Source organism: Bufo gargarizans, chromosome 4 (genome assembly GCF_014858855.1).
Source record: "Bufo gargarizans isolate SCDJY-AF-19 chromosome 4, ASM1485885v1, whole genome shotgun sequence".
Taxonomy (NCBI): domain Eukaryota; kingdom Metazoa; phylum Chordata; class Amphibia; order Anura; family Bufonidae; genus Bufo; species Bufo gargarizans.
In genome coordinates this window covers 135,573,576-135,717,754 of record NC_058083.1, presented here as the reverse complement: position 1 = coordinate 135,717,754, position 144,179 = coordinate 135,573,576, and positions in this window count along the sequence as shown.

Genomic DNA, 144,179 nt, shown 5'->3' with positions numbered 1-144,179 from the left:
CTTGGGGAATTTTTGTACATTTACATGTCCCTCTGTGGCTCCCCAACAGTATAATGACCAGCAGTGGCCCTTATACAGTATAATGACCACTAGTGGCCCTTCACACAGTATAATGGCCCCTCAATGCCCCCAAACACAGTATAATGACCCCCAGTGGCCCCACATGCAGTATAATGACCCCACAGTTGCCTTCCTTTCAGAATAATAACTCCCAGTCACCCGCCATTCAGAATAATGACCCCCCAGTGGCCCCCACACTGGGGGTTATTCTGTATGGAGCTGGCACTGTATGGTGGTCACTGGGGGTCATTATATTGAATGGGGGCTCTGGTGGTCTTCATACTGAATGGAGGGTCATTTGGGATCATTATACTAAATGGGGGGCACTAGGGGTCATTATACTGTGTAAGGGGTCCTCACAGTGTAATGACCCTCCCCAGTGGCCCCCTCACATACCTATCATTGCTGGAGCGTAGGGGAGCCAGCGGTCCTGTCATTCACTAACCGCAGCTCCCTGCGCTCCTTCTCTCCTCAGGCCTGCTGCAGCAGTGAGACACACAGCATGACATCAATGCTGGGCTGGGCCTGGAGGAGAGAAGTTGCTGTGCAGTGATGTAGCTAGTACTGACTGGGCTCCACAGAAAATTTTTGTAATTTTTGTACGCCCCCCACCCCCCCCCAGTGGATTCACATCACGTTTCTCCTATCGGTTTGATGTATACAGATGTGCAGCACTCCACGTATGTTTTTTTTTTTACAATGGAACTGTACGGTGAATGAACGCCACTGTACAGCATCAGTCTAAGGCATCTGTTAACGTATACATTTTTGGTATGCATTAAATGGATGGCAAAAATGGGATGCGAACCCAGCCCTAGTGTCAGAATAAGCACCAGTGCACAGCGGAGCAGCGTGGCGGAGAGGGGAGGCCACCATGTACTGACATAACGCCACCTGGTCCTGGTGGTCAGGGGTGAGGACTGTGTTTCCCAAGGATCATTTATCTACGAGGAAATACAGGGAACAGTATAATACACTAGAATCTATATAATATACATATATTAGCCCTACCCCCAAATAATAATACAATTAGGGGGTCATTTATTATATAGAAATACGTCTATGTTAGGCGTATTTCTGACACAGATTGTGCAAAATAATAGCAAAGACAGGTGCACTTTGCGGATTTACTAAACCCTCATGGTGTCATACTCCACCACTAACCAAAATTGAAACACACAAAGAGACTTAGACTTTGTCAAATTAAATAATAAGATATTTTATTTATATAATTTTAACATTTGTTTTGGTATATAAAGGCCACAGTGTTTTTACGTATCATATTCTTAGACAATCAAAATATTTAAATCATAAGAATTAATTAAATCCAAGACCTTGTCTAAGACCCAAACTAGTCCGCTCAAGGAGCGACTATTACCCCGTATAAACACCATGACGATAAAAGAAGGGTGGGTGGGATGGGGGATTCTTTGCTGTCAACTGCTGAATGCACAGTGAGTAACTGAAATCTTCTTCTCTTACAGTTGACTCATGCCGACCATTACCAGCAGACCAATCACGATCATCCATTATCCACGAGGTCAAGTTCAGCCCGGCACTCATTACAGGTAAGTAATTAAACTTAACCCTTTCACATCCATATACCTTTGCACATACCAAAAGGGGGTGGGTGTTCCCTGACACCAGGTCCCCCCTTTTGTATTCGCAAAAGGTTATCTCAAACCATTTTAAAATTGAGAGATTAGCCAACATGTCCGCGCCAAGGTTTCTCAAGTAGCTTGGGGACCTAACACTCACCTACCATTGCCATATGGGCAATACCAGCAGCCAGGGGGCAAATTATAGGAGCATGAGGCCGACTCACAAACAACTCACCAGTTAGGCTACTTTCACACTAGCGTTCGATCGGATCCGTTCTGAACGGATCCGATCATAATAATGCAGACGGAGGCTCCGTTCAGAACGGATCCGTCTGCATTATATTGGCATATAAAAGCTAAGTGTGAAAATAGCCTCGGACGGATCCGTCCAGACTTTCAATGTAAAGTCAATGGGGGACGGATCCGCTTGAAGATTGAGCCATATTGTGGCATCTTCAAACGGATCCGTCCCCATTGACTTACATTGTAAGTCTGGACGGATCCGCATGCCTCCGCATGGCCAGGCGGACACCCGAACGCTGCAAGCAGCGTTCAGCTGTCCGCCTGTCCGTGCGGAGGCGAGCGGAGCGGAGGCTGAACGCCGCCAGACTGATGCAGTCTGAGCAGATCCGCATCCATTCAGACTGCATCAGGGCTGGACGGAATGCGTTCGGGTCCGCTCGTGAGCCCCTTCAAACGGAGCTCACGAGCGGACAGCCGAACACTAGTGTGAAAGTAGCCTTACCTCCAGCATGTTACCATCCTAGCAATGGGTGGAGAGAGGAGTCTGCGAGTCCCACTCAAGACTGGCTGATAAGGCCCAGGCCTCACAGGTGCACCTAAATGTAGCCTGTACATGGAAAGCAGGCACATTTAAATTGGAGTTTATACACCTCCAGGCATCTCTATAAATACAAACTGAAAAGAATGGTGTGGTATTAAACAAGCAGGAAGTGCTCAAACCCACATGCAGTTGTGCATATATATAGGGGAGCAAATCCTGCTTTCCATCTACAGGCTACATTTAGGTGCACCTGTGAGGCCTGGGCCTTATCAGCTAGTCTTGAGTGGTACTCGCAGACCCCTCCCTCCTCCCATTGCTAGCATGGTTACATGCTGGAGGTAACTGGTGAGTAGTTTGTGAGTCGGTCTCATGATCCTGTAATTGGCCAACTGGCTCCTGGTATTGCCCACATAGCACAGGTAGGTGAGTGTTAGGTCCCCGAGCTACTTGAGAAACTTTGGCGCGGTGCTCAGGCTCAGACATGTCCTACAAAGGTGGAATCTGATTGGTTGCTATGGCCAACTAAGCCAGCTCTATTTTACACCAGTTTAATAAATCTCCCCCCTAAATATTTAATGTTTAGTATGGGGAGCTTAGAAGCCTATTGCATACACTAAACCTAAAGGGGCTGTCAGGTATTTTTAAAGGGGGCATCCAACCCCTATAATGTTCCCCCCAATGCCCAGCAACATCATATAGTTTATATTTATCCCGATCCCCGGCAACCGCATTGCTACTGATCAGCACATGGTCGCCACTACCTCTCTCAGTTGCGCTGTCCAAAACATCTGGCAACGGGGGACCAGCCAATAGCAGGCCGTGACTGGGAGGAGTCGCACTTTCTAACACATGCAGCTGCCATTTTAGGAAAACTGATTAGTTACCACGAAGCTCTAGGAAATTGGGATTTGTTTAGAATCAAAGTTTTCCTAAACTTCAGACCAAATTCGTCTTCAGCTTCCTCACTTCACTCATCACTAGTGAATACACGTAAAATGATGATTGAGAGGCATTAGTAGCATGATGCAGGCCATAGCAGAAGCCGTACAGAACATGATAATAGGCAGAGAGACAGCAACAGTGGCAAGTTAGGGCACTAGCAGCAGCACAATGTGGCAAGTTGCATACGCAGTGTTTACTGGTAGTAAAGTAATTTTTCCTCCCTTTCTGCCAGAGGAAAACATTCCCCCATTTTGCCTTGGTAGAAAAGGTCAAAAGCATAGCTATCCATTAATCATCAGACTGCTTGATGTCACCAAACTGCCTGTCACTGCGTAAGCAAGCAAATCTACAGGTTGCCATTCTGGCCAGCGTGCCCAAGGAGCCCGTTTTTTCCACCTCTACCCCCCACTGAGAAAATAAGATGTCGTGGCCGGTGTCACCATTATTATTATGATCATCATCCTCTTTCTCCTCCAACTGTGACTCCTCTTCCTCTTCCTCCAGTGGCAGCACCTCCTCCCCCATGGGTCCCTAACAGCTACAGAGCCACCTGTTGCGACAGCATCAGCGTCTCTTCCAAGAAGGGGCAGTGAAGACTAAGAGGACTTTACTGAAAGCCTTCTTTGGGACTTCAAAGAGGAACAAGAAGAATACTGTGACCCCTGTCTCCATGGCACAGTGTCAGACTCTGAAGTCACCTCCATGTCATCCTGCTGCGACTGACCCGTCCAATTCACAATACCATCCTCTATCTCCTCCGCAGGGACAACTGCAGCCTATTACTACTACTACAAATACTTCTGGCTGGATAGCTGGTGCTGCTACTACCTACATTCTAGCTCTGGGTCTTTCGTTTGGAACCCTTTGGACATTTTTTGGGGTCTCAGATAATGCTGTGCACTACCCTGTGTAATGGTATAGTAAACAAGTATTTATGCTGCTAGTTTGAATATAATAAACAACCCCCCCCCAAAAAAAATAAAAAAATAAAATAAAGATTAAAGTGGTAAAACCTGTAGGCCCCACCCACTTAATGAAGTGGGCGGAGTTGGAGCGTGACTGAGTGAGTGACGTGCGCTGCCGGCCTGCCGCTGCGTGCATAGTGAGTACTGCAGATAAGCGATTACAGCTAGTTTAGCAAAGCAGCACTGCTAGGGGATGCTGCATACACTTTATATGTGATGGCTGGGCTGCCATAACTGGGGCTCAATGTAATGGGGTCAGATCTTCCCATAACAGAGTCATCCACAGATCCCCTAATAAGTGTCCTCCACAGATCCCCCTATAACACTGTCCTCCACAGATCCCCATGACAGTGTCCTCCACAGATCCCACAATAACACTGTCCTCCACAAATCCCCATAACAGTGTCCTCCACAGAACCCCATAAGTGTCCTCCACAGATCCCCTATAACACTGTCCTCCACAGATCCCCCAATAAGTGTCCTCTACTGATCCCCCAATAAGTGTCCTCCACAGATCCCCAAACCAGTGTCTTCCACAGATCCCCTTATAAGTGTCCTCTCTACTGATCCCCCTATAAGTCTCCTCTACAGGTCCCCCTATAAGTGTCCCCCACAGATCTCCATAACAGGGTCATCCACAAATCCCCATAACAGGGTCATCCACAAATCCCCATAACAGGGTCATCCACAAATCCCCATAACAATGTCATCCACAGATCCCCGATAAGTGCGCCATCCACAGCCCTCCCATTAGTTCAAAACCCACCGAAAGCACACCATTTTCTTAATTTCCTCCACAAAAACCTAGGTGCGTCTTATTATCATGTGGGTCTTATAAAGCGAAAAATACGCTATATATAAATATAATATATATATATTGTGGGGGTTTTAATTCCGTCACTGTGCACACATACACGCGTGTCAGTTCACTCTTCACCACAGGCAGTGTTTATTTCAGAAAACAGCAGTAAACATGTCCAAACTTTAGCTTTAGGCTTTCTTCAGCCCGCAAATAGTACATAACATAAAGTCCCACATTTTGTGTTCAGTCCAAATCAGAAACAACAATACGATCTCACCACTCTCTGGTGTCTTTCAGAGACCAAATCCTCCCTCTTAGCTTGTTCAACTTTCAGTTAGCCTGTGCAGACTTGTGATCTCCCCAGCTGAGATTCCCACATCCTTTTTAACGACACAATAGGAAAACCCTGGATGGAGTACGGGAGTGACCTGTCCCACCCAAGCTCTCTGGTCACTCCTAAAACCCGGACCCAAAATCCACTTTAATGAAAACCTCCCAGCAACCTAATGTTACTGGTATACTTACTTCCGGGAACTATATCACTGAGGCATACATTCTCAGTGAGACATACTGACCATCCACGATTCTTCTCTCTGGGCTACTACAATATATATATATATATACAGTACAGACCAAAAGTTTGGACACACCTTCTCATTCAAAGAGTTTTCTTTATTTTCATGACTATGAAAATTGTAGATTCACACTCAAGGCATCAAAACTATGAATTAACACATATGGAATTATATACATAACAAAAAAGTGTGAAACAACTGAAAATATGTCATATTCTAGGTTCTTCAAAGTAGCTACCTTTTGCTTTGATTACTGCTTTGCACACTCTTGGCATTCTCTTGATGAGCTTCAAGAGGTAGTCACCTGAAATGATTTTCACTTCACAGGTGTGCCTTGTCAGGTTTAATAAGTGGGATTTCTTGCCTTATAAATGGGGTTGGGACCATCAGTTGCATTGTGGAGAAGTCAGGTGGATACACAGCTGATAGTCCTATTGAATAGACTGCTAGAATTTGTATTATGGCAAGAAAAAAGCAGCTAAGTAAAGAAAGAATGAGTGGCCATCATTACTTTAAGAAATGAAGGTCAGTCAGTCCGAAAAATTGGGAAAACTTTGAAAGTGTCCCCAAGTGCAGTCACAAAAACCATCAAGCGCTACAAAGAAACTGGCTCACATGCGGACCGCCCCAGGAAAGGAAGACCAAGAGTCACTTCTGCTGCGGAGGATAAGTTCATCCGAGTCACCAGCCTCAGAAATTGCAGGTTAACAGCAGCTCAGATTAGAGACCAGGTCAATGCCACACAGAGTTCTAGCAGCAGACACATCTCTCGAACAACTGTTAAGAGGAGACTGTGTGAATCAGGCCTTCATGGTAGAATATCTGCTAGGAAAGCACTGCTAAGGAAAGGCAACAAGCAGAAGAGACTTGTTTGGGCTAAAGAACACAAGGAATGGGCATTAGATCAGTGGAAATCTGTGATTTGGTCTGATAAGTCCAAATTTGAGATCTTTGATTCCAACCACCGTGTCTTTGTGCGACGCAGAAAAGGTGAACGGATGGACTCTACATGCCTGGTTCCCACCGTGAAGCATGGAGGAGGAGGTGTGATGGTGTGGGGGTGCTTTGCTGGTGACACTGTTGGGGATTTATTCAAAATTGAAGGTATACTGAACCAGCATGGCTACCACAGCATCTTGCAGCGGCATGCTATTCCATCCAGTTTGCGTTTAGTTGGACCATCATTTATTTTTCAACAGGACAATGACCACAAACACACCTCCAGGCTGTGTAAGGGCTATTTGACCATGAAGGAGAGTGATGGAGTGCTGTGCCAGATGACCTGGCCTCCACAGTCACCGGACCTGAACCCAATCGAGATGGTTTGGGGTGAGCTGGACCGCAGAGTGAAGGCAAAAGGGCCAACAAGCGCTAAGCATCTCTGGGAACTCCTTCAAGACTGTTGGAAGACCATTTCAGATGACTACCTCTTGAAGCTCATCAAGAGAATGCCAAGAGTGTGCCAAGCAGTAATCAAAGCAAAAGGTGGCTACTTTGAAGAACCTAGAATATGACATATTTTCTGTTGTTTGACACTTTTTTGTTATGCATATAATTCCACATGTGTTAATTCATAGTTTTGGTGCCTTCAGTGTGAATCTACAATTTTCATAGTCATGAAAATAAAGAAAACTCTTTGAATGAGAAGGTATGTCCAAACTTTTGGTCTGTACTGTATATATACTGCTACATTATATGTTGAGCCCCCCAAAAAACGGATTTCTGTGAAAATAGGGAAACAAAATGAAAGCATTTGCTTGCAGGTAGCTGCTTTTGAGGTGTGCCTGCACTTCTGATAGCAGGCACAACCAGCCACAGGTCCAGTCTCCTCTCTCCATGTCTGTCAGGTGCCCTGCTTCTCTCTATTGTACACAACACACACAATTCTTTTTAGGAATCTTAGACTTTTACTGACAATAAGCTTGATTGAGTTCTGACTGTCCCTGATTGATTTATTACTGTCCCTGACTCCCTAAGATCGTTTTTCTGGAAGACACTAACACCCAACCACCGTCATTCACAGCCCAGCACAGAATGACATTCTGATTGTTCTTCTAGGTCACCTCCCTGCCTGCTGCATCACTGATTGGCTCATCCACGCTGTCTGTCAGCCTGGGAGCCAATCAGGGCAAGCCCTCCCACTTCCTCTCAGGGTCATGTGAGAACCCTTCTTCTTCCTCCCTAGTGCTTTTTTCCCACCAACATGTGCACTAAAATGGCGATACTCGCTACTTTAGTGGATTCGTCCGAAACAAACCAGGAAAGATTTGGGTTCGTCATTCCGAACTGGTTTGTGCATCCTTATTCGGTACCCCATGATTTTGTCTCAGGGTTCCAATTGAAGGACAGATGGGGTTTCTTCTGTCTTTCTAACCTCTCAGATGCTGCAATTATTATTCACCGTGGCATTTAAAACGTTAATTGACCAGGACTGGATTTATCTCTGATCCCAGTCTTTATGACCTCGTATCAGCTGAATTACACAGCTGGCACCGGTGCATATGCTATACAAAATTAGCCAACTCTACACATCCCTTAAGCTAAGTTCACACCTGAGCGTTCACGATGGAGCGCTCTGTATGCGCGATTGTACCGGCGTTTGCAATCGCGCATACAAAGACAAGTGAACGCCCATTGTCGCGCGTTCCCGAAAGTCTATGTACGGGAACGCGCGACAAGACGCCCCAAAGAAGCTCATGTACTTCTTGGGGCGTCGGGCGTTTTACATCGCGATCGTACACGCTGTAAAACGCCCAGGTGAGAACCATGCCAATAGGGAAGCATTGGTTTCTCCTTGTTGAGCGTTTTACAGCGCGTAGGAACGCTCAGGTGTGAACCCAGCCTTTTTTACAGTTATGCCCAAGTGCATGAAGGGGTTAAAAGTGCAATTGTGCATTAAATATTTGAACATGCCTTGATGTTTATTTGTCATGTATGTGAGTGATTTATTTATATAAAACAATTAAAATATAATATATATGTAATACTGTAAAAACCTCAAAGATATGATAGAAGCAAATGCTAAAATACAGCATATGTTAGTATTTTCTAGCTGTTTTTTTAAATGAATTGTATTTTAATTTAGACTTCATTTTGCTATTTATTTTTCATCCTAATGAAGAGCTTTCCAGTCACCAATCTAATTAGTAATTGTTCAGTGCATTACTGCAACAAGGCTCTGTGTAGCAGTAACATGATATATTTGTCGGTAATTTCAGCTCAACTTATTGCCATCACAAAGGCTACTATTTACAAATGCTATAAATTGTATTTACAAAGTGGTGATAGAATTCCTGCTGTAATGGTAAGTAATGTTGAGTGAATCACAAGTATCTGAAGTGGACTTTGATTAGAATTTCAGGGAAAATCCGATTTGCTGCGAAGCCAAATTTCCTTGTGCTGCGTGGTAATGAATCAATTTTCAGCGGTAAAAATAAATAAAAAAATCATACTCACCTCATCAATTTGAGAGCGAGGCTCCTGCTTGAAGATCCTGCGCAAAATCTCATGCACTGTGGTGTAAGATGTCACTACGCTGGCCAGCGTAATGATGTCATCATGCACCGTGCAAGATTTTGCGCTGGATCTTCAAGCAAGATCGCCACGGTGGCCTTTCATGCTCAAATGAATAAGCTATAATTCAATTTTTTATTTTAACTGATTACTCCCTGTAAGGACTTAATATTCATCTCAGATGCCACGATCAGCGATGAAAGTAGCATCTGAGGGGTTTAATGACAGGGGCAGCACAATCACCGTAGCCCGTCATTGAACCCGCTACTTACAAAGAAATGTGCTTCATAACAAATAAATTATTTTGTAAAATTCAGCGAAGCAGCCTAATCAAAATTTTTCAAAACTCCACTTATCTTCAATGGTAAATAATACTGGATGTTATAACTCCTTACAAAAGTTTTCTGGGACAGCAGCAGGTCAGTTCCCACTGTATAGTTTCCAGCACCAGCTGCTGCCAAAAACAGCTGAATGGTGTTGAACCCTCACTGATCTGACATAGTGATGTCCCGAATAGTTCGACGGCGAATAGTTCCCGGCGAACATAGCTTGTTCGCGTTCGCCGCTGCAGGCAAACATATGTGATGTTCGGTCCGCCCCCTATACATCATCATTGAGTAAACTTTGACCCTCTACCTCACAGTCAGCAGACACATTCCAGCCAATCAGCAGCAGACCCTCCCTCCCAGACCCTCCCACCTCCTGGACAGCATCCATTTTAGATTCATTCGGAAGCTGCGTTCACAGAGAGAGGAGGGACAGTACAGGGTGTCATTCACTCAAATACCTTGCAGAAAAAATATTCTATTTTAAATTTAACTGTGATCTAATCACATTTGCAAGCCCGTGTGTGTCAGGCCCCCACACATACTGTATTGTGTCCACTGGCTAGTGGCTAGGCCTGCACTCATACCGTTACAGGGTGTCATTCACTCAAATACCTTGCAGAAAAAAAATATATATTTAAAATTTAACTGTGATCTAATCACATTTGCAAGCCTGTGTCACAACCAGACAGCTGTGAAGCTCTGACAGAAGCCTTTCAGAACCTCCTCCTTGAGTTCTCTTTGTTGTGCTGTTCAGTTCCTCATCTCGTTTGCCTCTCTCAGCTGTCATGTACTTGGACTGATTGCTTCCCTTTAAATTCCTCCCCATGGTGCATTACTGGGCGGCTTATACTACTTCCTGGAGTGTGTGTGCATGCTGATCTTGTTTTCCAGTCTGCTACAAAGTTAAGTGCTGAACATTTATCTGTTATTTTCTGTTTGCTGGATCCCAGGTGACCCTGACTCCCTCCGTGTCTGGTGTAGGGAGCCGGTGGTCGTGTCCCCTCACTATTGTAGGGTGTTCAGGGGTTATATAGTTGAGGTACGTGGATATGCAACCATCCACCTCTGGGATCTTTGCATAGGCTGAGCAGCCAGGGAAAGTCTCAGGTCTGGTGCAGGGGTCTCCCTTTTGGTTCCTTATCTTTGGATCCACTCAGTCATATATGCATGTTGCTTTGTCTTGTTTCCTGTACACCGTCCGTGACAGCCTGTGTGTGTCAGGCCCCCACACATACTGTATTGTGGCCACTGGCTAGTGGCTGGCTAGGCCTGCACTCATACCGTTACAGGGTGTCATTCACTCAAATACCTTGCAGAAAAAAAAAATATATATTTTAAATTTAACTGTGATCTAATCACATTTGCAAGCCCGTGTGTGTCAGGCCCCCACACATACTGTATTGTGGCCACTGGCTAGTGGCTGGCTAGGCCTGCACTCATACCGTTACAGGGTGTCATTCACCCAAATACCTTTCAGAAAAAACAAAAAATCTATTTTAAATTTAACTGTGATCTAATCACATTTGCAAGCCCGTGTGTGTCAGGCCCCCACACATACTGTATTGTGGCCACTGGATAGTGGCTAGGCCTGCACTCATACCGTTACAGGGTGTCATTCACTCAAATACCTCTCAGATAAAAAAAAATTCTATTGAAAATTTAACTGTGATCTAATCACATTTGCAAGCCCGTGTGTGTCAGGCCCCCACACATATTGTATTGTGGCCACTGGATAGTGGCTAGGCCTGCACTCATACCATTACAGGGTGTCATTCACTCAAATACCTCTCAGATAAAAAAAATTCTATTTAAAATTTAACTGTGAAATAATCACATTTGCAAGCCCGTGTGTGTCAGGCCCCAACACATACTGTATTGTGGCCACTGGATAGTGGCTGGCTAGGCCTGCACTCATACCGTTACAGGGTGTCATTCACCCAAATACGTTTCAGAAAAAAAAAATGTATATTTTAAATTTAACTGTGATCTAATCACATTTGCAAGCCCATGTGTGTCAGGCCCCCACACATACTCTATTATGTCCACTGGCTAGTGGCTGGCTAGGCCTGCACTCATACCGTTACAGGGTGTCATTCACTCAAATACCTTTCAGATAAAAAAAATTCTATTGAAAATTTTTCTATGAAATAATCACATTTGCAAGCCCGTGTGTGTCAGGCCCACACAGACTGTACTGTGCCCACTGCCCACCACTTATATAGGGTGGCACAGTACCTTGCACGCATAGTAACACTTATCTAATAAAAAATGACAGGCAGAGGCAGGCCACGCCACAGGGGCCGTCGTGTTCGTGGTGCTGTGATTTCCACTGGCTCTGGAATAATGCCCAATGTTCAGAGGCCACGTACCCTGAACCCAAAAAATTCTGAGAAAATAGTTGACTGGCTTACACAGGACACCCAATCTTCAACAGCTTCCGCTAAGAACCTTGACGCACCATCCTCCTCCAGCTCAGCTTTGGTCACCACTCTCCCGCCCGCCGCCGCCACCACCACTACCACCACAGCCACCACAGCCGCTTCACTTGATCCCTCAGAGGAGTTATTTACACATCAGTTGGATAAAATTAGTGATGCACAACCATTATTGCCAGGGGATGTAGATAACAGGGATATGTCTCAGTCAGGCAGCATTACACACATGGACGTACAGTGTGATGATGATGATGATGATGATGATGTTGTACCCGCTGCTGCTTCCTTTGCTGAGGTGTCAGATACAAGTGAAGTGGTTGATGATGACGATGTGTCCGTGGATGCCACGTGGGTGCCTGCTCGAAGAGAAGAAGAAGAGGGGGAAAGTTCAGAAGGGGAGACAGAGAGAAGGAGGAGACGAGTTGGAAGCAGGGGGAGGTCGTCGCAAGGAGCTAGTGGCACAGTCAGACAGCATGTATCGGCACCCGGGGTCAGCCAGACAGCACGCCAATCAACGCATGCTGTTGCCACCACCAGAGTGCTGTCATTGCAAAGCTCAGCAGTGTGGCATTTTTTTGTGTGTCTGCCTCTGACAACAGCGATGCCATTTGCAACCTGTGCCAAAAGAAACTGAGTCATGGGAAATCCAACACCCACCTAGGTACAACTGCTTTGCGAAGGCACAGGATCGCACATCACAAACGCCTATGGGATCAACACATGATGACGAGTAGAAGCAGCACACAAGCTCAAAGCCACCATCCTCCTCCTGGTCCAGCATCTTCAGCCACGTCAACCACTGCTGTCCTCCTTGCCCCCTCTCAACCACCCGCCACTCCGCCTCTCACCTTGAGCAGTTCCATCTCATCTGCCCACAGTCAGGTGTCTGTAAAGGAAATGTTTGAGCGTAAGAAGCCAATGTCACAGAGTCACCCCCTTGCTCGGCGTCTGACAGCTGGCTTGAAGGAACTCTTAGCCCGCCAGCTTTTACCATACCAGCTGGTGGAGTCTGAGGCCTTCAAAAAAATTGTCGCTATTGGGACACCACAGTGGAAGGTACCCGGACAAATTTTTTTTCTAATAAGGCAATCCCAAACCTCTACTCGGTGATTGAAAAGGAAGTAATGGCATCTCTGGCATACAGTGTTGGGGCAAGGGTCCATCTGACCACTGATACCTGGTCTTCAAAGCACGGTCAGGGCAGGTATATCACCTACACTGCGCATTGGGTCAACCTGCTGACGGCTGCCAAGCATGGAATGCATGGCTCTGCAGCGGAGTTGGTGACACCGCCACGACTTGCAGGCAGGCCTACTGCCACCTTCTCTACTCCTCCTACTCCATCCTCTTCCATAACCTCCTCGGCTGAGTCCTCTTCTGCTGCGGCGTCTGGCTGCACATCAACTGAACCCCCCAGCTCCCCAGGGGCTATTCCACATCCCGGATACGACAGTGTCACACTGTCTTGGGGTTGACTTGCCTGAAAGCAGAGAGCCACACCGGACCAGCACTCCTGTCCGCCCTGAACGCACAGGTGGATCAGTGGCTGACCCCGTACCAACTGGAGATCGGCAAAGTGGTGTTTGACAATGGAAGCAATTTGTTGGCGGCATTGAATTTGGGCAAGTTGTCACATGTGCCGTGCATGGCACATGTGTTGAATCTCATCGTACAACGCTTTGTGTCTAAGTACCCAGGCTTACAGGACGTCCTCAAGCAGGCCAGGAAGGTGTGTGGCCATTTCAGGCGTTCCTACACGGCCATAGTGCACTTTTCAGACATTCAGCACCGAAACAACATGCCAGTGAGGCGCTTGATTTGCGACAGCTCGACACATTGGAATTCAACACTCCTAATGTTTGACCTCCTGCTCCAACAAGAAAAAGCCGTCAACAAGTATTTGTATGACCGGGGTGCTAGGACAGCCTCTGGGCAGCTGGGATTTTTTTTGCCACGTTACTGGACGCTCATGCGCAATACCTGTAGGCTCATGCGTCCTTTTGAGGAGGTGACAAACCTAGTCAGTCGCACCGAAGGCATCATCAGCGACCTCATCCCATTTGTTTTCTTCCTGGAGCATGCCCTGTGAAGAGTGCTGGATCACGCTGTAGATGAGCGTGAAGAGGAAGAGGAAGAGTTGTGGTCACCATCACCACCAGAAACAGCCTTGTCATCATCGCTTGCCGGACCTGCGGCAACGCTGCAAGAGGAGTATGAGTAAGAGGAGTCAGAGGAGGAATGTGGCTTTGAGGAGGAGGAAGACCAACCACAGCAGGCATCCCAGGGTGCTCGTTGTTGTCACCTATCTGGGATCCGTGGTCTTGTACGTGGCTGGGGGGAAGAACAGACCGTCAATGACATCAGTGAGGAGGAGGAACGGGAAATGAGTAGCTCGGCATCCAACCTTGTGCAAATGGGGTCTTTCATGCTGTCATGTCTGTTGAGGGACCCTTGTATAAAAAGGATGAAGGAGAACGACCTGTACTGGGTGGCCACGCTACTAGACCCCCGGTATAAGCAGAAAGTGGTGGAAATGTTACCAAATTACCGGAAGTCAGAAAGGATGCAGCAGTTCAAAACCAAACTAAAAAATATTCTTTACACAGCTTATAAGGGGGATGTCACAGCACAACGGGAATCTAACTGGGGAAGAGGTCAAAGCAATCCTCCTCCTACCACGACCACGGCGGCAAGGACAGGACGCTTTACAGATGTGTTGTTGATGGAGGACATGCAGAGCTTTTTCAGTCCTACACATCGCCACAGCCCTTCGGGATCCAGCCTTAGAGAACGACTTGACCGACAGGTGACAGACTACCTTGCCTTAACTGCAGATATCGACACTCTGAGGAGCGATGAACCCCTTGACTACTGGGTGTGCAATGCTTGACCTGTGGCCTGAGCTATCCCAGTTTGCGATATAACTTCTGGCCTGCCCCGCTTCAAGTGTCCTGTCAGAAAGGACCTTCAGTGCAGCAGGAGGCATTGTCACTGACAAAAGAAGTCCCCTCGGTCAAAAAAGTGTTGATTACCTCACCTTCATTAAGATGAATGAGGCATGGATCCCGAAGGGACTGACAGTAGGGGATACGTTTAACTAACAAAAGGCCTGACATGCCTTGGCCTCAAAATGGCCCCCACGCTGCTGTATTTAATGTCTGCATACCGGATGACTTTTGTAAATTCTCCGCCACCAACTAGGGTTCAAGCGGCAATGTTTTAGTCACCTTTCTGCCCCAAAAACATCAATTTTTCCGGCCGCTGCTACAACAGCGGCTGCAACAATAACATTGTTTTTCAGGCATGTGTACATGCCTAATTTTTCTGGCCTCTGGTGCTGCACTGTGGCTGCAAAAAAAAAAAAGGCACATACAAGTGTCAATTCCCCTTTCGTGATCGTTACCTTGTTGTGGTGAAGGGGCTTGCGTATCACAATGATGCGATCATTACCTCTATCAGTGTGTTGGCAATGTTGCCACACCCCAGATGATAAGGCCGTTGCTTCATTATGATCAGACCAAAAGCGATCGGGACGGCTGGATGTTTTTTCATAGAAAAAAACGAAATTTTTTTTTTTATTTTTTTAAAGTTGTATGGGTGGGTTTTTAATACATAAAATAAAAAAAATCATAATAAAGTCTCTTAATAGTTTATTAGAAATAATGCAGACAATTTAAAATAAAAAATCCCCAACAATTCCAATACAAATCAAGTACAAAGCTCAGAACTAAATTATTCCAGGATGTCGTAATGGTTTGTTAATTCGACAATGGTTAATCAATTCGACACACGTCCCCGGATAGGGGACGTAACAGGGATTAAACTGATAGGAATAGTACTAGTTAAGACACCACTCATATAGGGTGTCACAGCACATTGCTCCGTGCACGCGCAGTGCCCCAACTTGGGAGTAAGAGGACCAACCAAGCTACTTTTTCCATCTCCCTGTTCCTAAAATCAATTCAGTTTGGTGTATCAGAGTCACTGTGAAGGCAGTCGAAGGTACCCGGCCCAAAAATTTTTTCACAAAAGGCAATCCAACCCTGATATGGGACGTAACAGGGATTAAACTGATGAGAATAGTACTACAGAAAATAGCACTCATATCGGGTGTGACAGTAAATTGCACGGCGCAGACGCAGTGACCGTGGCGTGGATTCAAACAAAGGGGAGGGAGCCAGCAATTTTTTAACCATCTCCCCATTCGAAAAATCTATTTAATAAATGGACCAAAGATTGGGGACGTAACAGGGATTAAACTGATGAGAAGAGAGAACTATAGAAAATAGCTCTCATATCGGGTGGGACAGTAAATTGCACGGCACAGACGCACTGACCGTGGATTCAAACAAAGGGGAGGGAGCCAGCGTTTTTTTTAACCATCTCCCCATTTGAAAAATCTATTCAATTCACCTTTCCGGAACCCTTTGTGTTGTACGTGGCTGGGTGGAGGAAGAAACCTTCAATGACATCAATGGGACATGGCTAGCTTGGTATCCAACCTTATGCAAATGGAAAGTTTACGGTTGGGCAAATGAACTGTTTGCGGTTGTTTGCGGTGCATTAAAAGGGGAGTTTGGTCTGTCAATGTCTGTGAAGCGGGCGTAACCCTTACACTATACACACAAAAACAATTGGATTGATAGACGTTCCTATAATACTTAGATAATCACAGCCTGATGAACGTTTAAAATTAAAAAACAAAGCTTTATTTAAAGTCTGTTTAAAAAGAGGGTGGGGAAACCCATATGTCACAATCTGTGACCATCAGGCAACTAATCTTAGAAATGTATACAGAGAGGGGAGCAAATATCTCTGCACATTAGGAAGATTAGGGTAAGACCCGACTTGCTAGCTGGAATAGCTATGCATCTGCAGGTCGGGGTAAAGGGACACTAAAGTCAGTGTGAATGGATGCACTATGTGTGTATCACCAGTGATCCTATAGGATGTATATACACAGATAAGGTTGTGCCACCTGGTATATGTAACCAGGAATGTTCAATACATTAGATCGCACTGCCTCTGTCAAATAACAGTCTCAAAGGACTTGCAACCACTAAATGTAGTGCAGATGACAGATCAGTCTTTAATGTGTATTGCTGATGGTATATACCTAGGTCACAGCCTTATATCCGCAGCCAGTGTTGGCTAAATACAACCACTCAGAGCCAATTGATTTAGCTCCATTCACACACATCAAAGCCAGTATATTTTGGCTCATCCATTCATCACATGCATACTCCAAGGCTGACTAAAGGGTTAATTGCATCTAGTGCAGTCCTGCCTAAAGAGCTGTATCCTGATACAATGTATTAGCTCTACGCGTTTCTACGTGACCTGTTATTATCACGCATCTTCAGGAGCTTATTGTTTGCTAATGTCAAAACAGTGGAGCCGCACTGTGATGTGCTATGGCTATTGGCGCTGTAATGGCCGCACGCGGCCGATAGAACGCCGAGTTCATATGGACGAGGCCCCGCCCACCAGGAGGAGTGTCCCGGTACCGTCTCCAATCAGAAGTAGGGGCGGGCTCTCTAGCTCCGCCCTCTGACCGGCCGATGCCGAAATTGATTCCAACACTTCCTGACATGAATTGCGTTTTACGCAGTAACAGGGGGAGTGAAATTCGCGGCCCATATACTGTCATTTAAGACCGGAGCAAATCCACACAGGGGGTGCCCTCATGATTCATAAACAGAAAAAAGACAGGTACCGCTCACACCCATGTCGTGTGACATCAAAGGGGAGGGGTAAATTACAACACTGATGGACTCAAAAAAGCATCACTGTTGCACGCAGCTCAGGTTGGATATGTATATATAATATACATCCAGAATGTATAGATGCACATCAATATATACATATACAGACCCTATTGTACCAAAATGGAAAAAACAAGATGCAACTTACATCATATTATATTAACAGTTTTATTTAAAAAAAAATTCCCATTTATATTATAAAATTTCAAAGGGCAGCATATACATGTATGCAGATCAACTCCAAAGTTTAAATTTAAAGGGCAGCATATAGATATATGCGACTCCAATATCAGACGTACTCCAATATCAGACGTACAGCTCTAATGTAGACCATCCCATGTATATTGGGGCTACTGTATTAGATGAAACTGGCGAAAGATATGGACTCATTGAGCCCTAATGGTTGAACTGTCTGCAACTTGTATGTCCACATCGCTTCTTTTCGTAATAGGGGTATATCAATATCCCCTCCACGGATTGACATCTTCACTAATTCAATCCCTTGTACTTTTAACACATCAGGGTCACCGTCATGCATTTCGCATACATGACGTGCCACTGATGTGTCCCGTTTGTTACGGATGTCTGACATATGTTCGCCGAATCTGCGTCTCAATTCACGTCTTGTTTTACCGACGTATTGTGACCCACATTGGCAACTGATTAGATATACAACACCCGCAGAAGTACACCTGATAAACGCCCGTATCTTGTACCTTTTATTTGTTGTGTGGCTGGTAAAGAATTCTCCTCTCAGGATATTCCTGCAGATGATACATGAGCCACAGGGAAAGGTACCTTTGAGGGTATTTTTTAACCAGGTCTCAGGTTTGGGTTGTGTATATAAACTCTTCACCAAGTGGTCACGTAGATTTGAACTACGTCGGTACGTGATTGAGGGAAAATCTGGAATAAGCTCCCCAATATCTGGGTCAGATTGCAGAATAGACCAATGATTTTGTAAAATGTCACGAACATTATTGTGGGCCTTATCAAAAGTTGCGACAATTCTGGGCGTAGAGTCCGCAGTGTTTCTTGGTTTTGGAACCAGCAATTGGGTACGATCTGTACTCATGGAGTGATGGAACGCTTGTTTCAAAGCATATTGTGGGTATCCCCGATTGATAAATCGGCCTCTAAGGTCAGATGCAGCAGCTCTAAAATCACCTAGGCCTGAACAGTTCCTCCTGGCCCTGAGGTATTGTCCCTTCGGGATACCTCTTTTCAGGGCCAGGGGATGACCACTCTGCCAGTGTAGAAGGCTGTTAGTCGAGGTTTTTTTTCTAAACAGATTTGTGGTTATCTTTCTGTCAGTACCAATGGTGATCATCAGGTCCAGAAATGCTATCTGTTGTTCTTGTACCTCAGATGTAAAAAATAAACCCATCTGATTCACATTTAATGCTGCCACAAATGTCGCAATCGGGGATACCCACAATATGCTTTGAAACAAGCGTTCCATCACTCCATGAGTACAGATCGTACCCAATTGCTGGTTCCAAAACCAAGAAACACTGCGGACTCTACGCCCAGAATTGTCGCAACTTTTGATAAGGCCCACAATAATGTTCGTGACATTTTACAAAATCATTGGTCTATTCTGCAATCTGACCCAGATATTGGGGAGCTTATTCCAGATTTTCCCTCAATCACGTACCGACGTAGTTCAAATCTACGTGACCACTTGGTGAAGAGTTTATATACACAACCCAAACCTGAGACCTGGTTAAAAAATACCCTCAAAGGTACCTTTCCCTGTGGCTCATGTATCATCTGCAGGAATATCCTGAGAGGAGAATTCTTTACCAGCCACACAACAAATAAAAGGTACAAGATACGGGCGTTTATCAGGTGTACTTCTGCGGGTGTTGTATATCTAATCAGTTGCCAATGTGGGTCACAATACGTCGGTAAAACAAGACGTGAATTGAGACGCAGATTCGGCGAACATATGTCAGACATCCGTAACAAACGGGACACATCAGTGGCACGTCATGTATGCGAAATGCATGACGGTGACCCTGATGTGTTAAAAGTACAAGGGATTGAATTAGTGAAGATGTCAATCCGTGGAGGGGATATTGATATACCCCTATTACGAAAAGAAGCGATGTGGACATACAAGTTGCAGACAGTTCAACCATTAGGGCTCAATGAGTCCATATCTTTCGCCAGTTTCATCTAATACAGTAGCCCCAATATACATGGGATGGTCTACATTAGAGCTGTACGTCTGATATTGGAGTACGTCTGATATTGGAGTCGCATATATCTATATGCTGCCCTTTAAATTTAAACTTTGGAGTTGATCTGCATACATGTATATGCTGCCCTTTGAAATTTTATAATATAAATGGGAATTTTTTTTTTAATAAAACTATTAATATAATATGATGTAAGTTGCATCTTGTTTTTTCCATTTTGGTACAATAGGGTCTGTATATGTATATATTGATGTGCATCTATACATTCTGGATGTATATTATATATACATATCCAACCTGAGCTGCGTGCAACAGTGATGCTTTTTTGAGTCCATCAGTGTTGTAATTCACCCCTCCCCTTTGATGTCACACGACATGGGTGTGAGCGGTACCTGTCTTTTTTCTGTTTATGAATCATGAGGGCACCCCCTGTGTGGATTTGCTCCGGTCTTAAATGACAGTATATGGGCCGCGAATTTCACTCCCCCTGTTACTGCGTAAAACGCAATTCATGTCAGGAAGTGTTGGAATCAATTTCGGCATCGGCCGGTCAGAGGGCGGAGCTAGAGAGCCCGCCCCTACTTCTGATTGGAGACGGTACCGGGACACTCCTCCTGGTGGGCGGGGCCTCGTCCATATGAACTCGGCGTTCTATCGGCCGCGTGCGGCCATTACAGCGCCAATAGCCATAGCACATCACAGTGCGGCTCCACTGTTTTGACATTAGCAAACAATAAGCTCCTGAAGATGCGTGATAATAACAGGTCACGTAGAAACGCGTAGAGCTAATACATTGTATCAGGATACAGCTCTTTAGGCAGGACTGCACTAGATGCAATTAACCCTTTAGTCAGCCTTGGAGTATGCATGTGATGAATGGATGAGCCAAAATATACTGGCTTTGATGTGTGTGAATGGAGCTAAATCAATTGGCTCTGAGTGGTTGTATTTAGCCAACACTGGCTGCGGATATAAGGCTGTGACCTAGGTATATACCATCAGCAATACACATTAAAGACTGATCTGTCATCTGCACTACATTTAGTGGTTGCAAGTCCTTTGAGACTGTTATTTGACAGAGGCAGTGCGATCTAATGTATTGAACATTCCTGGTTACATATACCAGGTGGCACAACCTTATCTGTGTATATACATCCTATAGGATCACTGGTGATACACACATAGTGCATCCATTCACACTGACTTTAGTGTCCATTTATCCCGACCTGCAGATACATAGCTATTCCAGCTAGCAAGTCGGGTCTTACCCTAATCTTCTTAATGTGCAGAGATATTTGCTCCCCTCTCTGTATACATTTCTAAGATTAGTTGCCTGATGGTCACAGATTGTGACATATGGGTTTCCCCACCCTCTTTTTAAACAGACTTTAAATAAAGCTTTGTTTTTTAATTTTAAACGTTCATCAGGCTGTGGTAACCCTTACACTACCTGATCGATACAACATCATACCTGATCGTATACACACACTGGATGTTTTAAACCACATTGTTAAAAAAAAAATATGGATTGTTAGGTGATTTATGCCCTTTATGGTTTAAAATCCAACTCTGCGTCAACTATGTAATTTTCCATGGGAGTTTGGCCATGGATCCCCCTCCGGCATGCCACAGTCCAGGTGTTAGTCCCCTTGAAACAACTTTTCCATCACTATTGTGGCCAGAAAGAGTCCCTGTGGGTTTTAAAATTCGCCTGCCTATAGAAGTCAATGGCGGTTCGCCCGGTTCGCGAACATTTGTAGAAATTTGCATTCGCCGCTCGCAAACGGAAAATTTTATGTTTGCGACATCTCTAATCTGACATTGAAAACATATTCAGAGAATATGTCATCAATATCTAAGTCTTGGAAAATCCCTTTAAGGACCTATTTTGGTCGTTTAGGACCAAGCAATTGTTTTCATTCTTCCCTCTTCAACTTGAAAGTCCCATAACTTTTTAGTTTTTCTCTCAGTGTAGCTGTATGAGAGCTTGTTTTTTGTCAATGAGTTGTGTTTTTCAATTACATTTTTTTGGAGTTCATATAAAAAAAATAATTCTGCCGTTTTTTCTCATGCAGTAAAAATAACTTGAATACGTCAATACTAGGGATGAGCGAACTCGAACTGTATAGTTCGGGTTCGTACCGAATTTTGGGGTGTCCGTGACACGGACCCGAACCCGGACATTTTCGTAAAAGTCCGGGTTCGGGTTCGGTGTTCGTCGCTTTCTTCGCGCTTTTGTGACGCTTTCTTGGCGCTTTTTGAAAGGCTGCAAAGCAGCCAATCAACAAGCGTCATACTACTTGCCCCAAGAGGCCATCACAGCCATGCCTACTATTGGCATGGCTGTGATTGGCCAGAGCACCATGTGACCCAGCCTCTATTTAAGCTGGAGTCACATAGCGCCGCCCGTCACTCTGCTCTGATTAGCGTAGGGAGAGGTTGCGGCTGCGACAGTAGGGCGAGATTAGGCAGATTAACTCCTCCAAAGGACTTGATTAACTGATCGATCTGCAGCTGTGGATCATTGAGCTGCTGATCCTCAATTGCTCACTGTTTTTAGGCTGCCCAGACCGTTTGTCAGTCACATTTTTCTGGGGTGATCGGCGGCCATTTTGTGTCTTGTGGTGCGCCAGCACAAGCTGCGACCAAGTGCATTTAACCCTCAATGGTGTGGTTGTTTTTTGGCTAAAGCCTACATCAGGGTGAAGCTGTCACACCAAGTGCATTTAACCAGCAATAGTCTGTTCATTTTTTGGCCATATACAAAATCAGGGGCAAGCTGCGCCTGTCACCAAGTGCATTTAACCCTCAATGGTGTGGTTGTTTTTTGGCTAAAGCCTACATCAGGGTGAAGCTGTCACACCAAGTGCATTTAACCAGCAATAGTCTGTTCATTTTTTGGCCATATACTAAATCAGGGGCAAGCTGCGCCTGTCACCAAGTGCATTTAACCCTCAATGGTGTGGTTGTTTTTTGGCTAAAGCCTACATCAGGGTGAAGCTGTCACACCAAGTGCATTTAACCAGCAATAGTCTGTTTATTTTTTGGCCATATCCCAGTCTAATTCTGTCACTAAATCCATACCGGTCACCCAGCGCCTAAATACTAGGCCTCAAATTTATATCCCGCTAAATCTGTCCTTAGTGCTGTAGCTGGGCGAGTTATTTAGTGTCCGTTCAAGCACATTTCTTGTTCTGGGTTGAAATACAATTCCCAATTTAGCAATTTCATAATTTAGTGGTTTCTGCTATATCAGAGCTATTTGAAATCTATCCCTAAAAGGGTATATAATATTCAAGGTGCACATTGGGTCATTCAGAATAACTTCACACACACCCGCTACTGTGTATTTCCAAGTCTAATTCTGGCACTAAACCCATACCTGTCACCCAGCGCCTAAATACTAGGCCTCAAATTTATATCCCGCTAAATCTGTCCCTAGTGCTGTAGCTGGGCGAGTTATTTAGTGTCCGTTCAAGCACATTTCTTGTTCTGGGTTGAAATACAATTCCCAATTTAGCAATTTCATAATTTAGTGGTTTCTGCTATATCAGAGCTATTTGAAATCTATCCCTAAAAGGGTATATAATATTCAAGGTGCACATTGGGTCATTCAGAATAACTTCACACACACCCGCTACTGTGTATTTCCAAGTCTAATTCTGGCACTAAACCCATACCTGTCACCCAGCGCCTAAATACTAGGCCTCAAATTTATATCCCGCTAAATCTGTCCTTAGTGCTGTAGCTGGGCGAGTTATTTAGTGTCCGTTCAAGCACATTTCTTGTTCTGGGTTGAAATACAATTCCCAATTTAGCAATTTCATAATTTAGTGGTTTCTGCTATATCAGAGCTATTTGAAATCTATCCCTAAAAGGGTATATAATATTCAAGGTGCACATTGGGTCATTCAGAATAACTTCACACACACCCGCTACTGTGTATTTCCAAGTCTAATTCTGGCACTAAACCCATACCTGTCACCCAGCGCCTAAATACTAGGCCTCAAATTTATATCCCGCTAAATCTGTCCTTAGTGCTGTAGCTGGGCGAGTTATTTAGTGTCCGTTCAAGCACATTTCTTGTTCTGGGTTGAAATACAATTCCCAATTTAGCAATTTCATAATTTAGTGGTTTCTGCTATATCAGAGCTATTTGAAATCTATCCCTAAAAGGGTATATAATATTCAAGGTGCACATTGGGTCATTCAGAATAACTTCACACACACCCGCTACTGTGTATTTCCAAGTCTAATTCTGGCACTAAACCCATACCTGTCACCCAGCGCCTAAATACTAGGCCTCAAATTTATATCCCGCTAAATCTGTCCCTAGTGCTGTAGCTGGGCGAGTTATTTAGTGTCCGTTCAAGCACATTTCTTGTTCTGGGTTGAAATACAATTCCCAATTTAGCAATTTCATAATTTAGTGGTTTCTGCTATATCAGAGCTATTTGAAATCTATCCCTAAAAGGGTATATAATATTCAAGGTGCACATTGGGTCATTCAGAATAACTTCACACACACCCGCTACTGTGTATTTCCAAGTCTAATTCTGGCACTAAACCCATACCTGTCACCCAGCGCCTAAATACTAGGCCTCAAATTTATATCCCGCTAAATCTGTCCCTAGTGCTGTAGCTGGGCGAGTTATTTAGTGTCCGTTCAAGCACATTTCTTGTTCTGGGTTGAAATACAATTCCCAATTTAGCAATTTCATAATTTAGTGGTTTCTGCTATATCAGAGCTATTTGAAATCTATCCCTAAAAGGGTATATAATATTCAAGGTGCACATTGGGTCATTCAGAATAACTTCACACACACCCGCTACTGTGTATTTCCAAGTCTAATTCTGGCACTAAACCCATACCTGTCACCCAGCGCCTAAATACTAGGCCTCAAATTTATATCCCGCTAAATCTGTCCCTAGTGCTGTAGCTGGGCGAGTTATTTAGTGTCCGTTCAAGCACATTTCTTGTTCTGGGTTGAAATACAATTCCCAATTTAGCAATTTCATAATTTAGTGGTTTCTGCTATATCAGAGCTATTTGAAATCTATCCCTAAAAGGGTATATAATATTCAAGGTGCACATAGGGTCTTTCAGAATAACTTCACACACCCGCTACTGTGCATTTCCAAGTCTAATTCTGTCACTAAACCCATACCTGTCACCCAGCGCCTAAATACTAGGCCTCAAATTTATATCCCGCTAAATCTCTCGTTACCGCTGTCCTGTTGTGGCTGGGAAAGTTATTTAGTGTCCGTCAAAGCACATTTTTTGTTCTGGGTTGAAATACAATTCCCAATTTAGCAATTTCATAATTTAGTCGTTTCTGCTATATCAGAGCTATTTGAAATCTATCCCTAAAAGGGTAGATCATATTGAAGGTGCACATAGGGTCATTCAGAATAACTTCACACACACGCTTCTGTGCATTTCCAAGTCTAATTCTGTCACTAAATCCATACCGGTCACCCAGCGCGTAAATACTAGGCCTCAAATTTATATCCCGCTGAATTTGAATACAATACATTGGGCCAAATAATATATTTGTTGTTGTGGTGAACCATAACAATGAGAAAAACATCTAGTAAGGGACGCGGACGTGGACATAGTCGTGGTGGTGTTAGTGGACCCTCTGGTGCTGGGAGAGGACGTGGCCGTTCTGCCACATCCACACGTCCTAGTGTACCAACTACCTCAGGTCCCAGTAGCCGCCAGAATTTACAGCGATATATGGTGGGGCCCAATGCCGTTCTAAGGATGGTAAGGCCTGAGCAGGTACAGGCATTAGTCAATTGGGTGGCCGACAGTGGATCCAGCACGTTCACATTATCTCCCACCCAGTCTTCTGCAGAAAGCGCACAGATGGCGCCTGAAAACCAACCCCATCAGTCTGTCACATCACCCCCATGCATACCAGGGAAACTGTCTCAGCCTCAAGTTATGCAGCAGTCTCTTATGCTGTTTGAAGACTCCGCTGGCAGGGTTTCCCAAGGGCATCCACCTAGCCCTTCCCCAGCGGTGAAAGACATAGAATGCACTGACGCACAACCACTTATGTTTCCTGATGATGAGGACATGGGAATACCACCTCAGCATGTCTCTGATGATGACGAAACACAGGTGCCAACTGCTGCGTCTTTCTGCAGTGTGCAGACTGAACAGGAGGTCAGGGATCAAGACTGGGTGGAAGACGATGCAGGGGACGATGAGGTCCTAGACCCCACATGGAATGAAGGTCGTGCCACTGACTTTCACAGTTCGGAGGAAGAGGCAGTGGTGAGACCGAGCCAACAGCGTAGCAAAAGAGGGAGCAGTGGGCAAAAGCAGAACACCCGCCGCCAAGAGACTCCGCCTGCTACTGACCGCCGCCATCTGGGACCGAGCACCCCAAAGGCAGCTTCAAGGAGTTCCCTGGCATGGCACTTCTTCAAACAATGTGCTGACGACAAGACCCGAGTGGTTTGCACGCTGTGCCATCAGAGCCTGAAGCGAGGCATTAACGTTCTGAACCTGAGCACAACCTGCATGACCAGGCACCTGCATGCAAAGCATGAACTGCAGTGGAGTAAACACCTTAAAACCAAGGAAGTCACTCAGGCTCCCCCTGCTACCTCTTCTGCTGCTGCCGCCTCGGCCTATTCTGCTGCTGCCGCCTCGGCCTCTTCCTCCGCCTCTGGAGGAACGTTGGCACCTGCCGCCCAGCAAACAGGGGATGTACCACCAACACCACCACCACCACCTCCGTCACCAAGCGTCTCAACCATGTCACACGCCAGCGTTCAGCTCTCCATCTCACAAACATTTGATAGAAAGCGTAAATTCCCACCTAGCCACCCTCGATCCCTGGCCCTGAATGCCAGCATTTCTAAACTACTGGCCTATGAAATGCTGTCATTTAGGCTGGTGGACACAGACAGCTTCAAACAGCTCATGTCGCTTGCTGTCCCACAGTATGTTGTTCCCAGCCGGCACTACTTCTCCAAGAGAGCCGTGCCTTCCCTGCACAACCAAGTATCCGATAAAATCAAGTGTGCACTGCGCAACGCCATCTGTGGCAAGGTCCACCTAACCACAGATACGTGGACCAGTAAGCACGGCCAGGGACGCTATATCTCCCTAACTGCACACTGGGTAAATGTAGTGGCAGCTGGGCCCCAGGCGGAGAGCTGTTTGGCGCACGTCCTTCCGCCGCCAAGGATCGCAGGGCAACATTCTTTGCCTCCTGTTGCCACCTCCTCCTTCTCGGCTTCCTCCTCCTCTTCTTCCACCTGCTCATCCAGTCAGCCACACACCTTCACCACCAACTTCAGCACAGCCCGGGGTAAACGTCAGCAGGCCATTCTGAAACTCATATGTTTGGGGGACAGGCCCCACACCGCACAGGAGTTGTGGCGGGGTATAGAACAACAGACCGACGAGTGGTTGCTGCCGGTGAGCCTCAAGCCCGGCCTGGTGGTGTGTGATAATGGGCGAAATCTCGTTGCAGCTCTGGGACTAGCCAATTTGACGCACATCCCTTGCTTGGCGCATGTGCTGAATTTGGTGGTGCAGAAGTTCATTCACAACTACCCCGACATGTCAGAGCTGCTGCATAAAGTGCGGGCCGTCTGTTCGCGCTTCCGGCGTTCACATCCTGCTGCTGCTCGCCTGTCTGCGCTACAGCGTAACTTCGGCCTTCCCGCTCACCGCCTCATATGCGACGTGCCCACCAGGTGGAACTCCACCTTGCACATGCTGGACAGACTGTGCGAGCAGCAGCAGGCCATAGTGGAGTTTCAGCTGCAGCACGCACGGGTCAGTCGCACTACAGAACAGCACCACTTCACCACCAATGACTGGGCCTCCATGCGAGACCTGTGTGCCCTGTTGCGCTGTTTCGAGTACTCCACCAACATGGCCAGTGGCGATGACACCGTTATCAGCGTTACAATACCACTTCTATGTCTCCTTGAGAAAACACTTAGGGCGATGATGGAAGAGGAGGTGGCCCAGGAGGAGGAGGAGGAGGAGGAGGAAGAGGGGTCATTTTTAGCACTTTCAGGCCAGTCTCTTCGAAGTGACTCAGAGGGAGGTTTTTGGCAACAGCAGAGGCCAGGTACAAATGTGGCCAGCCAGGGCCCACTACTGGAGGACTGAGGAGGACGAGGATGAGGAGGAGGTGGAGGAGGATGAGGATGAAGCATGGTCACAGCGGGGTGGCACCCAACGCAGCTCGGGTCCATCACTGGTGCGTGGCTGGGGGGAAAGGCAGGACGATGACGATACGCCTCCCACAGAGGACAGCTTGTCCTTACCCCTGGGCAGCCTGGCACACATGAGCGACTACATGCTGCAGTGCCTGCGCAACGACAGCAGAGTTGCCCACATTTTAACCTGTGCGGACTACTGGGTTGCCACCCTGCTGGATCCACGCTACAAAGACAATGTGCCCACCTTACTTCCTGCACTGGAGCGTGATAGGAAGATGCGCGAGTACAAGCGCACGTTGGTAGACGCGCTACTGAGAGCATTCCCAAATGTCACAGGGGAACAAGTGGAAGCCCAAGGCCAAGGCAGAGGAGGAGCAAGAGGTCGCCAAGGCAGCTGTGTCACGGCCAGCTCCTCTGAGGGCAGGGTTAGCATGGCAGAGATGTGGAAAACTTTTGTCAACACGCCACAGCTAACTGCACCACCACCTGATACGCAACGTGTTAGCAGGAGGCAACATTTCACTAACATGGTGGAACAGTACGTGTGCACACCCCTCCACGTACTGACTGATGGTTCGGCCCCATTCAACTTCTGGGTCTCTAAATTGTCCACGTGGCCAGAGCTAGCCTTTTATGCCTTGGAGGTGCTGGCCTGCCCGGCAGCCAGCGTTTTGTCTGAACGTGTATTCAGCACGGCAGGGGGCGTCATTACAGACAAACGCAGCCGCCTGTCTACAGCCAATGTGGACAAGCTGACGTTCATAAAAATGAACCAGGCATGGATCCCACAGGACCTGTCCGTCCCTTGTCCAGATTAGACATTAACTACCTCCCCATAACCATATATTATTGGACTCCAGGGCACTTCCTCATTCAATCCTATTTTTATTTTCATTTTACCATTATATTGCGAGGCTACCCAAAGTTGAATGAACCTCTCCTCTGCCTGTGTGCTAGGCCTAAATATATGCCAATGGACTGTTGCAGTGGTGGGTGACGTGAAGCCTCATTCTCTGCTATGACATGCAGACTAATTCTCTGCTGACATGAAGACAGATTCTCTGTTACGGGACCTCCCTCCTCTGCCTGGGTGCTGGGCCTAAATATATGCCAATGGACTGTTGCAGTGGTGGCTGACGTGAAGCCTCATTCTCTGCTATGACATGCAGACTGATTCTCTGCTGACATGAAGCCAGATTGTCTGTTACGGGACCTCTCTCCTCTGCCTGTGTGCTAGGCCTAAATATATGCCAATGGACTGTTGCAGTGGTGGCTGACGTGAAGCCTCATTCTCTGCTATGACATGCAGACTAATTCTCTGCTGACATGAAGCCAGATTGTCTGTTACGGGACCTCTCTCCTCTGCCTGGGTGCTGGGCCTAAATTTATGACAATGGACTGTTGCAGTGGTGGCTGACGTGAAGCCTCATTCTCTGCTATGACATGCAGACTGATTCTCTGCTGACATGAAGACAGATTCTCTGTTACGGGACCTCTCTCCTCTGCCTGTGTGTGTGCTGGGCCTAAATATATGCCAATGGACTGTTGCAGTGGTGGCTGACGTGAAGCCTCATTCTCTGCTATGACATGCAGACTAATTCTCTGCTGACATGAAGACAGATTCTCTGTTACGGGACCTCTCTCCTCTGCCTGTGTGTGTGCTGGGCCTAAATATATGCCAATGGACTGTTGCAGTGGTGGCTGACGTGAAGCCTCATTCTCTGCTATGACATGCAGACTGATTCTCTGCTGACATGAAGCCAGATTCTCTGTTACGGGACCTCTCTCCTCTGCCTGGGTGCTGGGCCTAAATTTATGACAATGGACTGTTGCAGTGGTGGCTGACGTGAAGCCTGATTCTCTGCTATGACATGCAGACTGATTCTCTGCTGACATGAAGCCAGATTGTCTGTTACGGGACCTCTCTGCTCTGCCTGTGTGCTAGGCCTAAATATATGCCAATGGACTGTTGCAGTGGTGGGTGACGTGAAGCCTCATTCTCTGCTATGACATGCAGACTGATTCTCTGCTGACATGAAGCCAGATCGTCTGTTACGGGACCTCTCTGCTCTGCCTGTGTGCTAGGCCTAAATATATGCCAATGGACTGTTGCAGTGGTGGGTGACGTGAAGCCTCATTCTCTGCTATGACATGCAGACTGATTCTCTGCTGTCATGAAGCCAGATTGTCTGTTACGGGACCTCTCTGCTCTGCCTGTGTGCTAGGCCTAAATATATGCCAATTGACTGTTGCAGTGGTGGGTGACGTGAAGCCTCATTCTCTGCTATGACATGCAGACTGATTCTCTGCTGACATGAAGCCAGATTGTCTGTTACGGGACCTCTCTCCTCTGCCTGTGTGCTAGGCCTAAATATATGCCAATGGACTGTTGCAGTGGTGGCTGACGTGAAGCCTCATTCTCTGCTATGACATGCAGACTGATTCTCTGCTGACATGAAGCCAGATCGTCTGTTACGGGACCTCTCTGCTCTGCCTGTGTGCTAGGCCTAAATATATGCCAATGGACTGTTGCAGTGGTGGGTGACGTGAAGCCTCATTCTCTGCTATGACATGCAGACTGATTCTCTGCTGTCATGAAGCCAGATTGTCTGTTACGGGACCTCTCTGCTCTGCCTGTGTGCTAGGCCTAAATATATGCCAATGGACTGTTGCAGTGGTGGGTGACGTGAAGCCTCATTCTCTGCTATGACATGCAGACTGATTCTCTGCTGACATGAAGCCAGATTGTCTGTTACGGGACCTCTCTCCTCTGCCTGTGTGCTAGGCCTAAATATATGCCAATGGACTGTTGCAGTGGTGGCTGACGTGAAGCCTCATTCTCTGCTATGACATGCAGACTAATTCTCTGCTGACATGAAGACAGATTCTCTGTTACGGGACCTCCCTCCTCTGCCTGGGTGCTGGGCCTAAATATATGCCAATGGACTGTTGCAGTGGTGGCTGACGTGAAGCCTCATTCTCTGCTATGACATGCAGACTAATTCTCTGCTGACATGAAGACAGATTCTCTGTTACGGGACCTCCCTCCTCTGCCTGTGTGTGTGCTGGGCCTAAATATATGCCAATGGACTGTTGCAGTGGTGGCTGACGTGAAGCCTCATTCTCTGCTATGACATGCAGACTGATTCTCTGCTGACATGAAGACAGATTCTCTGTTACGGGACCTCTCTCCTCTGCCTGTGTGTGTGCTGGGCCTAAATATATGCCAATGGACTGTTGCAGTGGTGGCTGACGTGAAGCCTCATTCTCTGCTATGACATGCAGACTGATTCTCTGCTGACATGAAGCCAGATTCTCTGTTACGGGACCTCTCTCCTCTGCCTGTGTGTGTGCTGGGCCTAAATATATGCCAATGGACTGTTGCAGTGGTGGCTGACGTGAAGCCTCATTCTCTGCTATGACATGCAGACTGATTCTCTGCTGACATGAAGCCAGATTCTCTGTTACGGGACCTCTCTCCTCTGCCTGTGTGTGTGCTGGGCCTAAATATATGCCAATGGACTGTTGCAGTGGTGGCTGACGTGAAGCCTCATTCTCTGCTATGACATGCAGACTGATTCTCTGCTGACATGAAGCCAGATTCTCTGTTACGGGACCTCTCTCCTCTGCCTGTGTGTGTGCTGGGCCTAAATATATGCCAATGGACTGTTGCAGTGGTGGCTGACGTGAAGCCTCATTCTCTGCTATGACATGCAGACTAATTCTCTGCTGACATGAAGACAGATTCTCTGTTACGGGACCTCTCTCCTCTGCCTGTGTGTGTGCTGGGCCTAAATATATGCCAATGGACTGTTGCAGTGGTGGCTGACGTGAAGCCTCATTCTCTGCTATGACATGCAGACTGATTCTCTGCTGACATGAAGCCAGATTCTCTGTTACGGGACCTCTCTCCTCTGCCTGTGTGTGTGCTGGGCCTAAATATATGTCAATGGACTGTTGCAGTGGTGGCTGACGTGAAGCCTCATTCTCTGCTATGACATGCAGACTGATTCTCTGCTGACATGAAGCCAGATTCTCTGTTACGGGACCTCTCTCCTCTGCCTGTGTGTGTGCTGGGCCTAAATATATGTCAATGGACTGTTGCAGTGGTGGCTGACGTGAAGCCTCATTCTCTGCTATGACATGCAGACTAATTCTCTGCTGACATGAAGACAGATTCTCTGTTACGGGACCTCCCTCCTCTGCCTGGGTGCTGGGCCTAAATATATGCCAATGGACTGTTGCAGTGGTGGCTGACGTGAAGCCTCATTCTCTGCTATGACATGCAGACTGATTCTCTGCTGACATGAAGCCAGATTCTCTGTTACGGGACCTCTCTCCTCTGCCTGTGTGTGTGCTGGGCCTAAATATATGCCAATGGACTGTTGCAGTGGTGGCTGACGTGAAGCCTCATTCTCTGCTATGACATGCAGACTAATTCTCTGCTGACATGAAGACAGATTCTCTGTTACGGGACCTCCCTCCTCTGCCTGGGTGCTGGGCCTAAATATATGCCAATGGACTGTTGCAGTGGTGGCTGACGTGAAGCCTCATTCTCTGCTATGACATGCAGACTAATTCTCTGCTGACATGAAGACAGATTCTCTGTTACGGGACCTCTCTCCTCTGCCTGGGTGCCGGGGCCTAAATATCTGAGAATGGACTGTTCCAGTGGTGGGTGACGGGAAGCCAGATTCTCTGCTATGGAACCTCTCTCCAATTGATTTTGGTTAATTTTTATTTATTTAATTTTTATTTTAATTCATTTCCCTATCCACATTTGTTTGCAGGGGATTTACCTACATGTTGCTGCCTTTTGCAGCCCTCTAGCTCTTTCCTGGGCTGTTTTACAGCCTTTTTAGTGCCGAAAAGTTCGGGTCCCCTTTGACTTCAATGGGGTTCGGGTTCGGGACGAAGTTCGGATCGGGTTCGGATCCCGAACCCGAACATTTCCGGGATGTTCGGCCGAACTTCTCGAACCCGAACATCCAGGTGTTCGCTCAACTCTAGTCAATACCAAATATGCATAGTTGTGATGTTTTAAAACTTTTTAATGAAAAAATGGAAAAAAATCTTTTTTCAGAGCTCCTTTTTCTCCAGTTTTCCATTGCACCAGTTTTGACGGTTGCTCTCAAATATCCATTGAAACCTACTTAAAAGTTAGTGAAACCTCCAGAATTTTTTTATACAACTGTTCCAAAAAATAAAGTGAACATTTAAACAACATAATGTAACTCCAAGTCAATCGCACTGTGAAATCAACCTGTTCAGTTATGAAGCAACGCTGACTGTGAATCAATTTCTCCTGCTGTTGTGCAAATTGAACAGACAACAGGTAGAAATGATTAGCAATGGCAATTAGCAAGACAACCCATTTAAGGAGTGGTTCTGCAGGTGGTGATCACAGACCATTTCTCTGTTCTCATCCTTTTTGGCTGTTGTTTGTTTTGGTCACTTTTGCATTTTGTCGTTGCTCTCACCCCTAGAGGTAGCATGAGGTGGTATTTACATCCCACAGAAGGTGCTCAGGTAATCCAGCTGATCCAGGGGGGCAAATCAATGCGAGCTGTGGCAAGGTTAGCTGTGTCTGTCAGCAGAGTGTCCAGAGCATGGAGCATATACGAGTAGACAGGTCAGTACGCTAGGAGACGTGGAGGGGGCTGTAGGAGGGCAAAGACCCAGCAGCAGGACCGAAACAGGAGGGGCAGTGCCAGAGCCCTGCAAAATGACCTCCAGCAGGCCACTAATATCCATGTGTCTCCTGAAACTGTCAGAAACAGACTCCATGAGGGGTGTATAAGGGCCCGACGTCCACAGGTTGGTGTTGTGCTTACAGCCCAACACTGTGTAGGGCAATTGGCATTTGCAGAGAACAACAAGATTGGCAGATTCAACATTGGCAGCCTGGGGATCTGTGGAGGATACCGGACTAGCCAGCAAGCACTTTGATTGGTTACTATCTGCACACTAACCAATCGGAGTGCATTAGCGTGAAAATGCTGGTTTCAGGCTGGGATCTCCATGCTGGAGATCACAGCCTGGAATCAGGCAATACCCCCACTGTGCCCCCATTGATATAATGACCCCCAGTGCAACCAGTAATTTAATTGCCCCCATAATGCCCCCTATATGACCCCAGATACCCCCATTGCCTCCTGATGCTCCCTGCAGCCGTTCTCAGTGTGATGGCAGTGGCTCTGGAACGGAACCACTGCCATCAGCAGAGAGTATCAGCTGTAACTTACAGCTCAGACTATGCTGCTACTGCTGGTGAGTAGCTGCCTGCAGCATCGATGGGGGTGAGAGGGAGGGAGCTCACTCTCTCTCCCCCTCTCTTCCATCGATGGCAACAGCCCGCTGGTGGCCATGGTAGCTGGATTCCTTACAAAGGCTGATGATTGGATAACAATTAAAACTACAGCCAAAATCAAGCAAAAATCAAGCCCCCACACAGCTACAAAATACAAGCCCCCACACAGCTGAAAAAATTAAAATGTTATGGCCCCTAAAAACAATTTCCGCAAACTACATGTTATAAAATCCTGCTGCTGCTCCTACCGTTCTGAATGCTGCCATGTCTCCAAACAGTGGTTTACAACCACATATATGGTGTTGCCGTATTCAGGAAAAAATGCATAACAAATTGTGGGGTGCCACACTAAACACCTGCTCTGATGCCACACTGCTGGCCGGCAGGAAAGTTTGTCCAGGGCAAACTCAGCCAGTTGCGGCCTCAAATCCAGTTTGGCTGCCCGGTAGTCCAGGGGATCTTCGATGTGGTGTGACAGGGTGCACTCCAAGTATGCCACAATCTGCTGGTTCAAGTTCTGCTCCATGTCTAGTTGCTGCTGCTGGTGAGTAGTTTCTTTGGTAGGCGGGTGAAGAAAACTGCTTATCAGCGACTCTAGACTTTAGTTGCTGCTGAAGGACCTGGTACTTCTCCTGCCCCCCCCCCCCCCAGCAGCCATGGAAGTGGAACGTGAGTGCAGAGGGCCCCCCCCGGGCAGACCTGTATGAGGATGGGCGATAGTGCACATAGGCAGCAGGGGCAAGCTGACTATATAGGATGTGTTGATAGTAGTTCAGTTTGTCCTCCCTCTCAGCGGGCATAAAAAAGACCCCCATTTTGGACCAGTAGCGAGGGTCTAACATGGTGGAGAGCCAGTATTCATCCCTCTGCTGAATGGTGACAATTCTACAGTCACTACGCAAGCAATTTAGCATGCTTTGTTGCCATTTGCGCAAGTGACTCGGAAGGGACTCCTTGCCTCCATCTTCACTGCATACTGCCTCGGTGTGTCTGGGTCATCTGCCTCGTCTTCCTCATCGCCCTGTAGCTCCTCCAGCTGCTCCTCCTCTCCTGTCACCTGTGTAGAAAAACCACCCATCTCTATACGCATTGCATTGTGCTCGAATGTCTTCCTCCTCTAGTTCAGCTCCCGATGTAGTTGCCAAGTCTCCTATTCCCTGGCCCGCCATATTTAGCAGAATCTTTTCCAGGGCATGAATCAGTGGAATGACGTTGTTCATCCTGTAGTCCTGGCGAATGACAAATAATGTAGCCTCCTCAAAGGGCCCGGGAAAACAGCAGGTGTCAAGCGTGAGCTGCTGGCTAACATCGAAGTTACAAAGGTACCTCTGTCCACCTGTATCATCAAGAAATCGTTTATGGCCTTTCTCTGTTCATATAGTCGGTCCAACATATGGAGGGTGGAATTCCAATGGGTGGAAATGTCGCATATCAGCCGTTTTGCCGCTGCAGCTTAAGGGGGGTGTGCTTTGCAGTGTACGAGTGGCTGAAGTGCATACAAAGTTTCCTGGTCCTTTTCAGGATGTCTTGTGGAAGACTTTAGGAACAGCTTTGTAACTAGATTGAACATGTGCGCCATGCAGGGCGCATGGCTCAGCCCTCCTTGATGCAGCACCGACACCATGTTCTTTCCATTGTCGGTCACCATGTTTCTGATTTTGATTTGTCGAGGAGAAAGCCAGAATTCGATTTCTTAATGAAGGACGCAGAGCAGTTCCTCCCCTGTGTGACTCGCCCAGGCAAACTAGGTGCAGAACAGCGTGACACTGCCGTACCCTGCACATGTGGTATGCTGGTGGGGCACTATGAATTGTCCCTGCAGTGGAGGCTAAGGACACGGTGGAGGATGAGGAGGTGTGAGAACGTGGAGATGGAAAGCAGCGTCACCTGCCCAAGTTGCTGGTGTGGCTGGTCAGGAACCACATTTACCCAGTGGGCTGTAAAGGACATATATTGTCCTTGACCATTGTTATAGCTTCACACGTCGGCGCTGCCATGCACTTTGGCAGACACTGACAGGCTCAAGGACTGGCCCACTTTCTGTTCTACATATGTGTGTAGAGCTGGTACTGCCTTTTTCGCAACTAAATGACATCTTGGGACTCTCTACCACAGCTCGGCACAAGCCATCAGTTCTCTGAAAGGTGCAGAGTCCACCACTTGGAAAGGGAGCGACTGCAGCACCAACAACTTGGCCAGGAGCACGTTCAGCTTTTGCGCTGTTGGATGAGTGCAGCATACTGTTGTCTCTTGGCAATCGCTTTGGTGATTGATTGCTGACGGAATGACTGATGAGAAGTAGGAGGATGAGGAGCAGGACCAGCAGATGATGGGAAGGACAGACAGCTCCCTTTGGCTGTGGTGGTGGAGCCTTGACTGCATTAAATCAGGTGCATGCCACTGGGTGATGCAGCGGTTGCTGCGGCAGGCTGCTACGGTTCTCCCAGGCCACTTTATGGTGATGCTGCATGTGTTGACGCAGGGTGGTGGGCACTCTGCCCACGCTTCACCTTCTGCCCACCCGTTTGGCAAATGGCCATGTCCTTCAGCGGCCTAATTTCCACACCGCCGAGTATGGCATTTTCCTCCCAACACTCTGTACTGACTAGCTGCTACTGCTGCCTCTTTGAACCCCTGCACTGCTACTTCCTAGGCAGATAGTCTCCTGCAAAGCGGGCGGTCTACCCCGGACACATTTGGCTCCCGACTTCCCACTGCTGCGACCCTGCTGACTCCCGGCCATGCTACCACCTTTCTGGCTCAGCCGCTGCCTCAGGCGCAATCTGCCACCCTCTTCTCCTGATGATGATGAAGCCCCTTCTTCACCCGGCTCCCAAGTGCGATCGGCTTCATCCTTATCCACTACTGTCTGCACATCACTGATGTCCCCCTCAATGGTCTCAAGGGCAGGAGTCTCACCGCTGGCAACATCAGCTCCCACGCAATTCTCATGATCTCTACTTGCCCACCTACCAGAGGAAGCGGCAGATCTCTCCTCCAGATTTTGGCTGGGCAATAGCTGCTGACTGTCCTCTAGTAGCTCGTCCTCGCTGAAAAGTGGAGCGAAGCCTATGGCATATAATACTTCTCTAGCAGAGGGAAAGGAAAAGGACAAAGGCAGATTGAGGACAGGCGAGGGCACAGGGCCTGCTTCCAGGCCATGCCAACTAAGTGTTGTGTCTGAAGAACCCACGACTCTTGACTGGGGGTGTCTGATGTCACATGGGATGAAGCAGAAGACTGAGTCAACCTTTCAAGCACTCCTGGGTGGCTGGTTAAGACTAGGGTTGAGCAAACCCGAACTGTAAAGTATTTTTGGACCCCGGACCCGAACATTTCAGTAAAAGTTCGGGTTCAGGTTCGGTGTTCGGCGATTTCTTGGCGCTTTTTGAAATGCTGCAGAGCAGCCAATCAACAAGCGTTTAACTCTGTGCCCTTAGAAGCCATAACAGCCATGCCTACTAATAGCATGGCTGTGATTGGCCAGTGCAGCATGTGACCCAGACTCTATATAACCTGGAGTCACGAAACGCTGCACGTCACTCTGCTGTTAGGAGTGTAGGGAGAGGATGCTGCTGCTGTGAGGGAGAGAATAGGAAAGAAACTTTAATCAGAACTTTAATTGAACTCGATCTACATAGATTTAGTTGTGTGGGTGCAGTGCACAATCTTTTTACCCTGCCCTGAGCCCAGTGACAGAGAAAAATAACTTTTATCCGTCTGTTAGTTAGGTGGGCGGCGGCAGCCATTTTATGCAACCTCAGTGAACCAGCACTGCATATGTGCTTTTGTGACATTGAAATCCAAGCTGAAATACTGCAATAATAATCTGGGTTTAAAAAAATACCCATTTTGGCAATATCCTACATCTGGTGCCTTTGCAGCATTAGTCAGTGTGCAATTTAAGCTAGATAAACAGCTATAATTTTCTGGGTTTTAAAAAAACACCTGTTTTGGGCAAAATACTCAATTTTACAGCCCTTGTTGCATCTGAAAAAACATACATTTTGGGCAAAATACTTAATTTGCGGCCTTGTCTGCATCAGTCAGTGTGAAACTCAAGCGTTATATACTGCTGTCATATTCTCTTAGTTAAAAAACACCCATTTTGGGCAAAATACTTAATATTGCAGCCTTTGCTGCATCTGTGATTGTTAAAAGCAAGCTTGAAATACTTCAATAATTTTCTGGCTTTGAAAAAACATACATTTTTTGCAATAACCTCCATCTGGGGCCTCTGCTGCATTAGTTAGTGTGCAATTTAAGCTAGAAATACTGTTTTATTTTTCTGGGTTTAAAAAAATAAAAATTTTGGGCAAAATTCTCAATTTTACAGCCCTTGCTGCATCTGTACATGTGAAATTCAAGCGTTATAAACTGCTGTCATATTCTGTTAACGAAGTTATAGCAATATAGCGAATATTTGTGAAATATACATATAGACTGCAATTTAGCTAATATAGTGCTATAGTATTTTTTTATAGTGTCAATTTTTTCCAAATCTGAACTTCAGAAGAGACAAAAAAAAATTGACTATAAAAAAGATTATAGCGCTATATTAGCTAAATTGCAGTCTATATGTATATTTCACGAATATTCGCTACATTGCTATAACTTCGTGTTTTAGAATATGATGAATATTCTAAAAAACGAATATATAGCAATATAGCGAATATTCGTTATTTAATATATATATATATTTTTTTCCAATCTGTACGGTCGTTCACATACTCCTCCCCGACAAGCGTCCCTGTCACCATTCTGCCTGTGGGTTAGAATATACCATCGGATCTGAGTTTTTAAGATCTCAGGGAAAACTCAGATCCTCTGGTATTTTCTAACCCACAGGGGTTCCCATAGTGACGCTATATATTGCTATAACTTCATTTTTTAGAATATTCGTAATATTCTAAAACAAGAATATATAGCAATATAGCAAATATTCGTAAAATACACATATCAACTGCAATTTAGCTAATATAGTGCTATAATCTTTTTTTATAGTCTAATTTTTTTGTCTCTTCTGAAGTTCAGATTTGGAAAAAAATTACACTATTAAACAAAATACTAGAGCACTACATTAGCTAAATTGCAGTCTATATGTGTGTTTCACAAATATTCCCTATATTGCTATAACCGTGTTTTTTTGAATATTCGTCATATTCGTCATATTCTAAAACAAATATATAGCAATGTAGAGAATATTGGTTATTTTGAATATTAATCTTTTTTTTTTCAATCTGTACGGTCGTTCGCATACTCATCCCCGATAAGCATCCCCGTCACCATGGGAACGTCTGTTGGTTAGAATATACCATCGGATCTGAGTGAGATACACCCTTTAGATACTGTTGTTCTATTCTGCTATTAAAAAAAGCACCCATTTAGGGCAAAAATCTTAATTTGTGGCCTTTTCTGCATCTGTACGTGTGAGATACTCCCTTTAGATACTGTTGTTCTATTCTGCTATTAAGGAAACTCCTATTTAGGGCAAAAAAACTTAATTTTGCAGCCTTTGCTGCATCTGTCATTGTGAGATACACACATTAGATACTGTTGTTTTATTCTGTTATTTAAAAAAAAACACCTATTTTGGGTAAGATCCTAAATTTGAGAAATATGAGGAGAGCATCAAATAAGGGACATGGCCCCGGTCGTGGTGCTCCTGGTGGAGCTCCTGTTACAGAGAGAGGATGTGGTTGATCTGTGCTAGCTACACGCACAAGTGAAACATCTTCCTCAGGTGCGAGTAGGCGACAGAACCTTCAGCGGTATTTGGTCGGGCCTAATGCGGCTCTACGAATGGTGAGGCGATAGTAGATTGGGTTGCTGACAGTGCATCCAGTTCCTTCACATTGTCTCCTACCCAGTCTCCTGCTGAAAGATCAGAGTTGGCACCTGCAGCCGATGTCCATCAGTCTTTCACCTCACCCCCTTGCAAATCAGCCAAGCAGTCTGAGCCCCAAGTCATGCAGCAGTCTCTTCTGCTTGTTGATGACTCTGTTAGCAGGGTTTTGCAGGGTCATCCACCTAGCCCTGCCCCAGAAGTGGAAGAGATTGAGTGCACTGATGCGCAACCACTTATGTTTCAAGATGAGTACATGGGAGGACCATTGCAGGACGTCTCAGATGATGATAAAACACAGGTGCCAACTGCTGTGGCTTTCAAAAGTGTGCAGACCGACAAGGAGGGCAGGGGTGAAGACTGGGTAGAAGATGATGTGGTGGACGATGAGGTCCTCGACCCCACATGGAATCAAGGTCATGTGAGTGACCTGTGTAGTTCGGAGGAAGAGGCAGTGGTCGCACAGAGCCACTGGCACAGCAGAAGAGGGAGCAGGCAGTAAATGCAGAGCGGCCGTGCTCTAGACAGTACACCTGCTACTGCCCACCGCAGCAAGGGACCGAGCACACCAAAGCCAGCACCAAGGAGTTCCCTGATGTGGCGGTTCTTCAGACAATGTGCTGACGACAAGACACGAGTGGTTTGCACCCTGCGCAATCAGAGCCTGAAGCGAGGCATATAAACGTTCTCAACCTGAGCACAACCTGCATGACCAGGCATCCAAGTGCAAAGCGCGAGTTGCAGTGGAGTAGACACCTCAAAAACCAAGAAAGGTCTCTGGCTCCTCCTGCTTCCGGCTGCAGTCTTGGCCTCTCCATCCACCTCTGGAGTGACAGTGCCATCTGCCAACCCGCAAACAGAGGATCTGCCAGCAACACCACCATCTGGGTCACCAAGCATCTCCACAATGTCCCACGGAAGTGTTCATCTCTCCATCTCCCAAACACTGGAGCGGAAGAGGAACTACCCCCTTACCTACCTGCAATCCCTGGCCCTGAATGCCAGCATTTCAAAATTACTGGCCTTTGAAATGCTGTCATTCCGTCTGGTGGAGACGGAGAGTATTAAAAGCCTTATGGCGGTGGCTGTCCCCCAGTACGTCGTGCCCAGCCGCCACTATTTTTCCAGGCGTGCCATACCTTCCCTGCACAACCAAGTGTGGGACAAAATCAGGAGTGCACTGTGCAACGCCATCTGTGGCAAGGTGCACCTCACTACGGATGCGTGGACCAGTAAGCATGGTCAGGGACGTTATATCTCCATAACAGTACACTGGGTAAAAGCAGTGGCGGCTGGGCCTGAGGCGGATAGCAGTTTTCTGCATGTCCTTCCACCACGAGTATTGCAGGGTGCTTCAGTTTGCCTCCTGTTGCTTCCTCTTCCTACTCCGCTTCTTTATCCTCTACCGACTCCTCATCTGGTCAGCATAACACCTTCACCACCATCTGCAGCACAGCCAGGGGTAAACGACAGCAGGCAGTTTTAAAACATATCTGTTTGGGGGACAAACCCCACACCGCACAGGAGCTGTGAAAGGGCCTTGAACAACAGACCGATGAGTGGTTGGTGCCTGTAAGCCTCAAGCCCGGCCTGGTGGTGTGCGATAATCGCCGAAATCTCGTAGCAGCTCTGGGACTACCTGGTTTGACACACATCCCTGGCCTGGCGCATGTGCTGAATTTGGTGGTGCAGAGATTCCTTAAAAATTACCCCAATATGTCAGAGCTGCTGCATAAAGTGCGGGCCCTCTGTGCGCGCTTTCGGTGTTCTCACCCTGTTGCTGCTCACCTGTCAGCGCTGCAGCATAACTTCGGCCTTCCCGCTCACCGCTTCATATGCGACGTGCCCACAAGGTGGAACTCTACCTTGCACATGCTAGCCAGAATGTGCGAGCAGCAGCAGGTTATAGTGGAGTTTCAGCTGCAGCACGCACAGGTGAGTCGCTCTGCAGAACAGCACCACTTAATCACCAATGACTGGGGCCTCCATGCGAGACCTGTGTTCCTTGTTGCACTGTTTCGAGTACTCCAGCAACAATGCCAGTGCCGATGACACTGTTCTCAGCATTACTATGCCACTTCTATGCCTCCTTGAAAAAATGCTGCTGGCGATGATGGAAGAGGATGTGGCACAGGAGGAGGAGGAGGAAGAGGGATCATTTCATAGGGTTTCCGACCAGTCATTCACAAGTGGCTCCAGCATTCACAAACGTCAAGTACACAATTGTCTAGCCAGGGCACAGTTCTGGAGGATGACGAGGTGGAGGATGAGGAGGAGGAGATGGAGGAGGAGTAACCATGTTCACAGCAGTGTGGCACCCAGACCAGCTCATGGCCCTCACTAGTGCGTGGCTGGGGGGATACAGAGGACACAGACGATACACCTCCCACAAAGGACAGCTTTTCGTTGCCTCTGGGCAGCCTGGCACACATGAGCGATTACATGCTGCAGTGTCACCACAACGACCGCCAAGTGGCCCACATTCTAACTTAACATAGTAACATAGTACATAAGGCAGAAAAAAGACATTTGTCCATCCAGTTCGGCCTGTCATCCTGCAACTTGTGCTGATTACTGGATGGCCACGTTGCTGGATCCCTGTTACACGGACAACATAACGTCCTTAATTCCCTTACTGGTGCGTGATCGTAAGATGTGCGAGTACAAGCGCACGCTGGTAGACGCGCTGCTGGTGGCATTCCCACCTGACAGCGGGGGCACAGTGGAAGCACAAGGCGAAGGCAGAGACGGAGAAAGAGGTCTCCAATGCTTCTGGGGCACCGCCAGCACCTCAGAAGGCAGGGTTAGCATGGCCAAAATGTGGAAAAGCTTTGTCAGCACGCCACAACAACCAGCACCACCAGCTGATATGGAACATCTTAGCAGGAGGCAGCATTTTACCAACATGTTGGAGCAGTATGTGTGCACATTCTTGTATTTTGAATATTTCTCACTCTTTTGGAGTGTACCCTAATAAAAAAAATAAAACCAAAAACCAGTGTTGGCTACCTTGTCCTCCTCCACCACTGCTTCCACCTACACTGCTACGTCCACCGCCTCCTCAATCTCCTACTCCATACATACCTCAGAAATCAAGTTTTTTTTAATTTATTTGTACATATTTTATTTTATTTTATGTCATTACACTAATTTGTTAAATTTTTGGGTGAAATTCACCAATTTTTGGGTGTGATATACCACTGCTCTACCTAGTAGACAGGTTAAAAACATTCACTAATTTGTTTGTTACATTTTTGGGTGAAATTCACCAATTTTTGGGTATGATATACCACTGCTATACCTAGTAGACAGGTAAAAAAATGCCACTAATTTCTCTGTTACATTTCCGGGTGAAATTCACCAATTGTTGGGTGTGATACCACTGCTATACCTAGTAGACATGTAAAATTGGCCCTTTCATTCAATCCTTTTGCTTTAATAATTTGTCCCACATTTCCGCTTTATCCCTTTGCAGACATTGACCTCCCTTGGATGTGGTCTCTCTTTCTCACGCTCCCTCTCGGGAGTGGAACCCTGATTTGCCGATAACCGTGATCAACATGGTAGGCTCAGAAAAGAAAATCGAAAGATAGAGAAGATATCCAAATGGATCGTGGACATCACAGGGACGTGCGATCAGGCAGAAGTTACTTAGAGTCAACAAAGCGGCAACAGGGCATCTCCTGGCTAACGTTTCCAAATCCAAAATACCCCAGTGACATTCCCTATAATTTCGTATTCATTATTCCAATAACAGGGCATCTGAAGAGTCCTGTATTGCTATTTATCGTCACTACCTCCCCGAGTCGGAAATTGTCATGCCCTGCTCTGACTATGTGCGGAGGTCGGCCAGAATAGCAGCACGGGTTTAGTGTTTTGTTTTGGAGCCGTGCTGGATCCGCCTCCCACCAGGTGCACTGGGTGGGGTCATTAGTTTAAATAGCACTCCATCCCAGTGCTCTGAGCGGGTTATAGAAATCATTCTGGCCTTGGAAGCAAGGAAGGAAGGTTGTCTGTTCTAGCTCAGAAAAGATAAGTGTGGTTTCAGTTTTTGTTGTTTGCTATCTTGGTTGTGTTGGTGTCATCTCTCCCATCCAGGTTCTGTGCGAGCAGGCTGCTCCTATTCCCCTTTTCACCATGTCAGGGAATCTAGGGTGTTTTAGCCCAGGCACGTGGACACATCATTCCTACCATCTAGGTCTGAATGTGGGCTGAGCAGAGCAGGGAGAGAAGTCAGGGATTTGCTAGGAGGTGACCTTTCCCCTGCTTCTCGTCCAGAGCCTGGTTTGCTGGTTTATCTGTATGTCTGATATCCCGTCCGGCGTGACATTATAACCGGCCATACTTTGACTGTCATTGCTCAGCGTGATGGAGTCAATTGATACATTAGTTAACCTCATGCAGGGGTTATCCCTAGAGGTTGCGGAGCTACATGGTTCGATCACACAGTGTCAGAATGCTCTGGCATTAGGAGGAGGTCAAATTTATGTGGAGCCTAAAGTTGCTCTTCCTGATCGATTTGCAGGGGGTACAGATAATTTTATCCATTTTAGAGAGTCTTGCAAATTATATTTTCGGCTGCGTCCATCGTCTTCTGGTGATGAAAGTCAGATTAGGTATAGTCATTTCTCTGCTTAAGGGGGACGTGCAATCCTGGGCCTTATCTCTGCCGCCCGGTTCTCGGGCCCTCCGGTCGGTGGAGGAATTTTTTAAGGTCCTGGGATTGATCTACGATGACCCAGACTGGGTCTCGATGGCGGAATCGAGATTACGTAATCTATTTCAGGGTGAACATTCTGCAGATATGAAAGCACAATGAAATTCCAGCACTCACGATTTTGGTAGCTAAAATCTTCGTCTTTTATTCAGGCAGTAGACATATAAACAGGACATCCACCCACAAGTGCAGCAACCTTGACGCGTTTCGAACAGTAGTTCTTAGTCATAACAATGAGCAGTGTCTCCTCTGGCACCTTTATACCAGTCTGTACTAAAATGTAATTGCTTTTCCCCTCCACCTGAGGGGTGGGGGAGTGTAGGAGGCAGGGAACACTTTAACCTCTTGTTTTCCAGGTGAGGCACTGCTCATATGTTTCACAATAGAAAATTCATGCATCTATACAAAGTCACTGATTATTACAAAAATTTGTGTTGAAAAATAACCATTGAATAAAAACAGTGAACATATTAAAATTGTCAAAGAATGTCAATTGTCAGGATAGCATCAGAACACCATATTGGTTATATATAGCCAACTTATTTGTATGGATCCACATATATTAGTGCTGTGTTGCTAATTCTGGCATGGATCCCTTTTCTCTATTACTGCTCTTGATTGAATTGAAAAAATGCATGCATACATAGCTATGATGAAAGGAAATGTGAAAAAACAGGAAAGTCATGAGTTAGTAGAAATACATAAGTTCATTTTTCTTATTGAGGCCATTTGGATGTCTGGTATTCAACTTAAAAATCCAAAAAGCCTCTCTGAGTCTCACTAAACGTTTAAAATCTCCTCCTCTGTTAGGTAATTTCACCTGTTCAATTGCAAAGGCTTTGAAATTGCGCACCTGGCTTTCGTGTTTACTAATAAAATGTTTAGCCGCATTGGATGTGTTCACACTATGCGGATTTTTTATGTAGTTGAGGTGCTCCAGAATTCGGACCTTAAATTTTCTAGTGGTACATCCCACATATAACATGTCACAGGCTATACATTTTATGATATATACCACCCCCATAGAATTACAATTAATATAAGATTTGATTGGATATATGTGTGAATTATTCGCATCGTGAAAAGTTTTGGTATTTACTGCGTATGTACAAGTGCGGCAGCGCAAACTTCCGCATTTAGTGAAACCCTTGTATATAAGCCAGGGATCCCGTTTATATTTGTTTCGATGTATATACATGGAGGGTGATAAATCATTCCCTATAGTTCTTGGCCGTCTTGACACAATTCTACAACCTTGTTTTAGCGCACAGTGCAATATTTCGTCATCATGAAGAATAGGTAAATATTTTTTAATAATTTGTTGAATTTTTTCAAATTGTTTCCTGTACGTCAAAACAAGTGTAGGTAAATTATCTTTTTCGTTTTTATTTACATTTATATCTGAACTCTCACTTTTTGATATCTGTTTAGAGATATTTTTATTTTTAGGAGTTGAAAAGAGTAAAGCTTCTCTATTTTTCTTTTTAGTTATAGCTAGGCCTCTGGATATCATCCAGTTTGGATATGCTCTTTGTTTTAATCTATTTATAATAGTTTGAGCCTCTATTTCAAAAGCCGCTGTGGTACTGCATTTTCTGTAGGCACGTGTGAATTCTCCCACAGGAATTGATTTTATTGTGTGTAGGGGGTGATGGCTATTTGCCCGTAGTAATGTATTTCCTGTTATTTCCTTGCGGTAGGTTTTAGTTTGTATAATCTGGTTCAGTTTTCCTGTAAGTGTTAAATCAAGAAAATTGATACTTTGCGGATGTTCCGTATATGTAAATTTTAAATTATATGTGTTATTTTCCAGATATTGCATGAAGTGTTGTATGGCAGGTACATCACCACTCCAGATAAGGAGCATATCATCGATGTACCTGCCATACCACACCACATGGTCCGCAAATGGATTTTTAATATTATATACATATGCCTCCTCCCAATAGGACATTGTTAGATTGGCCAGGGAGGGTGAGTACTTCGCACCCATTGATACACCAGATATCTGTACATAGTATATAGAGTTGAATGAAAAATAATTGTGAGACATCAGAAATTGAGTAACCTCCAGAGTATAATCTATAAAATCCTCAGAAAAATTGCTGTATTTGTGCAAATGGAATTCAAGTGCTAGCATCGCCACATGATGTGGTATTGATGGATAAAGCGATACCACATCAATGGACAACCATCTGTAGTTTTCAGCCCAGGTCATGTCATAAAAAGATTGCAGAATTGATGTGGTATCTTTAATATACCCTGGGATTCTTTTGACAAGGGGCTGTAAACTACAGTCTAGCCATTCACCCAGCCTCTCTGTTAGGGATCCAATCCCGCTGACTATGGGGCGTAGAGGGGGAGGAAATTGGCCCTTGTGGACTTTAGGGAGGGCATGCATTATAGGTGTAACTGTAAATTCTACATTTAAATAATTAAATTGTTTTTGGTTAATGTGATTATATTCCAAACCTTTTCGCAAAATCTCAAAAAATTCCCCTTTATATTTGGGTAAAGGGTCAATATCTAACCTTTGATATACTGAGAGATCAGAGAGCAATTTATTCATTTGTTCACAGTACATGTCACAATCCAGGACGACGACGGAGCCTCCCTTATCGGCCATTTTTATAACAATACGTTCATTATCGGCTAGTTGCTTGATTGCTTTTTTATATTTCATAGGCAGGTTGGTATATCCCCCCTCGTCCTGGATGTGACTATGTATTTCTTTTAGCTCCCTCTCTATGATATCTTGAAAGGTGTCCATATTGGTAGTTCTGGACATGATAGGATAGAAATCCGGATTAGTGATTTTAAATTTCTGAGCATCAACACATCTATCATATTCCAGTGATTCCCCTTGAAGATCGGTGAGACATGTTAGGGCCAATTGTTCTTGGAACGATAAATGAAAATATTCATTTTCAATTCTACTTTCCGAACATGTCTGATCGATATTTCGTATGGGCTCATTCATATCCACATCACTGAAATGTCTGGTCACTGTCAGTTGTCTTATAAATCTATTTATATCTAATAAAGTAGAAAATAAATCAAAATTGACAGAAGGTACAAAATTTAAACCTAGTTTGAGAACTTCAATTTGTTCAGTTGAGAGGATTGTGGCAGACAAATTTATAACATCTAATTGTGCACAGTCAGCTATCTTTGTTGGTAGCGTGTTGACCTGGTTTGGGGCGTTTTTGTGTTTACGTCCCGCCCGGCGCACTCGTTTTTTGACGATTTTGTTGCAGTATCCTCCTTTTTATTTTTATTGTTCTCCAGGTTAATATTTTTAGATTTTCTATAGTATGACAGTTTGGGTTTCGCTCCATATTCCATGATTTGCTGAGGGCTTTGTGGTAAATCCTGTGAGCCATCAGAGGTGTCAGCGGTATCCAGTTCAGAGGAAAAACTCACTCTTGGTGATTTATTTTGGGACTTTGATTTATAAATCTGCAGAGGCTTACTGTGTTGAGTTTAAGAGATGGGCGACCAAATCAAAGTGGAATGATCCCGCGTTACGTAGTCAGTTTTGTCAGGGGTTATCTGAGAGATTGAAAGATGCCCTTGCTTTTCATGAGTACCCGGATTCTTTGGAGAATGCAATGTCTTTAGCAGTACGGTTAGATAGACGTATCAGAGAAAGGAGTAGGGCTCCCTCCGCGCAAGGGATCCCTTCTGTGAGTGGTTTCGTCTCGACTGCCTCCCCGGGTGATGTTACAGGTAACTCTGGGGTAGCGGAGGAACCCATGCAGCTGGGTCAGGTTTCTTGCCGTTCTGATAGTAGAAACTTTAGGAGATTGCACAAACTGTGTTACTACTGTGGGAAAAGTGGTCATTTTGTTTTGGCTTGTCCTTTTGTTAAACCGCAGGTGGAAGAGAAAAAGAAAAAAAAAACTTTCCTGACTCTAGGTGGTGTGAATGGTGTGGTAGAGCAGGCAGGTATGCAAGCTCCCTGCAATTCCCGTTTTCTCCTTCCAGCTAGGGAGGCGCTAGAGTCAAGAGAATTTTTTGTTGAAGTATTCCTTGACTGTGGTGCTGGGGTAAACCAAATTGACTTCCTTTTTCTTCAAAATCTAGGTCTAAGTACTTGCACTTTAGAAAAAGAGATTCAGGTTTTTGCAATTGATTCTTCCCCTCTTTCTCAAAGGAGTCTCACTCACATTGCTCATGGTATTCACTTAAGGGTGGGTGATTCACATGTTGAGATTATGTCTTGTTTTGTCATGAAGGATTTGCCAGCTCCTATAGTTTTGGGGTTACCATGGTTGACTAAACCTAACCCAATTATAGATTGGCAAGCAAGACAAATCATTGGTTGGAGTGAGTTTTGTTCGGATAATTGTCTGGGCACATCTATCTCTGGTGTGTCCACTACGGCTTTACCTCAGTACCTCTCAGATTTTTTGGATGTCTTTTCGGAGGGTGGGGCTCCGGAATTGCCCCCTCATCGTGACTATGATTGTCCAGTTAATCTCATCCCAGGAGCTAAGTTGCCAAAGTCTCGGCTTTACTACCTCTCTCAACCCGAAAGAAAGGTCATGCGAAAGTATATCGCCGAGAGTTTGGCAAAAGGTCATATTAGGCCATCTAAGTCTCCGGTGGCAGTAGGTTTGTTCTTTGTAAAAAAAAAGAATGGATCGCTGAGACCGTGTTTGGCTTTCCAGGAATTGAACCGTATTACGGTCTGGGATCCATATCCCCTGCCTTTGATCGCTGACCTTTTTGATCAGATTGTTGGAGCCAAGGTGTTCTCAAAGTTGGATTTGAGAGGGGCCTACAATCTGATCAGAATCAAGGAGGGGGATGAGTGGAAAACGGCCTTCAATACGCACGAGAGTCATTTTGAGAACCTGGTTATGCCTTTTGGGTTGACGAACGCGCCAGCAGTATTTCAGCGATTCGTCAATGACATTTTTCATCATTTGGTGGGGAGGTTCGTAGTAGTTTACTTGGATGACATTTTAATTTACTCTCCTAATCTGAAGACCCATCAGGATCATGTGAGACAGGTTTTGACGATCCTTCGGGAGAATAAATGATATGCCAAATTGGAGAAATGTTTGTTTTCGGTGCAAGAGCTTCCGTTCTTGGGATATCTGCTTTCTGATTCTGATTTTCGTATGGACCCCGAAAAGGTCCGGGTGGTTCTGGAATGGGACCGACCAGAGAATCAGAAAGCTTTGATGCAGTTCTTGGGGTTTACGAATTATTATAGAAAATGTATTTCGAACTATTCTACCATAGTAAAACCTCTCACTGATATGACTAAGAAGGGCGCCGACGTCTCTGTCTGGTCGGATGAGGCATTGCAGGCCTTTTCGGCTATTAAGGAGGGTTTTGCGTCTGCTCCCATTCTGGTGCAGCCGGATGTGTCTCAGCCATTCGTAGTGGAGGTTGATGCATCAGAAGTGGGGGTTGGATCGGTGCTGTCACAGGGTTCATCCCCTGGCAAATGGGTCCCGTGTGCCTTTTTCTCAAAGAAGCTCTCGGTCGCCGAGAGGAATTATGATGTTGGAGATAGAGAGTTGTTGGCTATCAAGTTGGCCTTTGAGGAATGGCGTCACTGGTTGGAGGGGGCGTCTCACCCCGTTACGGTATATACAGATCATAAGAATTTGGTTTACCTGCAATTTGCCAAGTGTCTGAACCCTAGACAGGCCAGAGGGTCACTGTTCTTTACCAGGTTCAATTTTGTGGTTAACTTTCGCCCAGGGGTTAAGAACGTCAAGGCAGATGCCTTGTCTCGCAGCTTTCCTGGGGTAGGTGATTCAGAGAATCCTGCGCCGATTTTAGCGGATGGGGTGGTGGTCTCCGCTCTGTACCCTGAATTGGAGATGGAGGTGTTGGGAGCCCAGGGAGGTTGTTTGTTCCTGAGGGCCTGCAATACAAGGTGTTCAAGGAACATCACGATACTGTCCTTGCTGGACATCCTGGTGGTAAGTCCACCTGTGATCTGGTGTTCCGGAGGTTCTGGTGGCCAGGGTTACGTAAGAGCATTGAGGATTACGTGACAGCTCGTGAAACCTGTGCTCGGTCAAAGGTTGCTCATACTCGACCGGCTGGTTCACTTCTTCCATTGTCTATTCTGTCTCGTCCTTAGACGCACTTGTCTATGGACTTTATTATGGATCTGCCGAGTTCCTCCGGGAGAACAGTGATTTTGGTGGTAGTTGACCATTTCAGTAAAATGGCTCACTTTATATCATTAACTAGTCTGCCTAACGCCAAGACTCTTGCGCAGATTTTTGTGGATAATATTGTGAAATTGCATGGTATTCCTTCGGATGTGGTTTCTGATAGGGGAATGCAGTTTGTCTCCAAGTTTTGGAGGGCATTCTGCTCTCGGCTTGGCATTCAACTTTCATTCTCTTCGGCTTTTCATCCGCAGTCGAATGGTCAGACGGAGCGTACTAATCAAAACCTGGAGACCTACTTGAGGTGCTTTGTGGCGGAGAATCAGGAGGACTAGTCCTCATTCATGTCCCTAGCAGAGTTTGCGTTGAATAACCGTAGGCAAGAGTCCATGGGTAAGTCGCCATTTTTTGGCGCATACGTTTTTCATCCTCAGTTTGGTACCTTTTCTGGGACTGGTTCCTCTGGGATGCCAGAGGAGGAGAGATTTTCTTCTGCCTTATCCTCCATCTGGCGGAGGATCCAAGGGAATTTGGAGAAGATGGGTGAGAGGTATAAACGAATGGCTGACAAGAGACGTGTGACTGGTCCGGACCTGTGTGTGGGTGATCTGGTGTGGTTGTCCACTAAAAATATCAAATTGAGAGTGCCATCTTGGAAACTGGGTCCAAGATTTTTTGGTCCATACAAAATATCTGCGGTGATCAATCCTGTAGCGTTTCGGCTGGATCTTCCGCAGACTTGGAGGATCCATGATGTGTTCCACAGGTCTTTACTAAAAAAATACGTGAAACCGGTAGAACCATCGCCATTGCCTCCTCCTCCTGTTCTGGTCGATGGAAACTTGGAGTTCGAGATCTCCAGGATTCTCGACTCTAGAATTCTTCGGGGTTCCCTTCAGTACCTGGTGCACTGGAGGGGATACGGCCCTGAGAAGAGGATGTGGGTTCAGGCGCTGGATGTCAACACCAGCCGACTGGTGAGGGCTTTTCATAGAGCCCATCCGGATAAGGTTGGTCCGGGGTGTCCAGAGATCACCCGTAGAAGGGGGGGTACTGTCATGCCCTGCTTTTACTATGTGCGGAGGTCGGCCAGAATAGAAGCACGGGTTTAGTGTTTTGTTTTGGAGCCGTGCTGGATCCGCCTCCCATCAGGTGCACTGGGTGGGGTCATTAGTTTAAATAGCACTCCATCCCAGTGCTCTGAGCGGGTTATAGAAATCATTCTGGCCTTGGAAGCAAGAAAGGAAGGTTGTCTGTTCCAGCTCAGAAAAGATAAGTGTGGTTTCAGTTTTTGTTGTTTGCTATCTTGGTTGTGTTGGTGTCATCTCTCCCATCCAGGTTCTGTGCGAGCAGGCTGCGCCTATTCCCCTTTTCACCATGTCAGGGAATCTAGGGTGTTTTAGCCCAGGCACACATCATTCCTACCATCTAGGTCTGAATGTGGGCTGATTAGAGCAGGGAGAGAAGTCAGGGATTTGCTAGGAGGTGACCCTTCCCCTGCTTCTCGCCTAGAGCCTGGTTTGCTGGTTTATCTGTATGTCTGATATCCCGTCCGGCATGACAGGAATGGGTAATTGCTGCATTCCCCCTCCTTAACTTAGAAGATTTTGCTTTAATACTATGTCCCACATTTCTGCTAGATCACATTGAATTTCATCCATTGACCTCCCTTGGATGTAGTATCCCTTTTTCACGCTCCCTCTCCGGCGTGGATCCCTGATTCGCTGCTAACCGTAATCAACATGGTAGGTGCAGAAAAGAACAACGAAAGTTGATAGAGCAGATATCCATTTGAATCGTGAACATCACTGGGACGTGCGACATGGTGGGGCAATATGTTTGCACACGCCTACACAAACTGACTGATGGTTCTGCCTCCTGCAACTCCTGGGTCTCCAAATTGGGCGCATGGCCTGAGCTTGCCCTTTATGCCTTGGAGGTGCTGGCCTGCCCTGCAGCTAGTGTATTGTCTGAACGTGTGTTTAGCACGACTGGGGGGGGGGGGCTATCATAGGTTATATTTTACAATGTTTTGGGGTGTACCCTAATTTAAAAAAATAAAAATAAATTGAAAACCAAAAAGCAGTGTAGGCTACCTCCTCCTCCTCCACCGCCGCTTCCACCTACACCGCTGAAGAGAAATGTGACTCCATCTTGTCTTCTCTTACATGTACAGAATTGTTATAATATCTCACCCACGCACTGTTTTCCATCCCGCCCTCTGTGAGTTAGGTTTCCTTATCTGTCCCAGGACAGATTCTGGGAATATCCTAGAACTAGAACAAATGTTCTGTCTCATTCAGGGTCATTCGGCACCCCTGCGTACATTCTTATATGTGACGTATTACATACCATACAAGGATGTTCCGGTAGTATCTGTATGAGCACCAAGGTTTATCTTTTATGATTGGTTTAATGCTGTTGTTATGCAAACTTTTCTACTGCCTATATAAGGCCAAGCTATAGCATAATAAAGTTAGAGCGTTTCTCAGTGATGTGTGTGTGTCTGTTATTGCCAACTGAGAAACATCTCTCCTGACGTCAGTGTCTCAAACCAAGGTTGTCGTAGAGGTCCAGAAAGGTCCAAATCCTTTCAGTTTGGGGGCTCCGTCTGGGATAGAGAAGGCCATCCTCATGTCCAGTAAGAGAGACATCCCCTTTGTCTACTGTCCGGTCCGAGGGCACTGGCCACATCTCTACCCGTGAGTTTTTATTATGTATCCGGGATACATTGTTAAGCCTTAAAAATAGACCCCGAGAGTTTATAATAAGTACTTGGAGTACTTTCATGAATAAGGCCGGCACTTGGAGTACCACACACGGCATAGAGTCTCAGGGAGATCTATCCGTAAGTTGGTTTGTGTCAGGGACACACCATAGGATCTCTGGGAGATCTACAGTGGGATGCGAAAGTTTGGGCAACCTTGTTAATCGTCATGATTTTCCTGTATAAATCGTTGGTTGTTACGATAAAAAATGTCAGTTAAATATATCATATAGGAGACACACACAGTGATATTTGAGAAGTGAAATGAAGTTTATTGGATTTACAGAAAGTGTGCTATAATTGTTTAAACAAAATTTGGTGGGTGCATAAATTTGGGCACTGTTGTCATCTTATTGATTCCAAAATCTTTAGAACTAATTATTGGAACTCAAATTGGCTTGGTAAGCTCAGTGACCCCTGACCTACATACACAGGTGAATCCAATTATGAGAAAGAGTATTTAAGGGGGTCAATTGTAAGTTTCCCTCTTCTTCTGAAGAGTAGCAACATGGGGGTCTCAAAACAACTCTCAAATGACCTGAAGACAAAGATTGTTCACCATCATGGTTTAGGGGAAGGATACAGAAAGCTGTCTCAGAGATTTCAGCTGTCTGTTTCCACAGTTAGGAACATATTGAGGAAATGGAAGACCACAGGCTCAGTTCAAGTTAAGGCTCGAAGTGGCAGACCAAGAAAAATCTTGGATAGACAGAAGCGACGAATGGTGAGAACAGTCAGAGTCAACCCACAGACCAGCACCAAAGACCTACAACATCATCTTGCTGCAGATGGAGTCACTGTGCATCGTTCAACCATTCGGCGCACTTTACACAAGGAGATGCTGTATGCGAGAGTGATGCAGAGGAAGCCTTTTCTCCGCCCACAGCACAAAAAGTGCCACTTGAGGTGGGCTAAAGCACATTTGGACAAGCCAGCTTCATTTTGGAATAAGGTGCTGTGGACTGATGAAACTAAAATTGAGTTATTTGCCCATAACAAGGTGCGTTATGCATGGAGGAAAAAGAACACAGCATTCCAAGAAAAACACCTGCTACCTACAGTAAAATATGGTGGTGGTTCCATCATGCTGTGGGGCTGTGTGGCCAGTGCAGGGACTGGGAATCTTGTCAAAGTTGAGGGACGCAGGGATTTCACTCAGTATCAGCAGATTCTGGAGACCAATGTCCAGGAATCAGTGACAAAGCTGAAGCTGGATCTTTCAACAAGACAATGACCCTAAACACTGCTCAAAATCCACTAAGGCATTTATGCAGAGGAACAAGTACAACGTTCTGGAATGGCCATCTTAGTCCCCAGACCTGAATATAATAGAAAATCTGTGGTGTGACTTAAAGAGAGCTGTCCATTCTCGGAAGCCATCAAACCTTAATGAACTAAAGATGTTTTGTAAAATACCTTCAACCAGAATCCAGACTCTAATTGGAACCTACAGGAGGCGTTTAGAGGCTGTAATTTCTGCAAAAGGAGGATCTACTAAATATTGATTTCATTTCTTTTTTTGTGGTGCCCAAATTTATGCACCTGCCTAATTTTGTTTAAACAATTATAGCACACTTTCTGTAAATCCAATAAACTTCATTTCACTTCTCAAATATCACTGTGTGTGTCTCCTATATGATATATTTAACTGACATTTTTTATCGTAACAACCTACAGGAAAATCATGACGATTAGCAAGGTTGTCCAAACTTTCGCAACTGTCGACAGAGATTTTTTTTTTTGTACCAGGGGTACATGTAAGATACATAGAGTGTTAAGATTCATCTGTTTGTGTGAGAGCTATTGTTCTGGTGGTAAGTGCAAAAACATATCTCACTGTAATATTATCACTCTGTCATTTGATATATTTTCTTACTGTGGGTGGAGGAAAATTTAAGTGTGAGTTTCCCCCTCCCAACCAGGGACTGCAGGCTGCAAATAGTGACAGTCTCATGTTGACTGTAAAGCAGAATGTTTTCTCATGGATCTCAGACAAAATACAAGACTTTGCAAAACATTTATATGAGAAGGAGGCAGCGGGATGCTTTGAGATCAGGAAGATACAGACCCCCACACATAGTTACAAAAGTTCAGGAGCCAACACGTGAGTAAACAGAGACAGCCGAGACATTTCTTAGTTGCTGTCAGCCATTTACTGCAGAAGATGTCTATTTCAGCGTGATAGACTTGAAAAATGCTTTCTTCTCTATCCCGGTTGACAAGTAGACCAGACTCTTTTTGCATATTCCTTTGAGGGTCGTCAACTCACCTGGAGCAGGATGCCCCTGGGATATGCTGATTGACCTGTAGTGTACAGCATTGTCCTCCAAGCTAGTTAAAAACACTGGCACCCCCAGGGTTCTGTGCTCCTGCAATACGTGGATGATTTGTTATTGTCAGAGGAGGCCAATGTAACAGATGGTTTATCTTTGTTGAAATGGTTGTCTGAATGTGGACACAAGGTGTCACGCAAGAAAATGCAATGGTGTAAAAAGCAAGTTGAATACTTGGGCTTTGTTCTCACAAAGGGAGAAAGGAGAATCAGCACAGAAAAAGTCCAGTCTGTTGCGGGTCTGGTCACCCCGCACACCAAGAAAGAAATGTTATCTTTCCTTGGTATGATAAACTACTGCAGACAATGGATTCCTGATTGCTCTTACTATGACAATGTAATGAGACAAGCCACTCTGGCAAACATGCCAGATCTCATCAGGTGGTCTGAGGCAATGTTTAATGCATATGACTATTTGAAATGTTCTTTAATGACAAGTCCAGGTTTGGGCCTCCCTGACTACAAACTCACATTCCACGTATATGCTCGACAAAATTGTAAAACCATGGCGGGTGTGCTGACACAATATCACAGAGGCAAGTTACGTCCTTGTGCCTTTTTCTCAAAGGTGGTTCTGGCATCTGGCCTGTCTGAGATCTCTTGCAGCCTGTGCTATGATGGTTGAGCTTGCAACGCCACTCACAATGGGACATGAGACTATCCTGTACACCACACAGGATAGTCTTAGGCTACTTTCACACTAGCGTTCGGGTGTCCGCTTGTGAGCTCCGTTTGAAGGCGCCCACAAGCGGCCCCAAACGCATCCGTACTGCCCTAATGCATTCTGAGTGGACGTGGATCCGCTCAGAATGTATCAGTCTAGCAGCGTTCAGCCTCCGCTCCGCTCATCAGGCGGACACCTGAACGCTGCTTGCAGCGTTCGGGTGTCCGCCTGGCCGTGCGGAGGCGTGCGGATCCGTCCAGACTTACAATATAAGTCAATGGGGAAGGATCCGTTTGAAGATGACACACTATGGCTCAATCTTCAAACGGATCCGTCCCCCATTGACTTTACATTGAAAGTCTGGACGGATCTGTCTGAGGCTACTTTCACACTTAGAAATTTTTTAACATTATAATGCAGACGGATCCGTACTGAACGGAGCCACCGTCTGCATTATATGAGCGGATCCGTCTCAGACGGATCCGCTCTGAACGCAAGTGTGAAAGTAGCCTAAGGCCTTCTCAAAGGCATACACACATAGCACATGTCCACACAAAGACTATCTGGATGTGAGATTCTACTCCTCAGCAATCCCTCCCTCAAAATCAAATACGCAACACACACCTCAGGTCCAGCACCTATCTTGAATGCCCGACTAGGAATTAAAGGACCTGAGGATCACTTGACAGAGGCACATGATTGTATACATGCCATACAACATAACACACATGTTGTCCTGGAAGCCAGACCCACCACATACCAATCTGCACAAGCAGCAGAATTAATTGCACTCACGAGAGCATGCATACTACATGAAGGCAAGCCAGTCACCATTTACACTGACAGCAGGTATGCACATGAAGTGGTCTGGGACCACGGGGTCATTTGGCAAAGGAAGCGATTCATTGTAGCTGATGGTAAGCACATCTCACATTCACAACTTGTCATACAACTTTTAGAAGCCATAAGATTTCCCTCACAGATTGCAATTGTCCACTGGAGGGAGCATACTGGTGGTAAAGATCATGTGTCCCAAGGCAATGCCCTGGCAGACACGGAGGCCAAGAAGGCTGCACTGATGGCCCCGGCCACATTGCAAATGGTGAATTTAGTACCTCCTTCACTTAAGTTAACTCAGATGCTTGTGGATCTCCAGTCCTCAGCTACTGATGATGAAATGGCCAATTGGTGTTATCCAATCTTGCAGAAGAATCCTAGGACAGGATTAAGCTGCAAAGAGGGGGAAACATGCATACCACGGCACAGCTCCCCTCTGTTCATTGCACATTTTCATGGAGTAGGACACAACAACATTCAAACAACACACATGCTGCTGGCACAGAATTTCTATATTACAGGCATTAAACAGTTAGTCTCAGATAATGTGGGAAGGTGTATCACATGTTTGAGGAACAACCCAAACACCAATGTAACCAGATTGATTAAAACCCTAAGTGAAATTGAGGAAAATGTTGCTTGTAAGTCTCCTTGTCTTCCACAGGAACCAACTCACCCATTCCAAGTGGGAGATATTGTGCTGATAAAGAAATTAAAGAATGGAAAATTCGCAGGAGACTTCACCTACGGACCACTGACGCACAGCTGTACTTACCGAAGAAGCACCTACATGGATCCACGCCACCAGAGTGAAACTGGTAAAGGAGGCACCCGAAAAGGAGGTAATAACGGGGACAGACAGTCCTGACCTCGGAAAAGGACAAAGTGAGGTACTAATGGGAGCAGACAGCTCTGACCTCCACCAGGATGCACTCCCTCAATTCTGGAAGATGGCACAGATGGTCCACTTGGACTGTGGGATTACTGACGATCCTAATGACTCTGCCGGAGGATAACAAAGCTGAAGTTGCTATAACTCAGAAAGGTGGAATCACTACCTTCTGGTACAATTCCTCCAGTTCTCACGTTGCAACTTACTCCTTCTGTTTATGCAGCATAATGAAGTGCAGTCCTTTCACGAGATGCGGAAACCACTATAAGAATGGACATACCCTCAGAAACAAACAAACCCCCTTAAACCCCTATGCTCTGCAAGATCCACATAAAGAGAGAAAGAGAAGAAGAGAAAGAGAGAAAGATAAAGGAGAACTTAGAATCTGCATGACCAAGCATTGGAGTTAGCAAGGCAACCTGCTACTACAGCCATTCAGACTTTGTTGCTGTGAGGGACACCATTAAGATATTTTCCCACTTGGTCACCTCCTGGCCAGACATGCCTTCAAAACACTCTATCCTGCAGTGGACATTATAGCAATTATTGTCAGAGTACTATTGCCAACCATAGATTCTACTGAGAAAGTTCAGCAAGATATTGTACAAACAGATCCACAACTCTGCATCCTTGCCTATATCCATACACAGTTATCTGTGAGATAATTGCATTGTGACTGCTAAAGCTGGATGTATTATAACTCCCATTTTGCTCTATAGTAAAGGTAGACATTTTTCTACCACTGGCTTGGTTTCCTGACTCCTACATCATACACTGGCTACATGGTGCTAGGGAGCAATGATGTGAGGACAGATGCTGTAATTAACTTTGACAGCCAGAGCCATTACCACTCCCATTCTCCACTCTGGCTCCTCATGGGCTCACTGCATACCCATCAAGCCTTACAAAATAGTTATGCAGAGGATCCAATAGCTCTAGAGACTCACTTGGATGTCCTGTCCAAATTAATATGGAATAGCATTAAATCTCAGCTCTGTTACAATCCAAAAAATGAAAATGATCTGTCACTTCCCACTGGATTAGAATAGATATTTACATTTGCCTTCACTGTTAGTTTTCTATGACATATTTGTGAGACAGAAAATAACAGAATTATTCAGTTCCTTGGAATAGAATATTTATTAATTATTTATTGAAAAAAATATTTTCTTACAATGAAAATATTTATCTACAGGAAATCCACTCAGACACATTATATATGACATTTAATTAAAGGACATTAAAATCGGTTTATAAGATTGTATATTCCTTAAATAACTTTCTGCAATATTCATGTTTTTTATAGAATATTAATCCAATTTTATCGCCTTAAACTTATAGAACTGTTTTAAATATCAGCAGTTTAGGATAAAACATTTGCATTCATTGTGCATTAGCTGCAGAAGTATCTCTGGGGACGTATTCTGTGCAGGACTCCAGTGTAATAAATGAACTGGCCTGTTAGGAGCCTTGAGGTAACGTTTTCCATATTTACATATTTGGTTTTCTTACATTTACAATTTTTAATTTTTTATTTTATGTGGCCCAAAATGAAACCTTTGAGCCCTGGGCTAACCAAGATTTTTTTGCCAGCTGAACTGAACCCTATTCATTGATTTAAAGGATGTCCAATAGAAAGATCAGTGTTTCCACAACATTCATTAAAGGGGTTGTCCCATTAATTCAACTTATCACCTATCAATAAGTTACGAGATAAGTGTCTGATTGCGGAGGTCTGATCGCTGTGGCCAATAACAATCAAACATTGAGGTCTGAGTTCAAGCATTATCTCTGCAGTCCATAGAGTTATGGAACAGCAGTCAGCATTCATGACCACCACTTCATTCAAATGGGGGAGCATGGGCCCCTGACGAAGCTGGACTGGCAAAACACGAGTTGGGTGGACTCTTGATGAAAGCAATTTGTTTTTATGACTAACATTTTTATGATCCATTGTAAGTAGAATAAAACCTGCTGATTGCGATATTACCTGGTGGAACTACACTATTTGTACTATAACTTCCCACTAGGGTGCAGGTGTACGTGAGTGCACCAGCCTCTGGTAACCGATTGTTTGGCTACAAGGTGGAATAACCTGAGCATTGGAAAGAAGGGTCTGAGATTGGAACTTTACACTCAGAAGGCAGCGCAATCAACATTTTCTGGGAATTTTGACTGTGAAGCGATATGAACCCAAGTCGCTTGGTGGAGCTGCAGCGCCGATAAGTAACCACAAAGATTAGAGACTGTTTTCTTTTTATAAAGCATTGTTTCTCTGGCCTCAATTTCTATAGACCATAGCACTTCTCACCTGTCCTGCTGACTGTTGTTGAATGTATCCACTCTCCTCTTCGGCATCTGTGGGTGTCGTAATGATTGTATTCAGTACATCCTACTGCTGGTTAACATGGCATTAGAAGTTCTCCTGCGCTGCTTCAGCAATAGTACTAGTTATTGTGAATTGTCTATTTTGAGACAACAGAACAATAAATATGATGAACATAATAATTCTGTCCATTAGCCACCTTCATTCACTCTGAGAACAGACTGCACATGCGCTAATTTCCTTATCAGTTGTCCGTCAGTCACATATGCAACTAGTAATATAAACTGGCCAATGCCTTAAACCCCCTAACAGTCATGTTAAAATTGGAAAAAACCCTCCCAAAATGGTCATTTTTTTAATTGTAGATTTTTTATGTGTGTCTGCAGTAAATCCTGTTGGCGCATAACTCAGGAAACACTATTTCATTTTTAACCCCTTAGTGACATTATTCATTTTAGCCTTAAAGACCAATAATATTTCCCCCTTTGTGTTCTAGCAGCCATAACTTTTAAATTTTTCTAATTTTTTTATTTTATTTTGCGGGATTAGTTGTAGGTTAATTTAGGAACCACTTTGAGTTATATAGTGTATTCAATAACTTTTATTATTTTATTTTTTGGGGAAAGATAAAAAAAAGCAGTAATTTTTGCATTATTTTGTGGGTTATTTTTTACTGTGTTCACTGTGTGGTAAAAATAACACAATTTTATTATGTGGGTCAGTACATTGATGATAATACCACATTTTCTCCCCTCATGCAGCCTGTCAGATCTGCTGCTGCTCCCTCATTCTCCTCCAGACTGAAGAGGAGAAGGGGGGGGGGGGGCTGCTTTAACTGCTCATATCTCTGGTTTGGTACCAGCTACAGATATGGGCTGGTACCAAATATTTTTGTTTAAAAGCTGGCGTTCCAAGCATTCAGACAATACCAGAATGACAGCAACACCTTCAGTACAGGGGAAGAAATCACTGATAGAAATCGGGTGTGATGAAAACAACCTCGCCACTGGGTGGTGGAGAGGCCTGGCTACCAGCCTCTTGCCCTAGGATTATGGGCCCTCTCATCAGCCAGGCTTCCTTTGTTCACAAAGGACTTTTACTAACGTTTAAACCCCTGGTCTAATTTGTGCCATTTTGGGATATGTTGAATGTCTATGTGTACTATAAAGGGTGGGACATTGTATATTGGAGTGGTCATGTCTGTCCTATTGTCTCCACGTGTGTATTGGCGATTTCCTTTTGTCCTGAGAGATAATTAAATTACGCCTCAGTTGTCTCCAGGACAGAAGACATTGTGTGTTCTCCTGCCTGTGATACAATTGCATCAACCCATTGTGTGGGGTAATTGTATCACAGGCAGAGGGGAGGATTTTGTGTGGGAGTGTCTGAGTGTATTGTATGTGTTTATTGGTTGTTTTTACAAAACCCTGTGGGTGGTACCCTTGTTGGAAAATGTGTATAAGTCAATGCTTGTGTGTTCAATAAAGAGTTCCTGTTTTACCCTTCATCATGTTGAGGCTGGTGTTTAGGTAACTGATCGACACTGGGGATTGCTATACGCTGAAGATTTGCTATACTCTCCTGGCTAATACTATTAGCTCTTGTAAGAGCTGTTCCTGCTCTCTGGATTTAGGAGAGGTTCACCCACTGGAGCCTGGAGCCTCGTCGTAGGTCCAGGTTGGGTAGGAGACGGCGAGACCTCAACCAAGCTTCGGCGGTTCGTGGGGTCTGCAGTGCTTACGGTGTCAAGTGGAGTGCTTGGAGTCCTCGGGAAGCGCTAGGAGCATCTATCGACGGAGGTACCCGGTCGGGGTGCTAAGAGATCCGTTACATCGGGATGCTGTAATGCAGCTGAAAGTGAAAGTAAAAAGCAGATTTTACTCAAGATTATTCCCGACTCGATTTCTAACAGTGATTTCTCCTCTGTTGCTTGGGCTAATGCTGTCATTTTGTTCTTGTATGAAAACCTGGAATGTCAGCTTTGAAAGAAAGCTGCTACCATTCAGGAGATATCAGCATCTAAAGCAGCCCCCCTTCTCCATAACAGTTAGCTACTATTCCCACTGCTGGAGCTGGACTCGGGGAAAACAGTTAGGTGGTTAAATTCCAGTTGCCTTGTACTAATAGTCAACTAGTCATTAGTGATGAGTGGCAGGGGTCATATTCAAATTTGCGATATTTCGCAAATATTTTGTAGAATATTCGTCGAATATTCGCAAATTCGAATATTCGTTATATTCTACAATTTCTTTTACTCGAAAAATCGGCAAGGTAATGATTGTGTAATATGCGAATTTTCGGATTCAAATTTTTTATTGCAAATTTTTCAATGTACAACTATTAGACAAAGAAGATTATAGCACTATATTAGTTAAATTGCTCTATATTCGATTTTTTTTTTAAATATTCGCTATATTGCTATAACTTAGTTTTCTCGAATATTCGTAATATTCTAAAACAAGAATATATAGCAATATAGCGAATATTTGATAAAACGAATGCAGAGCAATTTAGCTAATATAGTGCTATAATCTTTTTTTTTATAGTTGTCATTTTTTTCCAATCTGAACTTCAGATGAGAAAAAAATTACAACTATTAGACAAAGATTATAGCACTATATTAGCTAAATTGCTCTATATTCGTTTTGTTTTTTTTTATATTCGCTATATTGCTATAACTTTATTTTTTCAAATATTCGTAATATTCTAAAACAAGAATATATAGCAATATAGCAAATATTCGAAAAAAAAAACGAATATAGAGCAATTTAGCTAATATAGTGCAATAATCTTCTTTGTTTAATAGTTGTAATTTTTTTCTCATCTGAAGTTCAGATTGGAAAAAAAATTACAACTATAAAAAAAAATGATTATAGCACTATATTAGCTAAATTGCTCTATATTAGTTTTTTCGAATATTCGCTATATTGCTATAACTTGTTTTTTTCGAATATTCGTAATATTCTAAAACAAGAATACAGTGGAATGTGAAAGTTTGGGCAACCTTGTTAATCGTCATGATTTTCCTGTATAAATCGTTGGTTGTTACGATAAAAAATGTCAGTTAAATATATATTATTGGAGACACACACAGTGATATTTGAGAAGTGAAATAAAGTTTATTGGATTTACAGAAAGTGTGCTATAATTGTTTAAAAAAAAATTAGGCAGGTGCATAAATTTGGGCACTGTTGTCATTTTATTGATTCCAAAACCTTTAGAACTAATTATTGGAACTCAAATTGGCTTGGTAAGCTCAGTGACCCCTGACCTACATACACAGGTGAATCCAATTATGAGAAAGAGTATTTAAGGGGGTCAATTGTAAGTTTCCCTCCTCTTTAAATTTTCTCTGAAGAGTAGCAACATGGGGGTCTCAAAACAACTCTCAAATGACCTGAATACAAAGATTGTTCACCATCATGGTTTAGGGGAAGGATACAGAAAGCTGTCTCAGAGATTTCAGCTGTCTGTTTCCACAATTAGGAACATATTGAGGAAATGGAAGACCACAGGCTCAGTTCAAGTTAAGTCTCGAAGTGGCAGACCAAGAAAAATCTCGGATAGACAGAAGCGACGAATGGTGAGAACAGTCAGAGTGAACCCACAGACCAGCACCAAAGACCTACAACATCATCTTGCTGCAGATTGGAGTCACTGTGCATCGTTTAACCATTCGGCGCACTTTAGACAAGGAGATGCTGTATGCGAGAGTGATGCAGAGGAAGCCTTTTCTCCGCCCACAGCACAAAAAGTGCCGCTTGAGGTGGGCTAAAGCACATTTGGACAAGCCAGCTTCATTTTGGAATAAGGTTCTATGGACTGAAGAAAATAAAATTGAGTTATTTGGCCATAACAAGGGGTGTTGTGCATGGAGGAAAAAGAACATAGCATTCCAAGAAAAACACCTGCTACCTACAGTAAAATATGGTGGTGGTTCCATCATGCTGTGGGGCTGTGTGGCCAATGCAGGGACTGGGAATCTTGTCAAAGTTGAGGGACGCAGGGATTCCACTCAGTATCAGCAGATTCTGGAGACCAATGTCCAGGAATCAGTGACAAAGCTGAAGTTGCGCCGGGGCTGGATCTTTCAACAAGACAACGACCCTAAACACTGCTCAATATCCACTAAGGCATTTATGCAGAGGAACAAGTACAACGTTTCTGGAATGGCCATCTCAGTCCCCAGACCTGAATATAATAGAAAATCTGTGGTGTGACTTAAAGAGAGCTGTCCATGCTCGAAAGACATCAAACCTGAATGATCTAAAGATGTTTTGTAAAGAGGAATGGTCCAAAATACCTTCAACCAGAATCCAGACTCTCATTGGAACCTACAGGAAGCGTTTAGAGGCTGTAATTTCTGCAAAAGGAGGATCTACTAAATATTGATTTCATTTATTTTTTGTGGTGCCCAAATTTATGCACCTGCCTAATATTGTTTAAACAATTATAGCACACTTTGTAAATCCAATAAACTTCATTTCACTTCTCAAATATCACTGTGAGTGTCTCCTATATGATATATTTAACTGACATTTTTTATCGTAACAACCAACGATTTATACAGGAAAATCATGACGATTAACAAGGTTGCCCAAACTTTTGCATCCCACTGTATATAGCAATATAGCGAATATTCGCAAAAAAACGAATATAGAGCAAAATTCGCAAACACTACTACTCCTAAAGTCAAGTATATTGCAGCCTTCTTATTGGCCCAGAGGGATCATGTGTACTGATAAAAAAATAAAAAATAAATCTGAATATTCTAAATTACGAATACATATAACTATATTTGAAATATTCGCAAATTTTCGTAGTACCTATATTTGCGATAAAAATTCAAAATTCGAATATTCGTGATCAACACTACAAGTCATTTACATTCAGGGCATCAACCTCAGCGCTGGGAGGACAAGGGAGCCATTGGTTCCCTGCCTGCTGGTCTTTACTTTGTTGTGATGTAGACAGCACAATGACGTCATTATGCTGCCTGCTTGCTCTGCAGATGCCAAACTGGCCTAAAAATGCTGGGACTGCATCACTGGATAATTTTGTGGGACCGAGGAAGGATGATAGTTATATACCTATGTATACTGGGGCACAGAGCATGAACACATTACATAAAGGGGCAAAGAGCAGGTGTTTTGTAAAAATGAATGAGTAGAAGTTTTCCCCAGTAACATTTCAGTGACCAATATGTTGTGCCCAGCTTGTGCAATTTGAAACACACCATACCCTTTAGGGTGAGTTCACATCAACGTTATGAATTCTGTTATTGCTTTCCATTATAACATGGTTATAACGGAAAATAATGTAATTCGTAAGACGGAATTCAATATGGAAACATTTAGAGGCATTCCGTTTTGGTCTGTCATAATAAAGGTCTATGGGCATCCATAACGGATCTGTCTGGTTTCCATTATGCAGGACAGAAAAGAAAGTCCTGTTGACCATGGCATATAAAGCGTTAATGCTAGTGTTGATCGACCATTAACACCAGTTCAGCTCGAGCATCTCAATGCCGGCTGAATACGGCATGTGCTTGAGCGCAAGGCTCAAGTCTCCTCCCTGCATGTTTATTGGCTGCTACACAGCTAATAAACATGCAGTTGAATACTGACCTCACTGTAATGCCATAGCCATGTTGGTTACTGGCATTACAGTGATTGGGTGGATGGAGCTATATAGCACCCGATGACGTGTCTTTGGCTCAGTCTTAGTCAGGGAGAGCTGTGCTGAGGAAGGGCCAGACACTGTAGGGAGTGATATACGAATATTTTTAGTATAAAATCTTTTCAGAGACCCAAAAGTCCTTTTAAGGACTATTGTTGTGTGTGGAAGCAGCAAAATCTATTTTTAGCGCAACCTCTGCTAAATTGCTAAAACTTAACAGACCCAAAAGTCCTTATAAGGACTGTTGTCTGTGGCAGCAATATCTATTTTTAGCACCTCCTGTGCTAAATAGCATGCAATACTAAGGCTGCTGCCAACAGCAACATTAGCTGCGCCACATCTCCTGTGTAAAGTGTGCGCATCCCAAAAATATCTGTGACATCCAGTGTTCTTTTTCCGTAGACTGTGTCCGCTGCGGACAGTGACATTAGCTGCGCCACATCTCCAGTGTAAATTGTGTGCATCCAAAAAATATCTGTGACATCCAGTGTACTTTTTCAATATACAGTGTCCGCTTCTGACAGTGACATTACCAGCGCCACATCTGCAGTGTAACGTGTGCGCTAAAAAAATATATCTGTAACATGCAGTGTACTTTTTCAATAGACGGTGTCCGCTTCTGACAGTGACATAACCAGTGCCATATCTGCAGTGTAACGTGTGCGCTTCAAAAATGTATCTGTCTCAAACAGTGTACTTTTTTCGTAGACGCTGTGGACAGTGACATTACTGTTCGTACCTCTCCTGTATAGCGTTTCCTCATCCCAAATACCAATGACATTCCTTGTAATTTTTTTATTAGCCACTGGTGACAGCATTGACATTATCTGCGGGATATATCCTGTGTGACGTTTCCACACCCCGAATACCTTTTTAAAATTTTTTGCGCATACACTTCCAAATCCTACGCTACTGTACGTGTGACAGACTTTTAATCATATATAACATTTAATATGAAGAAGGCGAGCAGTAAGGGATGGGGCAGTGGCTGTGAGACTGATAGTGCACGCAGAGGCTGTGGCCCTGGGCGCGGTGAAACTGTGCCTGCTGCCAGAGCACAAGAAAAACAATCATCCATTATACCTAGCTTCATGTCCCAGTTTCCAGGGCGGCGCAGGACACCACTCTTGAAGTCAGACCAGATAATGCTTTCAGTCGGTTAAGCACCACCCTGTCTTCCACCCAGGGGATGGCTGGTAGCCTTAGTCCTGGGGGCCAAATCCAGTCAAGTGGCTATTTTAGCCCTGCCCATTATTAAAAGCCCCACCCACATATAATAGGCCACTCCCAACAAACACTCTACAGCTGAAATTCTATTGTTGAGGCCTGTCTCTACACATCATAGAGGGGAGGGTCTGTCCTGGCTGCACTGCCTGCTTCACATTATACAATAAACAGCAGGCAACAGCCAGAAAGCTCCTCCGCTCTCCTCCCTTCCCAGATCCTGCTCAAGGCTTGTGGTTCCCCCCGTGGACTGCTGCCCCCTTTGGCCGTTCTCACCCAGCTCCGAATCCTCTTTCTGCAAATGGCAGGGGGAGGAGCCAGAGCATCTCCTCTCCTACATAGCGCCACATACCTCTTACATCCAGTGATGTCACCTTTGTTGTAGACGTTATCTTTCCTCATCTTCTCCATTCAGACCAGACCGCCATAATGATTTTTCAGCCATCTCCCGTCTCTGCAGAGATTGACAAACAGACATTAGTTTCCCACATTTCCATCATCTTCACATTTTCTGAACACCCTTTCCTGCCACCTCCAATACTATACTGCAGAAACAGTCCCCCTTGAAATACTACTACCACACAGATAGTGCCTTATTCAACAATTATTGGCACACAGTGCTCTAAAAAATAACTGCACCCAGAAACTTATGGTACTAATGTCCCGCAAAAACAGTTGTCCTGAGCTGATACTGTGCCAGGGTACCCCCCAAAGTAACAGTGCTCCCCAAAATCCCACCAATAGAAATAATTCTCTGCCAGAGAACACTTAGTAGTAATAATGCCCCTATAGTGCCCATACTAGTAATCATGTTCCTCATAGCCCACCAGTTGTAGTAAAGCTCCGCATAATACCCCCTAGTAGTAATAATTCTCCCTATAATATGACAGTACATGAAATACCCCTGCTTAGTGCCCGCAGCTGAGCTAATGCCTAGGGATGAGCGAACTCGAACTGTATAGTTCGGGTTCGTACCGAATTTTGGGGTGTCCGTGACACGGACCCGAACCCGGACATTTTCGTAAAAGTCCGGGTTCGGGTTCGGTGTTCGTCGCTTTCTTCGCGCTTTTGTGACGCTTTCTTGGCGCTTTTTGAAAGGCTGCAAAGCAGCCAATCAACAAGCGTCATACTACTTGCCCCAAGAGGCCATCACAGCCATGCCTACTATTGGCATGGCTGTGATTGGCCAGAGCACCATGTGACCCAGCCTCTATTTAAGCTGGAGTCACATAGCGCCGCCCGTCACTCTGCTCTGATTAGCGTAGGGAGAGGTTGCGGCTGCGACAGTAGGGCGAGATTAGGCAGATTAACTCCTCCAAAGGACTTGATTAACTGATCGATCTGCAGCTGTGGATCATTGAGCTGCTGATCCTCAATTGCTCACTGTTTTTAGGCTGCACAGACCGTTTGTCAGTCTCATTTTTCTGGGGTGATCGGCGGCCATTTTGTGTCTTGTGGTGCGCCAGCACAAGCTGCGACCAAGTGCATTTAACCCTCAATGGTGTGGTTGTTTTTAGGCTAAAGCCTACATCAGGGTGAAGCTGTCACACCAAGTGCATTTATCCAGCAATAGTCTGTTCATTTTTTGGCCATATACAAAATCAGGGGCAAGCTGCGCCTGTCACCAAGTGCATTTAACCCTCAATGGTGTGGTTGTTTTTTGGCTAAAGCCTACATCAGGGTGAAGCTGTCACACCAAGTGCATTTAACCAGCAATAGTCTGTTTATTTTTTGGCCATATACTACATCAGGGGCAAGCTGCGCCCGTCACCAAGTGCATTTAACCCTCAGTAGTGTGGTTGGTCAAGCTGTGACACCAAGTGCATTTAACCAGCAATAGTCTGTTCATTTTTTGGCCATATACAAAATCAGGGGCAAGCTGCGCCTGTCACCAAGTGCATTTAACCCTCAATGGTGTGGTTGTTTTTTGGCTAAAGCCTACATCAGGGTGAAGCTGTCACACCAAGTGCATTTAACCAGCAATAGTCTGTTTATTTTTTGGCCATATCCCAGTCTAATTCTGTCACTAAATCCATACCGGTCACCCAGCGCCTAAATACTAGGCCTCAAATTTATATCCAGCTAAATCTGTCCCTAGTGCTGTAGCTGGGCGAGTTATTTAGTGTCCGTTCAAGCACATTTCTTGTTCTGGGTTGAAATACAATTCCCAATTTAGCAATTTCATAATTTAGTGGTTCCTGCTATATCAGAGCTATTTGAAATCTATCCCAAAAAGGGTATATAATATTGAAGGTGCACATTGGGTCATTCAGAATAACTTCACACACACCCGCTACTGTGTATTTCCAAGTCTAATTCTGTCACTAAACCCATACCTGTCACCCAGCGCCTAAATACTAGGCCTCAAATTTAAATCCCTCTAAATCTCTCGTTACCCACCGCTGTACTGTTGTTGCTGGGCAAGATATTTAGTGTCCGTCAAAGCACATTTTTTGTTCTGGGTTGAAGTACAATTCCCAATTTAGCAATTTCATAATTTAGTGGTTTCTGCTATATCAGAGCTATTTGAAATCTATCCCTAAAAGGGTATATAATATTGAAGGTGCACATAGGGTCATTCAGAATAACTTCACACACACGCTTCTGTGCATTTCCAAGTCTAATTCTGTCACTAAATCCATACCGGTGACCCAGCGCCTAAATACTAGGCCTCAAATTTAAATCCCTCTAAATCTCTCGTTACCCACCGCTGTACTGTTGTTGCTGGGCAAGATATTTAGTGTCCGTCAAAGCACATTTTTTGTTCTGGGTTGAAGTACAATTCCCAATTTAGCAATTTCATAATTTAGTGGTTTCTGCTATATCAGAGCTATTTGAAATCTATCCCTAAAAGGGTATATAATATTGAAGGTGCACATAGGGTCATTCAGAATAACTTCACACACACGCTTCTGTGCATTTCCAAGTCTAATTCTGTCACTAAATCCATACCGGTGACCCAGCGCCTAAATACTAGGCCTCAAATTTAAATCCCTCTAAATCTCTCGTTACCCACCGCTGTACTGTTGTTGCTGGGCAAGATATTTAGTGTCCGTCAAAGCACATTTTTTGTTCTGGGTTGAAGTACAATTCCCAATTTAGCAATTTCATAATTTAGTGGTTTCTGCTATATCAGAGCTATTTGAAATCTATCCCTAAAAGGGTATATAATATTGAAGGTGCACATAGGGTCATTCAGAATAACTTCACACACACGCTTCTGTGCATTTCCAAGTCTAATTCTGTCACTAAATCCATACCGGTGACCCAGCGCCTAAATACTAGGCCTCAAATTTAAATCCCTCTAAATCTCTCGTTACCCACCGCTGTACTGTTGTTGCTGGGCAAGATATTTAGTGTCCGTCAAAGCACATTTTTTGTTCTGGGTTGAAGTACAATTCCCAATTTAGCAATTTCATAATTTAGTGGTTTCTGCTATATCAGAGCTATTTGAAATCTATCCCTAAAAGGGTATATAATATTGAAGGTGCACATAGGGTCATTCAGAATAACTTCACACACACGCTTCTGTGCATTTCCAAGTCTAATTCTGTCACTAAATCCATACCGGTGACCCAGCGCCTAAATACTAGGCCTCAAATTTAAATCCCTCTAAATCTCTCGTTACCCACCGCTGTACTGTTGTTGCTGGGCAAGATATTTAGTGTCCGTCAAAGCACATTTTTTGTTCTGGGTTGAAGTACAATTCCCAATTTAGCAATTTCATAATTTAGTGGTTTCTGCTATATCAGAGCTATTTGAAATCTATCCCTAAAAGGGTATATAATATTGAAGGTGCACATAGGGTCATTCAGAATAACTTCACACACACGCTTCTGTGCATTTCCAAGTCTAATTCTGTCACTAAATCCATACCGGTGACCCAGCGCCTAAATACTAGGCCTCAAATTTAAATCCCTCTAAATCTCTCGTTACCCACCGCTGTACTGTTGTTGCTGGGCAAGATATTTAGTGTCCGTCAAAGCACATTTTTTGTTCTGGGTTGAAGTACAATTCCCAATTTAGCAATTTCATAATTTAGTGGTTTCTGCTATATCAGAGCTATTTGAAATCTATCCCTAAAAGGGTATATAATATTGAAGGTGCACATAGGGTCATTCAGAATAACTTCACACACACGCTTCTGTGCATTTCCAAGTCTAATTCTGTCACTAAATCCATACCGGTGACCCAGCGCCTAAATACTAGGCCTCAAATTTAAATCCCTCTAAATCTCTCGTTACCCACCGCTGTACTGTTGTTGCTGGGCAAGATATTTAGTGTCCGTCAAAGCACATTTTTTGTTCTGGGTTGAAGTACAATTCCCAATTTAGCAATTTCATAATTTAGTGGTTTCTGCTATATCAGAGCTATTTGAAATCTATCCCTAAAAGGGTATATAATATTGAAGGTGCACATAGGGTCATTCAGAATAACTTCACACACACGCTTCTGTGCATTTCCAAGTCTAATTCTGTCACTAAATCCATACCGGTGACCCAGCGCCTAAATACTAGGCCTCAAATTTAAATCCCTCTAAATCTCTCGTTACCCACCGCTGTACTGTTGTTGCTGGGCAAGATATTTAGTGTCCGTCAAAGCACATTTTTTGTTCTGGGTTGAAGTACAATTCCCAATTTAGCAATTTCATAATTTAGTGGTTTCTGCTATATCAGAGCTATTTGAAATCTATCCCTAAAAGGGTATATAATATTGAAGGTGCACATAGGGTCATTCAGAATAACTTCACACACACGCTTCTGTGCATTTCCAAGTCTAATTCTGTCACTAAATCCATACCGGTGACCCAGCGCCTAAATACTAGGCCTCAAATTTAAATCCCTCTAAATCTCTCGTTACCCACCGCTGTACTGTTGTTGCTGGGCAAGATATTTAGTGTCCGTCAAAGCACATTTTTTGTTCTGGGTTGAAGTACAATTCCCAATTTAGCAATTTCATAATTTAGTGGTTTCTGCTATATCAGAGCTATTTGAAATCTATCCCTAAAAGGGTATATAATATTGAAGGTGCACATAGGGTCATTCAGAATAACTTCACACACACGCTTCTGTGCATTTCCAAGTCTAATTCTGTCACTAAATCCATACCGGTCACCCAGCGCCTAAATACTAGGCCTCAAATTTATATCCCGCTGAATTTGAATACAATACATTGGGCCAAATAATATATTTGTTGTTGTGGTGAACCATAACAATGAGAAAAACATCTAGTAAGGGCCGCGGACGTGGACATGGTCGTGGTGGTGTTAGTGGACCCTCTGGTGCTGGGAGAGGACGTGGCCGTTCTGCCACATCCACACGTCCTAGTGTACCAACTACCTCAGGTCCCAGTAGCCGCCAGAATTTACAGCGATATATGGTGGGGCCCAATGCCGTTCTAAGGATGGTAAGGCCTGAGCAGGTACAGGCATTAGTCAATTGGGTGGCCGACAGTGGATCCAGCACGTTCACATTATCTCCCACCCAGTCTTCTGCAGAAAGCGCACAGATGGCGCCTGAAAACCAACCCCATCAGTCTGTCACATCACCCCCATGCATACCAGGGAAACTGTCTCAGCCTCAAGTTATGCAGCAGTCTCTTATGCTGTTTGAAGACTCCGCTGGCAGGGTTTCCCAAGGGCATCCACCTAGCCCTTCCCCAGCGGTGAAAGACATAGAATGCACTGACGCACAACCACTTATGTTTCCTGATGATGAGGACATGGGAATACCACCTCAGCATGTCTCTGATGATGACGAAACACAGGTGCCAACTGCTGCGTCTTTCTGCAGTGTGCAGACTGAACAGGAGGTCAGGGATCAAGACTGGGTGGAAGACGATGCAGGGGACGATGAGGTCCTAGACCCCACATGGAATGAAGGTCGTGCCACTGACTTTCACAGTTCGGAGGAAGAGGCAGTGGTGAGACCGAGCCAACAGCGTAGCAAAAGAGGGAGCAGTGGGCAAAAGCAGAACACCCGCCGCCAAGAGACTCCGCCTGCTACTGACCGCCGCCATCTGGGACCGAGCACCCCAAAGGCAGCTTCAAGGAGTTCCCTGGCATGGCACTTCTTCAAACAATGTGCTGACGACAAGACCCGAGTGGTTTGCACGCTGTGCCATCAGAGCCTGAAGCGAGGCATTAACGTTCTGAACCTGAGCACAACCTGCATGACCAGGCACCTGCATGCAAAGCATGAACTGCAGTGGAGTAAACACCTTAAAACCAAGGAAGTCACTCAGGCTCCCCCTGCTACCTCTTCTGCTGCTGCCGCCTCGGCCTATTCTGCTGCTGCCGCCTCGGCCTCTTCCTCCGCCTCTGGAGGAACGTTGGCACCTGCCGCCCAGCAAACAGGGGATGTACCACCAACACCACCACCACCACCTCCGTCACCAAGCGTCTCAACCATGTCACACGCCAGCGTTCAGCTCTCCATCTCACAAACATTTGATAGAAAGCGTAAATTCCCACCTAGCCACCCTCGATCCCTGGCCCTGAATGCCAGCATTTCTAAACTACTGGCCTATGAAATGCTGTCATTTAGGCTGGTGGACACAGACAGCTTCAAACAGCTCATGTCGCTTGCTGTCCCACAGTATGTTGTTCCCAGCCGGCACTACTTCTCCAAGAGAGCCGTGCCTTCCCTGCACAACCAAGTATCCGATAAAATCAAGTGTGCACTGCGCAACGCCATCTGTGGCAAGGTCCACCTAACCACAGATACGTGGACCAGTAAGCACGGCCAGGGACGCTATATCTCCCTAACTGCACACTGGGTAAATGTAGTGGCAGCTGGGCCCCAGGCGGAGAGCTGTTTGGCGCACGTCCTTCCGCCGCCAAGGATCGCAGGGCAACATTCTTTGCCTCCTGTTGCCACCTCCTCCTTCTCGGCTTCCTCCTCCTCTTCTTCCACCTGCTCATCCAGTCAGCCACACACCTTCACCACCAACTTCAGCACAGCCCGGGGTAAACGTCAGCAGGCCATTCTGAAACTCATATGTTTGGGGGACAGGCCCCACACCGCACAGGAGTTGTGGCGGGGTATAGAACAACAGACCGACGAGTGGTTGCTGCCGGTGAGCCTCAAGCCCGGCCTGGTGGTGTGTGATAATGGGCGAAATCTCGTTGCAGCTCTGGGACTAGCCAATTTGACGCACATCCCTTGCTTGGCGCATGTGCTGAATTTGGTGGTGCAGAAGTTCATTCACAACTACCCCGACATGTCAGAGCTGCTGCATAAAGTGCGGGCCGTCTGTTCGCGCTTCCGGCGTTCACATCCTGCCGCTGCTCGCCTGTCTGCGCTACAGCGTAACTTCGGCCTTCCCGCTCACCGCCTCATATGCGACGTGCCCACCAGGTGGAACTCCACCTTGCACATGCTGGACAGACTGTGCGAGCAGCAGCAGGCCATAGTGGAGTTTCAGCTGCAGCACGCACGGGTCAGTCGCACTACAGAACAGCACCACTTCACCACCAATGACTGGGCCTCCATGCGAGACCTGTGTGCCCTGTTGCGCTGTTTCGAGTACTCCACCAACATGGCCAGTGGCGATGACACCGTTATCAGCGTTACAATACCACTTCTATGTCTCCTTGAGAAAACACTTAGGGCGATGATGGAACAGGAGGTGGCCCAGGAGGAGGAGGAGGAGGATGAGGAAGAGGGGTCATTTTTAGCACTTTCAGGCCAGTCTCTTCGAAGTGACTCAGAGGGAGGTTTTTTGCAACAGCAGAGGCCAGGTACAAATGTGGCCAGCCAGGGCCCACTACTGGAGGACGAGGAGGACGAGGATGAGGAGGAGGTGGAGGAGGATGAGGATGAAGCATGGTCACAGCGGGGTGGCACCCAACGCAGCTCGGGTCCATCACTGGTGCGTGGCTGGGGGGAAAGGCAGGACGATGACGATACGCCTCCCACAGAGGACAGCTTGTCCTTACCCCTGGGCAGCCTGGCACACATGAGCGACTACATGCTGCAGTGCCTGCGCCAGCAGAGTTGCCCACATTTTAACCTGTGCGGACTACTGGGTTGCCACCCTGCTGGATCCACGCTACAAAGACAATGTGCCCACCTTACTTCCTGCACTGGAGCGTGATAGGAAGATGCGCGAGTACAAGCGCACGTTGGTAGACGCGCTACTGAGAGCATTCCCAAATGTCACAGGGGAACAAGTGGAAGCCCAAGGCCAAGGCAGAGGAGGAGCAAGAGGTCGCCAAGGCAGCTGTGTCACGGCCAGCTCCTCTGAGGGCAGGGTTAGCATGGCAGAGATGTGGAAAACTTTTGTCAACACGCCACAGCTAACTGCACCACCACCTGATACGCAACGTGTTAGCAGGAGGCAACATTTCACTAACATGGTGGAACAGTACGTGTGCACACCCCTCCACGTACTGACTGATGGTTCGGCCCCATTCAACTTCTGGGTCTCTAAATTGTCCACGTGGCCAGAGCTAGCCTTTTATGCCTTGGAGGTGCTGGCCTGCCCGGCAGCCAGCGTTTTGTCTGAACGTGTATTCAGCACGGCAGGGGGCGTCATTACAGACAAACGCAGCCGCCTGTCTACAGCCAATGTGGACAAGCTGACGTTCATAAAAATGAACCAGGCATGGATCCCACAGGACCTGTCCGTCCCTTGTCCAGATTAGACATTAACTACCTCCCCATAACCATATATTATTGGACTCCAGGGCACTTCCTCATTCAATCCTATTTTTATTTTCATTTTACCATTATATTGCGATGCTACCCAAAGTTGAATGAACCTCTCCTCTGCCTGTGTGCTAGGCCTAAATATATGCCAATGGACTGTTGCAGTGGTGGCTGACATGAAGCCTGATTCTCTGCTATGACATGCAGACTAATTCTCTGCTGACATGAAGCCAGATTGTCTGTTACGGGACCTCTCTCCTCTGCCTGGGTGCTGGGCCTAAATTTATGACAATGGACTGTTGCAGTGGTGGCTGACGTGAAGCCTGATTCTCTGCTATGACATGCAGACTGATTCTCTGCTGACATGAAGCCAAATCCTCTGTTACGGGACCTCTCTCCTCTGCCTGGGTGCTGGGCCGAAATTTATGACAATGGACTGTTGCAGTGGTGGCTGACGTGAAGCCTGATTCTCTGCTATGACATGCAGACTGATTCTCTGCTGACATGAAGCCAGATCCTCTGTTACGGGACCTCTCTCCTCTGCCTGGGTGCTGGGCCTGAATATATGCCAATGGACTGTTGCAGTGGTGGGTGACGTGAAGCCTCATTCTCTGCTATGACATGCAGACTAATTCTCTGCTGACATGAAGCCAGATTGTCTGTTACGGGACCTTTCTCCTCTGCCTGGGTTCTGGGCCTAAATTTATGAAAATTGACTCTTACAGTGGTGGGTGACGTGAAGCCTGATTCTCTGCTATGATATGAAGACTGATTCTCTGCTGACATGAAGCCAGATTGTCTGTTACGGGACCTTTCTCCTCTGCCTGGGTTCTGGGCCTAAATTTATGAAAATTGACTCTTACAGTGGTGGGTGACGTGAAGCCTGATTCTCTGCTATGATATGAAGACTGATTCTCTGCTGACATGAAGCCAGATTGTCTGTTACGGGACCTTTCTCCTCTGCCTGGGTTCTGGGCCTAAATTTATGAAAATTGACTCTTACAGTGGTGGGTGACGTGAAGCCTGATTCTCTGCTATGATATGAAGACTGATTCTCTGCTGACATGAAGCCAGATTGTCTGTTACGGGACCTTTCTCCTCTGCCTGGGTTCTGGGCCTAAATTTATGAAAATTGACTCTTACAGTGGTGGGTGACGTGAAGCCTGATTCTCTGCTATGATATGAAGACTGATTCTCTGCTGACATGAAGCCAGATTGTCTGTTACGGGACCTTTCTCCTCTGCCTGGGTTCTGGGCCTAAATTTATGAAAATTGACTCTTACAGTGGTGGGTGACGTGAAGCCTGATTCTCTGCTATGATATGAAGACTGATTCTCTGCTGACATGAAGCCAGATTGTCTGTTACGGGACCTTTCTCCTCTGCCTGGGTTCTGGGCCTAAATTTATGAAAATTGACTCTTACAGTGGTGGGTGACGTGAAGCCTGATTCTCTGCTATGATATGAAGACTGATTCTCTGCTGACATGAAGCCAGATTGTCTGTTACGGGACCTTTCTCCTCTGCCTGGGTTCTGGGCCTAAATTTATGAAAATTGACTCTTACAGTGGTGGGTGACGTGAAGCCTGATTCTCTGCTATGATATGAAGACTGATTCTCTGCTGACATGAAGCCAGATTGTCTGTTACGGGACCTTTCTCCTCTGCCTGGGTTCTGGGCCTAAATTTATGAAAATTGACTCTTACAGTGGTGGGTGACGTGAAGCCTGATTCTCTGCTATGATATGAAGACTGATTCTCTGCTGACATGAAGACAGATTCTCTGTTACGGGACCTCTCTCCTCTGCCTGTGTGTGTGCTGGGCCTAAATATATGCCAATGGACTGTTGCAGTGGTGGCTGACGTGAAGCCTCATTCTCTGCTATGACATGCAGACTAATTCTCTGCTGACATGAAGACAGATTCTCTGTTACGGGACCTCTCTCCTCTGCCTGTGTGTGTGCTGGGCCTAAATATATGCCAATGGACTGTTGCAGTGGTGGCTGACGTGAAGCCTCATTCTCTGCTATGACATGCAGACTAATTCTCTGCTGACATGAAGCCAGATTGTCTGTTACGGGACCTCTCTCCTCTGCCTGTGTGTGTGCTGGGCCTAAATATATGCCAATGGACTGTTGCAGTGGTGGCTGACGTGAAGCCTCATTCTCTGCTATGACATGCAGACTAATTCTCTGCTGACATGAAGACAGATTCTCTGTTACGGGACCTCCCTCCTCTGCCTGGGTGCTGGGCCTAAATATATGCCAATGGACTGTTGCAGTGGTGGCTGACGTGAAGCCTCATTCTCTGCTATGACATGCAGACTAATTCTCTGCTGACATGAAGACAGATTCTCTGTTACGGGACCTCTCTCCTCTGCCTGGGTGCCGGGGCCTAAATATCTGAGAATGGACTGTTCCAGTGGTGGGTGACGGGAAGCCAGATTCTCTGCTATGGAACCTCTCTCCAATTGATTTTGGTTAATTTTTATTTATTTAATTTTTATTTTAATTCATTTCCCTATCCACATTTGTTTGCAGGGGATTTACCTACATGTTGCTGCCTTTTGCAGCCCTCTAGCTCTTTCCTGGGCTGTTTTACAGCCTTTTTAGTGCCGAAAAGTTCGGGTCCCCATTGACTTCAATGGGGTTCGGGTTCGGGACGAAGTTCGGATCGGGTTCGGATCCCGAACCCGAACATTTCCGGGATGTTCGGCCGAACTTCTCGAACCCGAACATCCAGGTGTTCGCTCAACTCTACTAATGCCTCCATAATGTATGCCAGTATAAAATACCCCTATATAGCGCCCCAGTAAATGCCCTCATAGTGTCCCCCATAATACGCCAGTAAAAAAATGCCCCTTCTTAGTGCCCCCAGCAGATGTCCCTAAAGTGCTCTTCTCCTCCATAATGTGCCAGTAAAAAAATGCCCCTTCTTAGTGCCACCATATGCCCCAATAGTGCTCCACTCCCCCATAGTGCCCCCAAATAATGCAACATAGTGCTGCTCTCCCCTATAGTGCCTCCCATAATGTGCCAGTAAAAAAAATGCCCCCTTAGTGCCACCAGATGCCATAGTGCCCCCCAAAATGTGCCAATATAAAAGGCCCCTTTAGAGTCCCCATTTCCCCATAGTGCCCCCAAATAATTCCCCTATAGTGACACGAGATGCCCCATAGTGCTGCTCTCCCCTATAGTGCCCCCATAATGTGCCAATAATTAAAAAAGCCCCTTTAAAGCCCCCAGATGCCCCCAATTGTGCTCCTCTCCCACCATGGTGCCCCCCATAATGTGCCAGTATGAAATGCCCCCATAGTTCCCCCCTAAAAAAATGGGGCTGTAAGAAATGCCAGCTCCCCCATAGTGCCAGCTCCTCCATAAATCCAGCCCCCCATAGTGCCAGCTCCCCCATAGTGCCAATCCCCTCATAGTGCCAGCTCCCCCCATAGTGCCAGATCCCCCTAGTGCCAGACCCCCATCATGCCAGCTCCCCCCATAGTGCCAGCCCCCCCATAGTGCTAGCTCCCCCCCTCATAGTGCCAGCTCCCCCCATAGTGCCAGCTCCCCCATAGTGCCAGCCCCCCATAGTGCCAGCTCGGCCCATAGTGCCAGCCCCCCCGCAAAGAATAAAATACAAAAAACACCAATACTTATCTCCATCAGCAGTGATGCGATGCAGGCCTCTTCCGGCCTGTGTCCCGCGCTGTGTGCTGCCCGGCTCAGAAGGCGCGATGATAATGATGTCATCGCGCCGCCTGAGCCAGCCTTTGATAGGCTGCAGGCATTAGTGCCTGTGGCCTATCAGAAGAACAGGGGAGGAAGACGCCTCTCCTTCCCCTGCCCCACAGCACAAGCATCTGTATCGCTGTCCTGAGGACGGCGATACAGATAAATATTATTATTATTATTATTATTATTTATTATTTAAGCGCCATTCATTCCATAGCGCTGTACATATGATAAGGGGTGCACATACATAATACAGACAATTGCACTAATCATAAACAAAATGAGTTACAAACTGGTACAGAAGGAGAGAGGGCCCTGCCCGTGAGGGCTTACAATCTACATGGTATGGGAGAAGGACACAGTAGGTGTATGGAGATGAGCGCTTTCACAATGGAATCACTCATCTCCTACTGCCCGTCGCCACCACCGCCGTAATTACATCCAGGGCCGCGCCACTTGAGGAATAAAAAATTAAAATAAAAATTTTGTTAAAGACGGCCCAGCGGCCGTTTTTTTAGGGCGCCTGGGGGGTCAATTGCCTCACTGCCCCCCGTTCCAACTCGCCCCTGCTTCCACCAAGTCCAGTCTCAATAGCTAAGAGTCTGCTTAACACAATCCTCACCCTGATCCTCCTTCCTCCCACCATGGAGACTCTGGGCAAACAAGTGATCCCAAACTCGGATATTCTGAGGAGCTTGTTTCAGCACCATTACTTGATTTGGCACTCTTGCCAAGCACGCTTGAAGAGGGGCAGATCTTGTGCCCTTATTCCCTAACTTTTGAGCATCCACAGTCACAAGAAGATGACAATGGGGAGCGGGAATTACTGTTTAATGAGGTGGATGATGATGAGACACAGTTGCCAATAAGTCATCGGCAATTACTGTCTCAAGGGGTTGATGAAGAGGATGAGACACAGTTGTCAATCACTAAGGTTGTGGTTAGGTTAACAAGTCAGGAGGATAAGCAGAGTGAGGAAGTGGAAGAGGAGGTGGTGAACGAAGAAGTCACTGACCCAACCTGGGAAGGTGAAAAGCAGAGGGAGGACAGCAGAACAGAAGGGAAGGTATCTGCAGCACCGCAACAGGCTGGAAAAGGCAGTGGGTGTCAAAAGGGAGAAGGCCGGCCTCACCAAACAGGCCAGCAACAGTTCCACGGAGCACCCCCTTGTGGAAATCTCCCTTGCCAAGGGGTAGGTGTTACTAGTACGTATTACTAGTTGTTCACCCTTCTCGACTCCCGGTACAATGAGAATTTCTCATCTCTCATCCTCTGGTGGACAGGACAAGCAAAATGGTGAAATACCAGAAGGTCCTTGTTGAAAAATTGCTCCAAAAATTTCCTTTTGACAACGCTGGTGGCAGGGTCCATAGTTCCTTGGCCAACCGAGGAGGGGAGACAAGGGGAACACACAGCAGTTCCAACAGAGGCAGGGCAACACTCTCCAAAGCCTGGGACAGTTTCATGACACCCCGCCAGCACCCTCAGCCTGATGCGTGACCTAGTTTCACAAGGAGGGAAACATTTTGGAAGATGGTGAAGGAGTACATAGCAGACCATGTCAGTGTCCTCAATGATCCCTCAGTGCCTTTCAACTACTGGGTGTCCAAACTGGACACGTGGCTCTCTACGCCTTGGAGGTGCTGGCCTGCCCTGCCGCCAGCGTTTTGTCTGAGTTGGTATTTAGTGCTGCTGGTGGCATTATAACAGATCAGATTATCCGCCTGTCAACTGAAAATGCTGATAGGTTGACTCTTATTAAAAAGGAACAAGGCCTTGATTGACCATGACTTCTCGACTCCCCCAGAGGAAAGCTGATGAACATAAAGGCACTTTAAATGTGTTGTTTATAATGTACTGAATATACTGTATTTCCATGCACCCCTTTCACCACAAACAAGGGTATATGGTTGAATCTTCCTTTTCTAATCATCCTCCTCCTCTTCCATCATATCAACATGCTTATTCGTCTCATATAATGCTCACCAGCAGGCCCTCGCATATAATGTTTTACATTGTCAGCTCACCTGCAGGCCCTTGCATATATTGTTTTATAGGGTCAGCTCACCTGCAGGTCCTCGCATATAATTTTTTAGAGGGTTAGCTCACCAGCAGGCCCTCACATATAATGTTTTACAGGGTCAGCTTACCTGTAGGCCATCGCATATAATTTTTTAGGGGGTCAGCTCACCAGTAGGCTTTCACCTAAAAATATTTTACACAGGGTCAGCTCACTTATAGGTCCTCGCATATAATTTTTTACAGGGTCAGCTCGCCAGCAGGCCCTCGCATATAAGTTTTTTAAATGGCCAGCTCACCAGCAGGCCTTCACATATAATTTTTTATAGGGTCAGCTCACCTGCAGGTCCTCGCATATAATGTTTTACAGGGTCAGCTCACTAGCAGGCCTTCGCATATATTTTTTTAAATGGACAGCTCACCAACAGGCCCTCACCTAAAATCTTTTACAGGGTCAGCTCACCTGCAGGCCCTCACATATAATTTTTTAGATGGTCAGCTTACCTGCAGGCCATCAAATATAATGTTTTACAGGGTCAGCTCACCTGTAGGCCCTCGCATATAATGTTTTCCAGGGTCAGTTCACCTCTAGGCCCTCACACATAATGTTTTACAGGGTCAGCTTACCTGTAGGCCATCGCATATAATTTTTTAGAGGGTCAGCTCACCAGTAGGCCTTCACCTAAAAATCTTTTACACAGGGTCAGCTCACTTGCAGGTCCTCGCATACAATGTTTTAGAGGGTCAGCTCACCTGTAGGCCCAAGCATAACATTTTTTAGAGAGTCATCTCACCTGCAGGCCCTCGCATATAATGTTTTACAGGGTCAGCTCACCAGCTTGTGTGTTTATATAGCTTGACCTGCTAATAACCTTAATACAGTTCCTATGTTTGTGTGTTAAAGACAAAAGCAGAGTAATTTACAGTCATTTCATGTTTGGATGTCATATAACTATTATATATTGTGTTCATAGAAGCAGAAAATATAAAATGCCTTTAAGATTCATTATATGGATGTGAGGTAAGCTCAATGACACAGCAGAAACAACAGAAAGCATAGCATTAAACTGTTGTTGCTGGGCAGGAGTCTAGACCAATCATAGCCAACCTCACAAACAGCCTGTGTGGGAAATTACCCTAGCAGGAGCTGCTAGAATCATTACATCAGAGGAGAGAAGCTGAACAGACATTCACTCTACTAAGAGCTGTGTTTTATGAAAGCATAGAGTCCAAAATAGGTATTTAAAACATTTATATAATGTTCCTACTGTTAATATAGTGATTAGAACTGTATACTGAACCAGTTATATGTGTGTTTACTAACAGTTCCACCAATTGCAAACTACAAAGTTCACAATCCAAATTCAAATTCCATATTGCAATCCAAATTGCATACAACCATACCAGATAATACTCAACCAATCTGCAAATAGTTACTGCTAACTGCATACTGCAAATTGTGACCAAAGATATACCTCTCAGAGAGATCATAAAGTGCTTTAATAACTTAAAGTGAGAGTACAGATATTCAAAAGAGAAATACACTGCTCAAAAAAATAAAGGGAACACAAAAATAACACATCCGAGATCTGAATGAATTAAATATTCTTCTGAAATACTTTGTTCTTTGCATAGTTGAATGTGCTGACAACAAAATCACACAAAAAATAAAAAATGGAAATTTAATTTTTCAACACATGGAGGTCTGGATTTGGAGTCACACTCAAAATTAAAGTGGAAAAACACACTACAGGCTGATCCAACTTTGATGTAATGTCCTTAAAACAAGTCAAAATGAGGCTCAGTAGTGTGTGTCGCCTCCACGTGCCTGTTTGACCTCCCTACAACGCCTGTGCATGCTCCTGATGAGGTGGCGGACGGTCTCCTGAGGGATCTCCTTCCAGACCTGGACTAGAGCATCTGCCAACTCCTGGACAGTCTGTGGTGCAACGTGACGTTGGTGGATAGAGCGAGACATGATGTCCCAGATGGCCTCAATTGGATTCAGGTCTGGGGAACGGGCGGGCCAGTCCATAGCATCAATGCCTTTGTCTTGCAGGAACTGCTGACACACTCCAGCCACATGAGGTCTAGCATTGTCTTGCATTAGGAGGAACCCAGGGCCAACCGCACCAGCATATGGTCTCACAAGGGGTCTAAGGATCTCATATCGGTACCTAATGGCAGTCAGGCTACCTCTGGCAAGCACATGGAGGGCTGTGCGGCCCTCCAAAGAAATGCCACCCCACACCATTACTGACCCAATACCAAACCGGTCATGCTGGAGGATGTTGCAGGCAGCAGAACGTTCTCCATGGCATCTCCAGACTCTGTCACATCTGTCATGTGCTCAGTGTGAACCTGCTTTCATCTGTGAAGAGCACAGGGCGCCAGTGGCGAATTTGCCAATCTTGGTGTTCTCTGGCAAATGCCAAACATCCTGCACGGTGTTGGGCTGTAAGCACAACCCCCACCTGTGGACGTCGGGCCCTCATATCACCCTCATGGAGTCTGTTTCTGACCGTTTGAGCAGACACATGCACATTTGTGGCCTGCTGGAGGTGATTTTGCAGGGCTCTGGCAGTGCTCCTCCTGTTCCTCCTTGCACAAAGGTGGAGGTAGCGGTCCTGATGCTGGGTTGTTGCCCTCCTACGGCCTCCTCCACATCTCCTGATGTACTGGCCTGTTTCCTGGTAGCACCTCCATGCTCTGGACACTACGCTGACAGACACAGCAAACCTTCTTGCAACAGCTCGCATTGATGTGCCATCCTGGATAAGCTGCACTACCTGAGCCACTTGTGTGGGTACTAGACTTCGTCTCATGCTACCACTAGAGTGAAAGCACCACCAGCATTCAAAAGTGACCAAAACATCAGCCAGGAAGCATAGGAACTGAGAAGTGGTCTATGGTCACCACCTGCAGAACCACTCCTTTATTGGGGGTGTCTTGCTAATTGCCTATAATTTCCACCTGTTGTCTATCCCATTTGCACAACAACATGTGAAATTGATTGTCAGTGTTGCTTCCTAAGTGGACAGTTTGATTTCACAGAAGTGTGACTGACTTGGAGTTACATTGTGTTGTTTAAGTGTTCCCTTTATCTTTTTGAGCAGTGTATATCCACCATTTTATGTTGAACGACAATATTGAACAGTTGAGCCACCATCTTATACATACCGCCATTTTATGAATCTTTATGCAACACGTGTTTTGTTCATGGACTATCTTCTGCGGAGGCGGCAGTGTTATATGAATTATAACAGAATTTGGTGTGCTCTTTAAACCTACTGTTTCCATAGAAAGGCGCTAGAGGAATTACAGAGTAATAGACAGTGGTTAGACTAAAAAGTCAGAGACATCAAAATTCTTCTAATGCTACAGCGCAAAAGGCACTTCATAGTGCTGCACCTGCCACAGTGCAACTATTGCCCTCATAGGGCGAAGCGATAGGGCTCCTCAACTTGCACAGTAAAGAGCGCATTAGAGTAGCAGAGCGCCAGCATATACCGCTGCGCAACAACTATCCCCTGAGTATGCAAGCAAAGACACCTCAGAGGAGCTACCGTAGAGGCCATAGAACGTGTGCATTAGACAAACTGCAGCCAACTCTTAAAGTGTCAGAATGGCAAAGGCAAAATAGTTAGACAAAGAGCGACAACCCTCCTACGATCCCCTAGAGAGACAAAGAGACGCATGGTGGGAGGCCAAAGTCCAGAGCTAGAGTGCCTGCACCACTATCCACGGAGAGACCACGTTCCTGCAGCAGTGTATCTAAGCCATCGCATCGCAAGTCTGCACAGAGCATCGCAAATCAGCGCAGAGCATTGCAGCATATCAAGAAAACACATGTCTCCTTTAAGATTGACATTTGTTCCTGAATAAGGTCAGAGCTTTCCTTTTATTACTTATCATTGCATATAGGCTTTGGCCTAAAGAGACCATTTTTGTGTTCAGAAATAAGAGACTTTAAAGTAAAAACAAAAGACAGTTTGTAGTATATGGACTCTAAAGTATTTAAAGTGAAAGTAATTTATTTCTACATTTTGTCAGTAATGCATTTAAAGTAAAAGTCATTTATTTCTGCATTTTGTCAGTATTGCATTTAAAGTGAAAGTCATTTATTTCTGCATTTGTCAGTATTGCATGTAAAATGAAAGACATCTTATTATTTGTATTGATTGCAATACTATTTAAAGTAAAATGTCTGAGCCTAGTATTATCATGCCACTGTTAGAGAATGCAAAGATAGAGTAGAAGTTGAAGAGCAAGGAAACCTGTCTGAGGTAGAAGAGTCTGATGCAGCATTAGTCTTGCCTCAAATAAATATAGCCCAAGCAGATGAACTAAGACGTTCATCACGTGCCAGAAAACCAACCCTAAAGATGCTGGAAAATTTGGAGCAAGAAGCAGCACTAAAAGGAAAAAAGTTTGCCAGAATGTATGACAAGTGGAAATTATACATTAAAGACATTCGTTAAAATCGGGAAAAGGAAGAAAATATAAAAGGGAATTTGAGTGATATGATAGAGACGGTAGAAGATACTGAATCAGAGTTTATGGCAGCATATGTCAACCTGCGGTCATTTACAACACCTTCCCAGGATATTTTAAAGGGAAACTGTCATGTGGATATTTGATTATAATCTAACTAATTATATACAATCATTAACTACTAAAAAGTACCTTAGATGTATTCACTTACTGGTGTGACAGATGGTTACCTCATAATATACACACAAAGATGCCGCATGCCACATGCTAATGAGCTGATTCGAGTCCGGCGTGAGGTCATCGAGTCCAGCGTATATTTAATTCAGAGCTATAGCCACTCCCCTGCCCACTTGCTGCTGATTCCTATGGCAACAAACTGTCACTCAGCAGTAGGTGGGCGGGGAGAGTCAGGAGATCATGAATATATATGACTCATCATTATCAGCTGGAGCTTTTCAATACAAGATGTTGGCAGATTGACTGGGTCAATTAAAGAAAGTGACCCAGCATTGTGCTAAGCGAATCAGTCACTTATTTATGTTGCCCTTAGTTAGGACACCATAAAACTGGTGACAGGTTCCCTGTAAGGAACATGGACATATGTACTGCAGTCACTAAAGATTTATTAAAGCTCACGAGAGAACTTTCATCTGCAGCTAATTATGATGAAGTTAAAGCAAGAAGTAGAATGAATGAGCTTTTTATAAGAGCCTATGATAGGGCCTTAGAGGGCACCACAATCTCAAGTGTGACTTCCTTCGCTAGCAGAAGTGCCACCTGCATATCAGAGTCCTCAAATACTTTAGCCAAAAGAAAGGAATTTAGCTGAACAACTTGCTGTCAAGAGAGCAGAGATTGAGATGGAAGCTAAAAATGGAGGTACAGCGCCATCAAATGGAAGTTGAATTGAAAAGTCTGGAAAGGCAAAAAGAAGTTAAGATCATAGAAGCCAGACTCAGAGTACACAAAGAGGATATAAATCAGAGTAATCATAGGTTCAAATCTGTATTAAGTGAAGAAGCAGACTCCTACTTTCCTACATACTCCCAGGAGAATGGAAGGAAATCTCAGCACTTAGGAAATAAGTCATTATCCTTCCATCCCTACTCAGAAGGACAAAGAGAGGCCTAGTCCAGTGTTAGGAAAAAGGTGTGTGGAAGAAGAAAGGGACCCACCTAATTCAGAACTAAGTGAGAAAATAGAACTGGATGATTCTAATCCTATATGCCAAGGCAATGCTCAGGAGAATGTTACAATCATTGTCCCAGCAAGACCACAGAGAACAGTCCTAGCTATTAGTGTTGAGCGTGAATATTCGAATAGCAAATATTAGTCGTGAATATCACAACTTCGAATTACGATTAGTGCTATATATTCGCTATATCGAATATTCGTCATTTTTTTACATCTGAAAACATGATTCCTCCCTGCTTCTTTCTTGTGGGTCAATGAGTCATTGGCCCACAAGCAACTACAGCTGAAAGGAATCATGTTTTCATATGGAAAATAAAATGATGAATATTCTAAAAAAACTATATAGGGAATATATTCGTTATTTAGAATATTCCTTTTTTTTTTTTTAATCTGCACGGTCGTTTGCATACTCCTCCCCGACAAGCGTCCTCATCACCATGGGATTACCTGTGGGTTAGAATATACCATCGGATCTGAGTTTTCACGATCTCAGGGAAAACTCAGATCCGATGGTATTTTCTAATCCACAAGCGTTCCCATGGTGATGGGGACGCTTGTCGGGGAGGAGTATGCAAACAACTGTACAGATTGGAAAAATAATTTGAATATTCTAAATAGCCAACCAATAGGAAAGTTGCCTAATACAGTTAAAATAAAATCGAAATACGTGAATAACTAAATCGCATATTATTTGCGATAAATAGAATAATGACGAATATTCAATTTCAACTAATATAAGACACATATTCAATCGAATATTCGCGAAATATCGCAAAATTGAATATGGCACCTCCCGCTCATCACTACTAAAAGCCAAAGAGTAACAGCAGCAAAGTATAGAAAAAAGTTTGGGTGCAAATCCTCTAGAAAGGTGGATGACCTTTCCCCAAGTGTAGTATAATCAAAGAAAAGGCAGAACTCCAAATATGAAAAAAGGTGATGACCTGTTTATTCCCTGGCAACGTTTCAGCCCACACAATGTGGGCTGAAACGTTGCCAGGGAATAAACAGGTCATCACCTTTTTTCACATTTGGAGTGCTGCCTTTTCTTTGAATATACTGCTCATCACTACTAGCTAGACTTCCCATTCCGGAACCTACTGTATTTTCAGGAGATGTACTGAAGTTCATAGAGTTGAAGGCAAGTTTTGAAATGATCATTGAGGATCATTGTGTGGGCTGAAAGGAATAAACGGGTCATCCCCTTTTTTCACATTTGGAGTGCTGCCTTTTCTTTGGCTATATTGCTCATCCCATCTAGCTAGACTTCCCGTTCCAGATCAATGAGGATCATTGCTTCAGTCCAGTCGACAAGTTATTCTACCTTCAGAGATATGTTGGCGTGGAAGCAAAGAAAGGTATTGAAGGTAACTTCTATAAAATAGACGAAGAAGCCTTCAAGCAAGCTTGGGAAAAATTTAATGCAAGATATGGTCATCCTTTCTTAGTACAAAGAGCTTTTAGAGAGAAATTGAATAACTGGCCTAAAATAGGTCTTAAAGAACACTTCAGACTCCAAGAGTATGGTGACTTCCTGCAAGCATACAGCAACCCATCCCACATGTTCAAGGTCTAGAAGTACTGAACGACTATCTAGAAAACCACAGGATGCTAGCCAAGCTACCTGAAGAAGTGGCTTCTAGGTGAAATCGCTATGTGACTGAACAGCAAGATCTAAGCAAGAACTTCCCTAGTTATAAAGAATTCTCTGAGTTCGTCAATAAGGAAGCACAGATAGCATGTAATCCAGTAACATCATCTTACATCTTGAAATCCATAGAAGAAAGGCCTGAAAGAGAGATAAGACCTGCAAGAGCAACTAGCTTTGCAACCAACACAGCAGCTAATGGTCCAGATACCTACAAGAGCAAGTTCAAAGTCACTGCTGGGATCAGTAGAGAGACAGAACCAACAAATGTACAAATTTGTATGTTCTGTGGAGAGAACCACTCCATACACAAGTGCCAAAAATTAAAGGAGATGTCCCCAGATGAAAAGAAAAGGTTTGTACTTGAGAACCAACAAGGCCATGTTACTAAGGAGTATAAGAAAAAGGCCACATGCAGCATTTGCAAAGGACGCCATCCTACACCACTACATGAAGAACATCCAAAGAAAGATAAATCCTCAATAGCTAAAGATATTAAGGAAGGAAACAAAGTATTGGTATTCTCTTGCAGAGTGAGGGAAGGAGAAAGCAACGGCACATCAATGGTTGTACCAGTGTGCGTTTCAAATCCTAAAAGAAGGAATAAGAAGGTATACGCCTATGCGCTACTGGATTCCCAGAGTGACGACACCTTCATTGATCAAGAAATCTGCAAGAAATTACAATTCAGTAAAACTCAAACTCACCACAATGATGGGGAGAGACACATTAGTGAAACAGTCAAAGGGTCAAAGGACTGAGAGTTAGAGGACTTCCTTTAAACTTCACATTAGATCCAACTCCAGCTTATAAAAAGATGATATACCTCTAGTTCAAGATCGCTTACCTACCTGTGAAACAGCCAATAAATGGGAGCACTAATCTGTCATATTTCAAGAAATGTTCCCGCTGAAGGAGTTTGATAGGCTACGATTGTCCCGGAGCCTTGGTACCACGAAAGGTAATCACAGGAGGAAATGGTGAAAAGATGGGTTGCTGTTGGAGGATAGACAGATGAAAGGATTGTGTCATCGAATATCTGTTTACGTGTTACCATACCAATTGTAAGTCCAGCAAAAGTAATCAAGATCCTTGAATCCGACTTTGCAGAATTAAGTTCTAAAGAAAAGAGTATATCCCAAGAAGACATAAAGTTCGTACACACTCTAGAAGAAAGTATTATGCAGAATCACAAGGTCATCTTGAAATGCCCTTAACTTTTAGAGAACGACCTTGTCTGCCAAATAGCAGAAATCTTGCCCTAGCAAGATTGAAATGTTTGAAGAAAAGGATGGGAAGAGATCCCAAACTCAAGAATGATTATTTGAAATTCATGGAAGGCATCCTTGAAGAAGGACATGCAGAGAAAGTTAATAACCAACCTAAAGAAGCAGAAGTGTGGTACATCCCACATCAAGGTGTTTACCACTCAAATAAAGCAGATAGGATTAAAGTAGTATTTGATTGCTCAGCAAAGTACAATGGTGTTGCATTGACTGATCATCTACTAAAGTGACCAGCTCCTATTCAACGTCTGGCAAACAGAATCAGAAAGAAGGAATCATTGAATGTAGAAGAAAACATGAAAGCTGAAGAAACAGCCATAAAACTCAATCAACAGAGATTCTGCAGTGAAGAGTTGAAGAAACTTAGTCAAGAACCTAAAAGGCTTCCAAACAACCACCCATTGTACAAGCTTAATCTTGTTCTGCGGGATGGTATACCGAAGGTGGGAGGGAAACTGGAAAATGCATCGTTACCTAGCAGAGTGATGCATCCAGCAATTGTACCCAAAAACTCTACCCCACAAGATTGATTATTGATCACTACCACAACAAATCCTTGCATTAAGGAACAAGCTTTACCCAAAGCTGTTTGAAAGAAGGTGGTTACTGGATTGTGAAAGGAAGCAAAGTTATAGCAAAGTATATAAGTAAATGTGTAGTCTGCAGAAAGACGCGTAGACCTACCGAAGAACAAAGAATGGCAGATTTACCAGCAGATCGTTTAAACCCATCAGCACCATTTCTTTATAGCGGAATGGATTGTTTTGGCCCATTCATCACCAAACAGAACCGCAAGGACTAATATTTACATGTCTGAGCTCCAGAGAAATTAATCTGGAAATGTTAGAGAATATGTCAACTGACGCATTCATCAATGCCTTGAGATGTTTTATAGCCATTAGAGGTACTGTCAGAGAGCTTAGATCTGACCAAGAATCTAATTTTGTTGGAGCAAAAAATGAATTAAAGAAAGCTCTAAAAGAGATTGATAAAGAAAAAGTAGCTGAGTATTTGCTAGAGAAACAGTGTGATTTTCATATGAATGCTCCACATGTAAGCCATACAGGAGGGGTTTGGGAAAGACAAATCAGAACTGTAAGAAATGTGTTAAGTTCAGTGTTGAAATAGAACACCGGAAGAATAGATGATGCTTCACTTAGGACCCTATTCTATGAAGTAATGTCTATTGTTAACAGTTGTCCACTTACAGTTGATAATATCAACGATCCAATAGTATGGACCCTTTAACTCCCAACCATCTACTTCACCTTAAGTCTGATTACATACAGCCACCACCTGGCAAGTTCAACAAAGGGGGTTTATATGCTAAAAGGAGATGGCAAAGAGTTCAATATCTACTAGAACAGTTTTGGAATAGATGGAGAGAAAGAGTACTCAGTCAATCTTATGCTAAGAAGTAAATGGCAAACACCCAGAAGAAATGTCCAAGTTGGTGACATAGTGCTAGTGAAATAGGAAGATTTACCTAGAAGTCAATTGAAATTGGCCAAAGTTCTAGAAGTTCAAAAGGATGAAGACAAACTAGTAAGAAGAGTGTTGTTGCAAATAGGACACTCAAAACTTGACAAAAAAAGGAAAACATCTCCCTACTCCACTCAAGTTGGAACGTTCTATACAGAAGTTAGTTCTTCCACTTGAGAGTGATAAAAGACACTTGGAAGTTGAGAATATGATGGAAAATTCCTCAAATTCTTGTTTAAGTCGTACCACTAAGAACATAGAATTATAGGTAATTTTGGTGGGAGTGTAGCTGGCCAGCTAAGACCTGTTCTAGGTTGCTAATATAGCTTGTGTGTATATATATCTAGGGCTGCCAATAACCTTTATACAGTTCCTATGTTTGTGTGTTAAAGACAAAAGCAGAGTTATTTAAAGGTAAGCTCAATAACACAGCAGAAACAACAGAAAGCATAGCATTAAACTGTTGTTGCTGGGCAGGAGTCTAGACCAATCACAGCAGCCTCACACATAGCAGGAATTTTTACTAATCACAGCCAGTCTCACACACAGTCTGTGTGGGAATTACCCTAGCAGGACCTGCTAGAGTCATTGCATCAGAAGAGAGAAGCTGAAGCATTTACTCCACTAAGAGCTGTGTTTTATGGAAGCACAGAGGCCAAAATAGCTATTTAAAACAGTTATATAATGTTCCTACTGTTAATATAGTTATTAGAACTGTATACTGAACCAGTTTTATGTATGTTTACTTACAGTTCCACCAATTGCAAACTACAAAGTTCACAATCCAAATTCAGATTCCATGTTGCAATCCAAATTGCATACAACAATACTCAACCAATCTGCAAATAGTTACTACTAACTGCATACTGCAAATTGCGACCAAATTCAGCAAGTGAACTATTAGTTAGACCTCAAATATACCTCTCAGAGAGATCATAAAGTGCTTAAATAACTTAAAGTGAGAGTACAGATACTCAAGAGAGAAATATATCCACATTTTATGTTGAATCACAAGATTGAACAGTTGAGCCACCATGTTATGCATACCGCCATTTTATGAATCTTTATGCAACACGTGGAGGCGGCAGTGTTATATGAAGAAAAGTTCATAAAGAAGTTATTTCAAGCATTTGGTGCGCTCTTTAAACCTACTGTTTCCATAGAACGGCGCTAGAGGAATTACAGAGTAATAGACAGTCTGGTTAGACTAAAAAGTCAGAGATATTAAAATTATTCTAATGCCACAGCATAAAAGGCACTTCATAGTGCTACGCCTGCCACACAGCTCACCTGGAGGCCCTCGCATATAATTTTTTAAATGGTCATCTCACCAGCAGGCCCTCACCTAAAATCTTTTACAGGGTCAGCTCACCTGTAGGCCCTCGAATATAATGGTTTACAGGGTCAGCTCACCTACAGACCATCAATCATAATTTTTCAAGGGTGTATGATGCCCTCCTTTATGTTTAATAAAGGTTGTATTGGAGTGCTGGATCCTTGTAATTTTAGGAAGCCCTTTCATATTTTTCCTCTAAAATCGATTTTATGTTCGATTCTGTGTGTATTAGTGTCAGTCTGTAAAAGTGGCGTACTACTCGGACAACATCGTTCCCAGCAGCGACCTGCGAGTCCAAGATGCATTCATACATCCTTTTCATGATGTTCCCAAACCATTTCGGTGGTGTTTCCATCAATTTCTGACCTTTTTCTAGGAACCAGACACCCTCTCCTCTTCAGAGCAGGGGGTGCCTGGTTTAATGCTTGGGTTCTCCCATTGACTTCCATTGTGCTTGGGTGCTCCCGAGGTGTTCGGCCTGAGCACCCGAGCACTTTGGCGCTCGATCAACACAAGTTAATACGCAGGCATCAGTTTGTGCACTGATGCTGGCAAATGCAGCAGGGGTCCAGCTGTCAGTAATAGCTAGGCTCAGGTCCTGCAACTGCCTGAATCAGCCTGTTGTACCTATACACTGCTGAGATTTAAGTTACTGTCCGCTGAGCCGTACATGTATGGCACTGGGATCCTAGGTTAACACAATGTGCATGCACGGTTTCCTATCTATTTACTGCTGGGGGACTTCAGAAAATTGCTCAGTTATTTTAAGAAGTCACATAGCAGTAAATGGAGGAGTGGCTGCACATGTGTGGCTTGCTCTCCACTCACTTTGGGGCCCCGAAGCTCCGGCCTTGTCATAAATTAGTTGGCTCCTCTGGCAGTTCATGCAGCAGACTAAAATCTACGGCAGCTGGTAGCTGGTATAGATTTTTGTGATCATTTATGCAAGCTTCTGGCTTAAATAGTAATAAATGTTGGGGGACAATGGCCCTGCCTACACTCCATTTTAAGAAACTGTTGAGGGAGACGTAAAAAGGACAATTTAACCGGGTTTTGCAACTTTTTAACACCAAAAAACTGGTGTGGGGGGAATGGTAAATCCCCAACATACCTACATTCAGTATATAATTGATGCAAACATATAGAGGGCACAAAGCCCTGCCATCATCATGCTCGCCACAGGTCCTTTGGTGGGTTTTCTTCAATCAAGACGGGAGCGGATGGCCTCTTTGCGAGCAAGTGGATGAGTATAATTTTTTTTAACCCCTAAAAGGCTTAATATGAGTCACAGATGCTGCGATCAGTGTACAGTCGTAGCCAAAAGTTTTGAGAATTACATAAATATTGGAAATTGGAAAAGTTGATGCTTAAGGTTTTATAATAGCAATTTGCATATACTCCAGAATGTTATGAAGAGTGATCAGATGAATTGCATTGTCCTTCTTTGCCATGAAAATTTACTTAATCCCCCAAAAAACTTTCCACTGCATTTTATTGCTGTCATTAAAGGACCTGCTGAGATCATTTCAGTAATCGACTTGTTAACTCAGGTGAGAATGTTGACGAGCACAAGGCTGGAGATCATTATGTCAGGGGCTAAAATGGCAGACTTGACCTGTTAAAAGGAGAGTGATGCTTGAAATCATTGTTCTTCCATTGTTAACCATGGTGACCTGCAAAGAAACGCGTGCAGCCATCATTATCATTGCGTTGCATAAAAATGGCTTCACAGGCAAAGATATTGTGGCTACTAAGATTGCACCTCAATCAACAATTTATAGGATCATCAAGAACTTCAAGGAAAGAGGTTCAATTCTTGTTAAGAAGGCTTCAGGGCGTCCAAGAAAGTCCAGCAAGCACCAGGATCATCTCCTAAAGAGGATTCAGCTGCAGAATCGAAGTGCCACCAGTGCAGAGCTTGCTCCGGAATGGCAGCAGGCAGGTGTGAGCGCATCTGCACGCACAGTAAGGCAAAGACTTTTGGAAGATGGCCTGGTGTCAAGAAGGGCAGCAAAGAATCCACTTCTCTCAAAAAAAAACCATCAGGGACAGATTGATCTTCTGCAGAAAATATGGCGAATGGACTCCTGAGGACTGGGGCAAAGTCATATTCTCCGATAAATCCTCTTTCCGATTGTTTGGGGCATCAGGAAAAAGGCTTATCCGGAGAAGAAAAGGTGAGCGCTACCATCAGTCCTGTGTCCTGCCAACAGTAAAGCATCCTGAGACCATTCATGTGCGGGGTTGCTTCTCATCCAAGGGAGTGGGCTCACTCACTATTTTGCCCAAAGACACAGCCATGAATAAAGAATGGTACCAAAAGACCTTCCAACAGCAACTTCTTCCAACAATCCAACAACAGTTTGGTGAAGAACAATGCATTTTACAGCACGATGGAGCACGGTGCCCTAAGGCAAAAGTGATAACTAAGTGGCTCGGGGACCAAAACTTTGACATTTTGGGTCCATGGCCTGGACACTCCCCAGATCTTAATCCCATTGAGAACTTGTGGTCAATCCTCAAGAGGCGGGTGGACAAACAAAATCCCACTAATTCTGACAAACTCCAAGAAGTGATTATGAAAGAATGGGTTGCTATCAGTCAGGAATTGGCAAAGAAGTTGATTGAGAGCATGTCCAGTCGAATTGCAGAGGTCCTGAAAAAGAAGGGCCAACACTGCAAATACTGACTCTTTGCAAAAATGTCATGTAATTGTCGATAAAAGCCTTCGAAACGTATGAAGTGTGTGTAATTATATTTCACTACATCACAGAAACAACTGAAACAAAGATCTAAAAGCAGTTTAGCAGTAAACTTTGTGAAAACTAATATTTGTGTAATTCTCAAAACTTTTGGCCACGACTGTAGAACACAGCATCTGAGGGGTTAAATGACAGGAGCGGCGATGTCATTGTGCCTACTCTATACAATGAAAAGTAATTAGTAACAAATCAAATTTCTTGTCGAAGTTCGGCAAAGCAGCCAAATCAAATTTTTTTACTAAAAACTTTTCTCATCTTTAATGAAGTTCATGGTGGTCTAGGGTAGTGGAGGAGCTCCTTACTACCCACTTTCCAGGCTTTAGCCTTGGAAACTATAGGTACAATCCTTGGAGAGTCCCTAGGAAACTACTGACTAGGGATGAGCGAACTCGAACTGTATAGTTCGGGTTCGTACCGAATTTTGGGGTGTCCGTGACACGGACCCGAACCCGGACATTTTCGTAAAAGTCCGGGTTCGGGTTCGGTGTTCGTCGCTTTCTTGGCGCTTTTTGACGCTTTCTTGGTGCTTTTTGAAAGGCTGCAAAGCAGCCAATCAACAAGCGTCATACTACTTGCCCCAAGAGGCCGTCACAGCCATGCCTACTATTGGCATGGCTGTGATTGGCCAGAGCACCATGTGACCCAGCCTCTATTTAAGCTGGAGTCACATAGCGCCGCCCGTCACTCTGCTCTGATCAGCATAAGGAGAGGTTGCAGCTGCGACAGTAGGGCGAGATTAGGCAGATTAACTCCTCCAAAGGACTTGATTAATTGATCGATCTGCAGCTGTGGATCATTGAGCTGCTGATACTCAATTGCTCACTGTTTTTAGGCTGCCCAGACCGTTTGTCAGTCACTTTTTTCTGGGGTGATCGGCGGCCATTTTGTGTCTTGTGGTGCGCCAGCACAAGCTGCGACCAAGTGCATTTAACCCTCAATGGTGTGGTTGTTTTTTGGCTAAAGCCTACATCAGGGTGAAGCTGTCACACCAAGTGCATTTAACCAGCAATAGTCTGTTTATTTTTTGGCCATATACTACATCAGGGGCAAGCTGCGCCTGTCACCAAGTGCATTTAACCCTCAATGGTGTGGTTGTTTTTTGGCTAAAGCCTAGATCAGGGTGAAGCTGTCACACCAAGTGCATTTAACCAGCAATAGTCTGTTTATTTTTTGGCCATATACTACATCAGGGGCAAGCTGCGCCCGTCACCAAGTGCATTTAACCCTCAATAGTGTGGTTGGTCAAGCTGTCACACCAAGTGCATTTAACCAGCAATAGTCTGTTCATTTTTTGGCCATATACTACATCAGGGGCAAGCTGCGCCCGTCACCAAGTGCATTTAACCCTCAGTAGTGTGGTTGGTCAAGCTGTCACACCAAGTGCATTTAACCAGCAATAGTCTATTCATTTTTTGGCCATATACTACATCAGGGGCAAGCTGCGCCTGTCACCAAGTGCATTTAACCCTCAGTAGTGTGGTTGGTCAAGCTGTCACACCAAGTGCATTTAACCAGCAATAGTGTGGTTATTTTTTGGCCATATCCCAGTCTAATTCTGTCAGTAAATCCATACCGGTCACCCAGCGCCTAAATACTAGGCCTCAAATTTATATCCCGCTAAATCTGTCGTCACCGCTGTACTGTTCTGGCTGGGCAAGTTATTTAGTGTCTGTCAAAGCACATTTTTTGTTCTGGGTTGAAAAACAATTCCCAATTTAGCAATTTCCTAATTTAGTGGTTTCTGCTGTATCAGAGCTATTTGAAATCTATCCCTAAAAGGGTATATAATATTCAAGGTGCACATAGGTCATTCAGAATAACTTCACACACACGCTACTGTGCATTTCCAAGTCTAATTCTGTCAGTAAATCTATACCGGTCACCCAGCGCCTAAATACTAGGCCTCAAATTTATATTCAGCTGAATTTGAATACAATACATTGGGCCAAATAATATTTTTGTTGTTGTGGTGAACGATAACAATGAGGAAAACATCTAGTAAGGGACACGGACGTGGACATGGTCGTGGTGGTGTTAGTGGACCCTCTGGTGCTGGGAGAGGACGTGGCCGTTCTGCCACATCCACACGTCCTAATGTACCAACTATCTCAGGTCCCAGTAGCCGCCAGAATTTACAGCGATATATGGTGGGGCCCAATGCCGTTCTAAGGATGGTAAGGCCTGAGCAGGTACAGGCATTAGTCAATTGGGTGGCCGACAGTGGATCCAGCACGCTCACATTATCTCCCACCCAGTCTTCTGCAGAAAGCGCACAGATGGCGCCTGAAAACCAACCCCATCAGTCTGTCACATCACCCCCATGCATACCAGGGAAACTGTCTGAGCCTCAAGTTATGCAGCAGTCTCTTATGCTGTTTGAACTGACTGATTCTCTGCTGACATGAAGACAGATTCTCTGTTATGGGACCTCTCTCCTCTGCCTGGGTGCCGGGGCCTAAATATCTGAGAATGGACTGTTCCAGTGGTGGGTGACGTGAAGCCAGATTCTCTGCTATGGGACCTCTCTCCAATTGATTTTGGTTAATTTTTATTTATTTAATTTTTATTTTAATTCATTTCCCTATCCACATTTGTTTGCAGGGGATTTACCTACATGTTGCTGCCTTTTTGCAGCCCTCTAGCCCTTTCCTGGGCTGTTTTACAGCCTTTTTAGTACCGAAAAGTTCGGGTCCCCATTGACTTCAATGGGGTTCGGGTTCGGGACGAAGTTCGGATCGGGTTCGGATCCCGAACCCGAACATTTCCGGGAAGTTCGGCCGAACTTCTCGAACCAGATTATCAAGGTGTTCGCTCAACTCTACTACTGACCCTTTGCAGTTAGTTTACCATTCCATAAAATGAAATTGCATAATTTTGATGACTACTTCGAATCAGAAAACACTAAGCTTATTTAACCCTTTTGCTATAGGTAAACATGGCGCCCTTTTGCGTGCAGCGGGTGATGTCCATCGGGTCTCCGCTGTTCCAAACAGCAAACACCTGCGTCTAATGACCGCGACCGGCTATAATAATTATCGTGGTCATTAAAGCCTTTAGATGCCATAATCAAATGTGATCACGCCAACTAAAAGGTAAAAAACCCGGACTTCTTACCGGCTTCCTCTCCGGCCAATGAGGATGCTGATAATTAAATTTAATACGCTGGTTCTCTTTGAAGAGACCCAGGGTGTTGGATCTGCAATGTTTGTTTTGACCAGAAAGTGGCAGGCCAACATAAGAAATGATCAATTCTGCCTTCATCATGGATCTTTATGAAACATGATGGTACAGAATAATCGAAAGTGAGTCGTAGCTTTAAACACGAGGTACAAAACCCTAAAAAAGTTAAAAAATGTAAAAAAAAACTATAGAATAAAAATAAATACATAAATAACAAAAATATAAACATCATGGGCATCACTGCCTCTGAAAAAGTCTGTACAATTAAAATATAAAAATATGTTTCCAATACGGCTAATGGTGTAATGGAAAACAGGGTCAATGGCCAATTTGCCAAAACATTAATAAAATCTGATAAAAAAAGTCACACATCCTGCAAAATGGTATCAATAAAAACTACAGATCATTCCACAAAAAAATGAGCCCCCACACAGCTCAGTAGATAGAACTATAAAAAAAAGTTATGGGGGTTAGAATATGGTGATGTGAAAAAAATCTAAGTTTTCATTTATTTTTACACTATTTAGAAATAAAAAACCTAGACATATGTGGTATCGTTGTAATTGTACTGACCCAAAGAATGAAGGGCATGGGTCAGTTTTGCCACAAAGGGAACGCTGTAGGGACAAAACCCATAAAATGGAGGAGGAATTGTTTTTTTTTTCCAATTCCACTACATTTGGAATTTCTTTCCTGCTTCCCATTACATTGTATGCCATAATAAATGGTGGCATTAGAAGGTACAACTTGTCACACAAAATATGAGCCCTCATACAGCTATGTGAAAGAACAAAAAAGTTATGGCTCTAGGAAGATAGGGGTTACCGTAAGTGTATTTTAACCTACAGTTGTTAAAGAACAACTAAACTTTGATCGTTTATGATTCTACTGTTTCCCACCATATTTTAGCACATGAACGACCAGTGTTTTGGCAAATGCTGGTCAAGGTTAGTGGTCAGTGCAGTTAAAAGCTTTATTTTATATTCAAATTCGTGACAGTATTCATAGCATTCCACTGACTTCATCTCATATGAATCCGGGGCTTGCTAATTTTAACCTATACTTTAAAAGATGGTACTGCAGAGGCACATTGTAAGTTCAAACTGTTAGATTGCAAAAAATAAAAAACATTTTACAATCCGTTAACAATATTAACCCCAGAAACATGTCTTTTTTGCCTCTCTGCATTACATCAACCGTAACTTTTTTATTTTTTCATTCACATGGCTGTCTAAGACTTTGTTTTATGCAGGAGAAATGTTATTATTTTTTTCTTGTTAATCGGATTATATATAAATTACATTACATATAAAAAAAAAATTCTGCAGTGGCTACAGTGTAGACAGCCCTGGGGTCCTTCATAGGTCCTCTGATCTGACTATGCACTTCTCCACCAAATGTTGAAGGCTGCTTGCAGCCTGTAATTGTGGGAGGAGCGTGCTCACCCTTTATAAACCCCCTCCTACAAGCAGGAGGGCGCCCGTTGTTGCTTACTTTCGTTGATTGAGCAGCAGCAGCCCAGCGCCTGACATCACTTCCGGTCACGTCTCGTCAGTGTGTCTTCGAGCTGCCAGCCGCACTCCCTGTGGTAAGTATAGCCGCTCCGCGGCTGGCCAGGCGCGCCGCCACCGGCACCTCGTTCCCTGGGTCGGCAGCGCTCTGCCCGTCAAGCCCCGCTCTGCCCGCTCTGCCCGCCGCCGCAGCCCTGATCGGTGCTCATCGCGGGGCTCCCCGCTCCCCGCCCCCCGCTCCTTGTGCTGTTCCTCCGGCGCTTGGCGTCGCGAGATGACGCGCCGCCTGGGGGCGGGGGGAGGGCGGGAAGGCTGGCCGGCTGGCGGAGACGGCTCACGGCAACCCGGGCCGATGCTTCCACTCTGTGTTGATTGTACTGTTGTATTGGGGGAATCGCTCCCCCAGCCAAGATGATTACAGTACATGTCAAGGTTATTTGTTTGAGCACTGCGGTGGAAACCACTGAAAATGCATCAGCAATACTTACTGATGAGAAGCAGCACAAGCTGCAAGGAGATGCCAAAACTCGTCCCTGGCCAATATAAACATGAGTACGTTGAGGCTGGTAAAATGAAAATGCTGAAATTCTATCCCAATTGTGCCATGAGCCCATTGCGGGGGTCGGGGGCGCCGGCCTGCGGCATATTAACCCTCGCACTGCTGTGAAAAAAAAAAAAAAAAAAAAAAGGAATAAGGTTTGTTTCAGCAGGTTGTTGCTCATGTTAACCCCCGCAATGCCAAAAAAAAAAAAAAAAAAAAAGTGTGCTAATGCCAGGCTGGCCAACTGCCGCCCACACCAGTGCATCGTCCAGTCTCACCCCCTGGGTGATTGGGGACGGTCGTTCCTGGGGTCAGGGGTCCGGCGGTGCCTGGGCCTCCCGCCGGTGCGGCCGCCCTTAAGTCACCCAGGGGAGGATAGGGGGGGGGCCGTTTCCCTGATTCCTGCATCTCTCCAGTACGGGTCTCCCTGGTCGCTCAGGTGTAATGTCTACCCGATTCGCTCTAGGTGTAATGTCTCCCTGATTCGCTCTGGTTGTATGTCTTCCTGAATCGCTCAGGTGCAGTGTCTTCCTGGTTTGCTTAGGTGTAATGTCTTCCTGAATCGCTCAGGTGTAATGTCTTCCTGAATCGCTCAGGTGTAATGTCTTCTGGAATCGCTCAGGTGTAATGTTTTCCGGGACCGCTCAGGTGTAATGTCTTCCTGAACCGCCCAGGCGTAATATCTTCCTGAATCGCTCAGGTGTAATGTCTTCCTGAATCGCTCAGGTGTAATGTCTTCTTGAATCGCTCAGGTGTAATGTCTTCTTGAATCGCTCAGGTGTAATGTCTTCCTGAATCGCTCAGGTGTAATGTCTTCCTGAATCGCTCAGGTGTAATGTCTTTCTGAATCGCTCAGGTGTAATGTCTTTCTGAATCGCTCAGGTGTAATGTCTTCCTGAATCGCTCAGGTGTAATGTCTTCCTGAATCGCTCAGGTGCAATGTCTTCCTGAATCGCTCAGGTGTAATGTCTTCCTGAATCGCTCAGGTGTAATGTCTTCCTGAATCGCTCAGGTGTAATGTCTTCCTGAATCGCTCAGGTGTAATGTCTTCCTGAATCGCTCAGGTGCAATGTCTTCCTGAATCGCTCAGGTGCAATGTCTCTCTGAATCGCTCAGGTGCAATGTCTCTCTGAATCGCTCAGGTGCAATGTCTCCCTGAATCGCTCAGGTGCAATGTCTCCCTGAATCGCTCAGGTGTAATGTCTTCTCTGGTTGGCTCTGGTGTAATGTCTTCTCTGGTTGGCTCTGGTGTAATGTCTTCTCTGGTTTGCTCAGGTGGTATCTGCCCTGATTCGCTCAGATATCATGTTTTCCCTCAAGTCATTCAGGTGCGGTGTCTGCCCGGCTTCGTGTTGGTGTTGCGTGTTCACTGGGTCACTCGGGGGTCATGTGTCCCTTGTTCATTCGGGGGACATGTGTTCCCTGTTCGCTCGGGTATCATGGATCCCCTTGGTTGGCCGGGCGTTTTGTGTTTCCTGTGCGTTCAGGGGTCATGTGTTCCCTGTTCATTCGGGGGGCATGTGTTCCCCGTGTTGGTCAGGTGTCATGTGCAGTATAAACCCGGGTGTCATGTGTTCCCTGAGGCCCTCGGGCACGGTTCCGGTCCAGGTTCGTATGGGTCAGGGTCACGCACCCGTTCGCTGCATGAGGGACTAGCTGTTCGCATCCCTTGCCGGGTATCGGTCCGAACACAGCTTATTTTTTTCACATAAACAGGGCCTCGGCCACCAGAGCTGCAAGCAAGCCACTGTCGTTGCGCCAAAGTTTCCTCCTTGTCCAGGTAAGATCCAGCCACGAGGCTGCTGTTACACCCTGTCACTGCGTTAAGTATTCGTCTTCACGAGCTCCCGTTCATAGGTCTTCATCTCACTGCAGAAGTCAGTAGCATGGTTCTCTTCCCTGATTCGCTCAGGCGTCATGTTTTTCTCCAAATCGCAGGTGTCATGTTCCCAAAAAATCGCATGTGTCATGTCTTCCCTGAATCGCTCAGGGTTATGTTTTCTCCAATTCACAGGTGCCATGTTCCCAAATTGCATGTGTCATGTCTTCCCTAAGTTACTCAGGGGCCAGGTTCCCTGGATTGCTCTGGTGTTATGCCTCCCCTTACTCACTTAGGGGTAATGTTCCCTGGATCACTCGGGTCTTGTGTGTTCCCTGGATTCCTGTTTTCTGCAGGTTTGTTGCATGCGGAGCGACTTCGGGCTCTCATTCTGGCTGTCCAGGGTTACCCAGCAGTTGGCCATGGCGCCCAGGCTGCATCCCGGTTCTCCGTCGCCTCTTCCAGTGCCACCAGATCGCACCTCTCTCCGGGTCTCGTACTAACGCAAGCTTATTTTCGGGTAAGCAAGGCCTCAGGCCACCGGAATTTCGATCCATCATCAATTGTGTCGCAGGGCTCCTCTATGCCCGGTCACTCCACGGGGCCGGGTTTCAGGTAAGTTCCAGCCGAGTAGCGGCGTGACGCTTCTCCGCAGCTCAGAGCCTTCCTTCATTCTTCACGAGCCGCCATTCCTAGGTCTTCAGTATCGTCGGAGTCGGCAGCGCTGTCCGTTGATTCGGTTAGGTTGCGATCCTTTCTATACCATGTTCATTCCTGTTTCCTTCTGATTCTCAGGTTCATGTATTTCCCGGATTAGCACAAAAATTCACGGATTTACCCATTCACCCAGGTCTAATTCCCCGGAGTCGCGCGGGTTTACGTGTTTCCTGGATCGCTCGGGTTCATGCATTTCCCTGAAACACTCAGGTTCATGTATGTACCTGAATCACTCGGGTTTATGTTTCCAAATTCGCCCGGGTTCATGTTTCTGGATCGCTCAGGTTCATGTAGGTGCCCAAATCACTCAGGGTTCACGATTTCCCTGAATCGCTCAGGTTTTGTATTTTCCTGTCTCTGTCAGGTTGCCGGTATTTCCAGGTGGTATGTTTTTCTGATTCACCCAGGTTACGTATTTCCCTGAATCACTCAGGTTTTGTATTTTCCTGTCTCGTTCAGGTTGGCGGTATTTCCAGGTTGTGTGTATTTTCTTGATTCTCTCAGGTTACGTATTCCCTGAATCGCTCAGGTCTTTCTTCTTACAGGTTGTTCGCATGTGCCTGAAATCACTCAGCTCTTTTCCACAGGTTGTTCGCATTTGCCTGAATCGCTCAGGTCTTTTTCCCGCAGGTTGTTCGCATTTGCCTGAATCGCTCAGGTCTTTTTCCCGCAGGTTGTTCGCATTTGCCCGATTCGCTCAGGTCTTTTTCCCGCAGGTTGTTCGCATTTGCCTGAATCGCTCAGGTCTTTTCCCACTGGTGGTACACATTTGCCTGAATCACTCTGGGTCCGTTATATGTGCCTGAAACGCTCAGGTCTTTTTCCCACAGGTTGTTCGCATTTGCCTGAATCGCTCAGGTCTTTTCCCACTGGTGGTACACATTTGCCTGAATCACTCTGGATTCGTTATATTTGCCTGAAACGCTCGGGGTTTTTCCAGCAGTATCCAGTGGTTCCTGTTTTACCCGGTCCGGGTTCCGCATGTGTGAATCCCTGATTGCATGGGATCCGGGTGCATCACGGGGGTTTGGACATGGTCACCCATTATCTTGATAGTTGTTATTACATCAGGTATTGTACTCTGCTCCCTACTAAAGCGGCATTCTCCTGTTCTTTGCTACGCCATGGTTTGCTCAGTCTCACCTGGGCAGTCTGCACCCTGATTCCTAATCATCAGGGGACCTCGGGGCATCCCCTTGGGCTGGGCTAGTTGCTCCAGCTTTTCGCCAGGCTTGAGGCCCCCGTGGCGGCCGCCAAGCTGGCTAAGATCCTCGGGGGGAGGTGGACGAGGCCATCAGGCCTCAAAGCCACCCTCAGGGTTAGCGCGGCTGTCCAGGGCGTAGGCAACCCGTGTCAGGCGAGCTTTCCGCAGATTGTCCGTAGCCCTAGACGGTCTCCCTTTTGGGCACTCAGCAAGCATCATCACCAAAGCAGCCATATACCTAGGGTCCTATGGGTTCTTAGACCCGGGGAGTTCACGTGCGGCACGGTCAACCGTGCAACCCACGGTCAACCGGTCCACCTTATACTGTCCATCCCAGCCACCAAATCCAATCAGGCTGGTCATCCCACCGAGGTAGAGTTCTTCCCTACGGCCAACTGTTGGTGTCCCGTCAAGGCACTCCAAGAGCTCCTGGCCTCACTCCAGTCTCCCGCGTTAGACGACCCGTTGCTCCCGATCAACGGTAGGCCCCCTTCTTCGGCCCAGTTGTCTCCAATATCCGCCCCCTGGCGGCTGGGTTGGGGTTCAACCCTAGCACGGCATCCGGGCACTCCCCCCACGTTGGGGCCGCTTCCGCAGCATCCAGTCATCAGGTATCGGCCACGCCATCCGCAAAATGGGTCGTTAGCGGTCGTCCTGCTACGCTAGGTACATTCCCAATCCGCGATTTGAGATTGTCAGAGCCTTTCGTTCTTTGGGCTTCATGGGTTCCATGATGCTCCAATAACACATTGCACCCTACTCCATGGGTTACTCAGGCCCGGGGAGTTCACCTGCAGTGCTATCTCCCGCACAACCCTGCTCAGGCGACATCTCACCTGGCACTCTGATCACTTCATCCTATCCATCCCATCCTCAAAGACCAGTCAGACCGGTCCTCCCACAGAGGTGGAATTTTTCCCTACGGCCACCTGCTGGTGTCCTATCAAGGTGCTCAAGGGGCTCCTGGCCTCCCTTCAATCTTCCGATCTAGACGACCCGTTGCTCCCGATCAACGGTAGGCCCCTGTCTTCAACCCTGTCCATCTCCAACATCCGTACCCTGGCTGCAGGGCTGGGTTTCAACCCTAGCACGATATCCGGGCACTCCTTCCGCATAGGGGCCGCATCCGCAGCATCAAGTCACCAGGTACCGGCGCATGTCATCCGCAAGATGGGTCGTTGGCGGTCGTCCTGCTTCACAAGGTACATTCCGAATCCACGGGCGGAGATCTCCAGAGCCTTTTTGTTCTTTGGCATTATAGTTCACACTATGCTTCAATAAATGCTTCACTCCCTGCTACGTACCAGTTCTCTTTTTGGCCACTATTCAGGCCTTACCTCGTCACTGGCGCCGGGCACACTCCAGCCAGTTGGGTTAGGACAGTCCGTAGGCATGCCTATTCTGTTCCTCGCTTAGCTCCTCCCACAAATGTTGAAGGCTGCTTGCAGCCTGTAATTGTGGGAGGAGCGTGCTCACCCTTTATAAACCCCCTCCTACAAGCAGGAGGGCGCCCGTTGTTGCCCCTCCCTCCCATCCCCTTTTCTCATACTCTCCTCCTAGGTGGCCCACTATTCAGGCCTTACCTCGTCACTGTCGCCGGGCACACTCCAGCCAGTTGGGTTAGGACAGTCCGTAGGCATGCCTATTCTGTTCCTCGCTTAGCTCCTCCCACAACTACTATCTGGTCACTGGGAAACTTGGAGACCCGATCACAGGGGGAGTCCTCTTTGGTCATGATGCAGTTTGGATTCCAGTTCCTACCCCATTTGTTAAGTTGATATCAGCACTAAGAACACATGCTAAGAACAAATACGGTTAGTAACAGCTGGTACTTAGTGCTCGAGCACTTCGACAGCTTTTCAACTCCCCTCATCTGTAGCGACCCCAAAATATGTTGCTACAGACTAAAGACCTGTTCCACCCATGGTCAAATGACACTGGGTGGTCATTAAAGGGTTAAAGTCATATACCAGTTATAGCAAGCGATGGTATATGGTTAGTATATACCGTATACTTTCACCCCTTTCTAGAATGATGGGGGGAATTATGGTAATGTAGCTCTGCTGATTTTTTCTGTGTCAGCAATATCGAAAAAACTGAAACCCATTCATTCAAGTTGCTGTTCTGTGCACTGCAGGTGTAAGTGATGCACAGAAAAAAAATCTAACGGGTTTTGGCTAGTGATGAGCGGCATAGGCAATATTCGAATTCGCGATATTTTGCAATTTTTTGGCCGAATATTCGCCATAAAGTAGCAAATTCAAGAATTTGTGATCTCGTCATTGTTTACTAGATTGTGAAAATCGGCAATGTAATTATATTCTCGATACATTGGCGATAAATTTGCGATTAGAATATTCAACACTATTCGCGAATACGAACTATATTTGAAAAATTTGGGATTATAATATTCACGCTCAACCCTAGTTTTGCCACTTCGTTCCCTTAGTTGGTAGGGATCACTTTGGTCAGATCACAATTTATTAGTAAGTGATGTCAAATCACTACACATATACCCTCGCTCAGGGGTGCACCTAGCCTTTCTGCTGCCTGAGGTGAAAACTGAAACGGCGCGCCCCCTCAATGCCAATTTCTTAACCTAACTTCTTTGCCACAATGAAAGGACTCATTGCCCATGGCTCTTTTGTTGCCCTCTCTTGCCCCTACCTGGTGCTTCCTGAGGCGATCGCCTCACCTGGCCTTATTGGTGGTGCACCCCTGCCCTCGCTTATTACTTTAAATTGTATTTCGTCACATTATAGTGGAATTATTACTTGAAAATATAGTATCATCCACAGCAATATTAATGCACACAAAGTTTAATGCTTCAGTCATGACAATATGAGCTCTTCAATCATCATTTTGATTTACCGTTTGAATGAGGTTACCTTGATAGAATGTAGCATACGATTGTCTCTTACAGGAAAGCAAACTTCACAGATATAATGTGTTATAGTTAAGACTACAATGTGTTATAGTTAAGACTACATTATTGAAACATCCATCATGAGATAGTAACATAGAAAGGGGGCATTACAACATCCACCCACACATACTCTTTTCACATCTACAGACATTTAATCATACAGTACAAAGTGTGAAGGAGAAAGCTCAGTTACCTCATTCAGAACAGAATTCAGTCTACTAAACAGACCAAAGTATGTCTCAAAGCAAACTGACAGTGGCCATACTTATTAGACAGTGGTAGGGTGTCAGCTAAACAGTTACGCAAACTATTTTCCCATGCACACTTTATTCTTATTTCCTGTTATAATTGTAAGAGTAGTCCATTCATGAACAATTATAACAGGTTAGTAATGAATAATGATCTTGACTCCACCTTTTGTTGGATGGCATCTGCAGAACTTCAGACCAAAGTACTCCGAAAATAGTTTTGTTCTCTAATGTTTGTCATGTTAATACCACTTATTGTGACTTAATGCAATGTATACGCAGTATGGTTATTGTATGGGTCCTATGGGTTAATTGACCCTTATGATGTTCCTAGAGGAAGCTATGATGTGGACTGTTTAGCTTCACTCCTAGTTCAGTTTAGTTAGAGTCTGTACTCTCCTAGAGGAAGAGAAAGGAAGCAGTCTCATTCCACATAGCACAAGGCCTCAAGTTGCAGAGACTAACCATATTTGGACGATTTACCAAGAAAGAACCATCTATACATTGCAGTGCCCCAGGAAAGGAGAGAGAGAAAGGAAGTTCCTGGATCTGTAATAGCAAGCAAATTGACCCAGTAATGTACATTGCTGCCAAAGTATACAGACTTTACTGCTATGAGGGGAAAATTGCTAAAATACTATTCACACTGAAACATGACCGCACCAGTCGTATTTTAAACCATGTATGCCTTAGAAGTGAATTACAGCTATCTCACAAAAATTATTATTGCCAGCCTAAGATTCTGCAAAGAAAGAGAGCAGGAATAAGTGAATCCTAAGCCTGGCCTTTACCCATACAAAGCCATCTGGGAAGATTTGCACTGTCTATTGTTGGAGCTATGTTCTGATACTGTTAGAAGAATTACAACCCTAATTTTTCACTTCATTAAAGGGTGGTTTATTTTGCTACATCTTGCCTTGTTACTGACTTTGGAACCATACACTGGCAACAATGCTTTCACTTCCTTCCTTCCACTCACATCAAAACTATAACACAAAGGGCATCCCAACTGCCATCTGGAAGGAGCTCCAACATCAGGGTTTGTCCCAAGGCCTTAGGAAGCATCATTGTGAGGATTGCCAATGTAAATAATTATTGCAGCCAGAGCCACTAACATTCTCATTCTCCTTTCAGGCTTCTCAGGGGCTTGTGGCGCATCTACTGAAAGTTTGCTAAAGTTTCACCAGGTTGACTATATACACTTAACTATCCATGTATATCGCTCACAAATATTAACAACAGCCTACTTGTTATCAGACAATGATGATTGTGGCATGGTTGTTTAAACAACTGTTCATTATAAGTGAATTATCTGATTATCATCATGTTTTGTATGCTCATTGGCACATGTAAAGGAAATATTGTATTTGTGAATCTGAGATTATGAAAAAATACAGTGGTATCTTAAGTTACAATGGCCCCACTCGGAAAATATTTTAGGGTTCAATGGCTTTTCCTGGAACACTGTACAGATAGGCCAGAAATAATCTTGACATGAATACACATATAAATTGTTGCAGTATTTTGTGCATAATCAGGTCTGTAAGTGACACATTGGCCATGTCTGAACATATCCTTTGAAATGAAACTGTCATCAGGTTCATGCTTACAGATCAACGAGCAGCCTGAAATGTGAAATCCTGACAGGTACTCACATGACAGAGAGCTATGTTTTACTCTGAAAACTTATGAGTAGGGGATATACCTGCTTCTACAATATACTGATAAAGGGGATTGATATTCCTGTTTCCACAAATATTGAGGCCTATAATATACCTGCTTCCACAAAATACTTATTAAGGGGTTTGATATACCTGTTTCCAACAAAAATTGATTGAGGCCTGCAAGATACCTGCTTCCACAATATACTGATTAAGGGGATTGATATACCTGCTTCCACCAAATATTGATTGAGGCCTGCAATATACCTGCTTCCCCAAAATACTGATTAAGGGGTTTGATACACCTGCTTGCCTACACAAAATACTGATTGAGGGCTACAATATACCTACTTCCACAAAATACAGAATAAGGGGTTCGATATAACTGTTTCCACCAAATACTGATTGGGAGCAACGCCGTCAGATCCCACAAAGCCAAACTCCCAGCGCTCCACGTCCTGACTCTACTCCTTCTCCTCTCTCCTCCCATTTGTCCTCCACTCCACCTTCCATCGTGCCATTGTCACATTCATCTGGCAGAAGGCAGGCTACTGTGGCCCAAATGTTAGAGTGTAAAAAGTTGATGACACCGGATAACCCTTTTCCACCAAAATATATATTGAGGCCTACGATATAATTTCTTCCACAAAATACTGATTAAGAGATTGACATACCTGCTTCCAACAAATATTGATTGAGGCCTGCAATATACCTGTTTCCACAAAATACTGATTAAAGGATTGATATACTTGCTTTCGTCCCAAAAATACTGATTTAAGGGCTGCGATATACCTGCTTCCACAACATACTGATTAAAGGGTTTAATATACAAGTTTAAACCAAAAATTAATTGAGGGCTACGATATACCTGATTCCAGAAAATACTGATTAAGGGGTTTGATATACCTGCTTCTAGAAAATACTGATTTAGGGCTACGATATACCTGCTTCCACAAAATACTGATTAAAGGGTTCGATATACCTGTTTCCACCAAAAATTGATTGAGGCCTACAATATACCTGCTTCCACAAAATAATGATTAAGGGGTTTGATATACCTGCTTCCACCAAATAATGATTGAGGGTTGCTATATACCTGCTTTAACAAATACAAATTAAGAGGTTCAATATACCTGTTTCCACCAAATATTGATTGAGGCCTGCGATACACGTGCTTCCGCAAAATACTGATTAATGGATTGATATACCTGCTTCCACCAAATATTTATTGAGGCCTGCGCTATACCTGCCTCCACAAAATACTAATTAAGGGGTTTGATATACCTGTTTTGACCAAATATTGATTGATGCCTACAAAATACTTGCTTCCACAAAATACTGATAAAGGGAATTGATATACCTGCTTCCACCAAATATTGATTGAGGGCTGCAATATATGTGCTTCCACAAAATACTGATTAGGGGGTTTGATATACCTGCTTGCTTCAACAAAATACTGATTGAGGGCTACGATATACCTGCTTTCACAAAATACTGATTAAAGGGTTCACTATACCTGCTTCCACAAAATATTGATTAAGGCTTACGATATGCCTGCTTCCACAAAAAATTGATTGAGGCCTGCAATATATCTGCTCCCTCAAAACACTGATTAAGGGGTTTCATAAACTTGCTTCCACAAAATACTGAATAAGGGGTTCGATATACCTGTTTCCACCAAATATTCATTGAGGGCTGCAATATACCTGCTTCCACAAAATACTGATTAAGGGGTTCGATATACCTGTTTCCACCAAATTTGAATTGTTGCCTTTAATATACCTGCTTCCAGAAAATACTGATTAAGGGGATTGACATAACTGCTTCCACGAAATATTGATTGAGGCTTGCGATATACCTGCTTTCACAAAATACCGATTAAAGGGATTGATATACCTGCTTCCACCAAATAATGATTAAGGCCTGCGATATACCTGCTTCCACAAAATACTGTTTAAGGGAATTGATATACCTGCTTCCACTGAATATTTATTAAGGCCTGCAATATACCTGTTTCTACAAAATACTGATTAAGGTATTGATATACCTGCTTGCTTCCACAATATGCTGATTGAGGGCTGCAATATACCTGCTGTCACAAAATACTGATTAATGGGTTCGAAATACCTGTTTCTACCAAATATTAATTGAGGCTTGCAATATACCTGCTTCCACAAAATACTGATTAAGGGGTTTGATATACCTGCTTCCACAAAATAATGAATGAGGGCTACGATATACATGCTTCCACAAAATACTGATTAAGGGGTTCGATATACCTTTGTCCACCAAATATTGATTGAGGCCTACGATATACCTGCTTCCACAAAATAATGATTAAGGTGTTTGATATACCTGTTTCCACCAAATATGGATTGAGGGCTGCAATATACCAGTTTTTATGAAATACTAATTAAGGGGTTCAATATAAATGTTTCTACCAAATATTGATTGAGGCCTGCGATACACATGCTTCTGCAAAATACTGATTAATGTATTGATATACCTGCTTCCACCAAATATTGATTGAGGCCTGTAAAATACCTGCTTCCACAAAATACTGATTAGGGGGTTTGATATACATGCTTGCTTCAACAAAATACTGATTGAGGGCTCGATATACCTGCTTCCACAAAATAATGATTAAGGGGTTTGATATACCTGTTTCCACCAAATATTAATTGAGGCCTGCGATACACGTGCTTCTGAAAAATACTGATTAATAGATTGATATACCTGCTTCCAACAAATATTGATTGAGGGCTGCGATATACCTGCTTCCACAAAATACTTATTAAGGGGTTTATTTTACCTGTTTCCACCAAATATTGATTGAGACCTGCGATATACCTGCTTCTATAATATACTGATAAAGGGGATTGATATTCCTGTTTCCACCAAAAATTGATTGAGGCCTGCAAGATACCTGCTTCCACAAAATACTGATTAAGTGGATTGATATACTTGCTTCCACAAAATACTGACTGAGGCCTGCGATATACCTGCTCCCCCAAAATACTGATTAAGGGGTTTGATAAACCCGGCTTGCCTACACAAAATTCTCATTGAGCGCTATGATATAACTACTTCCACAAAATACTGATTAAGGGGTTCGATATAACTGTTTCAACCAAATGCTGACTGGGAGTAACGCTGTCAGAACCCACAAAGCCACGCTCACGGCGCTCCACGTCCTGACTCTACTCCTTCTTCTCTCTCCTACCATTTGTCCTCCACTCGACCTTCTATCGTGCCATTGTCACGTTCATCTGGCAGAAGGCAGGCTTGTGTGGCCCAAATGTTTGAGCGTAAAAGGTTGATGACGCCGGATAACCCTATTCCACCAAATATATATTGAGACCTACGATATACCTGCTTCCACAAAATACTGATTAAGGGATTGATATACCTGTTTCCACCAAATATCGATTGAGGCCTGCAATATACCTGGTTCCGCAAAATACTGATTTAGGGCTGCAATATACCTGCTTCCACAAAATACTGATAAAAGGGTTTGCTATACACGTTTCCACCAAATATTAATTGAGGCCTGCAATATACCCGCTTCCACAAAATACTGATTAAGGGGTTTGATATACCTGCTTCCAAAAAATACAGATTGAGGGTTACGATATACCTGCTTCCACAAAATACTGATTAAGAGGTTCGATATACCTGTTTCCACCAAAAATTAATTGAGGCGTACGATATACCTGCTTCCGCAAAATAATGACTAAAGGGTTTGATATGCCTGCTTCCACTAAATAATGATTGAGGGCTGCTATATACCTGCTTTCACAAAATACTAATTAAGTGGTTCAATATACCTATTTCCACCAAATATTGATTAAGGCCTACGATATGCCTGCTTCCACAAAATACTGATTAAGGGGTTTGATAAACCTGCTTCCACGAAATAATGATTAAGGGCTGCGATATACCTGCTTCAACATAAAACTGATTAATGGGTTTGATATACCTGTTTCCATCAAATATTGATTGAGACCTGCAATATACCTGCTTCCACAAAATACTGATTGAGACCTGCGATATACCTGCTTTCACATAAAACTGATTAAGAGGTTCGATATACCTGTTTCCACCAAATATTGATTTAGGGCTGCGATATACCTGCTTCCACAAAATACTGAATAAGGGGTTTATTTTACATGTTTCTACCAAATATTAATTGAGGCCTGCGATATAACTGCTGCCACAGAATGCTGATTAAGGAGTTTGGTATACCTGTTTCCACCAAATATTGATTGAGGCCTGCGATATACCTGCTTCCACAAAATACTGATTAAGGGGTTTGATATGCCTGCTTTCAAAAAATATTGATTGAGGGCTACGATATACCTGCTTCCACAAAATACTGTTTAAGGGGTTCGATATACCTGTTTCCACCAAATATTGATTGAGGCCTACAATATACCTGCTTCCACAAAATAATGATTAAGGGGTTTGAGATACCTGCTTCCACCAAATAATGATTTAGGGCTGCTATATACCTGCTTCCACAAAATACTAATTAAGGGGTTCACTATACCTGCTTCCACCAAATATTGATTGATGCGTGCGATATACCTGCTTCCACAAAATACTAATTAAGGGGTTTGATATACCAGTTTCGACCAAATATTGATTGAGGCCTGCGAAATACTTGCTCCCACAAAATACTGATTAAGGGAATTGATATACCTGCTACCACCAAATATTGATTGAGGGCTGCTATATTCCTGCTTCCTCAAAATACTGATTAGGGGGTTTGATATACCTGCTTGCTTTAACAAAATACTGATTAAGGGCTACGATATACCTGCTTCCACAAAATACTGATTAAAGGGTTCGATATACCTGTTTCCACCAAATATTGAGTAAGGCCTACGATATGCCTGCTTCCACAAAATATTGATTGAGGCCTGCAATATACCTGCTTCCACAAAATACTGATTAAGGGGTTTAATAAACCTGCTTCCATCAAATGATGATTGAGATCTGCGATATACCTGCTTCCACAAAATATTCATTGAAGGCTGCGATATACCTGCTTCCACAAAATACTGATGAAGGAGTTTTATTTGCCTGTTTCCAGCAAATATTGATTGAGGCCTTCAATATACCAGCTTCCACAAATACTGCTCTTCCCTAGGAACTTAGGCACTGGGTAATTTTGAAAATGACAGGCAGAGGAAGAGGCAGGCCGTTCCATAAGGGTGGTAGGGGTCAGGCAGGCGCACCAGGCCGGACCCTAAGTGGGTAGTTTTGTCAGGTGAATGCCAAATTTTGGGGTCCTGTACTCCAGTGGCCTACAGTAAAAAAAATGCCATTAACAGCCTAATGTACTTCCAGCCAAAACATCACAAGTTCTTTTTTGTCAGGTGAATGCCGAATTTTTGGGTCCTGTACTCTAGTGGCCTTCAGTAAAAAAAAAATCCAGTAACCGCCTAATGTACCTCACGCCACATCATCAAAAGTTATTTTCTGTCAGGTGAATGCCTAATATTTGGGGCATGTACTTGTCTACAGTAAAATTTTTAGCTAGTGACTGCCTAATGTACCTCCAGCCACATAATGACAATTTCTTTTCTGTCAGGTGAATGCCTAATGTTTGGGGCCTGTACTGGACAAAAGTAAAAAAAATCCATTGACTGCTTAAGTTACCTTCATCCACATAATCAAAAGTTATTTTCTGTCAGGTGAATGCTGAAATTTTGGGTCCTGTATTCCAGTGGCCTACAGTAAAATTGTTATCCGGTGACTGCTTAATGTACCTTCAGCCAAATAATCGCAGGTTCTTTTCTGTCAGGTGAATGCCTAATTTTTGGGGCCTGTACTGGCCTACAGCAAAAAAAATTTCCAGTGACAGCCTAATGTACCTCCAGCCACATCATCACAAGTTCTTTTCTGTCAAGTGAATGCCTAATGTTTGGGGCCTGTACTGGCCTACAGTAAAATTTTTATCCAGTGACTGCTTAATGTACCTTCAGCCACATCATCAAAAGTTATTTTCTGTCAGGTGAATGCCTAATTTTGGGGGCTTGTACTTGTCTACAGTAACATTTTTAGCTAGTGACTGCCTAATGTACCTCCAGCCACATAATGACAAGTTCTTTTCTGTCAGGTGAATGCCTAATGTTTGGGGCCTGTACTGGACTAAAGTAAAAAAAATTCCAGTGACTGCTTAAATTACCTTCAGCCACATAATCAAAAGTTATTTTCTGTCAGGTGAATGCCTAATTTTTGGGGCCTGTACTGGCCTACAGCTAAATTTTTATCCAATGACCACCAAATGTATCTCCAGCCACATCATCACAAGTTATTTTCTGTCAAGTGAATGTCTAATGTTTGGGGCCTGTACTGGCCTACAGTAAAAATTTTATCCAGTGACTGCTTAATGTACCTTCAGCCACATAATCGCAGGTTCTTTTCTGTCAGGTGAATGCCTAATTTTTGGGGCCTGTACTGGCCTACAGCAAAATTTTTATCCAGTGACCGCCTAATGTACCTCCAGCCACATCATCACAAGTTCTTTTCGGTCAGGTTATTGCCTAATTTTTGGGGCCTGTACTGGCCCATAGAGATGTCGCGAACATAAAATGTTCTGTTGCCATTGACTTCAATAGGCAGGCGAATTTTAAAACCCACAGGGACTCTTTCTGGCCACAATAATGATGTAAGGTTTGTTTCAAGGGGACTAACACCTGGACTGTGGCATGCCGGAGGGGGATCCATGGCAAAACTCCCATGGAAAATTACGTAGTTGACGCAGAGTCGAGTTTTAATCCATAAAGGGCATAAATCACCTAACATTCCTAAATTGTTTGGAATAACGTGCTTTAAAACATCAGGTATGATGTTGTATCGATCAGGTAGTGTAACGGTTACACCCGCTTCACAGTGACAGACCAAACTATGACTGACCAAACTCCCTGTTTAACGCACCGCAAACAACCGCAAACAGTCCATTTGCACAACCGCAAACTCCCTATTTGCACAAGGTTGGATACCAAGCTAACTATGTCCTGTTCCTTGTTCTCACTGATGTCATTGAAGGTCTCTTCCTCCACCCAGCCACGTACAACACCAAGGGTCCCCGAAAGGTGACAACAAGCCCCCTGGGACGTCTGCTGTGTTTGGTCTTCCACCTCCTCAAAGCCACCTTCCTCCTCTGACTCCTCTTCTTCAGACTCCTCTCTCTGCGTTGCCTCTCTCTGCGTTATTATAAGGTGTGTTAAGTAGTACTATTCCTATCAGTTTAATCCCTGTTATGTCCCTGTTATGGAATAGATTTTAGGAACCGGGAGATGGAAAAAGATGCTTGGTTGGTCCTTCTACTTCCAATTTGGGGCACTGCGCGTGCAATATACTGTGCCACCAGATAGGAGTGGTGTGTTAAGTAGCACTATTCCTATCAGTTTAATCCCTGTTACGTCCACTAGTATTATTATTATTATAAGGTGTGTTAAGTAGTACTATTCCTATCAGTTTAATCCCTGTTACGTCCCCTATTAGGGGACATGTATGGAATAGATTTTAGGAACTGGGAGATGGAAAAAGATGCTTGGTCGGTCCTCCTACTTCCAATTTGGGGCACTGTGCGTGCAATCTAATGTGCCACCAGATATGAGTGGTGTGTTAAGTAGTACTATTCCTATCAGTTTAATCACTGTTACGTCCCCTATCAGGGGACGTGTATATGGAATCAATTTTAGGAACCGGGAGACGGAAAAAGATGCTTGGTCGGTCCTCTTAATTCCAATTTGGGGCACTGCACGTGCGCTGTGTAATGTACTGTGCAATCCCAATATATGTGGTGTGTTAAGTAGTACTATTCCTATCAGTTTAATCCCTGTTACGTTCACTAGTATTATTATTATTATTGTTATAAGGTGTGTTAAGTAGTACTATTCCTATCAGTTTAATCCCAGTTACGTCCCCTATCAGGGGACGTGTATGGAATAGATTTTAGACAACCGCAAAGAGTTGTCAATAGTTGACACACTCACAACATAAATTTTATTCCTCTATGCGTCAATCTTGGTGTAGTGATGACTGTGCTCGTGCGCACGTTTGGGAGATTGCAGGCGATGGGGTTTTTTCATAGCCTATGGTCGTGCTGAGGTAGTTCAGTGACAGTTAAGTGACCTAGAAAACAATAATTCTGAAGTGTGGCCCCATTGTTGGCCTAGTAGGCTTTAATGATCACCTTAGATGATCACAAAGAAAATTAATGTTTTTTCTATGCAAAATTATCCAGCCGATCGCTTTTGGTCTGTTCACAATGAAGCAACGACCTTATCATCTGGGGTGTGCAAACATTGCCATTGCCAACACACTCATAGAGGTGGTCGCTTCATTGTGATACACAAGCCCCTTCACCACAACAAGGTAATGATCACGAAGGGGAATTGACACATGTATGTGCATTTTTTTTTGGTTGGTTTTTAAAGCCACAGTGCAGCACCAGAGGCCATAAAAATTAGGCATGTACACATGCCTGAAAAATTAGGTATTGTTGCAGCCGCTGCAGCGGCCAGAAAAATTGATGTTTCCCAGGCAGAAAGTGCCCTAAAACATTGCAGCTTGAACCCTAGTTGGTGGCGGATAAGTCAGGCAAGTCATCCGGCATTCAGAGATAAAATACAGCAGCGTGTGGACCATTTTTAGCCCAAGGCAGCTCATCTCAGTCATCAGGCCTTTTTTTGTCAAATGTATCGACCACTGTCAGTCCCTTCGGCATCCATCCCTCATTCATCTTAATAAAGGTGAGGTAATCTAGACTTTTTTGACCTAGGCGACTTCTCTTCTCAGTGACAATACCTCCTGCTGCACTGAAGGTCCTTTCTGACAGGACCTTTCAAGCGCGGCAGGCCAGAAGTTCTATCGCAAATTGGGATAGCTCAGGCCACAGGTCAAGCCTGCACACCCAGTAGTTAAGGGGTTCATCTCTCCTCAGTGTCGATATCTGCAGTTAAGGCGAGGTAGTCTGCTACCTGTCGGTCGAGTTGTTCGAGCTCTGAGGGTGGACCCCGAAGGGCTGTGGCGATGCATAGGACTTAAAAAGCTCTGCATGTCCTCCATCAACAACACATCTGTAAAGCGTCCTGTCCTTGCTGGCGTGGTCTTGGGAGGAGGATTATTTTCACCTCTTCTCCTGTTAGATTCCTGTTGTGCTGTGACATCACCCTATACACTGTGTAAAGCATACTTTTTAATTTATTTTGGAACTGCTGCATCCTTTCCAACTTCCGGTAATTCGGTAAAATTTCAGGCACTTTCTGCTTATACCGGGGGTCTAGTAGCGTGGACACCCAGTACAGGTCATTCTCATTCAGCCTTTTTATACAAGGGTCCCTCAACAGGCACGACAGCATGAAAGACCCCATTTGCACAAGGTTGGATGCCGAGCTACTCATGTCCCGTTCCTCGCCCTTAGTGATCTCCCTGAAGGTATGTTTTTCCCCCCAGCCACGTACAACACCATGGGTACCAGATAGGTGACAATGAGCACCCTGCAATGCCTGTTGTGGTTGGTCTTCCTCCTCCTCCTCAAAGCCACATTCCTCCTCTGACTCCTCTTCCTCACACTTCTCTTCCAGCGTTGCCGCAGGTCCAGCAAGTGATGCTGATAAGGCTGTTTCTGGTGGTGATGGTGACCACAACTCTTCCTTTTCCTCTTCACGCTCATCTACAGCCTGATCCAGCACTCTCCGCAGGGCACGGTCCAGGAAGAAAACAAATGGGATGATGTCGCTGATGGTGCCTTCGGTGCGACTGACTAGGTTTGTCACCTCCTCAAAAGGACGCATGAGCATACAGGCATTGCGCATGAGCGTCCAGTAACGTGGCAAAAAAATTCATACAAATACTCGTTGACAGCTTTTTCTTGTTGGAGCAGGCGATCAAACATTAGGAATGTTGAATTCCAACGTGTCGGGCTGTCGCAAATAAAGCGCCTCACTGGCATGTTGTTTCGGCCTGAAATGGCCACACACCTTCCTGGCCTGCTTGAGGACGTCCTGTAAGCCTGGGCACTTATGCACAAAGAGGTGTACTATCAGATTACACACATGTGCCATGCACGGCACATGTGTCAACTTGCCCAAATTCAATGCCGCCAACAAATTGCTTCCGTTGTCAGACACCACTTTGCCGATCTCCAGTAGGTGCGGAGTTAGCCACTGATCCACCTGTGTGTTCAGGGCGGACAGGAGTGCTGGTCCGGTGTGACTCTCTGCTTTCAGGCAAGTCAACTCCAAGACGGCGTTACACTGTCGTATCCGGGATGTGGAATAACCCCTGTGGAGCTGGGGAGGTGCCGTTGATGTGGAGCAAGACGTAGCAGCAGAAGAGGACTCAGCCGAGGAGGTTATGGAAGAAGATGGAGTAGGAGGAGTAGAGGAGGTGGCAGCAGGCCTGCCTGCAAGTCGTGGCAGTGTCACCAACTCCTCTGCAGAGCCACGCATTCCATGCTTGGCAGCCGTGAGCAGGTTTACCCAATGCACAGTGTAGGTGATATACCTGCCCTGACCGTGCTTTGCAGACCAGGTATCAGTGGTCAGATGGACCCTTGCCCCAACAATGTGTGCCAGACATGCCATGACTTCCTTTTGCACAATCGAGTACAGGTTGGGGATTGCCTTTTGTGCAAAGAAATTTTGGCCGGGTACCTTCCACTGCGGTGTCCTCAGACTCCACAAAGGCCTCAGACTCCACCAGCTTGTATAGTAAAAGCTGGCAGGCTAAGAGTTCAGACAAGCCAGCTGTCAGACGCCGGGCAAGGGGGTGACTTTGTGACATTGGCTTCTTACGCTCAAACATGTCCTTGACAGACACCTGACTGTGGGCAGATGAGCAGGAACTGCTCAAGGTGAGAGGCGGAGTGGCGGGTGGTTGAGAGGGGGCAAGGAGGACAGCAGTGGTTGACGTGGCTGAAGATGCTGGACCAGGAGGAGGATGGTGGCTTTGAGTTTGTGTGCTGCTTTTACTCATGTGTTGATCCCTTAGGCATTTGTGATGTGAGATCATGTGCCTTCGCAAAGCAGTTGTACCTAGGTGGGTGTTCGACGACTCAGTTTCTTTTGGCACAGGTTGCAAATGGCATCGCTGTTATCAGAGGCAGACACACAAAAAAAATGCCACACTGCTGAGCTTTGCCATGACAGCATTCTGGTGGTGGCAACAGCATGCGTTGATTGGCGTGCTGTCTGGCTGACCCCGGGTGCCGATACATGCTGTCTACTGTCCCACTAGCTCCTTGCGATGACCTCCCCCTGCTTCCAACTCATCTCCTCCTCCTCTCTGTCTCCCCATCTGAACTTTCCCCCTGTTCTTCTTCTCTTCGAGCGGGCACCCACGTGACATCCACGGACACATCGTCATCATCAACCACTTCACTTGCATCTGACAACTCAGCAAAGGAAGCAGCAGCAGGTACAACATCATCATCACACCGTACGTCCATCTGTGTAATGCTGCCTGACTGAGACATATCCCTGTTATCTACATCCTCTTGCAATAATGGTTGCGCATCACTAATTTCTTCCAACTGATGTGTAAATAACTCCTCTGACAGATCAAGTGAAGCGGCTGTGGTGCTAGTGTTGGTGATGGCAGCAGGCGGGCGAGTGGTAACTTGAGAGGTGCCCGAAGCTGAGCTGGAAGAGGTTGGCCCGTTAAGGTTCCGAGCGGAAGCTGTAGAAGATTGGGTGTCCTGTGTTAGCCAGTCAACTATGTCCTCAGAACTTTTCGAGTTCAGGGTACGTGGCCTCTGAACACTGGGCATTATTCTAGGGCCAAAGGGAATCACAGCACCACGACCACGATGGCCCCTGCGGGGTGGCCTGCCTCTGCCTGTCATTTTTTTTTAGATTAGTTAAGTTGTACTATGCGTGCAACCTACTGTGACACCAGATATGAATGGCGCTGAAGTGACACTATGCACTGGCACTGGGCCTTAGACACACAAACACGTGTGCAACTGACTGTTAGTTATTCACAGTCAAAATTGTTGTTTTTCTTTAAATGTAATCAAATGTGACACCAGATATGAATGGCGCTGAAGTGACACCATGCACTGGCACAGGGCCTTAAACACACAAACACGTGTGTGCAACTGACTGCTAGTCTAGACTCTCCGCGAAGCCCATTTCAGGCTGAACATGATTACTAGGGTTCTGGGGATGTGGGTTTTATGAGGTCGGAATTATGGCTTCTGATATTGTTTCATCCACCTACTGAATGGTTTAGACTACCTGCTGGGTTTGCATCTGTGCATCTGTAGTTGCCCCGCATTTTTAGTGTCCTCTTCCAGGCCTTTATTATTACGGAGTTAAATGGAGTTCTTCCTCTGAGAATGTGTAGTGTTTTGCCCCTGCGTAGACTGTCCGACATCATAGGGGCGCAATTAACATAAAGCCTTGCTAGATCACAAGACACTGACATAGTGACAAGTTCCGGAAAATCCCAAAACTATCTATCTATTGTGGTAATGTGAACAGTGCTGGAAGGTGTGTTGTCCTACTTCAGGTACCTCAGATGGGTGAGACAGATACAATCAAGAGAGTGGCAGTAGTCTCAGCAAAGCATAGTTTGCTGAGACATTTCTGTATACATTTTCTGGGCTGGATTTTACTTGGACTGGTGGCTAGGCTTGGTAGAGGGAGTTCCCAGTCCACACCCTTCCAGTACGGGTTTTCCTTTCTACCTGAGGTGATTACAGGTGAGGCCTGCTGTAATCAGGCTGGCATAAAGCGCCTCAGAGTAGGTCAGTTTGAGGAGGGAGAGCGAGACTGTTCTGTGAAGCAGAGGCTCTGTGTGTGGTCTCAGTCAGGAGGACTGAGGGGCCACAAGGCTTTGAATAGCCTGAGCTTTGGAGGACCTAGAGAACGAGGGTTGCACGCCCAGCGTCTGGAGGACTACTAGGCCACACTCCCCCAAAAGGTACTGGAGTTGCCACAGCCTGGAGGCTGATGTTGGCTGAGGAAAGCCGCGTATAATGTCCATGTGTGAACTGTGCTCTATGAGTGAGGTAGGGACGTATTTTGTTTAGGTAGCGCCTATACAGGCAGGCGTTTATTTGTGTTTTAAGTGTTGGTGGTGCGGGAACCTCACCCCACCCAATGATGTATAACTAGACTATCCTTTATAACAAGACTGTCAAAATAAATGCACAGTTTGAACATGAAAATCCGTTGTCTGGTGAGATATCTGTGAGTGTGACCCCCTGAAAAGAGACGATCGCTTACACTATCTATCTATTTAATTCTATCTGCCTGTATATCTCAGATTTCATTACAAACACTGATCTTGTAACTAATACTGTGGCAGTAAGGCAGCACAGGTAGCTTTCTTACTTACATCTTGTTCATAAATATGGTATGCTTTCATGGATCCCAATGGACATATCCACTATTATACAAGGATGACAAAAAAGCAAACAATCCCTCTGCAGCTGAGATTTCCAAGCTCAGCAAAGTTTAATAGATAGTATATTATAAGGTTAGACTATACCTCCTCATTTGAGCGTTAATTTTGTACATCCACGAAGCCTTTTTAAAACCATATACACAAAAAATATTTTATATTTATATTTTGTACAATATAGGAAGAAATGACAACTGAAAATCAATCATTATGTCATAAGGAAAATATATTTCACATATTACAGATATCAATGATTACATTTAAAATGACATTCCAAATATATAGCACTTTTTTTCGAATATATAGCATTATATTCTAAATATTCACAAATTCTCGAAGTGACGATATTTGTGATAAAAATTTGCTCTTCGAATAAAAGAAACGTTAATCCATTTTTCTTCTATATTCCTTTGTTTATAAAGCGCTTTTTCATATCTTTGATCTAATATTTTAGTTCTTGGGTAATAAAGTCGTCAATCGCTTACCAGTATTCTTTTAGTTTTATACAAAACCAAAACATATTTTAGCTCCTGGTACATCACAATGTGGGCACTTGAATGTATTCCTTAAGCCACATTTATTAAGCCATACTGGCGTAACATAAACTCTATGTAAAATATTAAATTGAACTAAAACGTGATTAAAGTTGTGAGACACTAGTCTAAGGTTAGACAATATATTCTCCCAATAATTTACTTGTATACTTGAACATTAATCTCCCCAGGCCCTCTGTCCAGGAGAGCATATATTATTAAATAGTGTTTTAACAAATAATTTATAAAGTTGAGCAATCTTAACCTTTTGGCCTACACTCCCCATTACTTTAACAATTTAAAAGTGTTGAAACATCTACCTCTAACAAAAATGTATCTTTAATACTGTGCAGTGCCGAGCGTAACTGAAAATACCTAAACCAAGATAAATTACTTATATTTAGAGTTGAGCGGACACCTGGATGTTCGGGTTCGGCAGGTTCGGCTGAACTTGAAAAAAAATTCGGGTTCGGCACCCGAACTCTACCCGAACTTGACCCCGAACCCCATTAAAGTCAATGGGGGGGGCCGAACTTTTGAGCACTAAAATGGCTGTAAAAATGTAATGGAAAGAGCTAGAGGGCTGCAAAAGGCAGTAAAATGTGCTTAAGAGCATGGCAAATGCTCTGCAAACAAATGTGGATAGGGAAATGAATAAAAAAAACATAAAAGACCGCAAAAAGAAAATTTGGAATGATGTAGGAGGAAGAGGTTGAGGAGGCGGTGAATGAGTGGATATGGCCGTGTAGGCTCACGCGTCGGTCTAGGTGGAAGCGGCGGCGAAGGAGGAATAGGTAGCCAACACAGATGTGTGGTATTTTGCATTTTTACATAGGGGTATCCCCCAAAATATTGGGACATATAAAAGAAAAAGGAATAAGTTCACTTGAGTACAAGGATGGATGGAGGAGGCTGTTACAACTGTCTATTCTGCACAAGGTACAGACAAGTCCTGAGGGATCCAAGCCTGGTTCATTTTAATGAACGTGAGCTTGTCCACGTTGGCTGTGGACAGTCGGCTGCGTCTGTCTGTAATGACTCCTCCTGCCGTGCTAAATAAACGTTCAGAGAGTATACTGGCTGCAGGGCAGGCCGGCACATCCAAGGCATACAGGGGAAGCTCAATTTGGAGACCCAGAAGTTGAATGGGGCAGAACCATCAGTCAGTATGTGTAGGCGTGTGCACAGGTACTGTTCCACCATGTTGTTCAAATGCTGCCTCCTGCTAACACGCTCTATATCAGCAGTTGGGGACGGTTGTTGCGGTGAGGTGACAAAGCTTTTCCACATGTCGGCCATGCTAACCCTGCTTTCTGAGGTGCTGACGCTGACACAGCTGCGTTGGCGATCTCATCCTCCTCCCCTGCCTTCGCCTTGTGCTTCCACTTGTCCCCTGGCGTCTGTCGGGAATGTTCTCATAAGCGCGTCTACCAGCGTGCGCCTGTAGTCGCGCATTTTCCGATTACGCTCCAGTGAGGGAATTAAGGATGGCACATTGTCTTTGTAATGGGGATCCAGCAGGGTCGCCACCCAGTAGTAAGCACACGTTAAATTGTGGGCAACTTTGCTGTCGTTGCTCAGGCACTGCAGCATGTAGTCACTCATGTGTGCCAGGCTGCCCAGAGGTAAGGACAAGCTGTCCTTTGTGGAAGGGGTATCGTCTGCATCCTCCGTATGCCCCCATCCACGCACCAGTGATGGGCACGAGCTGCGTTGGATGCCACCCCGGCTGTGAACATGCTTCATCCTCATCCTCCTGCACCTCGTCCTCCAGTAGTGGGCCCTGGCTGGCCAAATTTGTACCTGGCCTCTGCTGTTGCAAAAATCCTCTTTCTGAGCCACTTCTAAAAGACAGGCCTAAAAGTGTTAGAGATGACCCCTCTTCCTCCTCCTCATCCTGGGCAACATCCTCTTCTATCATTGCCCTAAGTGTTTTCTCAAGGAGACATAGAAGTGGTATTGTAACGCTGATAATGGCGTCATCGCCACTGGCCATATTGGTGGAGTACTCGAAACAGCGCAACAAGGCACACAGGTCTCGCATGGAGGCCCAGTCATTGGTGGTGAAGTGGTGCTGTTCCACAGTGCGACTCACCCGTGCGTGCTGCAGCTGAAACTCCACTATGGCCTGCTGCTGTTCGCACAGTCTCTCCAGCATGTGCAAGGTGGAGTTCCACCTGGTGGGCATGTCGCATATGAGGCGGTGAGCGGGAAGGCCGAAGTTGCTCTGTAGAGCAGACAGCCAAGCGGCAGCAGGATGAGAACGCTGGAAGCGCGCACAGACGGCCCGCACTTTATGCAGGAGCTCTGGCATGTCGGGGTAGTTGTGAATGAATTTCTGCACCACCAAATTCAGCACATGCGCCAGGCAAGGGATGTGCGTCAAACCGGCTAGTCCCAGAGCTGCAACGAGATTTCGCCCATTATCGCACATCACCAGGCTGGGCTTGAGGCTCACTGGCAGCAACCACTTATACGTCTGTTGTTCTATACCCGCCACAACTCCTGCGCGGTGTGGGGCCTGTCTCCCAAACACATCAGTTTCAGAACGGCCTGATAACGTTTACCCCTGGCTGTGCTGAAGTTGGTGGTGAAGGTCTGTCGCTGACCAGATGAGGAGGTGGTAGAAGAGGAGGAGGAAGCCGAGGAGGAAAAGGAGGCAACAGGAGGCAATGAATGATACCCTGCGATCCTTGGCGGTGGAAGGACTTGCGCCAAACAGCTCTCCACCTGGAGCCCACCCGCCACTACATTTACCCAGTGTGCAGTTAGGGAGATATAGCGTCCTTGGCCGTGCTTACTGGTCCACGTATTATTGGTTAGGTGGACCTTGCCACAGATGGCATTGCGCAGTGCACACTTTATTTTATCCGATACTTGGTTGTGCAGGGAGGGCACGGCTCTCCTGGAGAAGTATTGGCGGCTGGGAACGACATACTGTGGAACAGCAAGCGACATGAGCTGTTTGAATCTGTCCGTCTCCACCAGCCTGAATGACAGCATTTCAAAGGCCAGTAGTTTAGAAATGCTGGCATTCAGGGCCAGGTATCGAGGGTGGCTAGGTGGGAATTTACGCTTTCTATCAAAGGTTTGTGAGATGGAGAGCTGAACGCTTCCATGTGACATGGTGGAGATGCTTGGTGACGGAGGTGGTGTTGTTGGTGGCACATCCTCTGTTTGCTGGCCGGCAGGTGCCAACATTCCTCCAGAGGCGGAGGAAGAGGCCGAGGCAGCAGCAGAAGAGGGAGCAGGAGGGGCCTGAGCCCTTTCTTGGTTTTGAAGGTGCTTACTCGCATGTAGATGCCAGGTCATGCAGGTTGTGCTAAGGTTCAGAACGTCAATGCCTCGCTTCAGGCTCTGATAGCACAGCGTGCAAACCACTCGAGTCTTGTCGTCAGCACATTGTGTGATAAAGTGCCATGCCAGGGAACTCCTTGAAGCTGCCTTTGGTGTGCTCGGTCCCTGGTAAAGGTGGCCAGTAGCAGGCGAACTGTTTAGGCGATGGCTGCTCTGCTTTTGCACCCTGCTCCCGCTTTTGCTACGCTGTTGGCTCGGTCTCACTACTGCCTCTTCCTCCGAACTCTGAAAGTCAGTGGCACCCCTTCCATGTGGGGTCTAGGACCTCATCGTCCCCTGCATCGTCTTCCACCCAGTCTTCCTCCCTGACTTCCTTTTCGGCCTGCACACTGCAGAAAGACGCAGCAGTTGGCACCTGTGTTTTGTCATCATCAGAGACGTGCTGAGGTGGTATTCCCATGTCCTCATCAGGAAACATAAGTGGTTGTGCGTCAGTGCATTCTATGTCTCCCACCCCAGCAAAGGGGTGGGAGACAAGGGCTAGGTGGATGCTCTTGGAAAACCCTGCCAGCAAAGTCTTCAAACAGCATAAGAGACTGCTGCATGACTTGAGGCTCAGACAGGTTCCCCGATATGCACGGGGGTGATGTGACAGACTGATGGGCATGGGTTTCAGGCGCCACCTGTGCGCTTTCTGCACAAGACTGGGTGGGAGATAATGTGAACGTGCTGGATCCACTGTTGGCCACCCAATTGACTAGCGCCTGTACTTGCTCAGGCCTTACCATCTATAGAACAGCATTAGGCCCGACCAAATATCGCTGGTATGCTGTCCATCTCATCCATGGGTCATCTCTCATGGTATGCTGTCATGGAGGATTCATGAAAAGGAAATTACCGGTAAGTAATATGGTTTTTTCACCCCTGTAAGCAAAAATCTGTATTTCTGGCCTAAATGTGACACTCACTTATGCTCGTCTAATCCTGTGCACTATATGAAACAGATGTTTTTTATTCACCCCAGTATGCCCCAGTATGAGAAAGACGTATTTGTGGCCTAAATGTGACACTCACTTATGCACATCTAATCCCAGATGTGCAGTATATGAAACAGAAATTAGGTATCGCCGCGTCCGTATCGACCGGCTCTATAAACATATCACATGACCTAACTCCTCAGATAAACACCGTAAAAAATAAAAAATAAAAACTGTGCTAAATAAACAATTTTTTGTCACCTTACATCACAAAAAGTGTAATAGCAAGCGATCAAAAAGTCACGCGCAACCCAAAATAGTGCCAATAAAACTGTCATCTCATCCCGCAAAAATCATACCCTACCCAAGATAATCGCCCAAAAACTGAAAAAATTATGGCTCTCAGATTATGGAAACACTAAAACATGATTTATTTTTATTTTTATTTCTTCAAAAATTTAATCATTGTGTAAAACTTACATAAATAAAAAAGTAGACATATTAGGTATCGCCGTGTCTGTATCGACCGCCTAAATAAACATATCACATGACCTAACCCCTCAGATGAACACTGCAAAAAATAAAAAATAAAAACTGTGCTAAATAAACCATATTTTTGTCACCTTACATCACAAAAAGTACAACAGCAAGCGATCAAAAAGGCGTTTGCCCACCAAAATAGTACCAATCTAACCGTCACCTCATCTCACAAAAAATGAGCCCCTACCTATGACAATCGCTCAAAAAATAAAAAAAAATATAGCTCAGAATATGGAGACACTAAAACATCATTTTTTTTGTTTTAAAAAAGCTGTCATTGTGTAAAACTTACATAAATAAAAAAAAGTATACATATTTGGTATCGCCGCGTTCATATCGACCGGCTCTATAAAAATATCACATGACCTAACCCCTCAGATGAACACCATAAAAAATAAAAACTGTGCTAAATAAACCATTTTTTGTCAACTTACATCACAAAAAGTGTAATAGCAAGCGATCAAAAAGGCCACTTTTTTTGGAGTTTCTACTCTAGGGGTGCATCAGGGGGGCTTCAAATGGGACATGGTGCCAAATAAACCAGTCCAGCAAAATCTGCCTTCCAAAAACCGTATGGCATTCCTTTCCTTCTGCGCCCTGCCGTGTGCCCGTGCAGCTGTTTATGACCACATATGGGGTGTTTCTGTAAACGACTGAATCAGGGCCATAAATATTGACTTTGGTTTGGCTGTTAATCCTTTGTAACTGGAAAAAAATTATTAAAATGGAAAATCTGCCAAAAAAGTGAAATATTGAAAATGTATCTCTATTTTCCATTAATTCTTGTGGAACACTTAAAGGGTTAACAAAGTTTGTAAAATCAGTTTTGAATACCTTGGGGTAGTTTATAGAATGGGGTAATTTTTGGGTGGTTTCTATTATGTAAGCCTTGCAAAGTGACTTCAGACCTGAACTGGTCCCTAAAAATTGGGTTTTAGAAAATTTCTGAAAAATTTCAAGATTTGCTTCTAAACTTCTAAGTCTTGTAACATCCCCCCCCCCCCCAAAAAAAAATAATTCCCAAAATGATCCAAACATGAATTAGATATATGGGAAATGTAAAGTAATAACTATTTTTGGAGGTATTACTATGTATTATAGAAGTAGAGAAATTGTAACTTTGAAATTTGCAATTTTTTTACACATTTTTGGTAAATTAGCAATTTTTTTTATAAATAAAAATTATTATTTTTTTTACTTCATTTTACCAGTGTCGTGAAGTACAATATGTGATGAAAAAACAATCTCAGAATAGCCTGGATAAGTCAAAGCATTTTAAAGTTATCAATGTGACACTGGTCAAATTTGCAAAAAATGGTCCGTAAGGTGAAATAGGTCCGAGTCCTTAAGGGGTTAAAGAGCCCTTTATCCCTATCCAGCCTCTGATAGTACACCAAGACTTACTAAACAATGTCCTAGCCTCTCTGTAGTCCTGTTGTATGTTAGATAGCTGTCTGGATTCCAATAGAGTAAACATATTATTATGAGGAGATATATTCAGAAGGGTCCTACATAGTGGGCTATTTTTCCATTCACAAAAAAGCCACAACTGTGCAGCTATAAAGTAACCCTTCACATATGGAAGGTTCAACCCACCCATTTCTATTGACTTTTAAAGGTAATCTACTGTACTTTAAATCTTACCCGATTTCTTCCCCAAATTAAGTCGTTAATAGGAGAAAGCCAGGGCCAGCCGGCCGACCGCCTGAATCCCGCTGGGTTTTGGTCATAGATTTACTTAAGGGCAGTGGCGTACCGCCCATAGAGGCAGACCACGCCACTGCTATGGGGCCCGCGGCACTGGGGGGCCCGTAGCACAGATAAGGCCCCGCCCACACTATTTGGCCCCGCCCACTCATGACCTGCAGCCGGCTATGCGGCTGCTTTTCTCCCCAGGGCCCGGCCCCAGCCCCAACATCAACTCATCTCCGCGCCGCCCCCCCCCCCCGCCTCCATGTTTAGCTGAATCGCCTCCCAGAGGCGCGGCTAAGTCCTCAACACCCGCCCCCCTCCTCAGCGCCGCGCTCTGCAAACACCCGATCCTCCTCTCGTCGGCGTCCCAAATCCCGAGCAGGCGCAGTGCCGGCGATTGCCTGCGCTCTGATAATACGGCTGAGGGCAACAGCTTCAACATCGTCACTGGGCATGCGCCGAGCCCAGTGACGATGTTGAAGCTGTTGCCTTCAGCCGTATTATCAGAGCGCAGGCAATCGCCGGCACTGCGCCTGCGCGGGATTTGGGACGCCGAAGAGAGGAGGATCGGGTGTTTGCAGAGCGCGGCGCTGAGAAGGGGGGCGGGTGTTGAGGACTTAGCCGCGCCTCTGGGAGGCGATTCAGCTAAACATGGAGGCGTTAGTAGTTTTCATATTTAGGCGGGCACGGCACTAATCAGAGGGGCACCGTTCCTGGGCACCGTGGAGAAAGAAAAACGCCCCTCTGGGCTCCAGTCCTTACAGGGTCATTTGCATATCCTAAGAATCGATTTTTAGAAGAAAGGACAAGACTGACATGGAAAAGAAGAGCACAGATGGAAAAAAGGTACTTTATTAAACATGGATCCATGAGTACCTTTTTTCCATCTGTCTTGTTCTTTTGATTGTGAGTCTTGTCATTTCTTCAAAAAATCGATTCTTATGATATGTAAATGACGCTGTAAGGAGCCCAGAGGGGCGGTATTCTTTGCCCGGCTAAATTTGAAAACTAATAACGCCTCCAAGTTCATCTAAATCGCCTCCCAAATCCGATCCTCCTCTCGCCGGCATCCCAAATCCCGCGCAGGCGCAGTGCCGGCGATTGCCTGTGCTATGATAAGATGACTGACGGCACTGCGCCTGCGCGGGATTTGGGATGCCGGCGAGAGGAGGATCGGGGTGTTTGCCGCAGAGCGCGGCACTGAGGAGGGGGGGTGTTGAGCACTTAGCCGCGCCTCTGGGAGGCGATTTAGATGAGCTTGGAGGCGTTATTAGTTTTCAAATTTAGCCGGGCACGGCACTTCAGAGGGGCGTTCCTGGGCACCGTGGAGAAAGAATAACGCCCCTCTGGGCTCCTTACAGCGTCATTTGCATATCATAAGAATCGATTTTTTAAAGAAATGACAAGACTCACAATCAAAAGAACAAGACAGATGGAAAACAGGTACTCTGTTAAACATGGATTCATGAAAAAAAAATTGGGGGTAAATTGCTAGTGACAGATTCCCTTTAAGGCTACTTTCACACTTGCGTTCAGAGCGGATCCGTCTGGTGTCTGCACAGACGGATCCGCACCTATAATGCAAATGCTTAGATCCGTTCAGAACGGATCCGTTTGCATTAACATGAACAAAAAAAAAAAAAAAACGGAACTCACAAGCGGAGACCCGAACGCAAGTGTGAAAGTAGCCTAACATGGCATCCCAAATAAGGAGACCTGCAGGCTGCAGCAGATATCCCATGTGACAGGTCACCCCCAGGAAACCCCTAACAGTTTCTGTAGGTCATGTATAAATTTATTTAATGGGGGTGTGGCATGGGAGGAGCAAGATCAGGAAGTGGGAGGGGCCATGGTGGGTAGTAGGCGGGGTTAAGGGGCCCAATTCAGATTTTTGCTATGGGGCCCAGTGATTCCTATGTACGCCTCTGCTTAAGGGCAACCAAAGCTTGCCCACTTAGGATTAAAAAATGGGAATGACGTGCAGACTCGAGAATATTCTTCAAACTGCTTCATAAAAGGGAAAGAGAGAACCAGCTAGGTTTCTCTACAGCAAGTATTCTAGGCTATAAAGAGCTTTTATGAATGATGGACTCTATATAGAAGAAATCATGTGCTTCTTAATAATTATTTGAGTTATCTTTAGAATGCATTTATATCATCTGGTTTAATACATTATGTAACATTAGTGTAGCTTTATGTTTTGTTGTAAATTAATATGTTTGTGGTTGCCATTATTTGATGTTTTGCCATTTGCTACCATAATGTTCTTTGTTCCATTGTTGGTCAATGCACAGCATTAGAATCATTCTTACTTAGGCAGTTTACAAGAATAAGAAAGCTAAATCATCTGCAGTGAAACAATGAATAAGACTTTAGATAAAGAAAGGGTGTATTTTTCCATACAAAGCATCTTAAACAGGTAAATACATTATGTATTTACAATGCATTCAGAAAGGCTTCAGACTCTTTCACATTTTCATATTTTATTATGTTGTGGCCTTCTGCTAAAATAAATTCAAGTTTTCCTCCACCATCTACACTCGGTACCCCATAATGTGAAATTAACCCATAACGTGAAAACAGAATTTTAGAAATGTTGCTAGTATATTAAAAAGTAAAAACTAAAGTTTTGAATGGACATAAGACCCTTTGCTATGACACTTGCAATGTAAATTTGAGGGTCTCCCATTGATCATCTTTGAGATGTTTCTACAACTTATTAAATGGAGTCCACCTGTGGTACATTCATACATTGGATTTGATTTGGAAAAACAAACCCATGTCTATGTAAGGTCTCACAGCTGACAGTGCATATCTGAGCAAACAAAAAAAAAATCTGGTACAAAAAATTCAGCAGTATTTAAAATTTCCAAGAGCACAATGGCCTTCATAAGGGTTGAGTAAGTACAGAGATATTCTTAATGAAAACCTTAGCAGCAGTGTGCTGGACATCAGAATTGTCCATAGGTTCACTTGCCAAGTACAAGAATGACCAAAAGCACACAGCACACAGGATAACCTAGGAGTGGTTTATAGACATCTCTGTCAATTTCCTTGAGTGGCCCAACCAGAAGCTTGATTTGAACCCAATTGAACATCTCTGGAGAAACCTGAAAATGGCTGTCCACTGAAGGTCCCCATCCAACTTGATAGAGTTTGAGATGATCTACAGAGAAGAATGGCAGAGAATCCCCAAATCCAGGTGTGCAAACCTTGTGGCATCATACCATAGTTTTACTTTTCAATAAATTCGCAAACATTTCAAACAAAATATAAACATTTTATTTTCCCTATCTCATTATGGGGTACTGAGTGCAGAATGATGGGTAAAAACTTGACATAAAATAAAAATTAGCACAAGGCTACAACATAACAAAATGTGAAAAGGGTAAAAAAAAGTGAAAGGGTCTGAAGATTTTCCAAATAGTAACATAGTACGTAAGGCCCAAAAAAAGTCACCCTGCAAGTTGATCCAGAGGAAGGCAAAAAAAAAAGAAAACTGTGAGGTAGAAGCCAATTTTCCAAACTTGGCAATCAGAATAACTCCATAGTCTCACTGCTCTTACCGTAAAGAATCCTCTTCTATGTTTGTGTACAAACCTTCTTTCCTCCAGACGCAGAGGATGTCCCCTTGTCACAGTTACAGTCTTAGGGATAAATAGATGATGGGATAGATCTCTGCACTGACCCCTGATATATTTATACATAGTAATTAGATCTCCCCTCAGTCATCTATTTTCTAAACTGAATAACCCTAATGTTGATAATCTTTCAGGGTACTGTAGTTGCCTCATTCCAGTTATTACTTTAGTTGCCCTCCTCTGGACCCTCTCCAGCTCTGCTATGTCTGCCTTGTTCACAGGAGCCCAGAACTGTGCACAGTACACCCTGTGTGGTCTGACTAGCGTCAAATGCATTGTATATACTGTACAATTGGTCCTATAAGATATAATATACAGTACATTTGTTCCAGGACATCCAATGTAAGCATGGGTGCACACACAATATACCAGTTCTGCTCAGCCAGTCTTTTTTTGTGTAGCCAGATACAACTGATATATGCACTTAGTGTAAAGCTCTGGTGTTCATAGATACAGTAAATAGCACCAGAAAAAAGTAGCATGTACGTTTTATCTGTCTGGCACTATATGACATCCTTTATCCCAACTGATGTGCCGGATGAGTATGAACAATTCTAAAAGGGGTTATCTCATGAATAATGTAAAAAATGGAAATCAGACATCACATAATACATGACAATACCTTACTAGCAAAGCTAGAACCAGCACTATACATCACATGGATCCAGAGATCTCCCCATTCACTGCTCCAATTACTCTGCTAGATTATCTTCAGCCTGGCAGCTCAGGGGCTGTGTCCTTTCTGCTGCAGCTCTTTCCCTGTAACTGTCACAGCTTCTAACAATAGATACAGCTGGTGGCATTTAAAGGATCAAATGAGTGTGTGCCTCATTGAAACAAAAAATATGGAAAATAACAAACAGCAGGAGGCACTATACGGATACATTTTATTGAATAGCTCACTGGCTATACAAAACATTTAATTCCATACAATTACAAAAGTATTTATATACAGGTTCTGGTTTGAAAAAATGGAGAATATTTTTCATGGGACAACCCCTTCAAGTAATACAAGTAATGAAATGCCCATGTCGATTGGCAGATTCTTACAGCCAATTGCATGTGCGACCCATCCGGTCTGCCTGTGGCATTATCTGTTGAAAGTAGTTTCAAGTGGTATAATGTTTAAGGGGTCAGTGAACTTTCAAAAACATCTATGAGCTTGTGTGGATTCCATCTCCTGCAGTGAGGTGAGAGAGCAAGCTACCTGAGCTTTATCTCTCCTCATGTTAGAGATCGGTGGGGGGGCGCCTCAGCACATAGACTCCCAATGATTAAAACCTTCATGTCACTATGATATATCAAAAGTTTAGTTAATGCTCAGTGACATTTAAGACATTTTGTAAAAAAAATATACATAATGCAAGTAATATGGCAGTATCATTGCTTCAAGAAGCGAACAAAACATATTCACTGTCCCTCCCAACGGTACAAGGCTATAGAATTGTTTCTTTAAATGGTATTCTAGTTACAATAGTTGGATAGGGGATGACTGTTAGCTTTGTGGGAGTTCAGCTGCTTGAACCCCCAGCAATCATGATAACTTGAAAACCAGTGTACCCCATGCTGTTTGAGGGATATACCACAGCTACTGAATTATACTTCTTGTAGTGAACCCCTACTTTTCTGCCAAACACTCTCAAATTTAATTGGACTTGATCATTTTTGTTACTGGGAAGGCTGCCGAATCACATAATCACTAATTTAGCAAATCTGACATATCTCACTTTATGTGGTAATAACCTTGGAACGCTTTTACTTATCCAAGCCGTTCAGAGATTGCTTTCTCGTTACACATTGTACTTCCTGCCATTGCTTGGTATAATACAATTATTTAGCAGTATTACTCTTCTTTTTCCCTTCTTCTAAAGGAAGTCTTTACCCAGGGGTCTCTGTGTCACGGACGGTGTACAGGAAACAAGGCAAAGCAACATGCATAAATGACTCGCTGGATCCAAAAGCTAAGGAACAAAAGGGAGACCCCTGCAGAAGACCTGGCACTTTCCCTGGCTGCTCAGCCTATGCAAAGATCCGAATGGTGGAAGTTTGCATATCCACGTACCTTGACTATATAACCCCTGAGCACCCTACAATAGTGAGGGGACACGACCACCGGCTCCCTACACAAGATACGGAGGGAGTCAGGGTCACCTGGGATCCAGCAAACAGAAAATAACAGATAAATGTTCAACACTTAACTTTGTAGCAGACAGGAGAACAAGACCAGCATGCACACACACTCCAGGAAGAAGTATAAGCCGCCCAGAAAAGCATTCTGGGGAGGAATTTAAAGGGAAGCAATTAGTCCAACACATGACAGCTGAGAGAGGCTAACGAGATGAGGAACTGAATACCACAACAAAGAAAGTCAAGGAGGAAGTTCTGAAAGGCCTCTGTCAGAGCTTCTCAGCTGTCTGGTTGTGACACTCTGTAAACATAATACTTTATAGAAAAGACAGTACTGTATGTGATAAGATGTGTATTTTTGGGACATTATACCTATTACGAAGTCTGCGCCATATGTAGTTGTGTTACTTCCTTCCTTCTCTTTAGTAGATTTTAATAGATTATTTTTACAATATTTGTAATTTTTGCATGTTTACCATTTTCCTGACTGCAAATCTCTGCATATTTTTTTTAAATAATAATAATCCTAATATTCCAGATTCGACTGATTTGCTCTGTTTTCCCCGCTCCTTTTCATACTCTTCTTTTTTAGTATGTTTTTCTATTTTATCCTTTTGCAATACATAATTAAAATGAGCAAGTAATATATTACGCACATTAGAAGTTATCTTTACAAAATGGACATTTGATAGATACAGATTTAGATGGATTTTTCAGCGCATTTGCTTGTTACTGGTATCTTTCTGCAATGTCAACCATTTGAAAAGTAAATAATTAAAAACTAGACGCATATTCATCACAAGGGGAATTGCTGCTCTGTTGCAGGACATTTTATATATCCATTGCCAATCTCTATGATCTGGAACTCTAATGGCTTTTTAACAGACACTTAAGCATAGATTTCTAAAAATTAAACATTTGCTTTCAGGCGTTTCCAATTCTTGTGTCACAGTACATTACATTTCTTTATTTTATATTTATACACTTTCTTTCCTATCACATGCTCATTTGCATCCTGTATTTCCTAGAAACAGTGTCGAGATTCTCAACAAAGAGCACATAAGGAATATTTACTGTACATCTGAAAGGACCATATACACAAACATCCAATTCTTGCTGCAATTGTGGCGACTTTTTAAAGGAAACATATAACACAATTTTCTTACAGTGTTTTGTTTCTATTTATTGAATACTTAGATTCACAATACAAACTTCTGAAGCCCATGGGGATACCTTTGTCAAATGTAATGCACTTGAAGAGGTGATATAAGGTGCTTGACATAAAAATGGTGCACATTATGGAAGTCATATCTATGACGCATTTGTGACTTTTTTTTTTTAAATGTTCCCCTGTAATATCCAGAATAAACCTACACAGATGTGCCTATGGCAACAAGATAATCATTTTGATTAATTTATTTTACCAATTAATACAACGTATCTAAAATTATGCACAGGGCCCAATGTATAGAACAGCAATCACATCTTTAGTATAATCATAAAGGGGGTCACTTATTATACTGCAGTATTTCAGGCGCAGATGGCGGCACAATGGTTAGTTGCGCCACAATCTGCAACTTCTCCCCGCTTATTCCAGGTCTAAAATCGTTGGCATGGTGTGAGCGGAGAAGGGTGCGGATCAGTAGGCCTGTCTCATTTACCAGTTTTCCGAGACTTTTTAACTGATGACCTGTCCTATGGATCTGATTAGCGGGACCCCCACCAATCAGCTGTTTGAGAAGGATCTACGTCTAGGCCATGTGACCGTTGAAGGCGATGTCACTGGGCAAGGGAAAGCTGCAGTTGAAAACCCCTCTAAGACAAAGAGGAATATGCATACATACCAGCATTGAAGGATGTGTCAGTACGGATGTTTACACCACTCCCCAACCCATGATTTGATAATGCTTTACCTGAGTGCTCCACTTGGATCATTGTGTGTAGGATGTTCTAATACTGTCCTGTCCATACCATGTCAATGCCTTTTATTATATAGTTTTTTTTTAAATATAATTTCATGATTATATGATTGTTGTTCTATATGTTGTGTCCTGTGCATAATCCTCTGTAAAATCTGCAACAGATATAAAAGAACATGAACCAAAAAGGTGAGGATACACACTAATGGATGCACCAAACAGCCATGAACTGGTGTACGGTAAGTCCTATCTGATGTGAGTTGCACTTAATATACAATGTAGTGAGCACCATTTTGAGGAAAGTGCCACTATTTGTTCCAAACAAAACATCTCCTTTTTCCTTTTAAAGCATCGTTCTTACAACAGGATTGATAAATGTGCCCCATTATGTTCAATAATCAGGCGTGACAAAGACATCTAATGTGTTTTGAAAGCTTGCATTTTAACCTATTTACTTTGCCAATAAAAGGTATGACTTTCACATTCTACTTGACATTATTGTTCTGTGTTTGTTTCTGCTGAAGTGTAAGGGCATGGAGATTTTCTTTCCTGCTGAAGCCTCAGAATCACAACAAATTCAGAATATGCTGTGATATAATAAAACACTGCCTGAATCCTGCCAAACCGCAATGGTCCCATTATGCAGTATATGTATGGTGATTCCTACATTTTCTTTCACTAACACTGGATACAGTATATGGCAATGTTTTACCGGAGCTGCAATAGCCACCCTGAACATACTATGTGTGAACTGTTTGGGTAAAAAGTTTTCTGTGACTTAAATATTGATGACCATCCTCTCCAATCAGTTGTTTTAAGGGGCCATGGCACACAAGTAAGCACTCTTTCTTGCTCCTGTGATTTCCCATACATTGGTCCCATGTCAACTGTACAGTGCAGTCCATTTCAAATGAATGGGATTCTGGTGCAATACCAAGTACAACCTCTATACATTGTATGGCACTGTGCTTAGTGTATTATGAAGAAACCACAGTGCTTTTCCCAGTGTTATTGCCCCTTCAAACAGCTCATTGAGGGGGGTGCTCACATTCCTTAACCTCTTAGATGCCACGGTCAACTGTCATAACATCTAGGTAGTTAGACAGTGGGAGGGGATCATTCTGTTATTCCTTTGGTGTGTCATGAAGTAATTGTGGGGGGCTGATTGTCATCTGAAAACCCCTAATTCTTCCATGGCTATATGCTTACAAAGTGTTTTAAATTGTCTTTTACATTTATTTTTATTTATTTACTTATATATGCTATTACTGCAATCCTAATAACATGCTATAAAATAAACACAACTGTTCTGCCCAGCAGGGTTAGGGAAGATTCTATTTCACGTCTGCTTTAGTTCTGCTATATCTGTGGTGATTAGTGTGGTTGTAGCACCATTTAGCTGTGTTAAATTGCTTTGCACTTTGTATTGCACATTGTGGGAGTGCAAGAGCATCCTGGGAAAGAGAAGTCTCCAGGACACAGTACAGAGCTCTCTGCCTGCATATCTCCTTCTTAAACTCCATTATCCTGGTAAAAGCATATCTGGTAAGAGATCTATCTTTGTTTCAGGGACAATATGTTATGCAGAGCTGTTCAGCTAGTCATCATTGTCACTCAGGGAATTGTTATTACTGTTAGCTAGCCATGCAATCTTATGTACAGGCAGCCATTTTACCATGTGCTTCTGTGTTATACAAATATTACAGTACATGCTATGTTATATACTTATTCATGTTATTTGTATTCTTATAGTTTTACCATCAAATACTCCTGTTTTGCCAATAAACAAGTTAGACTACAAAGATCAGTCCTCTTATCTGGAAGACAGGAATGTTTTATGCTAAATGTCAGACTGCACACTGTGTGAACATATATGAAGACAGAAAAACAATAAAACCTTATCATAGAGAGGAGTGAATTTTTCAAAAATTTGATTTGGCCAGTTCGAAAAACTTTATGAAAATATTTGGTTCGATCCAAATTTATTTGCAGTGACTCACATTAAAAAACAGCTAGTTCCTGGCTATAGAGAGCCTGTATAGTGGTGTATAACACTGTGCCTTGCAGTAACATGCATAGGGAGTCGGCACACTTCACTTATTTGGTCAGTCATGGGGCCAAAACTGACCAAATAAATCAAGTATGAACCTTACAGGTCAATATTAGCGGCAAGAAGAAGCACACTCCTTTTACACCGTCGTCAGTCAGAAACTGTTCTATTAAACGCTTATACAAGTAGAGCCCCTTGACAGAGTGGAAAGGGTGTCAGCAGTAAGTTTGTGCCATCACTGATTATTTTGCCCTTCCTCTGATCCATCAGAACAATAACCCCCAAAAAACTGATCCTGTCTGTTGAGCATCCACCTTCACTCGGTCAGCATTTGGTCAATTATCCATCAGTATTGCTAATGCCAAAAAAACAGGAGTTGAATGCTAAACAGAGATGACACGTGAATTGAATATTTGCATGTCTTCTGTGTTTTGTACCCACTCCTGATTTTGGCTATCAAATCATAAGCCAATTGTGGTGGGACCATACAGGCCTTACAGCTGCTATACAGGCAGGATCCGTTGTGCGTCTCATTTTTGCTTTGTTCTAAAAGATCAGAAGAAGGGTCAAATAAATGATGATGTCTACCAGAAAGGCAAAATATTGGCCCAGTCATGAAATGGGGAAGGTGGAAACAGCATGAGAAGTCCACAGTGTGGCCCTATGACATAGTGGTGAGGTGGAAGCAGCTAGAGGAGGCCACAGAGTGGCACAATGACAGCTTGGAGGTGGCAGCAACAACATCAGAAGGCCACAGAATGGCACAATGATAGCTTGGAGGTGGCAGCAACAACATCAGAAGGCCACAGAGTGGCACAATGACAGAGTGTGGAGGTGGCGGCTGCAGCAGCAGCATCAGAAGGTGGCCACAGAGTTGCACAATGACAGTGGCAAGGTGTCAGCAGCATCAGGAGGCGACAAAGTAGCAAGGTGACATAGTGTGGAGGTGGGTGGCAATACCACTACCAGCTGAAGATGATGGGTGAAAGAAGGAGCACTTGGCATCCAATGTGTGGCATCAGGTGGGTGGCAGCATCATAATAGTAGCTGAGGCAGGTAGCCAGAAGAAACCGGTTTATTTTGTCAAAGTGTTGGTGTGGCACCATGTATGATCTCATCTGATGCATCAGGTGGGTGGAAATCCTGGCTGATCCACGCCTGATTCATCTTGACAAAGGTCAGTCTCTCCAAATTTTGGGCGGACAGGCGAGTTCTTCTTGGGGTAACTATGGCCCCTGCACACCGGCTCTGATGCCACAGTACTGGCCAGGCAGGACAGCTTTTCCAGGGCAAACTCTGCCAGTTACGGCCACAAATCCAGTCTGGATGACCATTAGTCCAGCAGATCTTCATTGATGGCTGGCAGGGTGCACTCAAAGTATGCCACCACCTGCTGGTTCAGGTTTTGCTTTATGTCTAGCTGCTGGTGAGTAGTTTATTCACTATGCGGGTGAAGAAAGCTGCTCATCACCAACTCTAGGCTCAGGCTGCTGCTGATAGAGCTGGTACTGCTCCTGTCACCCCACATCTCTCCAGCAGCCATGCAGTGGAACATGAGCGCAGAGGGCCCCCCTGGCCAGAGCTGCAAGAGGCCAACTGACTACATAGGATGTCTCTATAGTAGTTCAGTTTGTCAGTTTGTCCTCCTTCACAGCGGGTTTAAAAAAGGCCACCATTTTGGACCAGTAGCAAGGGTCCAACAAGGTGGAGAGCCAGAAGTCATCCCGCCATCTAATAGTGACAATTCGGCTGTCACTACGCAAGCAAGTGAGCATACATCGGGCCATTTGTGCAAGTGACTAAGAGGGACTCCCTGCCTCCATCTTCACTGCATACTGCCACTGTGTGTCCGGGTCCTCTTCCTCGTTTTACTCATTGCCCTGTAGCTCCTCTGCCTGCTGCTCCTCTTCTGTCACCTGTGTAGAAAAATCACCCATTTCGCTACACATTGCTTGTGCTCCAATGTCCTCCTCCTCCTCCTACTCCAGTTTAGCCCCCACAGGGCTCATGTGGCTGTGAGATGTAGGCGCCACGTCATCAGTCCCCTAACCAGCCATATTTGCCAGTGTCTTTTCCAGGACATGATGCAGTGGAATGACATTGTTCATCCCGTAGTCCTGGTGACTGACAAATAACGTAGCCTCCTCAAAGGGCCTGAGCAAACGGCAGGTGTCACGCATGAGAAGCCACTAGCTGACATCAAAGTTACACAGGGGAGTACTCCTGTCCGCTTGGATCATCAAGAAATCGTTTATGGCCTTTCTCTTTTCGTACAGTTGGTCTAACCTATGGAGGGTGGAATTCTAACAGGTGGAAACTTCGCATATCAGCCTATGTTGGGGGATGCCGTTCTGCTGCTGCAGCTCAAGGAGGGTGTGCTTTGCAGTGTACGAGTGGCTGAAGTGCATGAAAAGTTTCCTGGCCATTTTTAGCATGTCTTGCAGATGGGTGGAAGACTTCAGGAACTGCTTGACAACCAGATTGAACATGTGTGCCATGCAGGGTGCATGGCTCAGCCTTCCTTGACGCAGCGCCGACACCATGTTCTTCCCGTTGTCGGTCACCATGGTTCCAATTTTCAGTTGTCGAGGAGAAAGTCAGGATTTGATTTCTTGATAAAGGACACGGAGCAGTTCCTCCCCTGTGTGACTTCGTTTCCAGGCAAATGAGGTGTAGAACAACCTGCCATGCCCTGCACATGTGGCATGCTGGAGGAGCACTGTGAATTGTCCCTGCAGTGGAGGCTGAGGACACTGTGGAAAATGAGGAGGCAGCGGCAGGACATTGTCGCAGGACCAACGGCGTGGGAACGTGGAGGCTAAAGCGGCGTCACCTGGCCAAATTGCTGGTTTGGCTGGCCAGGAACCACATTTATCCAGTGGGCCGTAAAAGACATATATTATCCTTGACTGTAGTTTTCCCAAAAAAGGCTGTTTCACAAAAAAATTTCACCACTGAATCGCTAATCGACATAATTCGGTCCGTACAGCAAAAGGAGGTCTACAATCACCCATCAATTGTCCCAGAAAAGGCTTTATCACAAACAAATTTCACCACTGATTGGCTAATCGACGTAATTCGGTCTGTACAGCAAAGGGCAGTCTACAATCACCCATCAATTTTCCCAAAAAAGGTTGTATCACAAATTTCACCACAACGTAATTCGGACTGTACAGCAAAAGGCAGTCTACAATCACCCATCAATTTTCCCAAAAAAGGCTGTATCAGAAACAAATTTCACCACTGAATGAAAATATAAATTCCCCGCAGAATGGATAATAACACACTTATTTTTGCTATTAATACAGCGCAACAATGTCTGTATAAAAATGTAAATTCACCGCAGAACGGCTAATAACACATAATTATTTTTCCCATTAATACACCCCAACAATGACAGTATAACAATGTCGGTTCACTGCAGACCGACTAATAAGACGTATTCTATTTCCTATCAATACACCCCCAAAAAATAAATATAACATTCACAATTCACTGCAGAACGGCTAATAGGACGTATGTATCTATCCTATTAATACACCCTGTAAATGGCTGTAGTTCAATGGAACTTCACCGCTGAAAGGCAATTCTTTTTTTTTTGCCACTAATGCACTAATGATGAGCGGCAGGGGTCATATTCGAATTCGCAATATTTCGCGAAT